Source organism: Kogia breviceps, chromosome 2 (genome assembly GCF_026419965.1).
Source record: "Kogia breviceps isolate mKogBre1 chromosome 2, mKogBre1 haplotype 1, whole genome shotgun sequence".
NCBI lineage: Eukaryota > Metazoa > Chordata > Mammalia > Artiodactyla > Physeteridae > Kogia > Kogia breviceps.
The window spans coordinates 75,706,458-75,850,636 of record NC_081311.1 but is presented as its reverse complement, the minus strand read 5'-3'; the positions used below and the strand labels follow the sequence as shown (position 1 = coordinate 75,850,636).

The 144,179-nt window shown below is 39.6% G+C and overlaps 2 protein-coding genes, 1 long non-coding RNA gene and 1 pseudogene across 15 annotated transcripts; all 4 read left to right on the top strand.

Annotated features, from left to right (window-relative positions):
- Positions 1-7,834: 7,834 nt before the first annotated feature.
- On the top strand, positions 7,835-26,215 carry ZNF248 (zinc finger protein 248). Of its 6 annotated transcripts, XM_059055053.2 has the most exons (7): positions 7,840-7,940; positions 8,810-8,863; positions 9,517-9,618; positions 9,711-9,752; positions 17,838-17,964; positions 18,243-18,338; positions 23,198-26,215. In XM_059055053.2, the coding sequence occupies exons 4-7, from the start codon at positions 9,738-9,740 to the stop codon at positions 24,676-24,678; spliced, it is 1,719 nt and encodes a 572-aa protein (XP_058911036.1). In that variant the 5' UTR covers positions 7,840-7,940; positions 8,810-8,863; positions 9,517-9,618; positions 9,711-9,737; the 3' UTR covers positions 24,679-26,215. The 6 variants fall into 6 exon arrangements, with proteins under 6 accessions (XP_058911035.1, XP_058911036.1, XP_058911042.1 ...); XM_059055052.2 differs by lacking the exon at positions 8,810-8,863 and having other exon boundaries at positions 7,835-7,940; XM_067025646.1 differs by lacking the exon at positions 7,840-7,940 and having other exon boundaries at positions 8,365-8,863; positions 23,201-26,215.
- Positions 26,216-42,080: 15,865 nt separating this feature from the next.
- LOC131751388 (uncharacterized) lies at positions 42,081-76,028 on the top strand. Of its 5 annotated transcripts, XR_010838992.1 has the most exons (9): positions 42,113-42,242; positions 44,424-44,468; positions 50,759-50,902; positions 51,219-51,299; positions 56,960-57,086; positions 57,354-57,448; positions 72,819-72,935; positions 74,083-74,185; positions 74,498-76,028. It is a non-coding gene; the product is annotated as an uncharacterized lncRNA (long non-coding RNA). The 5 variants fall into 5 exon arrangements; XR_010838989.1 differs by lacking the exons at positions 72,819-72,935; positions 74,083-74,185; positions 74,498-76,028 and adding an exon at positions 60,767-61,640 and having other exon boundaries at positions 42,081-42,242; XR_010838993.1 differs by lacking the exons at positions 72,819-72,935; positions 74,083-74,185; positions 74,498-76,028 and adding an exon at positions 59,268-61,643.
- On the top strand, positions 62,161-63,822 carry LOC131750348 (zinc finger protein 717-like; annotated as a pseudogene).
- Positions 76,029-80,216: 4,188 nt separating the features above from the next.
- On the top strand, positions 80,217-125,472 carry BMS1 (BMS1 ribosome biogenesis factor). Of its 4 annotated transcripts, none has more exons than XM_067025637.1 (23): positions 80,217-80,301; positions 82,170-82,384; positions 83,115-83,305; positions 84,260-84,339; positions 87,595-87,783; positions 88,419-88,561; positions 89,227-89,348; positions 89,664-89,857; positions 90,911-91,050; positions 92,828-93,591; positions 93,807-93,908; positions 94,810-94,967; positions 100,230-100,311; positions 114,604-114,677; positions 115,273-115,446; positions 118,401-118,589; positions 118,678-118,858; positions 119,063-119,121; positions 119,913-120,035; positions 121,033-121,180; positions 121,509-121,684; positions 123,783-123,944; positions 124,927-125,472. In XM_067025637.1, exons 2-23 carry the CDS (start codon positions 82,209-82,211, stop codon positions 125,155-125,157), a joined length of 3,858 nt encoding a protein of 1,285 aa, XP_066881738.1. In that variant the 5' UTR covers positions 80,217-80,301; positions 82,170-82,208; the 3' UTR covers positions 125,158-125,472. The 4 variants fall into 4 exon arrangements, with proteins under 4 accessions (XP_066881738.1, XP_058911001.1, XP_066881739.1 ...); XM_059055018.2 differs by having other exon boundaries at positions 80,233-80,301; positions 82,175-82,384; XM_067025638.1 differs by having other exon boundaries at positions 80,256-80,527.
- The last annotated feature ends 18,707 nt before the right edge of the window (positions 125,473-144,179 follow it).

The window sequence follows — 144,179 nt, the reverse complement described above, 5'->3', positions numbered from 1 at the left end:
GGCACAGGGCTCCTAAAACACTTGAAAATTCCTAAGTGATAAGAACACCAGAAGCACTTCTCTTCTAATATTTGGTCTTTGACCCTGGTTCCTGACACAGTGCTTCTGAAACTCTGGGAATTTCCTGGGTGATATTTCCTTTTGTTCTGATGAGGCAACTCTGGGTTGGGTCCTCCTATGGGCTCCTCGATGGGTGTAAAATCAGTAACCCAACCTTCCAAATTAAGATATTTAAAAAGCAAGAGCAAAATAAACTTGAAGCAAGTAGAAAGAACTGATAATAAAAGATTAGAGCACAAATTAATAAAACAGAATAGAAAAATAATAGAGAAAATCAATGAAACAAAAAGCCAGTTCTTTGAAAAGATCAATAAAACTGAGAAACCCTTAGCTAGATAGATGGGGGGAGGAGGGGAGGAAGCAAGAGAGGGGAGACTCAGATTACTAGAATCAGAAAAAAAAGAGGAATTTACTATCCACCTTACAGAAACAAATAAAAAAAGATTATAAGAAATACTATGAACAACTGTATGCCAGTAAATTAGGTATCTTACTACAAATGGGAAAATTCCTAGAAAGACACAAAGGATCCAAACTGACTGAAGAATAAATGGACAATCTGAACAGACCTATGACATGTAAAGAGATCAAGTCACTAATCAGTAATTACCAGCAAGAAAAGCCTAGGCCCAGGTAGTTTCACTATGAATTCTACCAAACATTTATAGAAGACTCAATAACAGTTCTTCACAAACACTTCCAAAAAAATAGAAGAGGATGGTACATTTCCCAACTCATTCTGTGAGGTCAGTATTATGCTGAAAACTAAACCAAAGACATGATAAAAAATAAAAATAAAAACAAGAGACAAGTATCTCCTATGAATATAGGCACAATAATCCCCAACAAAAGAATAGCAAACTAAATCTTACATAACATACAAAAAATTATAAATCACAATGAAATTTTCCCCAGGAATGCAAGGTTGGTTTAACATTTAATAATATGTCATATATCATATCAATAATATAAAACTAAAAACCACATGACTATCTCAGCACACACAGAAAAAGCACCTGACAAAATTCAACACACTTTTTTTTTTTTTTTTTGGTGGTACGCGGGCCTCTCACTGCCGTGGCCTCTCCCGTCGCGGAGCGCAGGCTCCGGACGCACAGGCTCAGCGGCCACGGCTCACGGGCCCAGCCGCTCCGCGGCACGTGGAATCCTCCCGGACCGGGGCACGAACCCGTATCCCCTGCATCGGCAGGCGGACTCTCAACCACTGCGCCACCAGGGAAGCCCTCAACACACTTTTATAATAAAAGCTCTCAACAACTTAGGAATAAAAGGAAACTTCCTCAACCTGGTAAAGAGCATCTATGTAAACCTACATCTGATACCATACTTAATGATGAAACACTGGATGCTTTCCCCCTAGGATCAATAATAATTCAAGGATGCCAATTATTTCCACTTTTATTCAACTGCGTACTAGAGCAGTGGTCCCCAACCTTTTTGGCACCAGGGACCGGTTTCATGGAAGAAAATTTTTCCACAGACGGTTGGGGGGTAGGGAGGTATGGTTCAGGCGGTAATACGAGTGATGGGGAGCAATGGGGAGCAGCAGATGAAGCTTCACTCGTTCTCGCACCGCTCACCTCCTGCTGTGCAGCCCAGTTCCTAACGGGCCGTGGACCAGTACCAGTCCGTGGCCTGGGGCTTGAGGACCCCTGTACTAGAGGCTTTATCCAGGGCAATTAGGCAAAAAATAAATAAATAAAAATCATACAGATTAGAAAGGAAGAAGTAGGAATTCCTTGGCGGTCCAGTGGTTAGGACTTAGCACTCTCACTGCCAGGGCCCCAGGTTTGATCCTCGGTGGGGGAACTAAAATCCCATAAGCCAAGGGGTGTGGTCAAAAAAAAATAAAGAAAAGAGAGGAAAAGAAAGGAAGAAGTAAATCTCTATTTGCAGATGACATTATCCTGTATATATAAAATCCTAAAGAATCCTTGAGTTCAACCAGGTGCCAGGATAGTAGGTCAATATAAAAAAATCAATTCTATTTCTATACACTTGTAATGAACAATCTAAAAACAAAATTAAAGAAACAATACTACTTAACAATAGTACCAAAAGAATAGAATACTTAGGGATAACTTTAACAAAAGAATTTAAAAACTTGCACCTAAAAACTGCAAGACACTGATCAAAGGAAATAAAAATCTAATTAAATGAAAGAAACTATCCTATTCTATTTTATTTCTTTGGCCATGCAGCATGTGGGATCTTAGTTCCCCAACCAGGGATTGAACCTGTGCCCCCTGCAGTGGAAGTGTGGAGTCTTAACCACTGGACCACCAGGGAAGTTCCAAAAAAGCCCAAAGTTTTAGATCACAGATCTTAGTATTGTTAAGATGTCAATACTCCTCAGATTAGTCTACAGATTTGATGCAATTCCTATCATAATCCCAGCTGGCTTCTTCATAAAAATTGACAATTGATTCTAAAATTTATATAGATTAACAAGGGACATAGAACAGCCATAACAATCTTGAAGAGGAAAACAAGTTGGAAGACTCACACTTATGAATTTTAAAACTTACTGTAGAGAAGTAGCATCAAAGACAGTGAAGTATGGACATAAGTATAGAAATACAGATCAACAAAATAGAATTAAGAGTCCAGAAATAAACTCATACATCTGTGGGCAACTGATTTTTGGCAAGTGTGTCAAGAATATTCAATAGGGAAAGAGTAATTTTTTTAAAAAAAATGGTGCTGGCTGTTGGTAGGAATGTAAATTGAAACAGCCACTATGGAAGACAGTATGGAGGTTCCTTAAAAAACTAAAAATAGAACTACCATACGACCCAGCAATCCCACTACTGGGCATATACCGTGAGAAAACCATAATTCAAAAAGAGTCATGTACCACAATGTTTACTGCAGCACTATTTACAATAGCTAGGACATGGAAGCAACCTAAGTGTCCACCAACAGATGAATGAATAAAGAAGATCTGGCACATATATACAATGGAATATTACTCAACCATGAAAAGAAACAAAATTGAGTTATTTGTAGTGACGTGGATGGACCTAGAGTAAGTCAGAAAGAGAAAAACAAATACCATATGCTAACACATTTATATGGAATCTAAAAAATATATATGGTTCTGAAGATGCTAGGGGAAGGATGGGAATAAAGATGCAGACATAGGGAATGGACTTGAGGACACGGGGAGGGGGAAGGGTAAGATGCGACGAAGTGAGAGAGTGGCATTGACATATATACACTACCAAATGTAAAATAGCTAGCTAGTGGGAAGCAGCTGCATAGCACAGGGAGATCAGCTCTGTGCTTTGTGACCAGCTAGAGGGGTGGGGTAGGGAGGGTGGGAGGGAGACGCAAGAGGGAGGGGATATGGGGATATATGTATACGTATAGCTGATTCACTTTCTTATACAGCAGAAACTAACACAACATTGTAAAGCAATTATACTCCAGTAAAGTTAAAAAAATGGTGCTAGTACAACCAGATAGCCACTTACAAATGAATAAAGTTAAACCCTTATTTCATACTATAGGAAAAGATTAACTCAAAACAGATCAAAGACCTAAATGTAAGAGCTAAAAGTATAAAATTCTTAGAAGAAAACATAGGGGTATATCTGCATGACCTTGGATTTGGCAATGAATTCTTAGACATGACACCAAAAGTACAAGCAACAAAGCAAAATATAAACTGTACTTCATTGAAATGCAATACTTTTGTGCTTGAAAGGACAGTATCAAGAGAGTGGAAAGACAACCCACAGAACTGGATTACAAGGACTTTCCTGGTCATCCAGCGGTAAAGAATCCACCTTACAATGTAGAGGACGCGGGTTTGATGCCTGGTAAGGGAACTAAGATCCCACACGCCGCGGGGCAACTAAGCCCGCGTGTCACAACTACTGAGCTCGCATGCCAACTAGAGAGCCTGCGTGCCGCAAACTACAGAGCCCACCCGCTCTGGAGGCTGCGCGCCACAACTGGAGAGAGAAAACTCACCACCACAACTAGAGAGAAACCTGCATACCACAATGAAAAATCCCGCGTGCTGCAACTAAGACCCAACACAGCCAATAAATAAATAAATATTTGCCTTGATCGGTTTAAAAAAAAATTGGATTACATATTTGCAAATCATATATCTGATAAGAGACTTGCATCTAGACTACACCAAAAACTTTTACATCTCAATACTAAAAGGCCAATAAAATAACACAATTTAAAAACTGGCAACTGATCTGAAGAGAAATTTCTCCCGAGAAGATATACAAATGGCCTATAAACTTATGAAAAGAGGTTTATCCTTATTATTCATCAGGAAATGCAAATCAAGACTACAGTGCAGTTGAAGTTCATACACACTAGGATGACTAGAATAAAAAATCAGATAAAAGCAAGTCTGCGTAGGGGAGTTCCCAGGTGGTCTAGTGGTTAGGATTTGGCACTTTCACTGCTGTGTCTCAGGTTCAATCCCTGGTTGGGGAACTGAGCTCCTGTAAGCCACGTGGCATGGCCAAAAAAAAAAAAAGTGTGTGTAAGGATGTGGAAAAATAGGAACCAACATACACTTCTGGTGAGGATGAAAAATTATGAAGCCACTGTGGAAAAGTCTGGCAGTTCTTCAAAATATTAGAGTTACCATGTGAATCACCTATTTAATTCCTAGGTAAATACCCAAGAGTAACGAAAACATGTCCAAGCAAAAGTTATACATGAATGTTTATAGCAACGTTATTCACAATATCTAAAAGGTGGAAACAATCCAAATGTCCATCACCTGATGAAGGGATAAAGAAAACTGGTACAAAACAAAACTATTCCATACAAGGGAATATTATTCAGTCATAAAAAAAGAATGAAGCATTAATACGTGATAAAACATGGAACAACTTCTTTTAATAAATTTATTTCATTTATTTATATTTGGCTGCGTTGGGTCTTCGTTGCTGTGCATGGGCTTTCTTTAGTTGCAGCGAGCGGGGGCTACTCTGCATTGCAGTGTGCGGGCTTCTCACTGCAGTGGCTTCTCTTGTTGTGGAGCACAGGCTCTAGGCGTGCCGGCTTCAGTAGCTGTGGCTCGTGGGCTCTAGAGCACAGGCGCAGTAGTTGTGGTGCACAGGCTTAGTTGCTCCGCAGCATGTGGGATCTTCCTGGACCAAGCCTCGAACCCGTGTCCCCTGCACTGGTAGGCGGACTTTTAACCACTGTGCCACCAGCGAAGCCCATGGAAGAACTTTGAAAAACATTATGTAAAGTGAAAGAAATCAGTCACAAGAGGCCACATATTGTTTGATTCCATTTATATGGAGACAACAATAGATTAGTAGTTGCATGGCATTGGGGAGATGAAGGTATAGGGGGATGATAGCTAAAGCGTATGGTGTTTCTTTTGAGTTGATGAAAGTGCTCTAAAACTGACTGTGGTGATGATCATTCTTATCTGTGTATACACTAAAAACGACTGAATTGTACACTTTAAATGAGTGAGTTGTATGTTTTATGAATTATATCTCAATAAAACTGTTATTTCTTTAAAATGATAGGAATACTTTAAGAGGATCCAAAAGCTAACCTACGATAGCTCTCAATGCCCAAACACAGAACAATCTGAGCAACATAATAACATAATAGTATTGGATGAAATTAAAAGAGGGAAAAGGAACTGACCTTAAAAAAAAAGGGAGCAACAACATGAATGAACCTTAAATGAATTTTGCTAAGCCAAACCCAGGAGATACATATAATTCCATTTGACATTCTGAAAAGGGTAAAATTATAGAACAGAAGACAGATCAGAGAGTGCCAATGGTTGAGTGAGAAGGTGGGTTGAATAACCATGGTTAGGAAAAAAAATAAATATCCACACTGATATAAATAAATGATGTAATAAATAAATGCTGGAAATGAAAGTTTTCCCTTACAGGGGATTCCCAATTAATAAATATAGAAGAAAAAGGTGAAATATAAAATCACCAGTTGGAACACCACAGTAATAACTGTTGCAGGCAAGATCCACCAGTGAAAGCTAAAATCAATGGCCAAAGCTCAAAGTAGGAATAGTATAGTTGCATAGCCTTAACGGTTCTCATCCCAAATTTACTACTAAATGTGGTGATTTAAAAATATGATCCTAAATTTGAGATGGAGCTTATTTCCGCTCCCACTGAGTGCACTGGACTTAGTAACCCACCTCTAAGCATAGATTGGAAAGGGAAAAATCCTAAAGATATAGTGGAGAAACCTGTCAGACACCACCTTCACCTAGTAACCAAGGTTAATATAAGTTGTGTTGATATCATGTGTCCCCTCATATATAGGTAGGACACATCCTCTCTGTGGTATTCTTTCTAAAAATTTATAACCTCAGTCCAACCAGGAGAAAATGTCAGACAAACTCAAAGTCAGGGACACTCTTCATAATATCTGACCACTATTCTTCAAACATCCGAAGGTAATGAAAGACAAGGAAAGACCACGAAACTATTGCAGATGGGACGAGACCAAACAGACTTGATGATTAAACGTACTGTGGTATCCTGGATTGAATCCTGGATCAGTAAAAGCGTATTAATGGAAAAACTGATGAACTCTGAATAAACTCTGTAGTTTAATTGATACAATTGTACCCGTATCACTTTCTTAGTTTTGGTAAATGTACCATGGTTATGTAAAATGTTAACAATTAGAGGGACTTCCCTGGTGGTCCAGTGGTTAAGAATATGTATGCCTTCCCATGTAGGGGACTTGGGTTTGATCCCTGGTGGGTGAACTGAGATCCCACTGCCACAGGGCAACTGAGCCCGCATGCGCACGCAACTAGAGAAATCCTCACGCTGCAGCGAAGGTCCCGTGTGCCGCAACTAAGACCTGATGCAGCTGAATAAAAATAAATAAATAAATGTTAACAATTAGGTGAAACTGGGTGAAGAGTATATGGGAACTATCTCTGCAACTCTTCTGTAAATCTGAAGTTAGTAAAAAAAAAAGTTAAATGACACTGATCAAAGAGTTAACTACATATTTTTTATGAAAAGTTCATCATAAAATAATACACCCATATGATCATACATAAAAGAATGTATATTTGGTTCCAGGTAAAGCATTTCTGAGAGATGATAAAGTGCTTTCCTCTTAAGTTTGGTGTGTGAAGTTTCTTACATAGGAACAGTTTTTATTATTAATACTGAGTTGCTATGTTGCTTTTTTCCTCATTCCGGAGAATAACTAGGCTGCTCACAGATATTATTTTAGTTTACATAGATTTCTTGTCAAGTATAGAAGATAAATTTATCAAAACTAAAATAACATCTGTCCACGTTCATAAATGAAATTCATGTACCACTTTGCTTCTCTTGGTTTGTGTCTAGTCGAAAACGCACACTGCTTTGACATGCATCTCTGGGACAGGGACAGAATCCAGGGTCCAGGTAGCAGGAGTGAATATATCAGATAGTAATCTCTCAATTCAGTCAACAAAGCAAAAACTCTCCAGCTGATTTCTAAAGAAGTGGGCATGGTGTATACTGGGCAAGGTAATCTTAAGAAACGTACTGAACAATTTATGTGCCAGACGCCATCCTAATTGCTTTTACAGTGTAAACGCCCTTAATCGTCATAAAAACCGTTAGCTAGGTACTGTACTACTAGTAGCTTACTTTTGTACAATTTAGGAGTGAGGCATTGCTTCTGAAGGTAGAGCCACTTTTCCAACCCAATCTGCCAGGAGCCAACTTCCAGCTCGCCGCCACCGCGCCACGCCGCTCCCTCCCTCTGCGCATGTGCATCCCCGCCTTCTCCGCCCGGCTCGTCCTTCCCCGGCCTCCAGCCCCTCGTGGGAAACAATCCCTGGCCTCCAGGTCCACGCGGCGAGGGAGCTGCGGGTGAGCCCCACAGGGTGGGGGCGAGGGCCGAGGGGACACCGCGCGGCTCGGGGAGCCGGCGGAGGCAGCAGTGCCGGGTGGTAGGTTGGAGCCCCGCGAACATCGGCAGGACCCCAGGAGTCAGCGGCGCCTGCAGAACTGAAGAGACTGCAGGCGGCGGCGCCTCTGCCGAGAGAGGCCGGAGTCCCGCGCGGGAACGCGGACTCTCGGGCTCGCTCAGTCTTCAGCTGTTCAGCCCTTGAGCTGAGCGGGCGGCGCCGTCGTGTGGCCGCGAGTGGGGAGTGCGCGTGCGTGACGTGTGCGCTAGGCCCGCGGGGAGGGAGCGGGGTTGTCAAGGAGAGAGCGCGTGCGTGACGTGTGATCTGGGCCTACGGGGAGGGGCGAGGAATGCGGGGAAAAGCGAGTGCGCGTGCGTGTGCGTGTGTTTCACGTAGTGACGTGTGCGTGTGCGTCGCTTGTGCGCTGGGATTACGGGGCGCAGGGAGGCTGTGGGAGAGAACGACTGCTCCAGGAAGGGACTCGGAAGTACATGAATTTCCTGGACCAAATAACTGCTGGGAGATTTGTTTTGCTTAGCTGTAAAATGCCGATATCTAGAGTGCTTGCCACGTTGTGTTGTTTTGAGCGCTCACGTTTTCTTAGCTGCTGTTGTATTTGTTTTGTATGTAATACAGGCGGCTGGAGCTTGGATAAGTCTCTAGGGCCTCCATTCCTCAGTTAATTCGTTTGTGAAATGGGATTGGAGGGGGCTGGACCAGCTAGCCACCAAGGCCTTTTCCTGGCTCTAACATCACCCAGATCCCAAGTTATTATTTATTATGTATTCATTTGTTATTTGTTGTGTATAATCATGACACGGTATCCTGAAGCCATCGAAGGCTGTGTGACGGTGGAAGGTCTGAGACAAATTTAAGAAGAGAGAGGTGAGCTGGAGCTGAGATGGGTGGGCATGCAGGCTGCACAGGAAATGTCACCTGTTTGGAGAGTTTGTAAAGGCATGGTCGGGGTTGAAAGGCTCACCAGTCATAGCTAAGGAAATTCTGTCATTATCTGTCCCTAACACCTACCTCCTCCTCCCCTCATTCTCCAGTCACTCTTTCCTGAGGTGGGTAGTGCAGGCAGGTCCTTTTTGGGTTATCTGTTGCTTACTTGAAAAATGAAAAAAAAAAAGAAAATTGAGCCTGAGAAGGTGAGTGGCTCAGGTCATGCAATTTGTTAGTGGTAGAATCGAGACTGAAAGTCAGGTCTGCAGATTCGTGGGCCACTGCCCATTTTGTGACTGTTGGGTCTAAGTTAGTTTTTTATTAAAAGATCCTTCTGAAAATTGTAAGCAGGTGAGAACATTAAAAAAAAAAAAAATCTTGCCTTAAACACTCCCATCCCTTTTTTCAGAGGTTTCTTGGATTATCTGACCTTATAGGATTAATGGTGTTAGCAGATAACCAGATGAACAATATGGTTTGAGGTGTTTTTCTCCCCCTGCAACATCAGTTTTGGCAGATCCATAGTGTTCCCTCCTTAAGATTACTGTTCAATGTTAAACTCATCTCATGTTTTTAATTTTTCTGTGTCACAGAACCTAAATTGGTAATAAATCAATAAGAAACAAATGTTAACATTCACTCAGTGAAAAGTATCATGTCTAAGCTCAACATAAATCGGAGCCACACATGGACAAGTAAGTATCTTGTGTGTGGAGCTGTGTAGGCAGGTGAATCCAGGAACTACAAGGCAGGCCAAGTTCTTACTTCCTTCTTCCTTCTCCCTCAGCTCTCCCTCCTCCACTAAGAGTGAAAAATGAACAAATCCCAGGTGAGTTTTTTTTGTTTATTGCCATTTTGTCTTAAAATGTATTTTCTAAAGTTTCTAAAGGTTTATAAAACCTCGTGTCAGCTCATTTTTATTTCTAGCTTGAGTAGCAGGTAGTCCTGGCTTTTGTTTCTGCATTTCCATTTCAACCTAATACACGCAGTCTTGCTTCTTCACCACCACTCACCTGAATCAGTTCTGGAAAAGATCACCAAATTGTAATCAAATCCAGTTTTTGTCTTTGTCTTACTTGACCCTTTTGTAGCATTTGGTACTATTATCCATAGTCTCTTTGTTTTGAAAGTCTCCTCTGTTGTCTATGAAACTACCCTCCTAGCTCTCCTTTTCCTAACTTCTGTCCCTCATGAAGTTGGCTTTGCCTTTTGCCCCAACATTGCTTATCCCTAGGTTATCTAGGGATAAGCTTATCCCCTGCTTATCTAAGCCAACTGCCCTTCCCAGTATACCTATTTTTCCTGACTGTTTTTGTCTTTTTTTAAAAAATGAAATAATTAAAAATTGTTAGTATATTAACATGGTTAAAAAAAAAAGTAAGTGATACAAAAAAAGTAAGTAAAGGGACTTCCCTGGTGGTCCAGTGGTTAAGACTCCGTGCTTCTACTGCGGGGGGATGTGGGTTCAATCACTGGTCGGGGAGCTGAGATCCCGCATGCTGCTTGGCACGGCTAAAACATGAAAAAAAAAAGTAAGTAAAAATTCACACCCCATCCTGTCTGTAGCTGACGCTTTCTCCAGGTAGGGTGACATTTATTTCTCATCTAAACTGTGACACTTTCACTGAGAGTGAAAGAGGTTTTATTAACAATTATGCTGAGACAGCTGGCATATATTGGGACAGTCCCAGACGAACTGCAGTGTATTGTCACCGTACTATAGGTATACATTATTTCTATTTCTTGTTTGTCCTCCCAGTGTTTCTTTATTCAGTTGAAAGAAAATATGTGCTCCCGGCCTTTATTTTAAAGGGAATCTATTATTAGAACTTGTTAAATTTAGATGCACCTGTACATCCCTGGCAACATGTTAAAATGCAGATTTTGATTTAGTATATCTGGGTGGGGCCCTGGAGTCTGCATTTCTAATCAGCTCCCAGATGTAGTTGATTCTGCTGCTCAGGGAACCACACTGAGTAGTGAGTGTATACACTATTTCCCATTCTTCTTCTTCTTTTTTTTTTTCCTTTTTTCACTTGTTTTTTCAGCCTGTTCCCAGGGATCTTTCTGTAACAGAACGTCTTTCTTTGTTAACAATCACATGGCAATTCAATTGCGAATGTTCCATAGTTTATTAAACTAGTTATTAACTATTTCCAACCTTTTGCTACTACAAACCATGTTTTAATGAATAGCCTTGTACATGTAGGTTTATTCTATCAGATAAATTCCCAGAAGTGAGATTGCCAGGTCAAAGGGTTGAATGCAATTGATAAAATTGATCCTTTTGGTGGGATTATAGATAGTATCATTTTGTATTTCCATTGGTACTGCATGATAGTGCTTTTTCTCCATAGCTTCTCCCATAGAAATACGTGGTTCACTTTTGGATTTTGGCAACTGATAGGTAAAAATTAGTATTTTATGTAGTTTACATCTGTAATTATCTTAACTATGAGAGAGGTTGAAGATTTTTTTCATGCATCTAAAAGGTGTCTTGTTTTTATATTTCTGTGAACTATCTGTTCATATCTTTTGCCCATTTTGCTCTTAGGTTTCTGGCTTTTTCTTTTTTTCAATGTCTGGTTAGCTCTTCGTATATTAGGGGTACTAATGCTTGTCTTTTATATGAGTTATTTTCTGGTATATCATTTGTCTTTTGATGATTGTTCATGGTTTTATTTCCCCATGCAGGTATTCTGCTTCAGGATACCACATTTCACTTAGTCATCATGTTTCCTTAGGCTCCCCTTGGCTGTGACAGTTTCTCAGACTTTCCTTGTTTTTGGTGACCTTGTCGGTTTTGAGGAGTACAAGACAGGTGTTTTGTAGAATGTCCCTCACGTGGGAATTGTCTGCTGTTTTTCTTGTGATTATACTGGGGTAATTGTTTTCTTGGAGAAAGACCACAAAGGTAGAGTGCCATTTGGTAACATCAGGGTAAATGCTCTCCATGTGACTTTTCACTTTTCAACAGATGATGAATCACTTTTGATCATGTGGCTGAGGTCATGTGGTCAATTTTCTCCACTGCAAAGTTATTCCTTTTTCCTCTGTTTTCATACTGTACCCTTTGGAAGAAAGTAGGGAGCTATGCTACACCTCCTTCATGGTGGAGTATCCACATAAATTATTAGGAGTTCTGCACAGGAGACTTGTGTATTTATTAACTCAGTCAGTGTTTAATATCAATATGAACTCATGACTAGTTATTTTTTACCTTGTTTATAGTCCAGTACTACCTTGTTCATTTTGTTGCTCAAATTGTTTCAGCTTGGTTATTAAATAGAACACTTTCAACTGGTTCCTGTGTCCTTCTGATATACCCCATTATTGTGTGTTTGTTTGAGTACTTCTACTATACTTTCTGGTAGTAGAAGATAGTCCAGGCTTATCTTATATTTGCTGCCCTAGAATTAGCCATCTTTCCCTGAAGAGCTCTGGTTCCTTTTATTGGAGCATGGTATTAGAAACCAAGATTGGGGGGCTGGATTGCTACTAGTTTCTAATTCCTTAGAGACCCTCTCAGCTGACTGAACAAGAAAATACATGTGTATACTAACTTACATATATATATACACATATCTATAAATATTTCAGTATGTAACCGTCTGTGTTTGCATTAAGCTAAGTATTATTTCACACTGATGTCCCCTGCTGTAATCATTATCACATGGAACATTCTAGCCTTCTCTCCTTGCTTGTCTGTAACTCCCACTCTAGCAATCTGGCTACCACCATCCACATTTCATTTACTTAATTGTTCAATTCCAGCATACATGTATAAGTGATTTCTGAGTCATTAACTCATGGACTCTTGGTTCCTTCCAGTTTTTGGTCATTATGAATTAAGCTGCTAGAAACGTAGGTTTTTACATAGACATACATTTTTAAATAGCTAGGGTGTGAAACTGCCTGATCATATGTTAAGACTGTTCAGCTTTGTAAGAAACTGCCAACCAGTTTTTCAAAAGTACTGTATCATTTTACATTCCTACCAACTGTGAATCAGAATTCCTCTTGTTCTGCATCTGGAACTGAAATTGATGTTGTCATTGTTTTGGATTTAACTGTTCCAGTAGATGTGTCATGGTATCTCATTTTTGTTTTAATTTATATTTCCCTAATGACAGATGATATTGAGCATTTGTTCATAAATTTATTTGCTATCCATATGTCTTTGCTTGACATGTTTATTCATATCTTTGGTCCATTTTTCTATTAGGTGATTTGTTTTCTTACTATTGCGTTTTCAGAGTTCTTTTGCATATTTTGAATGCAACTTCTTTATTAGATATTTATGTTGCAAATATTTTCTTCCAGTCTGTGGCTGGTCCTTTCATCTTCTTACAAATGGCTTTTGCAGGGCAAAATATTTTATTTTAAATGAAACCCAACCCGTGTATTTTTTTTAATGGAATGTGCTTTTTTCTGTTGTGTTTAAAAAGTCATCACCAAATCCAAGATCACATAGATTTCCTATGTTCTATGTTGTCTTCTAGAAATTTAATAGTTTTGCATTTTACTTCTAGGTCTGTGATTAATTTTTAGTTAATATTTGTATAAGGTGTATGGTCTGTGTCTAGGTTCATTTTTTTGCATAGAGGTACAGTTGTTGAAGAATCATTTGTCCAAAGACTATCTTCTCCATTTGAATGCCATTGTGCCTTTAATGAAAGCATATTGAAAGTGCTCTATTTAATAATCAAGCTGAAACAATTTGAGCAACAAAATAAACAAGGTAGTACTGGACTATAAACAAGGTAAAAAATAACTAGCCGTGAGTTCATATTGATACTAAACACTGACTGAATGTAACAAAAAAGAAACAGACTCACAGATATAGAGAACAAACTAGTGGTTACCAGTGGAGAGAGGGAAGGGGGAGGGGCAAGATGGGGTAGGGAATTAAGAAGTAGAAACTAGTATCTCTAAAATAAATAAGCTACAAAGATATACTGTATAACATAGGAAATATAGCCAATATTATATAATAACTATAAATGGAATATAATCTTTAAAAATTGTGAATCACTATGTTGTACACCTAAAACTTATATAGTAGTGTACATCAGCTATACCTCAATTACAAAAAAAAAATCAGTTCACTATATATCAGTGGATCTGTTCCTGGGACCTCTATTCTATTTCACTGATCTATGTGTCTCTCAACACACTGTCTTGGTTACATGTAGCTTTATATGTCTTGAAATCAGGTAATGTATATCCTCTTTTTCCTTCTTCCATATTATGTTGGCTATTCTAGGTCCTTTACCTTCCTATTTAAATTTTAGAATCATTTTTTCAGTGTCTACAAAATAGCTGGGATTTTTATTTGAGTTGCACTGAATTTATAGATTAAGTTGGAAGGAATTGACGTCTTAACAATACTGAGTCTTCTGATTGATGAATATGGAATATCTCTCCATTTATTTAGATCTTTGATTTCTTCCATCAGTTTTTGTTTTTCTGCATATCCCTGAAATATATTGTGTTAGATTTATATTTGAATACTTTTTCTTGGTAGTTGTATTGTAAATGGTATTTTTTTCATTCAAAAATTTGAAATTCCAATTGTTTATTCTGATATGGGAAAACAGTTGACTTTTTAATATTGACCTTGTATCCTATGATGTTGCTATATTTGCTTATTACTTCCAGGATTTTTTTTCTTTTTCTTTTTGTAGATTCTTTGGGACTTTCTATATAGACAATGTTGACTTCAAATAAAGACTGTTTTATTTTTTCTTTCTAATCATATTTGTTTTAAATTTTGTTTCAGTTTTTTTGTTTGTTTTGTCTTGTTGTAGGTCTTTCTGTACTAGCTAGGACTTGAATACGAGTATTAAGACAGGACATCCTTGCCCTGTTCCTGCACTTAGGGGAAAGGTGTCCAGTCTCGTAACATTAAGTATGATGTTAGCTTCTTTATCAAGTCGGGAAAGTTCCCCTCTATTCCTAGTTTGCTGAGAGTTTTTATCACGAATGACTGAAGAATTCTGTCAAATGCTTTTTCTTCATTAATTGATATGATCATGTAATTTTTCTTCTTTGGCTTATTGATATGTTGGATTATACTGATTGATTTTTTTAATGCCGACCCAGCCTTCCATACCTGCAATAAATTCCACTTGGTTGTGGTTTGTATTTCTTTTTATACATTGTCAGATTTGATTTGCCAATATTTGAGAATTTTTGCATCTATGTTATTGAGAGACATTAGTCTTTGTTTTTCTCATAGTGTCTTTATCTAGTTTTGGTATTAGGGTAATGTTGGCCTCATGTATTGAGTTTGGAGGTATTATTTACCAGAGGAGATTATGGAGAATTGTTATTATTTTTTCCTTAAATGTATAGTAGAATTCACCAGTGACGCCATCTGGGTTTGGTTCTATTTTGGAAGTGTTTTAATTATTGATTCAGTTTTTTTTTTTTAACAGAAATGAGTCTATGCAGGTTATCTGTATCTACTTGTGTGAATTTAGTAGCTGTTTCTTTTAAGGATTTTGTCAGTTTCATCTACGTTACCAATTTTTCAGGAATAGAATTATTTGTAGTCTTCTCTTATTATTTTTTAATGTCATTAGGCTTAGTAGTGTCAACCTATCTTTCATTTCTGAGATTTCCAATTTTCCTCTTTTTTCTTGGTTAGATTGGAGGTTTATTAATTTTATTGATCTTTTCAAAGAAGCAACTTTGGGTTTCATTGGCTTTTTGTATTTTTTTCACATTTTCAATTTAATTGATTTATTCTAATTTTTATTATTTCCTTTACTTTGCTTGGTTTAGGCTTAATTTACCTTTTTTCTCTAGTTCACTAAGATAGAAGCTTAGGTTTTTGATTTTAAATCTTTTCTAATATATACATTTGATGCTATACATGTCCCACTGTGCACTGCTTACAGTGCATCGCACAAATTTTGATACGTGGTATTTTCATTTTTATTCCATTTCATTTAAAATATTTTAAAATTTCTTTTGAGATTTCTTTGACTTACAGGTTATTATAGGTTGACTTATAGGTTATTTAAAACTTATAGGTTATAGGTTTGACTTGTAGGTTATTTATAAGTGTAACATATGTTGTTTAATTTTCAACTATTTGGGATTTTTCAGTTATCTCTTGCTTATTGATTTCTATTTAATTCCATTGTGGTCTGAGAACATATTTTGTATGATAGCTATTGTTTTAAATTTGCTAAGGTGTGTTTTGTGGTCAGGACTAAGGTCTATCTAGGTGAATTGACCATATGAGCTAGAATAGAATGATAGAATGTGTGTTTTATTTTTTTGGATGGAATATTCTACAGATGCCATATAGATCATGTTGACTGATAGTGCTGTGCAGGTCATCTGTATACTTACTGATTTTCTGCCTGCTCAATCGCTCAAGATAGAAGACTCCAACTATGGTTTTAGATTTGTCTATTTCTCCTTTCATTTCTATCAGTTTTTGCTGTATGTATTTTGATACTCCTTTGTTAGATGAATATGTTTCAGATTGTGTCTTCTTTCTCTAATATGATTTGAACCCATCTAATGGTTCTTAATTTCAGATATTATAATTTTCAACTTTGGAATGCCCATTTTATGCAAGTATGTATGTATCTGTGTGTGTTTGTATACACATGTATCAGAGGTCCCCAAGACCATCACCAGGTTCAGTGATTTGCTAAGATGACTCAGTATGTAGTTGTACTTACTGCTATCACTTATTGAAGTGAAAGGATACAAAGCACGATCAGCAAAGGGAAAAGACACATGCTGCATAGTCCAGAGGACACCAGGCACAAGCTTCTAAGAGTTTTCTCCCAGGACACACTTAAGTCCTCTAGCAGTGAGATGTGGCAACAGATGTGAAATGTCTGCCAGGGAAGCTCAACAGACACTCAGTGTTCAGCATGTTTATCAGGGGCTAGTCACATAGGTGCTTTCTGCTTAGCATATAACAAAATTCCAGACTCCAGAAGGAATGTATGTGTGCAGCAAAAATCATATTGTTTACACAAACAGTTTAGGCTCAGTGAACCATTCTTATTAAGGACTGGTAAAAACCCTCCTGAAATCCAAGTTCCCAGATGCCAGCCAAGAAACACCCTTGTAGCTGATCTTTCAGAGGATAGCAGTCTCAGGCCTGCTCTGTTAATTCTTTCTCCACAACACACATACCACATATCTGCTGAACTTCTCCCATCCTTTCATTTATTTTGTTCATATTTTCCTCTATTTTATTGAACATATTAATTATAACTCATCTTGAAGTTCTTGTTTGTTCCAATATCTGAGTGTCCTATGGGTACGCTTTTATTTTCTTTTTTTCCTTGGTTTTTGTCTCTTCATATAACATGAAATTTTTTATTGGATGCCAAACATTGTATTTAACGACACAAATATTGGTAGAGGCTCCAGAAAATGATCTCTTTTAGCAGAGAGGATTCATCCGTTTCTCTGTTGGGCAGGCAGAGTACAGGACTGGTCACTTTAATCAGTCACGGGCTGAACTTGGTTAGGGCCTGTACCATATTAATTTTAATCCCTCTGTTCATTTTAACAACTGAAAGTTTTACTTCCTTAGTGACAGTTAACTTTATAATATAAAAGATAATATGAAAGAACTTTTTCTTGGTAACCCCAATCTACTTTGTGCATAATGCTAGCTCCTACAATGTCTAATTTAATAAATGTTAGTGTGTATGTCTCCTTATCAGGAATAACATTTGTAGCAACTAGTTCCACCCCCTTAGTGGAAACTCAGTTTGTACAAGATATTACTTTTTTCTTACATAGGATAGCATAAAAGAAGGCAATCCTATATACCAATTTTTAGTAAACTCTAAAGAGATTAGTTCTTTTAAATATTTACCACTCATAGAGCTCTGACAATTTCATATAGAAAAGGAATATACTGTTACAGGAACAAGTGTCATTCAAAGATGTGTGTGTGGACTTCACCCAGGAAGAGTGGTACCTGCTGGATCCTGCTCAGAAGGTACTATACAGAGACGTGATCCTGGAAAATTACAGCCATCTTGTCTCAGTAGGTAAGAATTTTTTCTCCATGTAAACGAGTAGCATGCATTTCTTAGTTGATGAAACATAAGAACTCCCTGTGGAATTTCCTGATGGAGATTCAAGGGATCAGATGACTGATCCCTTTTGGCCACTATAAAGAATGTTATATTCTTACCTCTTTAAGGATTAGTTCATTTAGGCACCTCTTTTAGGTAGCTCCTGAAGCTATACATTTCTTCCCCATCATTTTTTCAGAGTCCCTGAAGCCAGGCTGTTGAGCCATAGTCCTGTGTTATTTTCTTTATAGGGAATTGCATTACTAAGCCAGAAGTGATCTTCAAAATTGAGCAAGGAGAAGAACCTTGGATATCAGAGGAAAGATTCCCAAAACAGTGCCGCTCAGGTGAGTTAGTGAGTTCACAGGCAGATGGAAGCCAGAGGAAATGAGATCTTAGGGCACTGGTTTATGGTTTATCAACTTTGAACTATTTTTCCAAAAAAACATTTTTTAGCCCCAGACCTTTGGAAGTGATTAAGGACAGTTGGCCCACATCCCTTTGTTACCTTAATCACATTCCTCCATATGTCACTTTCACTCATAAATGCTTCCCTTTGTTATTTGACATTTTAGAGTGATTTATCTATATCCATAATCCAAACTCATTTGGCTTCATCTGAGATAATTTTTCTTGGTTACTTTATCTTTTAAAATTGTTCACCTTCTCTGTATTGTCTTTGGACATCTCTTGTTAGGTAGTATGTATTCATGCAATATTTCCATATAGTCATTTAACAAATATATGCTGAGCGCCCAATATGACCCAACTATGTTTATAGGTAATTAAAAGAATGTCCCTATTATCACAGAGTGTCTATAGGTGTAGGTATGTGTATTTGTATGGAGTTATACATGCTTGTATACACACACATGGTGTTGGGTGGTGTTAAATACTGTAGAGAGTTAAAGCAGTGAAAAGGGGGTTGGAGAATGATGGCATGTGCTATTTGGTATGGAAGTCAAGAGAAAAACCTTTTTGATGAGGTCCACAATAGACAAGTCTCTAATAAATTAAAGTGTGAGCTCTGTGGATTCTGAGTATTCCAGACAGAGGGAACATCAGGTGCTGAACTTCTCAGACAGGTGTGCTCTTAGGGTGTTTGAGGAATGGCAAGGATGTCAGCATGGCTGGAGGTGAGAAGGCCTGGGGGAGATTGGTAGTAGATGATGTCATAAGTAGCATGTACCATGGGAGACCCATTAATTTTACTTTGAGTGATGTGGGAAATCCTCAGGCCTTTTTGAGTAAACATAAATCAGATTAAGCTGTAAGATTGGATTTATAATTTAAAAGGATCTCTCTGACTTCTGTGTGGTGAATATGTGGTGGGTAGATGATGCTTGGGCACGAGCAAGGAAGGAATAACAGTACACTACTATGTACTCGGGAGGAGAGAGGCTAGTGTCTAAGGCTATGTTGGAAGTGCTGAGAAATGGTGGATTTGTACATATATTTTGGAGATGAGGTCAAGAGGATTTGCTATTGGGTTGGATACAGAGTGTGAGAGAGAGAGAAGTTGAGCATGATTCCAGTGATTGTCTCAAGCACTTGATAACTTAGCATACCATTTACTGAGATAGAGAAAATTTGGAGGAGAGATTATAAGGGAGTTACTACAAATTTTATATTTGGACACAAGAGGCTGAGGTAACTGTTAGAATCTGGGATTGAAAAGGTGATTTCATATATACATTGTATGAAGTACATAATGAGGCCAGACCTAGAAGTATCCATTCGAAAGGCGTCAGCTTTAGGTGGTGGTTGGAGCTAGATTAGAGATTGGCGAACTTTTTTGTAAAAACCAGACAGTAAATATTTTAGGCTTCGTGAGCCACACATGGTCTCAGTTGCTGCTGCTGCTCTTCCTCCTCTTACCTCTTCCTCCCCACTCCTCTCTGCTGCCTCTTCTGTTATTTTCCATCTAAAAACATAAAAAACATCCTTAGTTCTAGGACCACTGCCTTGCAGTCATAGTTTGCTGTCTCCTTTTCTAAGTGATTGTAAATGAGAGAGGTAGTCCTGGGATGGTACCACTTTTACAAGGTGTGTAAATCCATTAAATCTCGTCATTAGAGGAGACTGAGAGGAACAGTCTGGGGTACAAGAAAATTAGAGAGCCTGGTTTCCTAGGGGTCAAATAAGGAACATTCAATCATCCATTACTGCCTTAAATGGCAACCATGGGATCAGGGTATGGAACCCGTTATCCCCTATTACTAGTTTTTTCAAATACTGATATTGTTTTCCTTTCCATCTTCTTCATCTCTTCATTTTCTCACTTTTCACTGATGTCACTCAAAACCATAACTGTGGGGGCTTCCCTGGTGGCGCAGTGGTTGAGAATCCGCCTGCCGATGCAGGGGACACGGGTTTGTGCCCCGGTCCGGGAAGATCCCACATGCCGTGGAGCGGCTGGGCCCGTGAGCCATGGCCGCTGAGCCTGCTCGTCCGGAGCCTGTGCTCCGCAATGGGAGAGGCCACAACAGTGAGAGGCCCGCCTAGCACCAAAAAAAAAAAAAAAATAACTGTGTCTCTGTTCTGTCATTCCTGACTTGATCTAATTCCTAATTGGTTTTTATTTTTTTACCTAAAGCATCCAATTTATCTTTCACTAGCCTAACAAAGTTGCCCCATATTAATAAATGAATTTACAGTCTCCTTCCATTGACTGTCACAATGTGGTCCTGTTGTATATATCTCAGAGTCTTTCTTTCTGCTCTTCAGAGTTTATACTAAACCTCATACTATCTTATTTCTTAAATTTCCCCTATAAATATTTTATTTTTTTTCTATAACTTTTACTTTTGTTTATCTTGCCTTTTCAGAAACTTAATTAAAATTGGAAATGTAAAGTGTGTAAACATTGTATGGTATGTAATGGCTTGTTATTATTTCACTTATTTTAAGTTAGAGATCAATTTTTTGCTGCACCTTAAATAGTCCATATTTTGTAACCCTAACCCACTAGTATCTGTATCCCCAAAACTCAGACCTGATCATATGACTGCTGCTTGGGGTTTCTATCATTGTTGAGATTTTGTTTTCCAAAAGAGAAGACCCTTTCATATTTTTCCTGATTCTGATATTTTAATAATTACTTTGTTGAGCCAAGTTTAGAAGAGATCACTCTTTTTCATCCATTCAGAAAGCATTCTGGAGTACTCTTCCTAAATGCACATTTCCTTATTTTGTCCTCATGTACAGGTTGGAAATAATTCATATGAACATTACTTTCTAAGAATGATTAATGTACTGTGTCCTCAATGAAGTCAGAGGAAACAGGATTTTGGTAACACCTGTCAAGAGCTAGACTGTGGTCATGACAAAGGATTTAGCATTGAGCACTGGATTTGTTTTATTTTACAGTGAATTAAACAGACAGTAACTTCTTCTAAGGCAGCAAGTGGAAGCTAAACATGGTAGGGATGTTGTAGAGTTTGTTGGCTTTTGTTCTTTTATTAATATTTTTGTGGTTTGTTGTTTTCAATTAAAGTAAGTAGCATTTCCTGAAGGATGTCCAGGTCCCAAGGAGAGCCAAGGCTGGAGTGTAGCTAATTAAGTGAAATATATGTTGTTGGGAATGAACAGTTTATGAGCGCTCCAGCTAGAGTTGCAAAGATATTTTTTAATGGATTTGTGGAATTGTGATTTGAACTCTTACTGTGAATCTAGTTTTTGTTTTGATTTGTGTTTGCCACGATAAAAACTATTAGTTAGTCTTTGGAGCAGTGGGCTCAGGACTGTTCTAGATTTTTTTTTTAACACATAATTAAGATTGTTGCATTGGATACCAACAGTAAAGTATAGACAGAATTTTTATGATAAAGTTTGTTGAAGGTCTCAGAACCATATAGAAAAATGTGATCATTATGGGTCTCACCAGTAAGTAAAAGCCACAGATGAGGCTAGATATGAAAGCAGAAAACCTCACTGCAAAGATAAACCTAGATATAAAAGCAGACTTAAAAATCAGTATTGCTTCAGAAACAAAATTGTTTTGGGTAAAAGTAGACCAGCAGACTGAAGTAAAGAAACATATGACTTGATGGTTGGGACAACTTCATTAACAGCTGTGAGAAAACCAAATGAACCTGGTCGTTTTGCAGAGATGGTCTGCCCCTCCTCCATTTTGTATTTCCTGTTGGGCATTTGTGTTGTTGTGAATCACAGCTAGATAGAGAGTTAGAGTCTGGGTTAAAACACTGTCCCTTAAAACATGAGGAAATAGGTGCTTTCAGAAATTTATTTTGATGTTGCTATATCAGATGGGAAAAAGAGGAATGGCAACATGCATATTAGAGAGGATCCTACCTCAGTAATCAAGCTGTGGGAAGATAAGGACAAGAAACCATAATCTTCCTCTGTCAAACTGAGTACTTCCTCTAATATGTTTCTCAGACAGTCTATTTTCCTTTAAAAAAACAAAACAAAAACAAAAAACCTCTTTTGCTGAACTCATCCAGTTCTTGTAGTTTCCTGCTCCCTACATGAACAATGCTCAGAAAATCTCCATCCCTTGCTCACCGTGTCTTGAGTTCATTTCACCTTCTCTAGCCTGCTGCTCTTACAGCATTTTAAAAAATAATTATTCTAGCCTGCTGCTCTTACAGCATTTTAAAAAATAATTATTCCATGTGAATTAAAGGAAAAACTAGATCCTGGGCTAGCAGACAATTCTTCTGAACCTGAGGAATTTGGTGTTTTCAGAACTTTAGTCTGGTGTTGATGTGTAGAGTAGAAGCAAGTACTCTAGTAGGAATCCCACCCAGCAATCAGTGTCTGAGGGGATTAGGACTAGACTGTTCTGTCTCCACCAAACATAGTTCATCCCCTGAAAGCCCTTGTCTACTAATCTTCAATGCCACTTTATTCAGTGTTCAATGTCTCTGTTGGGCTCACTCCATTCTCTTGAGCTTCCTGATTTCTGAATCAGCCACTCACCGGTTCCCTGTGCTTTGAATTTATTTCACTGTTTTCTGTCCAGTTTTAAAGGTTATATTAATAAAGTATTCCACTGCAGCATGTATTTATTTTCCACTCAAACCAGAAGGGTAAAGGAAATGTATACTTGGATTTAGTTTACACCAGAAAACTGAGCCTAAAACAAAAGAATTGACTGTGTAGTAGGGCATTAGTGTAAAAGTCCAATTCCATTAAAAATGTACTAGGATTTATAAGATGTGGTTATTTTTCTCATTTCTAGAAGACTGGAAACTTGATGACCTGATAGAGAGCAGCCAGGAAAATGAAGATGAACATTTTTGGCAACTTGCTTTCACCAACCAAATGTTAAGTACAGATAGTGGTGACAAAGTAAGGAATACTTTAAATCTAGGTACAGACTCTGTTCCTTCAAGAAATTTTCTGTATAAGATATGTGACACATGTGAAATGAGTTTGAAAAATATTTCAGGCTTAATTATTAATAGAAAGAACTATTCTGGAAAGAAGCCTGATGAGTTTAATGTGTATGAGAAATTTCTCCTTGATATTCGGCATGAGAAAACTCCTACTGGAGGGAGATCTTATAAATATAATCAAAAAAAGAATGTCCTCAATCGTAGCCAGGATCTCACTCAGCCAATTTTTGATCCACCTTTTGAGTATAATGAAAATGGACAAGGCTGCCATGGGGAGGCAGACTCTTTCACAAACAAGAAAGCTCAGATAGGAGAGACACACTGTAAATATAATGAATGTGGAAGAACTTTCATCCAAAGTTTAAAGCTCAATTTATCTCATTTGGAAATGGAGCCATATGAATGCAGTATTTGTGGGAAGTCCTTCTATATGGATTTAAGATTGGGGCATCAGAGAGCTCTTACAGGGGAAAATCCTTACAATGAATATGGGCACATTTTCTGTGACAGTTCAGCTTTCATTATCCATCAGGGAAATTACACAAGAAAGATACCCCATGAATATAAAGTAAGTCACAAAATGTGGGAAAAGTCAACCGTCTTTAGACATCAGATAGTACACATGGGGGAAAAACCTTATGAGCACAATGAAAATGGAAATACTTACAACAAGAAGTCACATCTCACCCAACTTCGAAGAGCTCACTCAGGAGAAAAAACCTTCGAATGTGGTGAATGTGGGAAAACATTCTGGGAGAAGTCAAACCTCACTCAACATCAGAGAACACACACAGGAGAGAAACCCTATGAATGTACTGAATGTGGGAAGTCCTTTTGTCAGAAACCACATCTTACCAACCATCAGCGAACACATACAGGAGAAAAACCCTATGAATGTAAGCAATGTGGAAAAACGTTCTGTGTGAAGTCAAACCTCACTGAACATCAGAGAACACACACAGGGGAGAAACCCTATGAATGTAATGCATGTGGAAAATCCTTCTGCCACAGGTCAGCCCTAACTGTGCATCAGAGAACACACACAGGAGAGAAACCCTTTATATGTAATGAATGTGGGAAATCCTTCTGTGTAAAATCAAACCTCATTGTACATCAAAGAACTCACACAGGAGAGAAACCTTATAAATGTAACGAATGTGGGAAAACCTTCTGTGAGAAATCAGCTCTCACTAAACATCAGAGGACTCACACAGGGGAGAAACCCTATGAGTGTAATGGATGTGGGAAAACCTTTAGTCAGAGGTCAGTACTCACTAAACATCAGAGAATTCACACGAGGGTGAAAACTCTTTCAGCATCCTGAACGTTCTGAAGCCTTTATCCACTCTTTCAAATTCATTATGCAGGTTTTTAAAATGAGATTAATGAAACCCAAAGAATGCCACAGATTATTAGAAAGTGAGGTTTTGTTGTACTTCAGATAATTAGTACTAGAATAAAACCTTATAATGTTTCGAATATCTGAAAACTTTCAAGAAAAAATGAAACTTTCCATCAGAAAATTTATATTGAGGGGAAATTCATTTAAATAATGTGGCAAAAACCTTTATCTAGACTTTATGTTGTGTGCTGCCATATTCTGGATGTGATGCTGACATTTTATTGTAAATATAATGGATGATACTCATTTAGTCATATTCACAGAATCTTAAGTTTAAAAAAGTTAAATGACAACAGCATTAAACATTTATGTGAAGAGTCCTTGATGTTTGCAGGCCTTATGTGAGTATGCAAATATCATAGAAATTTGAGGTATTCTTGATATGTATATTAGAGCTCAACATGCTTGTGAAGAGAAACTCTGAACCCTTAGTTAAGTAACTATTATGGTTATAAATATATTAATATTTCCCACACTAGATACCATCAGTGTCTTTATAGGTTGACACAATTATGTACATATGTATATGTAAATATGTTTATACACACATACCAACACACAGTGGTGTACTGCAGTAAGCTTATACTGGCTTGCAAGTACTGCTGATTGTTAAATTTTCAGGAATTTTGTGAGCCAGTTGTTAAACAGAGTCATTATTTAAAATTTAAACTATAAAAACTTACAGTTAAATATTTTAAAAGCAAGGGTAATAAGTACTCAACACTCACCACTTCCTAATTATTTTACAGTATTTTGCTGTTATCTTTGTTCTTTAGGTTATTTGTATTGTTGACTCTGCATGGTGAATACTGTATAATGATGTGCTACTGGACATCTCTTCCCAGCTCTACATTCAGTGCCATCATGTTGGTAGCTTGGCTTTAGTGGGAGTATTTACACCATAATAATTGGCAAACTCTACAAATCAGGGTTTTGTTTTCTCAGAGAACCTGTAGTCACATATTTACAGTAGTTGCACATCACTGTGTATTTATGAAAATACATTTGGAAAATTTAAAGTACAAGCCACATACCCCTTTTTCCATTTCCTGATATAAATAAATGGCTATGGACATTATTGCCGATTGGCCTCTTCAATAAAGAAGGCAAAATATGTTTCTGTGAGGTTTTTAACTACCTCTGCATCAATCTTATTCTAAATACTACCAGAGTCTCTCTTAGTATGGCCAGTATATGCTATTTTACAACCATATTGCTTACCTTTCTTCTGACTTTGCTAGCATATGTGAATGAGTATGGCCATTTTTACTGAGCTTCCACTTCCATAAAAGAGCCAAACAATATTTTTCTGAGGTTACTCAGCTGCCTTGGGTCAGTCAATAATGTAAATGCTATTAATAACAACGATATTTACATAAATTTCACAAAGGTTAACATCAGTTATGAACAGTAATGCTCACTGCATTCTACAAATAAAAAGTAGTGGTATATAATGAAATGCCTTTGTCATATTCTTGGTGCTTCATTGCTGTATCTATTTAGGCATGATGTGTGTAACCCGAGTTGTATGTAACAAAGGAACTATGTATTTGTATTTAATTTAATCGACTGTAATATACTGTCTCTTTCTCCTTTGTCCTACTGTTTCCTTTGCTTCCTTGGAACACATTAAAAGCAGTTCCAAGAGATACTGCCCACCCAACAGCCAATCCCTGCTTCTTAGTTGCTGGGCTGTTTCGTCTCTTTGTCCGTCCTTCCCCCAGATGATTTAGGGGTAAATCCACATTAGTCTAAGTTAATCATGAAGATTTTATTCTAATGATTTTTGGGGGATGGACATGTGAGCAGTGAGATATTTGGAAAATATTCTGCAGTGCTTTGGGGAAAGATCTCAGTGATAAAATATTGTCATGACATGGGAAGAGATTCTCTCTCTTCTGCTGGACATGTTAATGTCTGTATGTTACACTAGATTATAGTTGTGATCCTGAAGGACAATAGCCTGAAGATAACAGTACACAAGATGGGAAAAGCCTGGCTCAGAGGTGATGTCACTAAGCTGCACAACTCTTTTTGGACCTGCTCTCTACTAGGAGTTTGTATTACTGTGGCAATAGTGGCTTCTTCTTTATTCTTAGGGATGTCTGTTATTTAGACCTGAAGGCAGTCCCCTGATACAGATGAATTCTTTTCTAAGTGTTAATGTTCCATACAGCAATCTTAGGGAAGAATTACTTCTTTTGACAAGTTAGTATAGGGATGGCTGTTAGTATCAGCCATGGTTCTGGTGAAAAACAGAATTCTGCTTCAACTAAGACTTCAATGGCAGACTTATTACAGTACAGTAGTTTGGGCCCAAAACAAGGGATATTGAAGCACCTAGAGACTAGTGTCACCAGGAAGTCATTACCATTCTAAGTCCTTAAGGGGCAAAGGATGGAAGCAAGTGTTACCAGAGCCCAATAAGATCTGCTCTTATGGAGGAGGGGCCTCCTCATAGGAGATATTGTGCCATATGGTGCCAAAATTTTGGCACCAAATCCCCAGAACCCTCAGATGCCACCTGCAGGTGAGCACAAGTGGGCACAGAGAATGTAGAAGGGAAGGTCTGGGTGGAGCTATTGGAGAATAAGCAGCACAATGTTTTATATTCCTGTAAATTCCTATATAAAGGCTCAGTATTAGAAATAAAGTTATTCTATTAGTTGAAAGTTAAGTGTTTCTGCCTCGTGCTGTTACGTTGTCATAAAGTAAATTCCTTTTGGAACTGAGCACTGTGGCAGGTATGTCTTTCCTTTGTCATTTGTGAAGCAGATATGTTAAATTGATTATTCATATATCCCTGCATGGTGTTTCTTGTCATATGTGGTGTGAGGTTAGCAGCTCTCTGTTCTTCCAAATAGCCAATCCTCTCTGCACTGTTTGATTAATTCATCCTTTTTCTTGTTGGCTTGATATGACCAGTTGGGATAACTGGTTACCCCCTTCGAGAGCATAATAAGTGTAGGTGTTTACCTCACATAATGAGTACATTTTTGTGTGGATTTTTAATTGAAATATAATATTTTGACAGTATTTCTGATTGGCAAAGTTCAAATGCCCATAAAATAAGACTCCAGTGTATTATAAATTCTTTATAGGTAGATATATATGGATTAAAATACATGGCAAAAGGCCCGGGATACCTGCTGAACTAAAAGCCAATAGTTACTTCAGGGGAGGTAACTGTTAGGGTAGAGTCTGAAGAATAGTCATCTGTTATACTCCAAAGAGTATTTATGCCCTCTTCTCTCAATATGGGCCCTGGTTAATCAGCACAGTCCTAGGAAAGCTTAGAAAATTTTGCTACCTCCTTGGGCACCAGTCATGGCTGCCATGCTTCTCCAAGTTCCTCTTCTATTTTAAGGAATGTGATTAAAGATTGACAAGAGCAGAGCATGTCTTCACAAGGGGCTTCAAGGAATTCTGAAGCCCCGACTTGGGCTTCTTTGTGGGGGGTTAGACAACTGAGAATTTTTGGTTGTGTGTTATTGGAAGTAAGTTCAGGGTCATAGGGATAACCCCCTATTTTGTAGATGAGGATACTGACCCCAGAGAGCATCAACCATTCCATCCTGTGGACTCCAGACATGCTCAAGGTGGGGCATGCAAGATATTAAGCATCACTTCTCTACCTCCTCAAGCATCTGAGGGGAACTTGCTCTCAAACAGTGGTGTCTAAGAGTAGACATCAGTTCCTCAAGATTATGTAGTGGCTATTGCAACTTTTCTACATTGTTCTAGTAATGTAACCTATTCTTGTGAGCATGGAGTTGGCATTTACTCCAGATGGTACCATCTATTCCTGGCTCCACGTCTGTATTCATCCAGGAATGATCCTTTGTTAAAATAGGCCAATGAGAACCCATCCTAGAATATTTTTATTGAGAAGTCATCGTGACCAGATAGTTTGTGTCCTTCTTGCTGCCAGCAGCCATATCAAGAAAATATATCTGCAAGGGAGAAGATGATGGTGACAAGTGTTATAAAAATAAAATGGGAAAAGTTGTCAGAAAGATGGTTTGATTTTACATAGTGTGGAGAGGGAAAGACCTCAATGGGGAGGCCAAAGTGGAGGGAAAGAGCCACTTGGATATCTGGAGGAAGTTGTGTGTAATACAGACATATGTGTAACCTGTTTTTGTTTTTTGTTTTTTCAAATTGGGCCCATTTTCTTGTCTTGAACTTGACCTCCCCTTGTTTGGTATGAGCTATCATCATGCCTATGCTTGGCAGGTAAAGGTGGAGCCGTAGCCTCTGGAAGGGTTTAATTCTTGGGTATCCTAGATGTCCTCAGACACTACCCCTGTTTATTGCCCCCAGTTGGAGACTGCAGCTGTAGTTGCCCTGAACCTACCCCTTTATCTGTGTTATTCTGGGGAAGGCTTATCCTGTTGAACCCCTGTTATTTTCACTTAATCTTCTACCTCCCCGACACCATTTATTAAATAGGCCCATTTCTCTTCACTTTTTAAAAAACGCTACCGATATCATATACTGAATTCTTATGACAATCTTCGGGCTTCACATGTTTGTTTCCCCGACTCAAAACTAAAATATTTAGATTATTATAGCTATTAATGACACATCTTTAGCTAAGCGTTAGTCTTTATTTTCACAAAATGTTTGGCTCGTCCCATTATTCCACATAAAATTTACATTAATTCTAACAACGGAACAAAAAAAATGTGAAGATACATAACTTCGTTGAGATTTTGTTTGGAATGTTGTGCCGTAACATACTTCATTTTGTATTCAGGAAAATGATTTGTACCTCTTATTACTCAAATCTTTTAAACTATTATTCAGTAAAGTTCATTTCCTTCATATAGACTCTGCATATTTTAAATTTATGTCTAGATATTTTTTTCTTTGAACTTGTATACCTCTTGACAATATTATCATGATGGACAGAAGGGGGAAACTTTATATTCTTAAAATATATTTACCATGAAAGATTTTCACTATATATTTAATGAAAAGACAGTCACACAGTGTTATACCCTTTGTAAAAAAGTCAAAGTTGGTGCTTAAAGTTAACTTTGAGAGCAGGGGTCTTCTTTTGGATTGTATTTCTTTTTGGATTTTTTTCCATTTTTGTTTAATAATTGTGTAATTTTTCAAATCTAACATTTTGCAACCCAGGAGAAACCCTGATGATTATGGATATGACACATTTTAATTGTTGGCCTCTGTTTTCAGCTTTATTTAAATGTTTTACATATATCCATAATTGAAATGGATATATTTGTGGCATATATTTGTGGTAGTTTTATGTTAGTATAGAGTCAGGGTGTGATTATAGCCCATTTTTAAACTATGTCCTTGGGATTGTAAAAGAGCAGTACCTCCAGAGAGAAGAGATTATTTGGGGGAGCACTAAAGGAGGAACCATTGAGGCTAATGGATGCTGAATTCAGAAATGTGACATATTGGGCCTCTGATAACACTGGGGAAGGAAGATGCAGCCCTTTGCTCAGCACATGTGCAGTTCACTGTCTCCAGCCTCCTAAGGCTCCAGGCTTTGTCTTCTGGAGACCTGGTTCAGGACAGAGAACGGGAAAGGAGGTTTGTGCACTTTTGGGTTCTGTGGAATTTGGCAGAGAGAAAAGGAGTTGAGATTGGCTTACAGTGGGTAGGATCCAAAATTTCTCCAAATGCCTCTGAATTGGGCCCATTAATGTTTTAATTCGTGTCCATAATATTTTTGTGCCTGCCCTGGAACCTTCAGATAAAGGCCTTTGAGGATAGGCTGTGTTCCAGGGTCTGTGTTTTAGAGTGAAGGGGAGGGTGCAGAGGAGAGAGGATGATGACTGGAATTGAGCAGGGGATCAGCTGTGGTTGCATTTGTTACTTTCTTTGAGGAAAGCTCCCTATGTCGGTGGCCAGATATGTGCAGTAAAATGTATACATCTCGATTCCAGAAGATCTTTCTGAAGCTGTGTACGCCAGGGCGTGAGGTCCATGAGTGTGATTGAGAAGGGTTGTTAAAGGCTGTCCGGTAATAGCTGGGGCTGTGGGGTGTTAGTGGTCTGTAGTAAAGCACACAGTTCAAGAGCATGGACTTTGGAGTTATTGTCTGCATACACGTCCAGATTCTATTACTTAATACATTTGTGAGTCTAGATAGGCCGTTTAACCACTGAAAACCTTAGTTTATCCGTGTCTAAAATGTGAATGACAGCGGTACCTACTTTATAGAGTTGTAGGACTTAAATAAGATAAGCAAGTAAATTCTAAATATATTCATTCAATCAATAGATATGAGTCAGTTTCACAGTTGATTAGGAGTTATTTGAAAATCAAACAGAAAAAACTCTGTAGAGAGTTACATCACCAAGACGGTGAAGTAGGAGACCCCAGCCTGCCCCAACAAATGTCAACAATTAGACAGTTATCCAGGAACAAAAACAGCTCTGGGAGAGCTCAGGAATCCACTTAACAAACTTCAGCAACAGAGTAGAACAAAAAACCTGAGAAGAACTACTCAAAAAGGGAAGGAAGAACCGCTTCATTTTGCCTGCATCGTCCCACCCCGTGGCCCGCGCTGCTCAATGCCAGACAGATCAACCCAGCTAGAAAGAGCTCTCACTGGAAAAGGAGGAGCAGGTGAGCAACCAGCCTCCCCAGCCTTTCAGGGCACCAGAGGAAGGACCCACTTGTTTCACTCCACCCAGAGACTGGCACAGGTGAGATGTACAGAGGTAGCTAGGTACACGGAAGAAGAACAGAGGCTACCAGTATCACCCACACAGCAGTAGCAACCACGGTTCCCAGTGACCTGTTCTGCAGAGGATCCCAGCAGCTTTCCCACTGAAGAAACCAATAGGCAGCACAGCCACAGACTCCCTGCAGGTTTCACCAGTTTTTGCCCAACAGGTATTTGCATTTACAGACAACAGCTGCCTGAGTCCACCTCTAGGCCCTTCTGCCCCACCCCCATCCACCAAAGCCTGGGATCCACAGCGGCAGCTAGTCAAGGCCTCTGCAGCTGCGGGAGTGCAAGGCACCAGCCTAGCCATCACAGCTAACCCCCATCACCATATGCACCCTTGGGGTTACCTCCTCCAGCTGTGCATTTGCATGCTGCCAGCCCAACTCTTGTCACCAACTTCCATTGCCATGTGCACACCTGGTGTGCTGTCCCGTGGCCATGGAAGTGCATGTTGTCAGCCAAGATCCCCATAAATGCTGATGGGCCTGGATTCAGCCGTATCTCAAGTCACTGACCGGCACCACTGGGCTCACAGGCAGCTAGGCCCACTGCCAGCTGTGCACCTGCACTTCCCTGGCCTGAACTTTGTCACTAACATCCACTGCTGTGTGCCTGTGGCAATACCTTACAACCACAGGAGTGCACAGCAACAGGGCCCCATTAACTGCATCGGGGCCCAGATTCGGCTCTCTCTCGCCACTGGTCTGCACCACGGCTCACCTGCAGCTACCTCTGCAGCTGTGCACCTGCATGCTCCTGGCCTGACTCCCTTCATTGGCCTCACTGCCATGTAAGTGCCTGTGGAGACACGCTGCAGCCCCAGGAGTGCACACCAACAGCCAGGGGCCCCATGGCAGCCAGTGTGCCCACAGTTGGCTGAGGTCCTTGTTGCAGGCCCTGGTCCTCACCACTGTGTCTGCAACCAACCCCTGCCACTTCACAGCAACTGCGGCCAGCCCTGGAGCTGAGAGTATGCACGCCACTGGCTCTGGCCACCACTGCTGCCTGCCCTGATCCTTAGCTGCTGGACCTGGAGGTGCTTCTGAGAGCCCTATCAGTCCTTGCAGCCACTGGGACCCCCACAGCACTCACCAAGGGCCACATAGTTGCCAGTGCCCTGACCCCAGTGGCCTGAGCCAGTGAGACATCACACCTCCCCTCCACCAAGCCAGAGCTGCCACACACTCTAGTACTTGGCACCCTGCACCAGTAAACCTGCATCACAAAACATTCTGGCATGTTCCCACTCACAGGTGATAGTCTTTCCTTACTAAAGTCAGTCCATAACGTCTGCAAGAGGTAACTGCTTGTTCATATGTACAAACACCTATGCAAGGATACAGGGATCAGGAAAAATTAGGGAAATATGACAATACCAAAGGAACACAGTAAACTTATACTAACTGACCCCAAAGAAATAGAGATTCATGAATTGCTTGATTATTCAAAATAATTGTTCTAAATATGCTCAGAGAGCTATAAGAGAACACAGATTAATAATTTAATGAAATCAGGAAAATAGTACAAAAACAAATTGAGAAGTTCAATGAAGATAAAACATTTTAAAAAACCACAACAAGATTTTAGTTGAACAGCACAATGACTGAAGAATTGAATAGCTTCACCAGCAGACTGGACTTTAAAGAAGAAAGAATAAGTGAACCTCCCAAAAAGAAAAAATATCACTTGTAATTTATCCAGTCAGAGGAGAAGAAAAAAAAAGAGTGAAGAAAGACTATGGGACTAATGGGGCACCATTAAGTGAAACAATGTATACATCACTGGAGACCCAGGAGAAGAGGGAGAAAGAGACAGAAAGCTTATTTAAAGAAATAATGGGACTTCCCTGGTGGCGCAGCGGTTAAGAATCTGCCCGCCAGTGCACGCGACACGGGTTCGATCCCTGGTTCAGGAAGATCCCACATGCCATGGAGCAACTAAGCCCATGTGCCACAACTGCTGAGCCTGCACTCTAGAGCCTGCAAGCCACAACTAGAGAAAGCCTGTGCGCAGCAACGAGGACCCAATGCAGCCAAAAATAAATAAAATAAATGAGTAGAAGGGAGGGAGGAAGAAAGGAAGGAAGGAAGGAAATAATGGCAGGACTTCCCTGGTGGTGCAGTGGTTAAGAATCTGCCTGACAATGCAGGGGACACGGGTTCAAGCCCTGGTCCAGGAAGATCCCACATGCTGCAGAGCAATGAAGCCCATGCTCCACAACTACTGAGCTGTGCTCTAGAGCCTGCTAGCCGCAACTACTGAAGCCCACATGCCTAGACCCTGTGCTCCGCGGCAAGAGAAGCCACCGCAGTGAGAAGACCGCGTACCACAATGAAGAATAGCCCCTGCTCGCCGCAACTAGAGAAAGCCCACACGCAGCAACGAAGACCCCACGCAGCCAAATATAAATAAATTAATTAATTAATTTTTTTAAAAAAAGAAATAATGGCTGGAAACTTCCCAAACCAAGAGAGAGATTTGGATAGCCAGGTACATGATGCTAATAGATCACCCCATAATTTAAATCAAAATAATCTTTTCCAAGACACATTATAATAAAACTGCCAAAAATCAAAGCCAAAGAGATCATTTAAAAAGCAACGACAGAAGAAAAATTTCTCTCATACAAGGAAACCATCATAAAGCTATCAGTGGATCTTTCAACAGAAACCTTGCAAGCCAGGACTGAGTAGGATGATACACTTGAAGTGCTGAAAAAAGAAACCTGCCAATCAGGAATACTTTACCCAGCAAAACTGTCCTTCAGAAATGAAGGCACGATACTCTACCAAACAAAAGCTGAGGGAATTCATTACCACTAGAAGGAGTTATTCAAGTACATATAAAAGGTGCTAATTAATAACATGAAAATACACAACATGCTGGTAAATATAAGTATTCTAAGTCAGACTTAGAATACTCTAACACTATAATATGGTGGTGTGTTAAACATTTAACTCTAGTATAAAGCTTAAAGGACAACAGCATTAAAAATAGCTATAGCTATAAGAGTAAATGGATATACAGTGCAAAAATGTAAATTGACAACAACATAAAATGGGACGGATAAAGAAGTATAGCTTTTATATGTGATGGAAGCTAAGTTGTTTTGAGCTTAAACTGTCATGTCAATAAAATGTTTCAAGTAAGCCTCGTGGTAACCACAAAACAGAAACCTATAGTAGATACACTCAAGATAAAGAAAAGGGAATCAAAGTATATTTTATGCAAAAGAATGAAACTGGACTGTGTATATGCAAAAGAATGAAACTAGACCCCTATTTTACATCACTCACAAAAATAAAAATGGATTAAAGTCTTAAACATAAGACCTGAAACTGTAAAACTCCCAGGTGAATGCATAGAGCAAGAGCTCCTTGGCACTGGCAACGATTCTTTGGATAAGACACCTGAAGCACAAGCAACAAAAGCAAAAATCAACAAGTAGGACTGCATCAAGCTAAAAAGCTTCTGCACAACCAAAGAAACAAAATGAACCAGCAAACTATGGAATGGGGAGAAATATTTGCAAATCATATATCTGGTAAGGGGTTTATATCCAAAATATATTAGGAACTCACACAACACAATGGCCAAAAAACAAAACAAAACAAAACCCCCAAACAATTCAATTTTAAAATGGGCAGAGGAACTGAATAGATATTTCTGCAAAAAAGACATACAAATGGTGTAAAAAGGTGCTCAGCGTCACTAATCATCAGGGAAAATCAAGTCAAAATGACAATGGCATATCACCTCACACTTGTTAGAATGAATCTTATCAAAAAGACAGTTAACAAATGATGCTGGTGAGGATGTGGAGAAAAGAGTAGTCTGGTGCACTGCTGGTGGGAATATAAATTGGTAAGGCTACTAAGGAAAACAGTACAGAGATTCTTCAAAGTGTTAAAAATAGAACTACCATATGATCCAGCAACCCCACTCATTGTATATCCAGAGGAAATGAAATCACTATCTCAGAGATACCTGCACTCCCATGTTCGTTGCAGCATTATTCACAAGAGCCAAAATACACAAACAACCTAGGTGTCCACTGACAGATGAATAAAGAGAAAATATACAAATAATATATACATATTATATATATATATATTTTATATATATATATATATATTTATATATATATATATTTTTTATATATATATATATATATATATATATACAATGAAGTATTTTTCAACCATTAAAAAAGAAGAAAATCCTGCCATTGAAACAACACTGATAGACCTTGAGGGCATTAGGCTAAGTGAAATAAGTCAACAGTGAAGGACAAATACTGTATATTCTCACCTATATGTAGAATCTAAAAACTCATAGAAGCAGTATTGAAAGGTGGGGGAAATGGGGAGATGTTGGGCAAAGGGTACAAACTCATTCATAAGATGAATAAGTTCCATGAATCTAAGGAAGAGCATGGGGACTATATAGTCAACAATATTGTACTGTATAATTGAAAGTTGCTATGAGAGCATAGCGTCATTGTTCTCACCATAACAACAAAATGGTAATTAATTTTAAGTGAAGAATGTGTTAACTAACCTTACTGTGGTATACATTTTGTAATATACAAGTGTATCAAATCATCACACTGTACACCTTAATCTTACACAATGTATATGTCAATTATATCTCAATAAAGCTCAGAAAAACCTCTGTCTTCTTTTAGAGCTTATTTTCTAATGGGGACAACAAAAGTACAAACAGGTACTTATGACTCACTCCACAGATCCACTCCCACATGAAGCAAGCAAAACTGATGAAAATTATTTTTTTAAAAAAAGTAAAGTCTCTGGAAATTGTCCTAAAGGCATATGACAAAAAAGAAACATTCAAGAAAATCTACTTAAAACTCATTAAGAACAGCAAGAGTTTGTCATATTTGAACCTCAACTAGCTCCCCTGCCCCCCAGCTCAGTGTGACAGTAACTCCAGTCACGTGCAGCCAAAAGAACAGCTGCCTTGCCTCCCAGCTCCCAGTCACATGCAATGGCATCTATCTGGGAGGGGCAGGCTCCCAGTGTTTCCTGTATTTCTCCAGCATCCGCTTTTAGAGGCTGCATTGTAGGCGAGTGCCATTTAAAGAGAAGTCAAGGGCTTCCCTAGTGGCACAGTGGTTGAGAATCCCCCTGCTGATGCAGGGGACACGGGTTTGTGCCCCGGTCCGAGAAGATCCCACATGCCGCGGAGCGGCTGGGCCCGTGAGCCATGGCCTCTGAGCCTGCGCTCTGCCGCAATGGGAGAGGCCACAACAGTGAGAGGCCCGAGTACCACACACACACAAAAAAGAGAAGTCAAGAGCTCCTATTCCTCCAGACCCCACTCCTGTTTCAGGTGTACCATGCTGAGAATACTGAGGCCCCAGTCACCCTCATTTTGACTAAGCAGGGTAGAGGTTCCAGGCCAAAAGGGAAAATGAGAAGACAACAGGCTACTATGCCCATACAGCACTATGCTCCTAAAATACCGGTGTCACAGAGAGAGGAATGCCGCTGTATCCACTCCTATACCTGGGGCGTGGCTCAGAGATTTTTGCCAAGGGGGAAAGGCAGGTCATAGAATCAAGAGGTCCAAAGCTCTCTCCAAGGAACTGACTTTATTTAAAAGAGTGTACAGGATGGTTAAACCTAAAGGCACTCAAAAATCAGTGAAGGTATGGTGAAAAGCAATTTAAAAGAGGCTGGTAGTTTCATGACAGATCTAGGCTAAACCACAGAACATGTAATTTACTGAAGAGAAGCAAGGAAAAGACGAATAAGAGTCTACCTGAGGGCTTCCCTGGTGGCGCAGTGGTTGAGAATCCGCCTGCCGATGCAGGGGACACGGGTTCGTGCCCCGGTCCGGGAAGATCCCACATGCCGCAGAGCTGCTGGGCCCGTGAGCCATGGCCGCTGAGCCTGCGCGTCCGGAGCCTGTGCTCCGCAATGGGAGAGGCCACAACAGTGAGAGGCCCAAAGAGTCTACCTGAGATCAAAATGAGCCCCAAATACCTCAAAAACTTTTCACAGAAAGGCTTGGGTAGTAAATTGCAGTTAATTTAAGTCAATTTTAGTTATTAGCAGCATAGTAGTGGTTACCCATTCCCCACTTCCTAGTCCTGTGGCATTCAGCTATGCACATGTTCCTAGAGCACCTTGCATGCAGCTTGCAGGAGGCAGGGTGGACATTAAGAACTCTGTCCTCTAAATATCAGGGATTTGTGCTCTGTTTGCTCACTGCTGCTTCTGACTGTGGAGAGGCAGACACAGAGGCAGGCAGCCATTGTTGCACCCCCCCATACCACTGCTGTAAGCCACTCCCGCTCTGAATAAAGTGACTTCTTAGGATTTAAAGGGCTGGCACTCTTTTCTCCTTCATTTTTCTCTTTTTCACCCTTTGGGAGTCATACATTTAAAGACGAGGACATTCAAAAGCAACCACAAATACAGGAAAATTTAGAAACTACCACACATGCCCAAGGAGAGGTGTAGGCTCAGAAAAGACTTGAGAAGACCTTAAGTTTTCACCTCAGATTGATCCCAGCCCAAAGACATCCTATAACAATTAAACAAATAACACACTTAAAAGCCAGGGAAAGGAGAAAATCTGATCTTCAGAGACACGACGTTGTATGATTCAAATGTCCAGGTTTCAAAAAAAAAAAACAAGAAAAAGAACATGAGGCATACAAAGAAAGAGGTAAAAAAGAATTTAAAGAAAATGTCTCTGAGAAACACCAGATGGTGGGCATAGTAAATAAAGACTTTAAAACTGTCTGAAACATGCTCTAAGAGCTAAAAGATGATATGGACAAAGTCAAGAAAACAATGTATAAACAAAATTGAAATACCGATAAAGAGGTAAAAAAGCAAAAAGGAAAAAATTCTGGTGCTGAAAAGTACAATAACTGAAATGAAAAATGTACTAGAAAAAGTCAAAGACAGGTTTGACCAAGCAGAAGAAAAAATAGTAATTGAAGATAGGTACACTGAAATTATAGAGTCTGGGAGCAAAAATAAAAAATATTGAAGAGGACTTCCTTGGTGGCACAGTGATTAAGAATCTACCTGCCAATGCAAGGGACATGGATTCGATCCCTGGTCCGGGAAGACCCCACCTGCCGTGGAGCAACTAAGCCCCTGTGCCACAACTACTGAGCCTGCGCTCTAGAGCCCGTGAGACACAACTACTGAGCCCACGAGCCACAACTACTGAGCCTGCACGCCTAGAGCCCATGCTCTGCAACAAGAGAAGCCACTGCAATGAGAAGCCCACGCACTGCAATGAAGAGTAGCTCCTGTTCCCCTCAACTAGAGAAAGCCCGCATGCAGCAACAAAGACCCAATGCTGCCAAAAACAAAAAAAAAACAAAAATAAGCCCCCACCTTAAACCAACTAGATGTAACAGATGTATACAGAAGACTCTACCAAACAACAGGAGAATATACATTCTTTTAAAGTGCACATGGGGCATTATCTAGGATAGACAATGTTAGTCCACAAGTTAACTCTCAATAGATTAAAAAATATAGATGTCATATGAAGTATCTTCTCTGACAACACCAGGATGAAGTTAGAAATCAGTAACAGAAGAAAAGCTAGAAAATACACAAATTTGTGGAAATCACAAGACACACTGTTAAAAAACCAATGGGTCAAAGAACAAATCACAAGGGAAATTAGAAAATACTTAGAGACAAATGAAAGCAAAAACAGTATACTAAAATATATGGGATACTGTGAAAGCAGTACAAAGTGGGACATTAATACCTATCAATGATTACATCTAAAAATAAAAAGGAGCTCAAAACAACCAAAATAGAATAATAAATGTTAGAGCAGAGAAAACTAAATAGAGAATAGAAAAACAGCAGAAAAAAATCAACAAGCCCAAGAATTGATTCTTTGAAAAGATGAATGAAATTGACAGAACTTTAATTAGCTTGATTAAGGAAAAAAAGAGAAGGCTCAAATTACTAAAATCAGAAGTGAAAGTGGGCTGGGGCTTCCCTGGTGGTCCAGTGGTTAAGATTCCACACTTCCACTGCAGGGGACACAGGTTCAATCCCTGGTCAGGGAACTAAGATCCCACGTGGCACACCACATGGCAAAAAACAAACAAAAAACCCCATGAAAGTGGGGACATTACTACTCATTCTACAGAAATAAAAATAATTAAAAGAAAGTACTATGAGCAATTTATTCTGACAAATTGCATAACATAGATGAAACAGATTCCTAGAAACACAAGACCTACCAAGATTGACTTGTGAAGAAATAGAAAATCTGAGGGAAGGAGATAAAGACGACAGAGTAGGAGGATACTGAGCCCACCTCCCCTCACGAACACATCAAAACTACAACTACATATAGAGCGACTCTTGCTCAAATCGACCTGGGGACTAGCAGAACAGCTCTTCTACAACTAAGGTTGTAATGAAAGATCTGCAGAGTCTAGTAGGAAGGGAGAAGGCTCAAACTGGTTGGAACCCACACCCCTAGTGGGCGACACAGAAGAGGACACCAATGTAAAACAGTTATACTCCAATAAAGATGTTAAAAAAAAAAAAAAAAAGAGGAGTGGGATATCACAGGCTCGGTGATCTTCCCTGAGGAGTGAGGGGTTTAAGCTACACATTAGGCACCTCAGATCTGGCGTCGGACACCAGAAAAGATGAGCCTCCTTAGCTGGTTTGAGGAGTATGCACACAGTCTTGCTTACTCCTGGTCACAGCACAGAGGTGGCAGATTGAAAACTGCCTGGGGCTCTGGCCGGCTTGCCAGGACCACCCCAGGGCATCTCCCAGCCCACACCAGGCTCTTGCTCCAGCCACTCTTGCTCTGGTACTGCTTCCCAGCCTAAGGTGGAGGCTACTGTTGCCAATGACAGTGTGCACACATGGAGGGAACAGAGCTGGCTGACACCATGAATGTTTCTTTATCAATAGTAGACAAAAAAATCAGCAAGGACGTAGAAGAACTGCATAACACTATCAACAAACTAGATACGATTTACAGAACACTAAACAATTGAATAAACAGTTTTCCAAGTCTGCACAGAATATTCACCAATATCAAACAAATATTACATTTAACAGAACTGAAGTCACACAAAGTATGTCCTCAGACCATTATGGGATTAAAAAGTTAATGATAAAAAGATAACAGGTATATCTCCAAGCACTTCGAAATTAAGCAAATACTTCTTAATAATCCACAGCTCAAAGAGAACTATCAAAAGAAATCAGAAAATATTTTGAGTAGAACAAAAATGAAAATATAACATGGCAACATTTGTGGTATATAGGTAAAGAGCACTTAGGAGGAATTTTACAACAGTAAATATTCATATTAGAAAATAAAGATTCCATCTTAAACTAGAAAAAACAACAAAATAAAACCTAAGCATGTAGAAAAAAGAAAATAAAGATAAGAGCAGAGGGCTTCCCTGGTGGCACAGTGGTTAAGAATCCGCCTGCCAATGCAGGGGACATGGGTTCAAGCCCTGGTCCAGGAAGATCCCACATGCCGCGGAGCAACTAAGCCCGTGCGCCACAACTACTGAGTTACTGAGCCTGCTCTCTGGAACCTGCAAGCCACAACTACTGAGCCCCTGTGCCACAACTACTGAAGCGTGTACCTAGAGCCCATGCTCCACAACAAGGGAAGCCACCGCAATAAGAAGCCTGTGCACTGCAAGGAAGAGTAGCCCCCGCTCACTGCAACCAGAGAAAAGCCTGCGTGCAGCAACGAAGACCCAACGCAGCCAAAAATAAAATAAATAAACTAAAATAAACAAATTAAGAAAAAAAGAAAGATAAAAGCAGAAATCAATGAAATTAAAAGCAGAGAATCCATAACTTAGGAACAAAAGTCTGATGTCATAACAAGATAGATAATAATACCACCACCATCATGGAATGTACAGTGAATTTAAAGTATACAAGTTAATGCAAGAAGCAAAAAAATCAGCATTAAAGAATAACTATGCTACAATGGTTGTAGATTTATGTTAAGAATACATCCAGTCAAATGTATAATTCTTTTTATGGGAAAAACTAGTTCTAAAATATGTGGTTATTCACACACATACACTGGTTGTAGGTAGAACCCAGTTTTTTTGTTTGTTTTTTGTTAAAGTAGTAAGAATAGTAAAATGAATATCTAGATTCATTACCTATATTAAGCACTGAGGATTTTGCTATATTTGCTCTTTATAACTTTTTACACACAATATTTTAAATACTTAAGTATTACATCTCTAAAAATTAACTACATTTCCTACAGAACCACAATGCATACTATTAGACTATCTAAAAATAACAATAATTCCTTAGTATCACTGATAAACAGTTCAATTTTAATAAGTAAAAATTACCCTTATTTGTTCCCAAAATGTCTCTTGCAGCTGATTTAAGCCAGATCCAATTTAAGCCAGATCCAATCAAGAACCATGAACTGCCCCGGGTGTTATGTCAGTAAAGTCATGTTCTAATCTATAACCTGGCGGTGCTTAGAAAACCTGGGCGCCAGGTAACAAGAGCCTTTGAAAGACAAACTCCCAAATTGCCCAAAGGTGCGGGAGCAAGGAATTATGGGAAGTACAGTTTTTACCCTGGAATTGGACTTCGGGGCTCCTTTAGCACATGCGTACTTCCGCTTGTAGCTGTAAATTGTCTTTCATCAGGCTACAGCCTCGCTTGGGAGGGGGTCCCGGCGCTGCCGAGTCTCCGCGCTATTCAGGGGCCTGTGCAGCCCGACGAGGGAAAGGAGGGTGAGCCCGGGAAGGTTGGCCGAGGGCCGAGGGGTGCCCGCGCGGCTGAGGGGCGGGCGGAGGCAGCGGGGCGGAGGAGCCCAGCGGACCCAGCGGTGGGACCTCTGGCACTTGAGCTCCAGGGGGCGGGTGGGGGCGGCCTTGGCCGGGAGGAGGGATGCCTGAGCGGGGACTCCTCTGTCAGTGTTAAGGGGCCGGCCTCTGCAATACGGACGCGGGGGCCTGGGCCCCGAGCAGCCTGCAGAGTATGTGCGTGAAAGTGCGGCCCCGGGAGGGGGGCGCTGGCTGGAGCAATCGGAGCGAGATTCAAGTCCCAGCGCTGTCACTGAGCAACCCTGGGAATGACAGTTAACTGCAGGAGGTTCAGTTTTGTCCTCTGCAAAACGAGAATATTAGTAATACCTGACTCATGCAGTTCTGCGCTGTAAATACCACACACACACACGTTGCTTTTTTCCATAAGATATCTTTTCATTTCTAACAACCATCTTTGAGGTAGGCTTAACTGTCTTCATGTTAAGAGAGGGGACCACTGAGGCCTGGTGAGGTGAAGTGATTTACCCAAGATCACACAGCCAGCAGCGGTGGGAATCTAGTTTTTGATTTTTCAACTGTTTTTCTCTGCTCATCTCATGTTCTTTCTAATAAACCACCCTGCCTAAAACCCAGCATCATTATTCATAGCATTGGGCCCTGATGTGTCTTTATAGATCCCAAGGAAATAATTGTGAAATACATGTGGACTAAATCATTACTTGGCCCTTGTGTTTTGGGGATTCTTGATGACTCCTCTAAGCCCTTGGACCAGGGAACCCAGTTGAGGTTTTGAGCCAGGTCTGCCTTGTCCAGCCTTTGTTCTTGGAGGACTTTGAGTTTGTACATGACCCAGCCCATGAATCTTGGAGAAAGTATGTATGTTCCATAAGGGTCAGATCGGGGGCCTGTTTGAAAGCTTCAACTAAACTTAACTTGTCCCTTTGGTCTTGGTGCCAGCTTTCTTGGAACAAAGCAGCTCTTGAGATGAGAAGGAGCAATCCCCCAGAAACCCTGCCTGGAAGATTAACCCTCCATCTGAGACCTGTCACCAGAGGCTCAGAACAGAGGCTGAAGAGGCCCAAGAAAGACTGTATCCGAGAACTCCCTGGGCAGAAGTAATTCTTGGTCCTCCTACACAGAATGAGCAAGGCTTGGGTGATGTCATTACTTCAGAAGCCATTGCATACTGTCCAGTGAGCAGCTTTCAGAACTGAGATGAGGCTGGCAGCATGAGCAGGGGGCAGGCAGCACAGCTGAGGGCACTTCAGAGGAGGCTTTGTGAGGGCACAGTCCAGGGAAAGGAATCACTGCCCATAGAAGGGGAAATGGCCCCTCTTGCCCCCCCCCAATCATTCCCACTCCCTTCACTCTGTGTTTACTCTCTACACAATCTACAGAGGCACCATTGCTCTTTTAATTCTGATGGTAAAAAAAATCAAATAATGTACAGAGAGTTTGAAGATTTTTTTGTTTTGCCTTTATTTGAGAAATGAAATAAAAAAGGTCCTAGAGAATAAGTGACTTGTGTAGTGTCACAATTAGTGGCATGCCCAAAGAACTCACTTCTGTCGACTCTTAACAATTAAGTCACATCAAGTTTTTTTTTATTAAAAGATCCTTTTGATAAACCAAGTTAGAGTAAACAAAGTACCCCGTCCCTTTCCAGAAGATGTTGATGAGGATTTTCTAACTTAAGGGCCAAACACTGTCACTAAGAATGCAGAAAAACAATACAGCCAGGGCTTGCTTCCTTGCTTGCCTGATTTTATTTAGTTAGTTCTTTTTGCAGTGTTAGTTCTAGTGAAGGCACAGTCTTCTCTGTATTGTACTTTGTTTAATTAGTCCTCTGTTGTTATTAATTTTTCTTTCAGTGAGTGTGAGGGAAAGACGAATTCTTTATAAAATAGTAAGAAATGTATACATTCATCCAATGAAAAATCACATTCTAAGCTCTCTGTGACCTGTCAGAGTCAGCGTAGACATATGGGTGCTCTTCCACAGGGCCTGTCCTGTCTGTGCTCCTTAGGGTTAAAGGGATCGGAGCCTTGTAGGCAGCAGCTGTGTGAAGCATCATAGGCAGCTGACTCTGAGAGCTGCGCATAGGACCTCATTCTCTCTCCTTTTTCCCCATCTGTACCTTTACAGTTCTTTTCAGTTTCCCAAGAGCAGCAGGAAATGAACAAATCACAGGTGAGTTGTTTATTCCCCCTTTCTTTTACAATGGACTTTGTGCAATTTGTAAAAGAACAGGAATTAAAGTAGAAAGGTAGAAATACGTGAAAATCAACATCAGAGAAACTACAGAGTATCAGGTCAATAGCTGAGCAAAGTCAGCGTATAGATGATATATGCAGGTCCTATAATGTACCAGGGTTATCAAAGTCGAGCTGCAAATTGGCCTCTGATCTTTCTGACAGCAAAAGAGAACCCAGAGAGGAGTCTTTTAGAGTACTAAAACGTTGGCGCTGCTATAACAAATTAGCATAGACTGGTGGCTTAAACAACACTTATTCCTCATAGTTCTGGGGTCTGGGAAGTCCAAAGTCAAGGTGCCAACAGATTTGGTTCTTGATGAGGGCCTTCCTCCAGTTTGCAGATGGCTACCTTCTCTTTGTATCCTCACGTGGTGGAGAGAGGGGGTGGAGAGGAGCAAGCTCTCCTGTGTCTTTTCTTCTAAAGGCACTAATTTCATCATGAGCTCTCAACACTTAAGGACCCAGTTACCCCCCAAAGGCCCCGTCTCCAAATACCATCATGTTGGGGATTAGGGTTTCAACATACGAATTGGGGGTGGGGGTGGGACACAAACATTCAGTCCATTACAGAGTTTGAATAGACAGTTTTCCAATGGTCTTGCTTGGTCCAGCAGTAAGACCTAGAATATCTGGAAGAAGGCCAAATGGTCCACATACCCTTAAAATGGCTTTGCATAGATATTTCCCTCAACTAGACTATATCACTGTACATAAGACTGCCACTTATCCTGCTTCCTTGTCAGCACTTGGTGTTGTCAGACTTTAGACTTACTGCCAACCTAATTTCTAAGAAAAGCTCATCATTTTAATTTGCATTTCTGAGATTACTAACGAGCTTGTATATCACATATTTTATTGGCTTTTCATTGCTTTTGTGAATGACTTCATTTTTTAATTTTATTTTTCTATATTAATTTTTAATAAATTTATATTATTTTAGACAGTAATTCTTTGTTTATTATTTTTTTGTGTGAATATTTTCTCTATGTCTGTCCCTTGATGTTTATATCTACAGTGCCTTTGGCCTTATGAGAGTTATATTTTTATGTAGGCTGATCTTTTCCATTTGATTTTTTTCCCTTTGAATTTTAAATTTATTTTAAATTTTAAAATTATTCTCTAACCCAGGATAATGATATTTTTCTTTATTTTCATTTTAATACTATTTTTTAAAATATTTAAGCCTTGAATCAATCTGGAATTCATTATTGTAGATAAATGAGGAAGGAATCCAGCTTTACCTTTTAACACATAAAGCCAGTTGCACCAACTCATTATTAATCTTTTCCCCATTGAATTATAATGCCACAGCTATCATTCAGTGTATTACCATGTCTTCATACATCTATTTCTGGGCATTCTAATTTACTCTGTTAGTTTTTAATTCCCTTTTTTTTTTTAGGCTCATCTTGTCCTTTCTTACCATTTTTCTGGTCTTACTGCCTGATAGCTGACATCCTTACCTTATGCCTGATTTTCAGAGATAACTCAGGAATTGTTAGCAAACATTAAGATACTCTCTGTAGGTTTTTGGTGTACACCCATTATCCCATTAGGTAAGTTCCTTCCTATGCCTTAAGTTTTGAATGTCCATTATACCCAGTGTTTTCTTCTACACCTCTTAAGGATAGATTTTGATTACTAACTTTATTTCTTAGATGGTTTACAGTTTTTTCCGGTTTTCTAAACTTTTTGTTTCAATTTTTGATGCATATTTATTTTAAAAATTGTATATTTAAGTTTTCAAATTTATTTGCATCAGTATGTTTAAGAGACTTATGATTTTAAAAATATTTATTGATAATTTTAATTCCAATTTTATCAGTTATTAAACTGTATATAATATAGCAGCTGATGATTACAAAGAGAAAGACTGTTCTGGCTAGTCAAATATCTGAAAACCTAAAATTTCAGCATGTGGATCTAGGATTGATATTTTCAGATGGAGATAGTATTCTCCAGATACTCTGCAAGAAGAGGACATGTATATTTGCTGTAGTGATGCCAGCCATTGTTGTATACCAAGCTATCATGGGTTTTTTTTTCTTTATATGTATTTTTTTCTGTGTGTGTATGGGTTAGGTAATGTATTCACACTGGAAAAATCAATACAATATAAACAATATATATAGATACACAAGGTGGATTCTCCCTCCTGTGTCTGTCCCTATCACTGCAACCTCCCCTTCTAGTTATAAGGAAGAAATTTTTGTATGTGTATTTTTCCATTTTTATTAAATGCAGAGACAAGTAAATATGATTTTATATCTAGATGGATAGATAAATATATATACATACATAAATGTATATTTCTATTCTTTTCTTATGTGTATTTGTATGTATATAGGCAACCACTAATTGACTTTTTGTCTGTATAGATTTTTCATATAGGTGGAACTATACCATGTGTGGTCTTTTGTGTCTGGCATCTTTCACTTAGCACAAAGTTTTCAAGAATCATCATTACTGTAGCCTGTATCAGTACTTCATTCCTTTTTATGGCTCTTATATTTCATTGTACACATATATCAAATTTAGTTAATCAGTATTAGTTGATGGACATTTAGGTTGGGTTGTTTCCACCTTTTCACTATTATGAATAATGCTGCTGTGAACATTCATATACAAGTTTTTGCATGAACATATGGTTTCAGTTCTGTGAGTATATACTTAGGAGTAGGAATGGAATTGCTGGGTCATATGGTAACTTTATGGTTAAATTTTCGAGGAACTACCAAACTCTTCAATAGACGGGCTGTACAACTTTGCATTATGACCAACAATACACACGGGTTCCAATTTCTTATGTCCTCAACAACACTTGTTATTGTCCATCTTTTTTATTATAGCCATCCCAGTGGGTATGAAATGGGATTTCATTGTGGTTTTGATGTGATTTCCTGAATGACTAATATAGTTGAACATCTTTACATGTGCATGTTATTAGGACCCTCTTTTTTTTATTATTTTTTTTTTTTTTTTATTTTTTTGCGGTATGCGGGCCTCTCACTGTTGTGGCCTCTCCCGTTGCGGAGCACAGGCTCCGGACGCACAGGCTCAGCGGCCATGGCTCACGGGCTTAGTTGCTCCGCGGCATGTGGGATCTTCCCGGACCAGGGCACGAACCCGCGTCTCCTGCATCGGCAGGCGGACTCCCAACCACTGCGCCACCAGGGAAGCCCAGGACCCTCTTTTGAGAAATGTCTATTCAAATCTTTTTGCTCATTTTATAGCATTAGCTGTCTCTGCAGTAGTCAGTGACAAGTTGTATACCATTTTTTCCATTTATGCCTATGCCAGGTATGAGGGCACGAACAGCAGAATGGAAGCAAGTGTTTGTGTTCCTGGGAAGGTGCCATTAGCCACTATGCAGTGGGTTAGCAGAGTGAGTCCCCTCTAGCCCCTATATGTGATTGCTGACATGGATGGTGGGCCCTAAGACTCTGAGGCAACGATCTTTCCCGCCAGTGGAAAGACATTTTATTGCCTTTGGGGGTCCACAAAATAATACATAACCTAGAAGGGTGCAGATGACACCTATGAGGATTTGTTGTCATAATACTGACTAGTCCAGTTATATACTGTTTCAATCTACTTTTGCCGTTTGGTTTCAGGAAGGGAAAATTGTTGGTCCATTGTGCCAATGCAGATCACTCTTACCCATTCTGGTATGGGGATCTTTTCCTGTCACAACGTAGGTAATATTAAAGCAGGGGACTCAAGAGTGTGCCTGCATCTGGACCTGTATCAATGGAGTCACCGAGTGATTTGACCCAATGACAGCTTGAAGAAGGTCCAAGTTATTATGTATTGGCCAGGCCATTACAGTGGAATTGCAAGTTGGAAGCGACTTTATTCTGGGATGATAAATCTACCATTATTTAAGTTTGCCTCCTCTTGCCACAGCTGTGCTAATTCTTTTCAGGGTGTTGTCATTTAGGAACAGCAAAGGAATGAAAAGAAGAAAGTTTAATGTTCCGATACCCCTCCCATTCTGTCAGTCTTCTGAGACTGGATTTGCTCATGTTTACTACTTCTGTGGGGATCCATTGCCACTTTTGTTTGACCCTACATGCATTACAGTTTGTATGTGATTGAAGTTAAGTTTATTTTATTTATTTAATTTTTGGCTGCGTTGGGTCTTCGTTGCTGCACGTGGGCTTTCTCTAGTTGTGGCGAGCAAGGGCTACTCTTCGTTGCGGTGCGCAGGCTTCTCATTGTGGTGGCTTCTCTTGTTGTGGAGCACGGGCTCTAGGCACGCAGGCTTCAGTAGTTGTGGTGCGCGGGCTTCAGTAGTTGTGGCTCGCGGGCTCTGGAGCGCAGGCTCAGTAGTTGTGGCGCATGGGCTTAGTTGCTCCGCGGCATGTGGGTTCTTCCCAGAGCAGGCCTCGAACCCGTGTCCCCTGCATTGGCAGGCGGATTCTTAACCACTGCACCACCAGGGAAGCCCTCTGCAATTTTTTAAAGAATATCTTCGACCCATGGTTGGTTGAATCCACAGATGTAGAACCCATACTTACAGAGGGCTGACTTTGTAGTTACCTTTTTTGTGTAGCGAGAACACTTAAGATCTACTATCTTAGCAAATTTCAAGTGTACATTACCATATTACTAACTATAGCAACCATGCTGTACATTAGACCTCCAGAACTTACATATCCTGCATAAATGAAACTTTATATCCTTTGACCAAGATATCATTTCTCCTAAACCCCAATCCCTGGCAACCAACTTTTTTCTCTCTGCTTCTATGAGTTTAACTTTCTATCTACCTATCTATCTATCTATCTATCTATCTAGAGTTTAACTTTCTATGAGTTTAACTTTCTATCTATCTATCTGTCTATCTATCTTAGAGTTTAACTTTCTATGAGTTTAACTTTCTATCTATCTATCTATCTATCTATCTATCTATCTATCTATCTATCTATCTTAGAGTTTAACTTTCTATGAGTTTAACTTTCTATCTATCTATCTATCTATCTATCTATCTATCTATCTATCTATCTATCTATTTCACTTAGCATTATGTCCACTAGCTCCATCCATGTTGTCACAAATGGCAGGATTTCCTTCTTTTTTAAAAAGCTGAATAATATTCTATTGTATATGGAATTTCTTTATTCATTCATCTGCTGATGGACACTTAGATGCTTCAATATCTTGAATGTTATGAATAATGCTACAATAAACATGGGGCACACATTTCTCTTTTGAGGTACTGATTTAATTTCTCTGGGCCCGAAGAGGGATTGCTAGAAGACGTATGGTTTGAAAATATTTTATCCCATTCCATGGGTTGCCTTTTCATTTTGTTGTTTCCTTTGCTGTGCAGAAGTGCTTTTTAGTTTGATGCACTCCCATTTGTCTGCTTAGGCTTTTGTTGCCTGTGTTTTGGGGGTCATATTAAAAAAATCATGCTCAGGCCAATGTCAAGAAGTGCATGGAATCTACAGATTCCTTTGGGTAGTATAGACATATTAACAATATTATTCTACTAATCTCTGAACACAGAATACCTTTCCATTTATTTGTATGTTCTTCAGTTTCCTTCAGCGTTTTACAGCTTTCAGTGTACAGAACTTTCACCTCCTCGGTTACATTTATTTTTACATATTTTATTCTTTTTAATGCAATTGTACATTGTTTTCTTAATTTACATTTTCAGATTCAGTGTATAGAAATGCATATAATTTTTTAAAATTAATTAATTAATTTGGCTGTGTTGGGTCTTTGTTGCTGTGCGTGGGCTTTCTCTAGTTGCTGCAGGTGGGGGCTACTCCTCATTGCAGTACGCAGGCTTCTCATCGTGGTGGCTTCTCTTGTTGCGGACCATGGGCTCTAGGCGCATGGACTTCAGTAGTTGTGGCACGTGGCCTCAGTAGCTGTGGTTTGTGGGCTCTAGAGTGCAGGCTCTGTAGTTGTGGTGCACGGGCTTAGTTGCTCCATGGCATGTGCGATCTTCCCGGACCAGGGCTCGAACCCATGTCCCCTCCATTGGCAGGTGGATTCTTAACCACTGAGCCACCAGGGAAGCCTGCATATAATTTTTATGTTGATTTTGTGTCTTGCAACTTTCCTGAATTTAGCTCTAACACTGTTTTAGTGGGGTCTTTAGGGTTTTCTATATGTAACATAATGTCATTTGCAAACAGAAAATTTTATTTCTTCCTTTCTGATTTGGATGTTTTTTATCTCTTTTTCTTGCCTGATTTCTATGTCTAGGACTTCCAGTACTATATTGAATAGAAATGGCAAAAGTGGTCATCCTTGTCTTGTTCCTGATCTTAGAGGAAAAGCTTTCAGCTTTACAACACTGAATATGAGGGTAGCAGTGGGCTTGTCATATATGGCTTTTATTATGTTGAGGTACATTCCCTTTCTACCTATTTTGTTGAGAGGTGTGGGTTTTTTTTTTTAATCAAGTAAGAGTGTTGAACTTTGTCAAATGCCTTTTCTGCATCTACTGAAATGATCATATGACTTTTTGTTCATGTTGTTTATGTGGTACACCACATTGATTTACATATGTTAAGCCACCCTTGCATCCCAGGGATAAATCCCACTTGATCATGGTGTATGATCCTTTTAATGTTATATTGAATTCAATTTGCTAGGATATTGTTGAGTATTTTTGCATCTGTGTTCATCAAGGATATTAACCTATTGTTTCCTTTTCTTGTAGTGTTCTTGTCTGGCTTCAGTATCAGGGTAACACTGGCCTTGTAAAATGAGTTTGGAATTGTTCCTTCCTCTTCAAATTTTGGTAAGAGTTTGAAAAGAACTGTCATTAATTTTTCTTTAAATGTTTGGTAGGATTCACCAGGGAAACCATGAAGCCCTAGGCTTTGTTGGGAGGTTTTTTATTACTGTTTCAATCTCCTTATTCATTATGGATCTGTTTAGATTTTCCATTACTTCAAATTTTTTAAAAATTGCAGAAATTTCCAAAAAGCAAAACTTGAATTTGCGGCACACTGGCAACCTTTACATAGCATTTACATTGTATTGGGTATCATAAGTAATCTAGAGATGATTTAAAGTATGCAGAAGGATGTGCATAGGTTACATACAAATACTATGCCATTTTATATAAGGAACTTGAGCATCCACAGATTTCGGTGCGGGAGGTGGGTCCTGGAACCAATCCCCCATAGATACTGAGGGATGACTGTATTCAAGGTGATGAATATGATCATTAGCTTGATTGTGGGAATCATTCACAATGTATCTGTATATCAAAAAATATATACAATTTTCATTTATCAATTATACCTGAAAAGCTGGAAAAAAATTTAAACCCCCAAAACTAACAAAAATATATAAATAAAACTTCTGTGGAACTTGGGCTTGTTGAACATCAGGCATCCCCCAGTGGAGCATATAGAATGGCAACTGAGGTATCCCTACAGAAGCATGGTGAAAATACACTGTAGGCTGTTCCATGTGAATACAAATGGTCCTTATCCTCATCCCACATGAGGACTGAGAATAACAGTGTACAGTTCTCTGGTATGGGCTGCCACTGTCTCAGTGACAGTGATGATATCTGGCACGGCATTCAGCCTGTGATAATCCACTGTCAGTCTCTATGCCCCAGAGGCCTTTTTGACCATTCAACCCAGGCTTTTAAATTGTTTAAGAGTGGTTTATAACATTTCTGTCTGCAGCAGGTCCTCAATTAACAAAATAATGTCTTTCCCCACCTAATACGCAGTATGCTTTCTGCTGGACAGTGTACCATGGGTTGGGCAACCCTGGAGGCAGTCAGGAATGCACCGGCCTTCCATAATGGCTTAAATCTGACTTTGTTAGGGTGCATACCCCTTGAAGTGGTGATGGTGCTCAGTACTGCACATGGCCAAATTATCAATGCCCATTATGCACCCAGCAGTGGGACCTATAGTCTCCAGCTGTTCAAAAGTGTCAAGGTCATGGAAGACAAGAAAAAACAAGGAACTGCTTGGAGTGTGGAATCCTGGATTAGATTCTGGACCAGAAAAAAAGGATATCAATGGAAAAACTGGTGAAATCTAAATATAGACTATAGTTTGCTATAGGTTAATAGCATACCAATGTTAATTTCTTTTTTTTTTTCTTTTTTGACCACACCACGCAGCTTGCTCAATCTTAGATCCCTGACAGGGATTGAACCCAGGTCCTTGGCAGTGAGAGCATGGTGTCCTAACCACTGGACTACCAGGGAATTCCCACAAAGTTAATTTCTTATTTTTGATCATTGTACTTTGTTAATTAAGATCTTAATATTAGGAGAAACTGGATGAAGAGTATACAGGAAATCACTGTACTGTTTTTGCAACTTGTCTCTAAGTCTAGAACTATTTTAAAATAAGTTAAAAACTGCAAAGAAATCTTTAACTTTACTTAGTAGATCTGGTATTGGTATTATAATTCTAAAACTATTTTGTATCAAATGAATGGGTAAATATATTGAAGTAGTTGAGAACCAAGCTTCTAGTAGAGGGAAATTACAGATATGGAATGGGGAAATTGTTATTGGATTTAAATTGGAGGACTCAATATGAATGCATGATTTAAAAAATAATAATAATAACTATTTTCCTGCTCTAGCTTCTGAAAGGACCTAGGAATAGTAACCCATCTTTTGCACACATAGTGGCTAGATCTCGACTTCCAAATACTCTTCCCCACTAAAAGAAACCTAACTCTGGGACATAAGAAGTATAAAGTAATTCTGGAAAATCATTTTATACTAGAAACAAGAATGTACTGAAATCCTTGATAAAAGGACATAGAAGGCCACCATTGACCAGACTGAGACAGCTTAGCATCAAAAAGAATAACTCTTAATGGATTATTACACAACCAAAAAAATTTCATGAGTTCCTAGTGGTACAGAAGAGACAGAGAAGAAAGAAAGCTCTTCTTTATGGAAAAAATGCCAGCTAGCAAATACAGAAGGAATGAGAATAAGAAAATCACCATTTTACAAGCCCTACAGTAATAATTGATTTGGCAAGAATCATCCATTGGTACTAGAACCACTGACTGAAAGGTTGAAGGTGAACAGGCTAATCATACGGTCTTAAAGTATTGCTTCCTCTCACTCTCCCCAGATTACTTATCAATTACAAGAGAAACTGTGCCTTTACAATGGAGATTGCTGGTGATCACCACTTTAACTAAATAATCATACTCAGTCTCACCAATAGAGGGACAATCTGGTGTTTAGTTCCCCTGTATGTTTCAGTAAGAAGTATGTGATAGCCCCTGTGTTATGTTTTTATCCAAAATATGAAAAGCTTATCTGCATTTAACTGTAAGGAAACAATCTGACAAACCCAGAATATGGGATATTTTACAAGACAGCTGGCCTGGATTCTTTTAAAAAATCAATGCAAATGAAAAAATATAGGGAATCTGTATTTCTGGATTAGAGAAGATAAAAGAGGCATTAATACCTAAGTGTAATATGTGAGACTGGATTGAATTCTGGATTGGGGAAATATTTTGAAACAATTGAGTAGTTTAAATAAGGATTGTGTGTTAGATTATATTATTGAATTAATTTAATCTCCTTAGATGTGAATGTGATGTATGGGAACATGACTTTATTCTTGAGAAATACATGCTGAGGTATAGAAGGGTGAAATCTCACGATCATTGCAAATTTCAAGTGATTCAGCCAAAGGTATAATTACATGTAGAAAGAGATACAGCAAATACTGCAAAAAGGATTTAGGTGATGATTATTCAAGTGTTCATTTTATGTTTTTACAATTTTTCTTTAAATTTGAAAATCCAAGTGAAAAAGTTAGGGATAAAAAACAGCATTGTGGTACATAACTGGCATCCAGAGCTTGGTGTCTTATACCATTCCTCATTGAAAGGAACCAAGACTCGTTGGAGAAATGGCTGATTCCAGAGCTGGGGCAGGATGGGTGTAAGATGAGCTTGGGACATCATGTTATGCCCTAAAGTAAGGAAGTATTCAAAGTAATCACAGAGCATGTCAGCTTGAAGGGGATTCTGGGATAGTTGAACACCAAAATAATTAAGTACAATAATGAATTATAACCCACTGGGAAAAATAGGAATTTGTGAGTCTATACTTATAATAAATTGGCAGAAAGGAGATTTCTTGCTTATGGTAGATTAAGGGCAAACTGGTAAATGTGGAAGGAGTACAGAAGCTGGAAAAGCAGCATTTTGCATCTATCATAGTGAAGATCATATCAGGCAAGAATCATCAATTCATGCTAAATCTGGTGGACAGTCTGATGAGGATTGGGGGATTTTCATGGTCTTAAAATCTCCCCAAAGATTGCTTATTAGTTCCAAGGGAGGTAAAAAGTCAGTAATTATACAGTGGAGAAATCGGACGACCCTTTGCCCAGGTGGTCAGAATTAGCATTTCCACTGAGGGACAGTGGCAGCATATGCTGCAGATAGGATACCTGTGAAGGGAACAACATCACCTATGCACTTTCCTACCTAGATCAAGTAACGTGAATCTAACCACAAGGAAACATCAGACAAGTCGAAAATGAACATTCTAATTTTTAGAAAGAGTGGGGAACAATATTTTTCAAAGATGCCAATGTCATAAAAGACAAAAGCTGTGGAAATGTTCCAGAACAAGAGAGGCTAAAGAGACATGGCAACTAAATGCAATACTTTGCCCTGGACAGATCTGTTTTGGAAGGGGGAAGTGCTATAAAAGAGGTTATTGTGTCAATTAACAGAACTGACATAAGAAAGGTAACTTAGATAAAAGTACCATGCCAATGTTAAATATACTGAATTTGATAACAGTACCATGGTTATATAGGAGATTATCCCTATTTTAGAAAATACACACTGAAATATTTACGGCCATGATGTATGTAACTTACCTTCAAATAGTACAGAAAAAATGTGAGTGTGTGTTAGCAAACATGTGTTTATAGGTAAAGAGGAAGAGAGAATACATGTGAATGATAAAATAAGTGGGGTTAAATGTTAACAAGTGAATCTGGATATGCGAGTGTTCTTTGTACACATTTTATTTTTGTAATCTTTCTGTGTGTTTGATAACTTTCAAACTTTTCTTTCAAAAAATAGCATTATAGAGTCTGGTTTATATATTTTCGAAGGTGATTCAGATGTGCAGCCAGAGTTGAGAACCACCATTCTAGAATGTTAAATTTGAAATTATGTAAGGCCAGGGCTTATTCACATCTTTTTATTGGTTTCACATTTTCTGGAGTGGGGGTCTTCAGAATGGAAGGTGAACATCCCAGGAGATGTGCAAGACTATCCATCAGGGTCTCTGAAGAAGATATTACAATTTGTATTAAATTTTTATATAAACTTGAGAACATGATTAAGCTTCATTAAATACTTGGATTGTCATTACATGTACTTATGTACAATATGTACAAACAGTATCAGTTCAAATGATGGAGTGGTGATCAAAGGATGTTTGGATTTATAAGAACTGGTTCAAAATTATTCCATGTCTGGCCCTTGAATACCTGTTGAGTACTTCATCTTACCGTATCCCCTCACCCTGTTGATCTAGCAAACTATGCTAGTTGCTTTCCACAGGACATAACTTTTAAAATACATTTTAAATGCATACAAAATGCATTTGACCATGTGGAGGCTAATGCGTATTTTTGCATAATACAACTACTCAAAGATTTTCAGCCTCGTAACAACCACATAATAATAACAGATGGAACTAATTTTTCCTTCCTTTATGTCTACACTATACTTTATACTTTTTTGTTTTTATAAATTTATTTATTTTATTTATTTATTTTTGGCTGTGTTGGGTCCTCGTTGCTGTGCACAGGCTTTCTCTAGTTGCAGTGAACAGGGGCCACTCTTCGTTGTGGTGCGCAGGCTTCTTATTGCGGTGGCCTCTCATTGTAGAGCATGGGCTCTAGGCACACAGGCTTCAGTAGTTGTGACTCGCAGGCTCTAGAGTGCAGGCTCAGTAGTTGTGGCCCAAGGGCTTAGTTGCTCTGTGGCATGTGGGATCTTCCCGGACCAGGGCTCGAACCCGTGTCCCCTGCATTGGCAGGTGGATTCTTAACCACTGCACCACCAGGGAAGACCCTATACTTTCTACTTTGTAAGCATTTCTAACATAGCTCTTTTAATACTTTATTGTAAATAGATATTTGTATATCTACTTTACTACTAGGATGTAAGCTTATTGTTCTTGATTTTTCTGAGCAATGAGAATGTTTCCATGTACAGAATAGTTAGCTCAATAGAAGCTTTTTTTATTCAGCAATTAATCACCATGTTGACAAGGTATCTATTTATCCCATAAAAATGAAAACAGTGTATATGGGTATGCATCAAATATTTTTTTAAGTTCTATTCTGCACACATATTTTTCACATTCTCCAATTGTTAACAATTCAGGCTGAACAAAATGTACTGTTACAGGGACTAGTATTATTCAAAGATGCGTCAATCAACTTCACCCAGGCAGAGTGGCAGTGGCTGGACTCAGCTCAGAAGATCCTGTATTGGGATGTGATGCTGGAGAACTACAGTAACCTGGTCTCAGTGGGTAAGTGGAACTTCCCGTGTTAAGTTCCTGTAGGTGGTGAAACATGTCAAACCTCTGAAGAGCTGAATTGTATTTAGTGTTAAGGGTTTGGGTTCAAAAATTCTTAATTGCTTTGGGGCTCTAGAAAGGATGTTAGCGTCTTTGCTTCTGGTGAGAGGTGCTACCCTGCCAAGGTTGAAATAAGCACCCTTATCATGCATGACAGTCTTTAGGCTCCATGAAGCTCAAGCGTCTAGTTAAGAGTCCTGTGTCATTTCCCGTTGACAGGGTGTCTTATATCCAAACCGATGTGATCTCCCAGTTGGAGCAAGGAGAAGAGCTGTGGATAATAGAGGTAGAGTTCTCAAGCCAGAGCCTTCCAGGTGAGTTATTGTATACCAAAGGGGTGGAAGCTAGTGGAAATTAGATCTCAAATGGACAGTGAGTTGTTTAACATCTGCATTAGTTTCTTAGGGCTGTGGTAACAAAGCACCACAAACTGGGTGCCTTAAAACAACAGAAATTTATTTTCTCACAGTTCTGGAAGCTACAAGTAAAAAATCAGTGTCCGCAGGGCTATGCTCCCTCCAGCGACTCTAGGAGATGGTCCTTTCTGCCTCCTCCTAGCTTCTGGTAGTTTTGGCAATCCTTGTCACTCCTTGACATATAGCTTTATCACTCCAATCCCTGCTTCCATTGTCACGTAGCCTGACTTCTGTGTGTCATCTTCTTATAAGGACACCAGCCATACTGAGTTTAGGGCCCACCCTAATCCAGTATGACCTCATCCTAACTAATTACATCTGCCAAGACCCTCATTCCAAATAAGGTCATATTCTGAGATCCTGGGCGGACATGAATTTGGGGGAGACATTAGTCAACCCAGTATAAGATCTTTGAAACATTTTTGGAAATCTCTTTTTAGAGACTTCATACCTTTTGAAAATTTGGGGATTATCCAGCCATCATTGCTAAAATACTTAAATTAACACCTTGCAATATCACCCTTCTCACAGGGTGTGTTCATTCTATGCTTAATGTTTATAGAGAAACTTTGCACTCTGACGTTACACAAATCTAATTCTTGGTTACTGCATCTTGAATCTTTACTTCTTCACAATTCTTCTCTTTCTGTAGCTCTTTCAGTTGCCAGATTTCCTCTTATTTTCACATACTCCTTTTGACTTTCATCATTTTTAGATATCTTCTTTAGAAATTACTAAACATCTATGATTTGGTTGCTCCTTCAAGTTTCCCTAATCATTCCCTCTTTCCTTTTGTGGTAAAATGCCTCATATTTTTCTGTATCCTGACTCACAGTTCATTTTCTCTTTTATACCTGCTGTTAAGATTTCATTGCTATTTTTTTTGTGTGTGTGCCCAAATTGATAGTTACCTTCTGTACCTTTGTGCTTTATTTGATAGCACTCAAAACCCTTTCTAAAATACCCCTAAACTTGCCTTTGGTGAGCAGAACTAATTTGATCACACTCACCTTTCCTAAATATTTATCCTTCTGTTGTCTGTCTAGTTTACCAGCCAATACCAGTGCTCATCATACAGCATACAGTAAACATTAATTAAATCAGTACACTTTTATTTATGCAATCATTGATTCAATTCAAGATGTCTGTAAAGGCTCTGTTTTATACCTTCTGCTCTTCTCAGGTGTTTTTAAGTGATTAATCCATCTTCAAGGATTAAGTTTCTCTTAGGTTTATGACTCCAAAGTTGGTGGTGATATAATCACCATAATCAACACTTGAATTATAGCCTACAATGTGCACCGTTCTAAGCAGTTTATACATATTAATTCATCTACTCCTCACAACAGTCCCCTGGTATAAATACTGTTACTATTTTTCCAGATAAACAGACTGAAGTCCAAAGAGATTAAGTAACATGCCCAAGGTCCTCCAGTTAATAAATAGTACATCTAGATTTCATACCCAAGAAGGTTGGCTCCAGAGACTGTACTCTTTACAACTATTCTGTGCTGCCTCTAATCTGTCTTATCTTGCTTCTGCCTTCTAAATCAACGTTTTACCTGTTTGAAGATCAGCTCTAGTAGACCACTTCATTCATTTTCAGAATGTCAGAGACTAAATTCATTTATATTCCATTTTACATTTCACTGTATAATGTCTACTCACTTTCCATATTCCCCCTTTATTCATTAGGCTGTTATCCTCCTGTTTGCAGGCATGGAGTCGTCTTGAAACTTCCATCTCTGCCATTCTCTCTTATAAATTTTATTTAATTATCTGTTATTTGTTCTTATTCCCCTAAGTTCCCTCAGTGTGCTCAGTTGTCATGAATTTTAACCAAAACCAGAACCATATTATAACATACCTGGGTTCTTATTTCATTTGTCAGATTTGATTACCAAAATTGTCTAATATATCTTGATACTAGCCTAAGAAGATAAATATGCTTACTAAAATTTCCAAAATTTATAATTTTCTTTTTTATAAGGACTATCATTATGGCCCTGTGTTTCCTAATCTAATTTTATTTTTCTCTATTTGCCCAAAACTCATGCTAAATTCCATCTGATCCATATTCTTAATTATCCTGATATATATCTAGAACTTTTAAAAAAATATTTATTTATTTATTTGGCTGCACTGGGTCTTAGTTGCAGCACACGGGGTCTTCATTGTGGCATGCGGGATCTTTAGTTGCAGAATGCAAACTCTTTGTTATGACATGTGGGATCTAGTTCCCTGACCAGGCATCAAACCTGGGCCCCCTGCATTGGGAGCGTGGAGTCTTAGCCACTGGACCACTAGGAAAGTACCTAGATCTTTTATTAAAGTTTATTTTGCCTCCCCAGAAACCTTAAATCTTTAATTTTTAAAAATAATTTATTTTATTGAAGTATAGTTGATTTACAATGTTGTGTTAATTTCTGTTGTACAGTACAGTGATTCAGTTATCACATATATACATCTTTTTTCATATTCTTTTCCATTATAGTTTATCACAGGACACTGAATATAGTTCCCTGTGCTATACAGTAGGATCTTATTGTGTATCCATTCTATATATAATAGTTTGCATCTGCTAATCCTAAACTCCCAGCCCATCCTTCTCCTACCCCCTCTCCCCCTTGGCAACCACAAGTCTGTTCTCTATGTCTGTGAGTCTTTGTCTGTTTTGTAGATAAGTTCATTTGTGTCATATTTTAGATTCCACATATAAGTGGTATCATATGGTATTTGTCTTTCACTTTCTGACTGACTTCTCTTAGTATGATAATCTCTAGGTCCATCCATGTTGCTGCAAATGGCATTATTTCATTCTTTTTTATGGCTAAGTAATATTCCATTTCATATATGTACCACATCTACTTTATCCATTCATCTGTCAATGGACATTTAAGTTGTTTCCATGTCTTGGCAATTGTGAATAGTGCTGCTATGAACATAGGGGTGTATGTGTCTTTTTGAATTATAGTTTTGTGTGGATATAGTTCCAGGAATGGGATTGCTGGATCATACGGCAACTCTATTTTTATTTTTTTGAGGAACCTCCATGCTGTTTTCCATAGTAGCTGCACCAAATTACATTCCCACCAACAGTGTAGGAGGGCTCCCTTTTTTCCACACCCTCTCTAGCTTTTGTTATTTGCAGATTTTTTTTTTTTTTTTTTTTTGTGGTACGTGGGCCTCTCACCACTGCGGCCTCTCCCGCTGCAGAGCACAGACTCCAGATGCGCAGGCCCAACGGCCACAGACCACAGGCCCAGCCACTCCACGGCACGCGAGATCCTCCCGGACCAGGGCACGAACCCGCATCCCCTGCATTGGCAGGTGGACCCTCAACCACTGTGCCACCAGGGAAGCCTTGTAGATTTTTTGATAATGACCATTCTGACTGGTGTGAGGTGGTACTTCATTGTATTAATAGTTTTGTTAAATCTTTAATTTGAGTTCAAATTTTAATTGCTTTCAAGGAACTGTTCTTTACTACTCTAGCTGTATGACTTTAGACGAGTTACTTAATCTTTATATACCTTAGTTTCCTCATTTGTAAAATGAGGATGACATAGAACTGATCTCACAGTTTGTGAGGATTAAATCAGTTATGTGTTAATTTGTATTAGATGTTGTTATTGTTCTCTCACTTCTTGTCTTCCATTTGCACTTAGGAGGTCTACTAAAAATTACATATGTTGATTTATGAGTTTCTTTTTCTCACCTTGCTTATAATCCTACTAGATAAGTGCTTCTATTTTTCTCTTCCTAATGTTCTTGTGTAACAGAACTATATATTTGGTGATTATATAATTGATTGATAGAGGAGTCAGTTGAGAAAGAAACCTTTTTTTGCCCTACTAAAATTCATAAAAATCAGAGATGTGTTAACCAAGATAGAAAATTGAGTTAAGAAGTAACACTATTGCAGGAGTAAGACTTCTTTGCATTAAAAGGTATGTTAGAATATTGAAATTGGAAAAAAAATGGGAATTCATGATTAGCACATTGTTTAGTATTAAACAACTCTGATAAACTGAAATGACTGTATCAGCATTCAAAATAAAGCTATTAAATATTTGATCTTGTTGCAAGGATCACCACTTGGTCTGCTTATTTCTTACCTAGCATTAAAGGTCACATTTGGAGAAACCAAATACTTGTATTTAGTGCCTATTTTCTCCCCTCTTTTAATACTACAAAAGGGTCTTTGACGTAGATAGATAGATAGATAGATAGACAGAACACAACCAATTAAGAGGCATTTACATTTTCTTCCTGGGAGACTAGGCCTGAAGCCAAAACTTAATCATATTTAAGTACAGTTGTAGAGCCAATTCATAACCAACTTAAGATTCATCAGGTGTGATTAATTTTCCTCTGTTCTAGAAAAAGTCTGGAGAGGCCAGAACATCCAAGACCAACAATCCAGTCAGTTTATATTAATCAAAAACAAAACACTGATTAATGAGACAAATACTTCATGTGCAAAAGCATTTACTATGGGTATAAATCCTGTAGGTTCAAGAAAAGTGAACTCTAAATGTGATTGATATAAGAAAAGTTTGCAAAATATTTCAGAATTAATGGTCAGTAATAGAAACTGTTTAAGAAAGATGACTGATGAAAGTAATGTATGTGGGAAGTCACGTTTCAGTACTAAGCTTGAAGAATTGTCTGCTGAAATTAATGAATATGATAAAAATGGGAAGGATATCAGTCATAATGAATACCTTGTTCAGCTTCAAACTTTGGAGCCAGACTGTGGATTTAATGAATCTGGAAAATACTTTTACAAGGCAGACTCTGATAGCCAAAAGAGATCCCATGGTGGAAAAAAAACAGTAATGAATATGAAAACACTTTCATCCAAAAGTCAATCATCAGTATGTATGAGAAAATTCATACACAAAAGCCCTTTGGAAGCAGTGAACATGGGCAGTTCTGCACAGTGTCAAAAGTTTTAAATCAGAGAGCACATACAGGAGAGAAGCCCTTTGGATGTGATTCGTTTGGTTACTCATCAACCATTATTGCACATCAAAGAAATCAATCAAAGTAGACACCCCATGAGTATCCTCAAAATATGAATGCTGGGGGCTTCCCTGGTGGTGCAGTGGTTGAGAGTCCACCTGCCAATGTAGGGGAGACGGGTTCGTGCCCTGGTCCGGGAGGATCCCATGTGCCGTGGAACGGCTGGGTCCGTGAGCCATGGCCGCTGGGCCTGCACATCTGTAGCCTGTGCTCCACAACGGGAGAGGCCACAGCAGTGAGAGGCCCATGTACCACAGAAAAAAAAAAAAAAGAATGCTGTAATCCAGACAGCACAGCTCACTGAACATCAGAGAGCTCATACAGGACAGGAATCCAGTGAATATAATGAATGTGAACAAGCATTTAAGATTTCAAACTTTAAATATAAGAGAATTGACACAGTGAAGAAACTTTATGAGTTTACTGAGTGTAGGAATGCCTTACACAAGAAGTCTCACTTCAGCCATATTCAGAGAACTCACATAGAGAAATTCTATGAATGTAATCAGTGTTGCAGAATCTTCAACAGAAAAGCACACCTCACAAAACATCAGAGGATACACACAGGGGAGAATCCCTAGGAATGTAATGAATGTGGCAAAACCTTTTACAACAAGGCACACCTCACTAGACATCAGAGAATACACACAGGGGAGAAACCCTATGAATGTATTAAATGTGGGAAAACCTTCTATGTAAAATCAAAACTTACTGTGCATCAGAGAACGCACACAGGGGAGAAACCTTCCGAGTGTACTGAATGTGGGATAACCTTCAGTCACAAGTCAACACTCACTGAACATCAGAGAACACACACAGGAGAGAAACCCTATGTGTGTACTGAATGTGGGAAAACCTTCTGTGTAAAGTCAAAACTGACTGTACATCAGAGAATACACACTAGGGAGAAACATTATGAATGTATTCAATGTGGGAAAACCTTCAGTGGTAACTCACACCTCACAGTACATCAGAGAAAACATACAGGAGAGAAGCCCTTTGAATGTACAGAATATGGGAAAACATTCAGCCACAAGTCTTCCCGTGTTGAGCATCAGAGAACACACGCTGGGGAGAAACCCTATGAATGTACTGAGTATGGGAAAACCTTCAGTAGCAATTCAAATCTCAAAGTACATCAGAGAACACACACAGGAGAGAAGCCCTATGAATGTACTGACTGTGGGAAAACCTACAGTCACAAATCAAGTCTTAATGAACATTGCAGAAGACACAGTGGGTAGAAGCCCTGTGAATGTGATAAATGTGGTACATCATTCTGCCACAATTTGGTCCTTACTAAATACCAGAGAATTCCAAAAGGAAAGAAGAACTATGAGTATAATCTATATAAGAAATCTTTCTTGCTAGAAGGCAAACTCCATGGTACATCAGATAGCACACCTGGGAGAAGAAGTCTTTAAATATTTTAAATCTCAAAACCCCCCAAATCAAGTTCATAAATTAAATTCATGGTATGGCAAAGAACTGATGAGATGAAACATTGAGCATCAAAGAATCATAATAATGAAATACATTTAAAAATCCACTTCTATAAGTAGCTATAACTAGTTGTACATCAGATTATTAGTCTATGATTGAAGCTTTGTAGACAATTTGAATATGTTTTAGCATTTGACGAGATTTCAAAAAATTTTACATCAGAGAATCCATTTAGAGGAATCTTAACATGAAAAACTATATTACAAAGAAATAATATATCATCACAGTTTTAATATCAGATGTAATGTGAAATACTTTATAGAATATAAGCCAATATTCTGATATGTATATGGGAATGTTGAAAAATAGGAAGTCCTTTAAAATTTGAATAAGTTAAATGATCAAGACATAGAATTAAGCATATATAAACTGAGATGATGTATGCATATGCTTCATCACAGGAATGATACATGTATTGGATTTGCATATGCAATTCTAGAATAAGTGGGTATAGACTTTATATACCCTTAGTATAGTAAGAATTATTCCCACTGAGTTCTCCACATCATTTTGCCTTAATACCTTTCAACACACTATATATTTTTTATATTGGCAAATTTTAAATATTATACTTTAACTCCTTTTCTCCAACATTTTGCTGACCTCATTATATGGTATTTGTCATTGCTATTGAACAATATTTTTAATAAAGAGGTTTATGATTCCACATGCTTTTTTTTTTAATGGGTAGAGGAGGAGAGGGGAGTTGAGGAGGGGGTACTAGCCCAAATGATGCATCAGAACTGTCAGTGTAGCTTTTTTTTTTTTTTTGCTACACCACGCAGCATCCACATGCTTTTTTAAATAACGTTTTTATTTTTGAATAATTTTAAACTTAGAAAATTGCAAAGAAAGTCCAGAGACTATCACCCAGTTTCCCATAATGTTATCATCTTATGTAACCTTGGTATATATGTCAAAACTAAGATATTAACATTGGTGCAATATTAGTAACTAAAGGCTTTATTTGGATTTCACCAGTTTCCACTAACAGTCTTTTTCTGTTCTAGGATCCAGTCCAGGATACTACATTGCATTTAGTTTTTATGTTTCCTTAGTCTCCTCTGGTCTGTGACAGTTTTTCAGTCTTTCCTTCTTATTTATGACCTTGACTCTTAGGAAGAATACTTGTCAAATATTTTCTGGAATATCTCAGTTTTTCTCATAATTATACTGGGGTTATGAATTTGGGGGAAGAATACCACAGAGATGAGGCACCCTCTTTGCATCAGGTGAGGGTGTAAAGATAACAACCTGACTATTCCCTGGTGATGTTACCCTTGATCACATGGTTAAGGTGGTGTCTGCCAGATTTCTCCACTATAAAGTTACTGTGTTTCCCTTTCCATACTCTTCTCTTTGGAAGTGAATCACTAAGCCCACACTCAGGGGTGGGGAACTAAGCTCCATCTCTTGGAAGGTGGGGGGAGTATGTATAAATTATTTGGAATCTTACAAAAAGAAAGTTTATTCTTTCTCATTTATTTATCCAATCATTTAGATCAGTATGGCCTCATGGATATTTACTTTATTCTCTGGGTTATTCCTTTTGTTGTTCAAACTGTTCTGGCTTTGATCATTGGGAGCTTATAGGGGAACATCTATACCACAGTACTCTGGAAATCTTGCGTGTCTCTGTGTAGGCCTCGTAGTCCAGAATTGCACGTTGACCTAAGCCTTGGCAGATACGCATTTTATGGGGAGCTGTCATGAGACTGCTTCTCTTTCAACTCCTATTATGTGGGAGGCTTCCCAGAGACAGTTTCTCATCTGCCTCTCTGGTTCTGGTTAGTTATGGGACTTGGCAACTTGTTCCCTTCTCCCTTGGGTAGAGCTACAGTCTAGCACTGGCTCCTCTGTAAGTGAGTACCCCAGCCAGTCATGATGCCCATTATATGGCCCTATGTGCTTTGCCACCATCCTTTGGGAGAGGAGGCACAGGCAGCTGACATCATGGTGATCTTGTGTAGGTAATAGCAGTCTCAGTCCATCTGTGCTTGCTGTGACCTTACCAGACAAATCTGTGGCACAGGGAAAGCCCACCGCACAGCTGAGGTACTCACAGCTGTTTAGAGACTGCCTGACAGAGCTCTTTCAGGTTGGTTCCTGTGCCCTTTTGACATGCTCCCATTCTTTTGTTGTCATTGTTACTTGTTTTATTTTAATGGACTTAAAATGTTGTGTGTGTAAAATTAATTTTCATTCAGATGGTTGGTTTTTCTTGTCTTTTTTTTACTGATTTTAATTATTTGGGAAAGGGTGTGTGCTTTTCATAATGACAACATCCCATTGAAATCCATCTGTCTCACCTCCATTGATGGGTAGCTATCTCAAATTCATCAGAGAAGACAGAGGCTGAGCTCCACCTCTTCAGTTAGTGTATGCAAGACCAAAAAGCAGTCCACACATAAGAGACAGGTATGTGTATACCTGAAGCTGTTATTGTGTTGAACCTGCTAGACATTTGCTCACATTCTTGTATCAGTGCATTTACATTTAACATAATAAATGACCACTGACATAGTATGGAAAAAAACAACAAAGTACAAGAGAAACAAATACATAGGCCACTTTTCAGGCCCAAGGTATATTTTTGTTAGAGCTAAAATATACTGTACATTTTCAAGAGCTCTCTGACATTGACATTTTTGAAAAATTCAGGAAATTTTATTATAGAACATTCCAAAATTGAGATTTTTTCTGATTGTTTTCTCATTTGAAGATTCAGGTTAAACACTTTGGGCAAGAATATTACATGGGTGACATTATATTATTTTGATTGCATCATGCAAGGAGGTGCATGTTTTCAGCTTGTCCCATTTTGGGCAATGCTTAGTTTTATCCGTTGGTGAGATGATGTGATATATGGAGACCATGTAAATACCTGGTTTCCGAAAAAAGCTTCACTCAATAATATTAACACCCATTGATGATCTTTACCTGAATCACTTATTACATTGCTGGGTGCAACATTAAAATTTTCTAATCTACTATTTTTTTCTGTATTTATTAGCTGACAGCCTTCTCTAAAGAAGAGCTTACTTTTCATCACCACCATCCCTTCTGAGAAACAGTGTGAACTCACGTATTCTTTTTTATTCAATGTGTCACAGCTCATTAACATCATTATTCTTTTTGATGCTTTTTGCATCAAGGACACTGAAACTGATTATCAGCAGAAGTCTTTGTTATTAGGAGATATATACTGTAGAAATGAAGTGTCATGGTATATGCAACTTTCAAATTACTGAAATATTCAGTAATATTCAAATATACAAATTATACAAAATATACCCAAAAAGTGTATTTGTACGTAAAGAGAGAGTTAATGTGGCAAAATATTAACAAATTTTAAGTCTGGATAAAGGTTTGAATCTTTTTAAGTAGAAAAGAAAAGAAAACAACACAAAATGTTAAAAACTGATCAGTTCTTACACTAAATCTCAGGTAGATTCCTTTTTCTTCCATTGCACCCAATTTCAAAAGGAGGGAAGTGTTCCCCTCCAGTCCCCAATACCTTATTCGTCCACCTTCATTAAATCTATCATTCAGTACTGTCCATTTTACTTCCATCATATATCTATTTCCTTTCCCCTTCCCACTGAAACCACACTATTTCAAGTTCATTACCCAAACCATTATGGTGGCCTCCAAATTTATCGTTCTCTCTCTAGTGTCTCTATCCATTAACCACAAAGCTTCCAAGACAAGTTCCTTAAGCACAGCTTTGACTAGGTAAATACCTGTTCAAAAGCCCACAGTGGTTCTTTGTCTGCCGTATAATACCATGCAGATTCCTCAGCAGGGCATTCAAAGTCCTCCACATTCTGCCAGCTCATCAGCCCTGCTACCTTGAACAACATAAATAATATACTTAGGTCCGACTGACTCCTTTTTGGCCTGAAAAATACATGTCCCTTTCTGCCTTCTTTCCCATCTGCATCTCCATTTGTTGAGAATGTAGTCATCCTAAAAATTTCAAAATCTACCTCTTCCCTGAAGTGTTCTCCAATTCCCCTAATGTGGAAATTATTTCCCTTTTGCAGGACTCAGAACACTTACTATATGCATTTCCTATCGCACATACATCAGTGTGCCTTATAATAGAGACAAGACTCATCACTCCTTTGAGAGCCAGTCAAGATTATAGCCTTCTTAAAGTCAGAAACCTCCTTTTCTCTTTTTTCAGTATTTCAGCTTTGCTTTATTTATTTTTTAAGTGGGGTATAGTTGTTTTACAATGTTGTGTTAGTTTCTACTGTACAGTGAAGTGGACTTCCCTGTGCTATACAGCAGTTTCTCGTTAGTTATCTATTTTATACATATTAGTGTATATACGTCAATCCCAATCTCCCAATTTATCCCACTCCCCTTCCCCCGCTTGGTGTCCATACGTTTGTTCTCTACATCTGTGTCTCTATTTCTGCCTTGCAAACTGGTTCATCAAGACAGAAACTTCTATTACCCATTTTTACCTCTCTTAAAAACCAGTACAGTCCCTAGTAGGGCTCAAGAATGTTGGTGGAACTGCATTTTTAAAACTGCAGTCAAACAAGTTTCTAAAAATGATGAAGTAAACTTTTTACCATCTCATAGGCTATATGGTTACCCCTAAATGGAAAATATTTTAGACAGTTATCAATGAATATATTACCCTGAAACATATCAGTATCAACATCATCATCTTCAAAAGCAGAGTCTTCAAAAATGAAAGGCAATGGTGGAAAAACCTTGAAACGATGGAGGGTGATTGCATTTTGTTTGCACCAGATACAGTAAATACGTTGGAGACATAAATTTGCCTCTGAGAGGTTGCAATATTAAGACGTTTTGATTTGGGAGGAAATATGATTACTGTAGTTAGCAAAGAAGAGGCATGACATAAGGAAAGCAATGTTTCAGAAACAATATTCTAGAAGAGGAATACAAAACTAAAGAGAAGAACGCAGAGGTGCAATTAGAGGTGTAGCCTGGCAATGTCAGGTGAAGAGGGTCAGGAGGGGATCTATGACAGCAAAAATGAAGACAGAAAGGCACAGATACAAATTTAAAGTATATCAAGAGTTGATTTAGGTACTATGACAGCAAAAATGAAGACAAAGACACAGATACAAATTTAAAGTAAATCAAGAGTTGAGTTAGGTAAGCTACAAAGAAGAAATCAAGCATTTTAGGGATCAATTCTATTGTATCATAAATGTGTAGGATTCCCAAAGCACCTTGTGCATGTTTCTATTTAGCAAGTTGGGAAAAAGTGTGTTTTCTTTCTCATCCCAGCTAGCTTGGAGCCCCTTAAGGGCAAGGACCATGTTGCATCCATCTTTGTAAGTCCAGTGCCTAGTATAGGCACAGAGAAGGCCACAGAAAAAAATATTGTAGAACTGAACTGATGACAGTTTATTATAGGTAAAAGGGAGGACTGAACTTGCACATGAAATTCAAAGAGTACCCTGGAGTGGTAGCTGATACACATATGTGTGTGAGTTGGACAGTCTTCCAGAAAGGAGTAGTAATACTTTTGTTTCAGGATGTTTGCAACTATGGTGTAACCTTTTTAAGAACAGAGTTCAAAATTATTTTGAACATTACATAGCACCAAGCATAGTACTGAGCATGCAGTGGATGTTCAATTAGAAATACTTTAAAATATTTTTTTAAAAACCGACAATAAGGGCCTCCCTGGTGGCGCTGTGGTTGAGAGTCCTCCTGCCGATGCAGGGGACACGGGTTCGTGCCCAGGTCCGGGAAGACCACATGCCGTGGAGCGGCTGGGCCCGTGAGCCATGGCCGCTGGGCCTGCGCGTCCAGAGCCTGTGCTCCGCAACGGGAGAGGCCACAACAGTGAGAGGCCCGCGTACCACAAAAAAACCAACCAAACAAAAAAAGCCGACAATAAAAACAAATCTCTCTCACCATCTTCATTTTATCATAAAATATTTAAGTAAAGTCCAGTGTTTTCAAAATCACATGAGGTTTTTCCCTGCTAATGAATATACTTTCTATATAGAGAAAAACACATAAAGATGTTATGATGTTGGACCCTCATCCTAGAACTGACTAGAGAAAAATGAAAAAGTTTTCCTTATATCTGATTTAAAGGAAAGGAAGAAAAGTTAGACTATAGATTATAAAAAACAAAAAGAACAAAAAAGGACACACTTCTCAAAGTGGTTTGTCTTTTTGGATTACCATAAAACATCATTTTAACTAATATCATTATTTAATAGACACTTTATCTTTGAATCCTCTCTGAAATGTTTGCTCTCTCCACCTAATAGTAAGCTTACAGAATCTGAAAAATTAATCTGTAGAGAAGGCAATGTTCCTAGAAGTAGCTTCTGTTGGCTTTTTAAACAGCTTTATTGAGGTATAATTTGCATACCATAACAATGACCCTACGTGTACAATTCAATGATTTTTAGTAAATTTTCAGAGTTGTGCAAACATCACTATAATCCAAGTTTAGGACATTTCTGTCACCCAGAAATATTCCCTTGAGTAAATTTGCTGTCATTATCCACCCTCAGCCAACCACTTGACCTGCTTTTTCCCTCTATAAATATATGTCTTTTCTGGATGTTTCATATAAATATATAGTCCTTTATGTCTAATTTCTTTTATTTAACAAAACGGTTTTTTAGGTTCATTCATGTTATGGCATTCCACTTTCTCTCTGTCCTTACTACCATTTGATATTATCTGTCTTTATAATAGTCATTCTAGTGAGTGTGAAGTGGTATCTCATAGTTTTAATTTGCATTTCCCCAGTGACTAATGATGTTTGGTACCTTTGCATGTGCTGGTTAGCCATTTGTATATCTTCTTTGGTGGCATGTCTCATTCAAGTCTTTTGCACACTTTTTGAATTAGGTTTTTTGTCTTATTAGTGAGTTGTAAGTCAACATATTCTGGTTACAAGTCTTTTATCAGAAATATGATTTGCAGCTATTTTCTCCTAATCACGTGATTTGTCTTTTCATTGTCTTAATGCTATCTTTTGAAGTGTAATAGGTTTTAATTTTAATGAAATCCATTTTTTCAATTTTTTTTTTGGTATAGATCGTGCCTTTGCTGTCTGGTCTAAGAACTCTTTGCAAAGGTCATAAAGATTTTTCTTCTGTATGTTTTATAGTTTAAGCTCTTATATTTATGTCTTTGATCCATTTGCTCTAATTTTTGTTTATCATGTTAAGTAAGAGTCTAAGGTCACTTTTCTTGCTTGTGAGTGTACAATTTTCCCAGCACTCATTGTGGACATCCAATTTGTTTTAGCACAAAACTTAATTTCCCCTTGAATTGTCTTAGCACCTTTGTCAAAAATCAGTTGACCATTGATACACAGCATCTTGTGCAATAAGAGTTTGTTGAGTCAATTAAGTTGCATTTATCTGTTTGCCTGTACTTATGCCAGTACCACACTGTATTGATTACTGTAGCTTTACAGTACATTCTGAAATCTAGTAGTGTGTATCATTCAAATTTGTTCTTTTTCAAGATCGTTTTGGCTATTCTAGGTCCTTTGTATTTGCATATGTTTAGAATCAGCTTGTCAGTTTCCACAAGAAGCCTGTGGAGATTTTGATAGGGATTGTGTTTAATCTGTAGGTCAATTGGGGGAGAATTACCATTATAACAATATTCAGTCTTTTAATCTGTGAACATGGAAGATCTATTCATTTATTCAGTTCATGTAAATCCAAATTTACATAACATATACAAAGGTACGATACAATTGTTAACACTACAAAATGACGTTTGTGAAAGCAAGCAGCTGTAACCTGTATTATACCTCGAAGTTTAGAAAATAAAAAGTAGTATTGTTTAAACAACTAAACTTTCGTACTACTCTTATTTTTTGATGGGATGACTTATTATGTATAAACATGCATAACATTAAAACTATACAACTCCCAAATCATGTGCATCTTTATTTTATGTAGTATTATATAAGGCATATAATACCTTTTCTCTTGTTTTCCTAATTTTTACTGGGTTGCCTTGGAACTAATACTAGGACATTGGAGCTGACATTGTTGGTTGTCTACAAGTCATTCCACATTATTTCCCCACTCTCAGGCTTTGGGAATGACACTAGACACACCTAGGCACATAGGACATGAAAAACAAACCCATAATCAGAAAACATTTGAATCCCAAATAGGACAATTCACTGCCTTTTCATGATGGAAGGACTCCAGTGAAATCAACCTGCCAAAGGAATCTAGTTAATCTCAGGAAAAAAAAAAAAGGTACTATACTGAGTGCTCTGAATTGATCTCTACTTCTGAAAGATCAGATATTTAGCAGTAGTTTGCTCAGCCTTGGTGAGAGAGAACCCATACTGTCAGGCCCATGAATAGTCTCCATCCTAACCACAATGGCTGCTCCATTCTTGGGCTTGTGAGGCCAAGGCTGATATACACTGGATGAATGGTTCTGTCCACCTGAATGCCCCTTGCCTCTCCTGTGGTAGCTGCTCTTTGATGGACCTTGACAGAAGACTCAAAGATCTGTACAATTTGTGCCTGCTACCATGTATCCAGCCATATGCTTCTTTCCCAGACTTCCTCAGCACCAGTCATACAGTCTTGCTCCAACCAGCCAAACTATGCCAATCTTCGAGAGTATGGGTATATCCTTACCTCAGATCACTTTTCCTGCCACAAAGATGATGAACAAGTGTACAATTTAAAGCCCTACTCACTTGGAGGATTTTTCCCTCACCATTGTCTTTCAGAGTGGAGTTGAGTTGTAGTGGCCATGGAGGACACTGGGTGAGAGATTGTGATTATTTTTCCATTACACCAGCTGAAATCAGCTCATTCATTTTTGATCTATTTTTGATTTATGTAAGGTAAGTGCTTGGGGAAGTCAACTGTGAGTTGTCTTTTCATATTCTTGATAATGTCATTTGATGTACAAAAGTTTTTTAAGTTTGATAGTCCAATTTAAATATTTTTTCCTTTGTGTGGTGGGGCTTTCGGTGTCATATCTAAGAATGCATTGCCATATCCAAAGTCATGAAGATTCACCCCTATGTTTTCTTCTAAAAGTTTTATGGTTTTATCTCATGCTTAGGCCACATATCCACTTTGAGTTAATTTTTGTAAATGTTGTGATTGAGTGGACTGGCATGGGTTTATTTTTGGACTCTCATTTCTATTCCACTGATCTATATGGTCTATCCTTATGGTAGTACCACACTGTTTTTGATTACTGCAACTTTGTTAATAAGTTTTGAAATCAAGGAAATGTGAATCTCCAAACTTGTTCCTCTGTTTCAAGATTGCAATTCCATATTAATTTGATGATTGGCTTCTCCGTTTCTGGAAAAAAAAAAGCCATTAGAATTTTGACAGAAATTGCATTAAATCTGCAGATTGCTTTGGGGAAGTACTGATATCTTAACAATATTAAATCTTCCAGTCCATGAACACAGGCTGTTTTTACATTTATTTAAGTCTTCTTAAATTTCTTTCAACAAAGTTTTCTAGTTTTCATTGTACAAGGCTTTCACTTCCTTGGTTAAATTTATTCTTAGATATTTTATTCTTAAAAGATGAGATGGAATTCCCCGGCATTCCAGTGGTTAGGACTCAGTGCTTTCACTGCTGAGGGCCTGGGTTCAATCCCTGGTTGGGAAACTTAGATTCCACAAGCCACGCGGTGCAGACAAAAAAAAAATGAGAAGAGGGGAAGGTAGAAATTCCTTCAACTGAGACTAAGGCGATGGATGAGAAACTGACTTGTAGCAGTCTCGTACAAGACAGGCACGAAAAACTCTCTCATGGCGACTCCTTGCCAGGCTTATCTCCTTTTAATTTAAAGGAACTGCATCCAACCAAGACTCAGGAGATTTACCAGCCCACCACTGTGTCATGGCAGAGATATTTTCTTGCAACTCTACCCCCAATCTTTTATGTAAACAGTTAATTTTTTGAAGCATAGGCTATTCCATCATATACCCTAACTAATTGTACCCATCCTTTCTACTGTCTTAGACAACAATAGATGAGCATGATCACAACTATGAGCACCAGCAGGATAGTCAATCCCACTTGGAGGGAACACTGCAACCAGGCTCCCCATCCAGAGCCACTCCAGGTAAATATGTTGCAGGTATCATTGAGATTAAAGAGCCATACTCTCTAAGGTGAGAGATTGACTTGTTCACTTTCCATGGTTCAGTAGTCCAACTGAAGCAAGAGGTTTTGGCAATTACACCTACTCTGCCTTATACAGCTGGCAGGAACTTCTGGGTGGTGTGATTGTCCATTACCACTCATGCTATAAAGTTTATTCTTGGTTGTAGCAATCTCTGCAGTAGCTTTTGCTGTCTTGGGATCGGGATCCAATTCTTACAAGTCTAAAAGTTGGGATTATAATGTGAGGGATCTTTTTTTTTTTTTTTTGCAGTATGCGGGCCTCTCACTGTTGTGGCCTCTCCCGTTGCGGGGCACAGGCTCCGGACGCACAGACTCAGTGGCCATGGCTCACGGGCCCAGCCCCTCTGCGGCATGTGGGATCTTCCCGGACGGGGGCACGAACCCGTGTCCCCTGCATCGGCAGGCGGACTCTCAACCACTGCGCCACCAGGGAAGCCCATGAACATTCTTGTACATGTCTTTCAGTATATATTTCTGTTGCTGGCTTGTAGAGTAGATGTATGCTCAGTAATAATGGATATGCCAAACCGTCTTCCAAGGTGTTTATACCAATTTAAATTGCGATTGATGCCTTAACGTTTTTACAGGATCACTCTGGCTGCTGCATTGTGAAGTGACTGTGCAAGGGTAAGGGTGGTTGGAGGAAGACTAACTAAGAGGTCATGCAGTAACCTATGTGTGGTAAAATGGGGCTCAGCCCAGAGCAGGAGTATTGGAGATGGTGATATGTGGTTGGATACTGGTTATATTTTAAAGGTAGGCTCAACAGGAATTTCCTGACAGGTTGGATATGGAGGATAGAAAAACAGAGGAGGCCAGGATGTGTCCACGGTGTTTGGCCTAATCATCTTTATGGACAGAACTGTCATCAACTGAGATAAAAGCTGGGCAGCCTGTTAGAGAGAAGATCATTAGTTCCATTAGGGCCTGTTACATTTGAGATGTCTATTTGACATCCAGCTGGATTGTCAGGGGGGTGGCTGGAGTTCAGGAGAGAGGTCTGAGTCACTGATACAAATTTGGGAATTGTTGGCAAATGATATTATATTGATCAGGGTCCAATCGGGAAAAAGAAACCACACTGTAATTTGAACAGGCAAAGTTTATGTTAAGAATTATTACAGGATGGTATTTTACAACAATTCAACAGTTACTGGCTAGGACTTCTGTGGAAGTATCTCTTTCCCATTTCCCTTCTTCCTCAACCCTCTCCGTTCCTTTCCTCTTTGAAATTTAACCTGGTGTATGTGGACTTATTGCTGCTGAGAGCCATCTTGATACCAAATGAAGCCTAAATACAGAATCCATGATAAAGGAAAACATAAACGCAAATGGAGAGATGTGCCATCATGTGTGCCCTTGAATCAAGCTTTTCTTGAAGTAATTTATACTCTTGGGCCTGTCAGCTATATTAACCAATATATTCTCCATTTGCCCAATCCAGTTTGGATTCTATTTTCTGATACTCACTACAGGAAGGGTTATAATACAGATGCTTAGTTTTCAGTGTGTTTGCAGTATTTTTCTTGAGAAATATTAATTTCTCATTTCTCCTGTATTAGCCTTGGTGTCAAACTACCTGGTTTAAGTCTTGATTCTGACACTGTTAAGAAATCACCAGCTACTAAAGCTCTCTTTGCCTCATTTTCCTTAGTAATAAATTGACAATAAAAATATACCTTACTGATAGTGGTTTTGTGAGGAATAAATAAGATGAAATGTAAAGTGCTTACTAAGGTGTCTTTCACATGCTAAATAAATGTTAGCTATTTTTACTGTTTAACAATTAAATAGTGTTTGCTATTATTTTCCATTGCTGAGAGATATGAGTTATTTTGCAGTGTGTATTGCTACAAATCTGCATATTTTTAGCCTTTAATTTCCCAATTACTGAATTTTAAGGCTTGTAGTGTGTTCCAGAATAAATCATCCATATCACTATTGCTGAAGTGTGTGTAAACATAATCTCTTCCTATAACTTATTTTGTACATGTCATTGGTGACTACCGGGGTCCAGCCCCAGCAGATCCAGGGGTCCCTGAGACGGAGGCAACGGTGTCGGTGAGAAAAATAAATAGACGGGGCAAGGGGGTAAGTGCAGGAGCTTCTGACAGCTTTATTTTTGACATATAATTTCTTATATAGGATTTGGGCTCATAATCTCATTTCTACATCTACGCACAGAAACATTAGCGAGCATTGTTCCATCTTAAGATCTTTTCGCGCAAACAGGATGTTTAGGTCTAGAAAGCTAATTATTCTTTTCTACTTCAGCTAGCACCATATATTGGCCTGTGTCCCAGTATTCTCAGTACCTTGTTCAAAACACATTGTGCAAAAATACAATTCTATTTTCTACGTAGGGCAATCAATTTTAACTTTCATAGTTACATACAATTCATTCGTAAAATATTAACAGTAAATTCCTTCTGCTTCTCTCTTCTTCCTCCAATATACCGGAGAGGGGGCATACCACATAATCCACCATTTGGGGGTATCCTGTACATAATACCCCACTATTTGCTTCCCTTCTTTATCCCTTATTCCTTCTTTGGGCCATAGCTCATCTAATTCTTCCTTTAAACTTCTACTCCTTAATTGAAACATTCCTTTGTTGCCTGACCAAGGGACTTTTTTTCAAAGTAAATTATTTACAGTGGGTATAGCTACTGTTGTGGTTACAGGGGTTGTTGTGGTCTCGTACCGAGGAGGATTTGGTTTGTAATACTTCCATCTTCTTGGCCTAAACCCTCCAGAAACCCCCTCAATTTTTAGCAAGAATTTTCCTAGAATCCGAAGAGATGCTTTCCGCAGCCCACCAGGAGAGGAGCTTTGCTTCCTCATGCCATAACTTCTCGCCGAGCTTTGCTCAGGCAACAGTTGGCAATGCTGGACGGCTTCCGGCAGGTGACATATCATAGCCTATGAAATTCTCTTATTTAAGAAACTTATAGGGCTTCCCTGGTGGTGCAGTGGTTGGGAGTCCGCCTGCCGATGCAGGGGACACGGGTTTGTGCCCCAGTCCGGGAAGATCCCACATGCCGCGGAACGGCTGGGCCTGTGAGCCATGGCCGCTGAGCCTGCATGTCCGGAGCCTGTGCTCTGCAACGGGAGAGGCCACAACAGTGAGAGGCCCACGTACCGAAAAAAAAAAAAAAAAAAAAGAAACTTATAACAAATGATAAAAGGAGAATACAAAATTACTGAATTAACTGTGCAAAAAAAAAACCCCAAGAATTATTAACTACACAGGGAATTGGAGCAATGAGGCATGGACTTAGTAAGAAGTAAAGGGAACTCTAAAGCAAATAAGAACAGATGTGAGGAGCAGCCACTACCCTAGGGTGGAGGTGGAGGGCCCAGGAAGAGGTCCCTCCCCCAGCCCCATACTTGCCCCCAACAGCTGAGATCTAGACCTCATTGGAGGGGTGTGGCCATGGCCTACCAGTGTCAGGGGAGTCCCTGTGGTGCTGCACCACTGGAACTTGTTGGAAATCCCTCTTTAGGTGCTGGGGAAAGGGGCGGTGTCTTGGGAGAGACACGCCATGACAAAACTGCTGGGAAGTTGGGATGGGGGAATGGGGGGCTTCTGGCCACCACATACTGGAGGAGCTGGCCCTGGCGAAGTACCCACCTTCAGAAGCCCAGCCAGGAAGCACAGCAGAACCAGGAAGAAAGACTGCTTCCTCCTGCGAAGTCTCTCCGTCACCCTCTATTGGCAAAACCTAATATCATACCAGTGTCAAAGTAAATATAAAGGGCCTAACTCCATTTTTGCAGAGTAGGTAATGAAGGATGAATTTGTAGCACAGTTACAATAAATCAGTGACTGATACAGATGGCATATAAAACTAAAAGACAGAATGAAATCACCAAGGGAATAAGTATAGAGACAGAAGAAGACCAAAGGCTGAGCCCTGTGGGCTATCACTTTAATAGGTCAGGCAGGAGTAGAAGAACCAGCAAAGGCCACCGTGGAGGAGCAGCCAGGGTGGTAGGTGGTATTCTGAGAGCAAAGTGAATCAAAGAATAGGAGGAGAGGAACCAGAAAACATACTGACAGTTGTTTTGTGAAATTTTGCCTCAAAGGGGAGCAGGGGAAAGATGTAGTAACAGACAGGGGAAATGGGGTCAAGAGGAGTTCGTTTGTTTTGAAGATGAGAGAAATAACTACATGCTGTATGATGGGAATAGTCCAATAAAGACTGATGATGCTGGGGAGAGAATAGACGGGCTGGAGTGATGCCCTGGAGTAGTAAGGGATGATGGGATCCAGCACTCAAGTACAGAATGCCTTTAGGTAGACACAGGGGTAGTTCATCTACAGTAACAGGCAGGCAGCAGAGAGGGACACAGCTGGATGTGGTGGAAGTCTTTGGTGACGGGAGTCTCCACTTCCATTTTCTCAGTGAAGTAGAAAGCAAGGAAGGGGGAGGTGGTGAGAAGGACTGAAGAGGGAAGAGGAGGTGTGAAATACACATTTAGAAGAATGGCATAGACCAGGCAAAGTTAGAATTATTAAAGTGAGGGTAGTCAGCATGGTTCTGGGTTTTCTTCCAGCCATGCACTGCTTATAGAGTAGATGGGCAATTAATTGGCTTTATCCAGGGCTCTCAATTTACCAAGCAGGTATGATGAGGCGACAGGGAGGTGAGGGAGTTGAGGATGCAAGACACTGATGATAATGATTGACCACGGAGTTTAAGCTAGGTTACTAGGGAGGGAGAAGTCATAAGGGAATAAGGTAGTATGATGTGGGTTGGAGGTGTGGGTAGGGTTACGAAGTCTTGATTTCAGAGCATTAGAGGGAGTAACCTGTAAAGAAAGCAGGTGGTGGTTATAGTGGGATGCTTCCAGGGTTCCATTCCTTGATCGGGGCAAAGTCTAGGGTGTGATCACAGGGAGAGTCAGAGTCTGAGGTAAGAAAGAGGATAAGAGTGGGATTCATGGAGCCAAGAGGTTGTTAGAAGGATCACGTACCTGTATACTGAAATCTCCAAGAAGTGAGGGGAACAGTGTTGCAGGGTGTCACAAAATTATAAGCTCTTCACAGATGAGAGAAGTGTGTGCCCTATACAGTAGCCTCCCAAGCACAGCACAGAATGTGTAGTATAGGCAGAGTGAATACCTGTGGGATGCTGAGGGAGAGAACAAGTCCGCTGTGACAAGGCATGAAGCATAGATGAGCCTAGTTTTGTGAGGCAGAAGAACTGACCCTCGGGTGCTTTGGTGGGATCATATTGAAAAGCCTCCAAGACAAGAGGGAGATTCAAACTCTGAAAATGTACCTAGCTTTGTAGGCACTAGGGCATTCCAGCTCACCCGAGAGGTGGGAATGCGCAGAGCCCTGTGAAGGCAAAGTTTTGCTTCAAGAAAACGGCAAGAAGTGCATCCCCCAGGGAAAGCTCTTTTTCCTGCAACAGAGAAAGGCCAAAGCATTTCGTGCTGGGTCAGAGTCTGTTGGTCCCAGCAAAAGAGGGTCCTAGCACTAAAGACGTCCGAGAAATCTCCAGCTCTGTCATCTTTAAGAATGAGCAAGTGGACCAACCATTGCGACTCCCAGCCGAGTGCTATTCCATTGGGCCAGTCGGAGGACGCAGTGCCTGGGGCTTTAGGAGTGGGCCGGCGCAGTGACTCCGGGGTGACCAAGATAAATGTGTTGTTTCTGGCTTTTGCCCCGAACCAGGGAGCGGGTACCATGCCGCACCGTCACCACGGCCTCCGGGTGAACTCGGGCGTGCGCTGCACCCGGGGCTCGGAGACCCAGGGTATCACCAGTGCAGTGCAGCCGCTGGGATGCAAAGCGGCGCCCGGCGGCGCACCAGCGGGGCGGGGCGGGGCTCCAGGTGGAGAGCACCGCGCAGACTTTGCCTGCGTCCATCCTCAGCCAATCACGAGCCTTCCATCGGCTTTCCCCTGAAAGTCGTCCCGCCGCAGTTCTCTTTTCTTTTGCCTCCTTGTTTCCCGCCGGCGTGTAGAGTCCTCGGGTACGTTGCATTTCCGTTTCCGGCGCTGTCCATGCGGGCCTGAGGAGGAGTAGCAGTTGTGATCCCGGTAACGGTCGCGGGTTGCGGGAGGCGGCGGCGATGGGGTCTTCGGGGCTGGGGCTCCGGGAGGGTCGCGAGTCGCGCGCGTGGTAAGGTCCTCGCTCGGTTCACCCGGACAGTTTGCTCCGGAGCAGCGCCTCGTGGCCCGGACAGACATATATGGTACCTGCCGGAGAAGTGCTGAATGAATTCACGCAGAGAGCCGGGACCGGGAGGGGAGGTGACAGGGAGAGGTGAGAGGTTGTTTCCTACCGGGGTAATCCTAGCAGGTGACTTAAACCGGAGCCAGATCCGTGGACTCCAAATTGTGCTTTTCCCACCCCTATACCCCGAAAAAAGGAGGAAGGCATCAGTACAAGTTCGGAACCCAAATATAGTGGAGAAGAAAAATAATGTCTCTGGAATTCTACAGCTGTTCAGTGAAAGCGTTCCTAGAACCCAGCTCTCCTGACTCCCGGCTAGGGTTTTTTGACATTATGCTGGTATATGTGGACTTTCTGTTTCCTCTGGTGTGTGTCCGTGGGAAACCTCTGGCTGACCTCCAGCGGTTGTGCAGACTTCTGATGCGGCCCTTGTAGCATGGTATAGAAGACATGGTTTTGTATTTCTTCCACTAGTTCAGATCGCAGCTGTAGCCGTCTCCATGCATAATGCCTAGTGCATTATAGGCCGATGCAAGTATATATCGAACTGAAATGAATTCAGTACCTTAAATGAATGAAGTGACCCCCCCACCCCTTTTTTTTTTCCAAGCAAGCGCAAATGCGACCCAATTTCCTAAAGAACTCTCTAATCCAGTGGTTTCCAACTTACAGGCCATAAATTCCTGGGCCTCTCAGAAATCATTGTAAGGGTTTCTACAAATCCATGTGGTGTCCAGGCATCATCCAGAGTCAGTCAGATCTCACGCACGGAGATACTGCTGTTTTTTAAAGGCATATAGATGAGTATTAGAACTTGAAAATTTTACATATTCAACAGTTTTAAAAGTAATACTGCTATTATGTTGGAGGGTTGTTAAAATGATTTAGTTTTTCAGAATAAAATATCTTAAAAATAGTGTAAGTTTGGAGGCCATTTCATTAGTCCAGTTGATATTTAGGGGTGAGTTAGTATGGTAACCACTAGTCACATATGGCTATTTAAATTTAGAGATGAATTAATTAAAATTAAATAAAATTTAAAATTCAGTTTCTCAGTTTCACTGGCTACATTTTAATTTCTCAGTAGCTACATGTGACTGGTGGCTACTGTGCTGAAAAATGTAGAATATTTTCATCATTGCAGAAATGGACAGTGCTGATGTAGACATTTAAGGCAAATAAAAAGTAACTTAAGCAGAGGTAACTAATTTATAGCTTAATAGAGATAAGTAAAATTGGGGATAATTAACTAATTTATTTATCTTTGTCTGTGTTGGGTCTTTGTCGCTGCGCCTGGGTTTTCTCTAGTTGCAGTGTGCGAGGGCTGCTCTTCGTTGCAGTGCACGGGCTTCTCGTTGCGGTGGCTTCTCTTGTTGCGGAGCAGGGCACTAGGCATGCCGGCTTCAGTAGTTGCGGCACAAGGGCTCAGTAGTTGTGGCTCGCGAGCTCTAGAGCTCAGGCTCAGTAGTCGTGGCGCACGGGCTTAGCTGCTCCGCGGCGCGTGGGATCTTCCCAGATCAGGGCTCGAACCCGTGTCCCCTGCCTTGGCAAGCGGATTCTTAACCACTGCGCCACCAGGGAAGTCCCCAAAGTCGGGATAATATTAAGCAGTCTCCACGCCTGTTGGGTAAACAAATATATATCTCTTCGTAAAGACATAAATGAAATTTACTGTTTTTCTCTCGGTGTTTTCTGGATTGTAAAATGCTTCCCCTGCCCCCACCCCACTCAGTGTAGACTAGAGTTAGTTGTGGATTGGTGAAAAGCTACTATGGAGACTAAGGACCCGAAGAAACATAGAAAGAAAAACAGTGGTCCCAAAGCTGAAAAGAAGAAGAAACGTCATCTGCAGGCTCTCCAACTTGGAGATGAGGAAGATGCCCGGAAGCGAAACCCCAAAGCATTTGCAGTCCAGTCTGCCGTGCGGATGGCGAGATCCTTTCACAGGTATGTTTAGCTGGAGTCTAGTGGTTCTTCCAATTATTCTTTTTAAATAGTAGAAGCCTCTCCAGAGGTTTGGATTCATGAGTCTGTTCCAACTCTGAAGGACATGGAGATGCAAGTCATATTTCTTTTACTGAAATGTGAGAAGTCTTTGCTGTGGACGTCACTTTGCCTCCAGCATCTGCACACTGATTGGCTTCTTTTGTCCAAGAGAAAAAGAGTTTTTCTTTATAGAATTTGTTTTGTTTGTAAACTTTAAACAATCTCTATGGTAACAGGTGTGCTTGTGTTATTTTCTGGGTATGTTTCATATATTTGGAGTATGTAGTATTAAACAGCTTTATTTAATGGGTCCTTATTATATGTACTTTAAAGGCAGTGTACTTTAAACATTATTGAATTAACTTCTCTTAGTAGGAGAGCCAAATTTAACCCAATAGCCTCTGCTTTTATTTATTATGGTACACTGCCTCCATGTTTGCCTCTTGTTTTCTCTTTAAACTATTAAAGTCAGCTAATAAGGCAGTCAGATTTAAGGTGTGTATAGTTTTCAGCTCTGCTATTGTGTTGTATATATTTACTGAAGGGGTTATTTGGATTGGCGCCAGAAGTTAACAAGTTAATTGTATTCACACATTGTCTGTTCTGCTCTCTTTAAAGTTTGTGCTTCTAGGGATGATGGCTTTTATATTTTGAAAGTGAATTTACTTTTTTTTTTCTTTTAAACAAATAGGACTCAGGATTTGAAGACAAAAAAGCATCACATTCCAGTGGTTGATCGAACTCCACTAGAGCCCCCACCAATAGTGGTAGTGGTGATGGGGCCTCCAAAAGTTGGAAAGAGCACTTTGATCCAGTGCCTCATTCGGAACTTTACCAGGCAGAAGCTGACAGAGATCAGAGGCCCTGTAACAATTGTGTCAGGTAGGAGGTGCTGTCAACTGTGGGACATGCATGTCTTTGTTTAACATTTTCTTCACTGGTAAATGGTAAAGTAATATTGTCACTCCATGTTACTGCTCTTGTTTTATTAAGGTGGCTGTAGCTTCAGAAAAGGATAGATTCCCAGAGATAATAATGATGTAGATGTATACCTTATTGTAACTGCTGTATGGATTTGCCAGCTATGCTCCTCTGAAAGGCTTGGCAGGCCTGGGCAGGCTGGCTTGGTCATGGTGAGCACCTTCATTTAACAGATAGTGAGTATCTGCTATGTACCAGGTGCACCTGTTTGCCCTCTTGAAGCCACGTTCTTGTGGAAGTGAGGGAGTTTTTCCTTTCTTTTTCCTGTGAGAACTTGTCTGCTCTGGGAAATGGTGATGTTTCTAAAGTCTGAGGGAGGATGAAACAAATTCCCAGGAGGCAGTGGTAGAATCTGAAATCTCTTCTCATAGTAATAATATAGTTGGATTGAGGCTTTTCTTTTTCTTTAAGGCATTCCCATCATTTTGACTGATTTCTTTTAGCTTAATTTAGAAATAATGATTGCTCCATGAACATTCTATTGCATTAGGTTTGAGGGGTTTTTTTGCTGTATTGAGAACAGGGGAAGCTTTCATAGAGATAGAAGCTTTGGCCCACAGGATCACAGCCATCATGAAGCCTACTTGTCTGCCCATTCCAGTTGGAATTTTACCTATTTGAGCACTTGATTCCTATGGGTAGGCTTTTGATATTATTTTAAAATTAGAGAACATAACAAGAAAACTAATTTACTTTTTTGAAATTTATTTGATCAGTTTTCTCCTATAAAAATAAACTTCTGGCATACTCTTGTGAATGTACAGGTGCTTTACTAGATGCAATTAAAAATAATAATTAGAGTTAACAGATTTTTTTTCCAAGACTTTTAAAAAGTATTCATCTTTTCACTTATAGGTAAAAAGCGCAGACTCACCATTATTGAATGTGGTTGTGACATTAACATGATGATTGATCTGGCTAAAGTAGCAGATTTGGTAAGTCATTGGGGCAGCATGGGTTTCTGATGGGGATTTACAGCAATGTGATAGGTTATTTATCCCATATTGAAGGGAAGAAAGATTTAAGATTATTAAAAATAATGATGAGTGTCATCAGGGATACAAAAGATATGTTTGAATTGATGATGATAGTAATTGTTATAGTAAAAATAGAATGTGCATAATGAAATGTATTCTGAAATCTAAAAGTAGACCATAGGTCAGAGGAAACCTCTAATGAACGTAGCTAATAAAAGCTAATTAAGATATGCATACATACATACAAGTTTATAATAGTACCATTTCTTGGACCCTTACTAGGCACTGTGCTAACAGCTTTCTACAAATTTAGCTCATCTAATCCCCCAGTATGCCTTAGAGGTAAGTAGGTATTATCTCTAGTTTATGTACGATGAAATCGAGGCTCCCAGAAGTTAAGCAATTTTTCTGAGGATGAGAATTCTGTTCTTGATGGTGCCAGAAACTCTGTTCTTAATGATTATGATAAAATATGGATCTTTTTACCATATTGGGTAAAAAATCTCATGGATTACCCTTGAGAAGTTGTCAGAGTTTATAATAGAAAATCTATACTGTACTCAGCATCTGGAAATTGTACAGCCTTGATTGCATTTACAGAAATGTTAATGTCTGTTAATTACCTTTAAAACTAGCAAAAAGAAGTCAAAAAGGAAAAAAAAAATTAAACCGTATTGATTAAGAAGTGTGGGGTAACAGATACCTTGTTGGTTTTTTTGTTTTTTTTTTTTAACACCTTCTGAAGAGCTATTTGGGACAAAGAGCTACAGATTTTATCCTTTGGCTCAGGAAGTCTCCTAAAACATAAAATAAAAAGTAATTTTTTATTTTATTTTATTTTTTTCGGTACGCAGGCCTCTCACTGCTGTGGCCTCTCGCGTTGTGGAGCACAGGCTCTGGACGCGCAGGCCCAGCGGCCATGGCTCGCGGGCCCAGCCGCTCCGCGGCATGTGGGATCTTTCCCGGACCGGGGCATGAACCCGTGTCCCCTGCACCGGCAGGCGGACTCCCAACCACTGCGCCACCAGGGAAGCCCCATAAAAAGTAATTTAATATAGATGTTACAATTGTGCTATCTTAATATCAGAAAATAAGTACCATTCAAATTTTGAATATGTAATGCTGCCATTAATAAAAATAAGTGTGTTATCGCCAACACAAAATAGTATAAACTTATTAAATCTTGTGTACTTGAAATGATTGAAATAGTTCAGCATGTCATTAGTTTCTCTTTTATGTAACATATATTGTATACTAATCTTAAAAGCATACACATATTAAAAAAGATACCTTTCATATACATCTTTTTAAGATTTAAAAAGGAACACATGCATTTGGTAAGATATTCAAACTGTGCTACAGGGTATGCATGATGCATGATTTTGCTTTCCTTGCTCTGACCCCTAGTCTCTCAGTCCCTCTCAGCAGTATTTTCCAGATACGTGTATAAATACACATACAACCCTTTTAAAGCACATACTGTTTATCATACACAGTGTTCTGTGCTTTGCTTTTTTTCACTTAGTATGTCTTGGAGGTGTAAAATAAGCACTAAGTTCAACCTCATTCTTTTTAAGTTTTCTGTTGTATGTACCATTATTTATTTAGCCTAGCTTAATGTTTTTTGTTTTTGTTTTATTTATTTTTGGCTGCATTGGGTCTTTGTTGCTGTGTGTGGGCTTTCTCTAGTTGCGGCGAGCGGGGGCTACTCTTGGTTGCGGTGTGCCGGCCTCTCATTGTGGTGGCTTCTCCTGTTGTGGAGCATGGGCTCCAGGCACATGGGCTCTAGGCACGTGGGCTCTAGAGCACAGGCTCAGTAGTTGTGGTGCACGGGCCCAGTTACTCCACGGCATGTGGGGTCTTCCCGGACCAGGGCTCGAACCCATGTGCCCTGCGTTGGCAGGCAGATTCTTAACCACTGCACCACCAGGGAAGCCCAGCCTAGCTTAATGTTGATTGCTCTGTTCTGGGTCATAAAGCTTCCTAAGTCACAGCGAAGGCACACAGTACATGGATTCACGCACGTGTGTGTGTGTGTGCGCGTGCACATGTATGAACATTGGAGGAGTAATAGAGGCTTTACTTATCTTTAGTTGACAAAAATTGTCAGCTCAGGGACTGTTTGCCACCCACCTGTTCTTCTGACTCTACAACCAATTGCTTGCTACTTGTCACGCCATGGTATCAAATGGGGTGTAGGAATACTCCACAGCCAGCCCACACAGCTGTGCTTCCTCACAGTGCTCAGTGGTCCACCTTCATGTATTTTGTGGTTTAGGATTATGAATGTTCCCTAGTTTAATCAAAGATTAAGTTTCTGGTTTTTTTTAAAATTATTTTTAGTTAGTTACAGAAAGATGAGGACAGAGATGTCTTAAGTCTCTAGGAATCAACTATGAAATTGTTTTGCATGTTTGAAGAGTAAAAATTTTAAAAATTGGTCTTATGTACTTATATTTTCTTATAGATTACCATCCATGACTATCCTTTGACTCAGTTCAGAACTGGTAGACTTTTTTAGTTTCTGAGCAATTGCATGTTACCAATTAACTTCTAAGGTAGAGCTTTCTTACTACATACTTCCCAGTGGAAAACTTTTTTTCCCCTGAGGAGATTGAAACAAAAATGTTTGGCTTTCTTCATGTTTTTGATGTTTTTCATTGATTACCACGTCCTCCCATTTTTTTGGATATCAGAGACCTGTTATTTGGCTTCCTTGTTAGAGATCTGTTATTTGGCTTAAGAACACCTTACAAAAATCTTTTTTTCTTGAAGTGAGGACTTTTCAGGTAAGGGCCAAATTAGATCTGGCCCTTTCTGAGTTATTTCTCATATTCACATTCTTGAAATGTGGTTGAGACTGTGTCAAGGTTGCCTTTTAGAGCAAGTCAAAGGATAATGTTTTCTCTATCATGGTGATTCCCTAAATAATAATTTGATTTAGTCTAGAGCAGGAGTTGGTGAACTTTTTCTATAAAGGGCCAGATAGTAGATATTTTAGGCTTTGTAGGTCCCAGTTTCTATTGCAATCACTGAATTGCAGTTGTAGCACAAATGTAGGTGTAGACAATAGGTAAACAAGTCAACATGGCTGCGTTCCAATAGAACTTTAGTTATAAAACAAGTGAAGGGCCAGATTTGGCTCATGAGCCATAGTTTGGTGATGGTCTATTTTGGGTAGCCTCCTTGAGAAATTGTGTCTTCTGTTTTTAGGTTCTGATGCTTATAGATGCCAGCTTTGGGTTTGAAATGGAAACATTTGAGTTCCTAAACATCTGTCAAGTACATGGCTTCCCTAAAATTATGGGCGTTCTCACTCACCTAGATTCCTTTAAGTATAATAAGCAACTGAAGAAGACAAAGAAGCGACTAAAACACAGGTTCTGGACAGAAGTCTACCCGGTAGGAAGAGAATTAATTATTGAATACTAACATTATAATCCTTTAAAAATAGAATGAGTGGGAGAGATTAACAAACATCTTTACAGGATCACCTCCTTAATTTCCTTAATATATCTGTTCATAGTTCCTAGAATATTTCCTTGAGATAGTCTTTATTCCGGACCTCTTGTTGTGTCTCATTTGTCTCTGCATCCCCCAGCACCAGGCAGTGTCTGGCTCTAAGTATTTTGGATTTGTGATTTAATAGAATTTGTCCAAAGTTTTTCCTTGTTACAGGACCAGGAACTATAGCGCACACATACTGCCGCTCCTTCCTCTCCCCCATACTACTATGTTGTGTCCCATTGGTCATAAAATTTTTTCTGTGCCCAGGAGCCTCACTGTTCCTATGTATCCATACTCCAGATAGATGCCACTGCTTGACTTGAAACTAAATATATTTGCAGTTCTGTCCATGCAAAGCCCTAAAAAGATGAGTCCTGAAAGAAGCCAGAGAAGTTCTGGAAGCATTGGCACAGTGGGTCACAAGAAGTCTCCCTTTCTTAGGATTGCTTCTTATTTAAAGGCCTTTATTTTGGTGCAGTGTTGACAAGAATTTCGTTGAAATTTAATTTTTTGTTTTTCTTAATATTTAGGGTGCCAAACTATTTTACCTTTCTGGAATGGTACATGGAGAATATCAAAACCAAGAAATTCACAATCTGGGCCGTTTTATTACAGTTATGAAGTTTAGGCCTCTTACATGGCAGACTTCTCACCCTTATATCCTGGCAGACAGGTAAAAAGTGAATGCAAACTTTTTCTTCCTGACCCATATGTTTCAAAGCTAAAAAGTTAGGAAAAGAACAATAACAGAGCTTAGTTTGTCTTATTGAATAGTAGTGAGAGAAATGTACTTGATGGAAAATATCTACTTTTTGTATCATTACTTAACGATGCTGTGGCTTCAGGAGTAAAGTATGAAATGTTTTAAAAAGTGTGAGGATTCTGAAGCATTTAAGACTACAGGATATGGGCCCCATCCTGCTTTTTTATCCTTAATTTTCAGTGATGCTGCCTTTGGACCGTGGTGCTCCAGTCACTCAGATGTGCCCTGTGCTTTCCTTCCTTTATACTTTTTTCATATATTTTGTCAGCCTGGAATACCCTTTCTCCACCTGCCAAAATCCAAGCCACACTAAAAAATCCAGGCCAAAGCTTAATCTTCTTCCAGAAATGATTTTTCTGAATATGTTCTCTACTTTTCCTCAACTCCAGGGCCATGTCGTTTCCCATTTTTGGTGTCTTGCTTGTGGAATGTGTATCCTGTAGAGCCTGAGAGAGATGCAGTCATGTGTTTGCCCCTTTACCCCTGGTAGATGGTGAACTCTGCTCCCTTATTTCTGAGAGGTACAAGAACTCTGACACTTATTTCTGCCATATAATTGGGTTTTATTTTTCTAGGATGGAAGATTTGACAAACCCAGAAGATATTCGAACAAATATCAAGTGTGACCGAAAGGTGTCTCTTTATGGTTATCTAAGAGGAGGACACTTGAAAAATAAAAGCCAAATTCACATACCAGGTATCCTTTTGTTGTAAAATAATACTGTATTTGTAAAACTCTTGGGATGACTTCATTTCTCAGGAAAACTGAAAAATGGCCAGACAAGATAGATCCATCTTCCTGGAGGTTTTAAGAGTTAACTCAGCTCTGCATTGGCCACCCAAGGTGTTGAGTTGACCAAATTTCCTCTGCTCTGATGGTGTTGTTTAGCTAAAGAGATGCAGTGCTAGCGTCAAACTGTACCCTTGTTGTGGTTGAAGCATTCCGACTGTGGGCCATTTCTGCTGCCAGTCACTTGTCAGCTGAAGCCATCTTCCTGTGTCTGTCTTCCAGGTGTAGGAGATTTTGTTGTGAGTGACGTCAGTTTCCTCCCAGACCCCTGTGCGCTTCCTGAACAACAAAAGAAGCGCTGTTTAAATGAGAAGGAGAAGTTGGTGTATGCACCTTTCTCTGGAGTTGGTGGTGTGCTGTATGACAAAGATGCGGTCTACGTCGACCTTGGGGGCAGCCATGGCTTCCAGGAATCGGTGAGAGGGAAGTCACGGGAAGTTATGTAGTCACCTTTTATTTACTGAAGCTTTTTATCTTCAGTCATATTTATGATAAAGGCCACAGTGCATACTGTAAATGTTCAAAATACTTAAATTGCACCAAGCAGAAAGCAAAAGTCACATCCTCCATACCTCTCTGCTGCCAAGACACACAGGGGATCCCATGTCCCCAATATGAGCTTTGGAAACAGTTTGGTGCCTGTACTTCCCATTTCTCATCATATAAAATCGTTATGTTTTCTAGCTCTCTTTGGTCATTCTCTTTTTTTTCTGTTTTTCTCTAAAAGTACTATACATATTTATTTAGATTATATATCTAAATTATTATATATTATTTGCAGATACCATATATATGGTATTTGTGTGTGTGTTAGAGAGAAATAGTATTTGTTATATGGGATCCAACTGTAAATGCTTTTGCAACTTTTGGGGGGCACCTAAGAATATGTGAATCTGTTTTTCCCCTGTTAGTATTCATAGAACTGCTTCAGTTTTTTCATAGCTGTGTAGTATTTCATCGTATAGATAAACTTTGTTTACTGAACCAATCCTTGGAGGGCTATGGGGCTCAGTCCCAGTTTCCCCTGGTTTGAGCAGTACTATAGTGAACGCCTTCGCACATGCAGCTTTGCTCACTGGGAGGGGTCTTTTTATGCAGTAAATTCCTTGAAGTGCAATTTTTGTATCAAAGGTAACAGATTTTTTAAAAATAGATTCCAGAGTTTTATTTCTTTGTTCTGAAATGGGATTTTTCTGTAAATGCTTTCTGTAGCATTGGCAACACAGTATTTAGGTTATCAGACTGTATACTCCATGCAATTTGGAAAAGTTTAATGAGGACAGAGATAAATTTTAGGCCTTGTTGTAAGAATTCTTGTTTTCTTCCTCTACTTTTCTTTTTTTGAGGCAGTAAGAAAGGTTCTCAGGAACTGTGTTTAAGGTAATTTTGAGAAACTGATTGAAACCAGTGTGTTTTTCTTCAGAATCCTTGTGCATTCCTCACTTTCCCTTTCTTGGTGGCCTTGACAGGAGGAGGTGAGGCCCACCCATGAACTGGTCCAGAGTCTCATTTCCACCCATTCCACTATTGATGCCAAGATGGCTTCAAGTAGAGTGACACTTTTTTCTGATTCCAAACCACTGGGATCAGAGGATATAGATAATCAAGGGTGAGTGTGCTGTTTTTGTGTTCTTAAAAAAAAATTATATTACATAAGGTTATATCATACATCATTCTGCCATCATAAAATATTTTGGTGGGATTCATTCCAGGTTGTTTGGTTTTGCTTTTTGCTTTGTACGTACTTGTATTTCTGAGGGCTCTTTACTTATGTGACATTACATGGAAATATTTTCTTGAAATCATATGAAGGATTCAGTTTTTTAACAGACTCAGAATATTCCTTAAATTCCACAAAACCTTTTCCATAGGTTGCTTTTGTTTCTTAGGAGTCCTGAGGCCACTTGGCTTTATTTTAATGGCCAAAATAACAAGCAGAGTCAGGGAGCTTTTTCAGGTTGCTGTCCAGAAGCCACATACCTTGTCTCTAAAATTTTTACTTAGATTGTGTTGTAATATCTCCTGTGGCTTAATTTCCACTAATATAGGGCTTATGTGAATTATTATCAGTCTGGGTTGGGAATTTATTTATACATAGTGGGTATTTTGGTTTTATTGTAGTGATTTATGACTGCCAATAAAAATTAGTCTGAAAATGATTGAGATCATCTAATTTATCATTTATTATAAGTATATACAAAAGCAGGAAAAATTTTTTGGAAAAAATCATCTGCTGCCCTCTAACTAGCAGATGGTATAGCACGGTAACAAAGTGCAGTGGGCCTACTAGCTTGAGGAAATCAATTAATTTCCTAATATCTCACAGGAGTTGTGATGATTAAATACAATAGTGCACATAAACTACTTATCATGGTGCCTGACAGATAAATATCACTAAAAGATCCCCGTTATCACGATCATTATTATTAACTATTTTCATTTTTGAGTGTTCCTGTAATTATCCTTGTGTACATGGATATGCTAACATAGTTACAGTTATAATACAGGTAAAATTTTTATATCTATATTGTGAACATTTCCTTTTTCTATATAGTTTCTTATATATAGTCATCGTTTTGTTATCATTGATGTATTCAAACTTATCCATTCTTTTAATACAATTTTTAGTATTTTTCTAATTGGTTTTTTTTACAGTTTTATATAATACTGCTATATTAAATAACTTGATAGTTTTTTATTTCATCCCGTATTTTTGGCATCTTCACTTTATCAAGCATTGCACTGGTGATTTCAAAATGGGAATATTCTTAGTTATTCCTTCTCCATTCGTTAGCTGGCATTCTTTAACAAAGAGCTTTCACCCATTTATTTTAGTATCACTGTTGACTAATGGAGTTTTAAAAAAATATTTGTTATTATCCCATTACTATCATTAGTCTTTGTGATGCTTATATTGTCCCTTCAGTCTGTCTTCTGTGTCCTTTTGGCATGTCCCTGTTAGTGCTTGAGTGCTTTTTGCTTTCTGACAGCAGGATGTTCCAGGCTTATTTTGTACTTTCCCTGCCTTGGACCTGCAGTCAGCCATTTCTCTAAGGATCATCTGTTTCAAGCTTGGAACTAATGGGTCTTCTAAAAGATCTGTTAAGCACTCGCTTCCCTTTTGAGCAGTTTCTTTCTAAAATTAGACTTTTTTTATAAAGGTTATCTCTTTATTTTCTCTATAAGTTCTTTTGTAGAGTGATATTATGGAAATATGCATGAGTTTGCTTATTAACTATTCCAGTATTTATCACATCATTCCTTTATATGCTGTCATTTAAAACCATTCCTTGACATTATTTTCTATTTCTTTGCATATTTATTGACTTGCAGATTAGCTGGTTATTGTACAAATAGAATTATTTTGCATTTTCTCTTTAATATAGGCTGTGGATGCCAAAAGAGGAAAAGCAGGTAGATTTAAAAACTGGTCGAGTGCGTCGGAAAGCCATTTTTGGAGATGAAGAAGATGAATCTGGAGATAGTGATGATGAAGATAATAAAGAAATGTCTGAAGGTGACAGGTTGGAAAATAGCTCTAGTGATGATGAAACAGAAGAGGGGGAAGATGCTGAAATGACTGGTAAACAGTATATGTCTGGTAAAGGTATCAAACGGCAAAAACTTGAGATGGAAGAAGACGTTGAGGTGGATTTGCCAGCGTTTGCTGACAGTGATGATGACCTTGAGAGAAGCTCAGTAGAAGAAGCAACAGAGGAAGCTGATGAAAGCATTGAAGAAGAGGATTCCACTGCAGAGGAAGAGAGGGATATTTTAGAATCTAAAGCTGTTAGAGAAGGTGGTAAGCCAGGACTGCTACAAACTAGTGATCTGAGTGATAGTTTGAATCTGGAGAAGTCTTTGACAATGAAAAAAGCAACCCTCACCACTTCAGATTCAGGTCATTGCACAGCTGAAGAGGCATTTGCATCTGAAGATGAATCTGAAGAAAACTCCTCTCTCAGTACAGAGGAGGATGATTCAGAAAATGAAGAGGTTATTAGGAAAAAGTTTCCAAAGCCTTCTCAAGTGGTCAGTAGTCAGAAACTGGTGTCAGAGAGCTTAACTGATGACACCAGTGATATAGAAGACTTACTCAGAGAGGAAGAAGATTATAAGGAAGAAAATAACTATTCCACAGAAACTTCAGGTATGCTTAAATTTAATTTAACTGCCGTTGCAAACTTGGCACTGAAAATGTTCTACAAATAGAATATCTACCATTTGGGGTCTGCTGTTTTGGAGACTTTGTTAACTGTTCAAGTATTACACCTCATTAAAGGATTTCAGGATGAATGAGTGATGAGCTTGAAGCAGAGACGACAGACAAACAGACTTAACTGATGTCTGTGTTGGTCCTTTCAGGTGCCCTCAAGTGGAAGGAAGACCTTTCCAGGAAGGCAGCTGAGGCCTTTCTGAGGCAGCAACAAACAACTCCAAACCTTCGAAAGCTCATTTATGGGACAGGTAAAGGAGCTCTGGTTCAGATCTAGAAACATTTTAGTTTCTTAGACTATTTTCTGAAAAGGAGATGAAGAAATTGGTTAGAGGATTTGGGTGGTACTTTTGATATCCATAAGATATTCCTGGCCGTCATAGTTTATATTCGGCAGATGTTTTTAATCATCAGCTCATGAGGACCATAAATCAGTCGTATGAAGTAGATTTATGGGTTTGCTGTAAAACTTTTGATAAGAATAGTCTTCATTATGTCATTTTGTACCCCCTATAGAAAATCCTTCATGAATTTTTTTGTAGAATTTAGTACCAGAAAAATAATTCTGCCTGAAAAGGTGTTTTTTCCTCTCTGAGAATGAGTGCTCTGTATTACTCATTCTGTTTTTTCCTTTTGCCTTTCTCCTCTGATTTTATATTTTATTAAATTTGTCTATATGTTCTTTTTGGAAAGAGCTTGACTCAGTAATGCAAAAAATAAAGTGGTGAACCTGATATTGTGGTCCCTATTTACTGTATGGTTATAGCAAGGCCAAGGAGTATATGTGGGGTAGGAGCATGGAATCGGGGGTTGGTATTTACTGACTTCCATTCAGGTTTTTTCTATGTACTCTTAATGATTAGAGACAGCACTCTTCAAGAGAAACTCTTTATAATTGAAAGCTCTGTCTTTAAATGTCCCCTCCCTGCCCCATCCCCCAGTATTCTCCCTCCTCAATGGATACTTTGCTGCTGCCTTGCAGGAGGGCAGATGTCCTCCAGACCTGCTCAGCAGTAGTTCCATGGCCTTTCTGTGTCTGTGGCTGATGTGCTCAGGGGCACACATCATACCTACTGCAAACAGAGACCCTCAGTCCCTAGTCCTCTAGTGGGTGGATTTATTCTCACTTTTCTATCATGGTGGTCTCTTTAGTGACAGAGGATAATGAAGAAGAAGATGGTGATACCAAGGAAGAGCTCGGAGGGTTGTTTCATGTCAGCCAGTCTGCCAGCGAGTGTAAGCACAAGGCTGACTCTTTGGACTGCTCCAGATTTCATGTGGAGGTTCCCCATGATTGGGATTTAGAGGAGGTGAGGCTGAATATAAGTAGTGTATTTGACTTATGAGAAAATTAGGGAATTTTTTTAAAAGATTATGTGATTTCAGTATTGCCTACCTGTTATTTTGCTTCTTATTTTTTGTTGTTTTTTTTTTTTAACATCTTCATTGGAGTATAATTGCTTTACAGTGGTGTGTTAGTTTTCAACTCTAAGTGTGAATAGTATTGTTAATCTTTATTTTGAAGCATTGCACATAGGTTTTCATATATTTGAGATACTTTTTGTTTTATAACTAGGAGATACGTAGTGTCCCTGAGTTAACATTTATAATTTCTACTATTTGTAAGCAAACAGGAATCCATGACACTGGTAAATTTTCTTCCCCCACTCATCACTCTCTAGTCACACTAGAGAATTCATTCAGTTCTTAAACTTGCCAGGTTTAATCCCATCTTAGACCTCTTGTCTTCTGTTTTCTTTTCTGGAATGTTCTTTGGATCTTCCCAAGGCTGAATTCTTTTGATCATTCGGTTTAGCTGAAGTGTCACTCCTCAGGGAAGCCCAATGGCTATCATATTATGTATTTTAATTCACTGGGTAGCACTTGTGCACTTTACGAGATTTCTCTTTTTTCTTTTTTTTGGTATGCGGGCCTCTCATTGCTGTGGCCCCTCCCATTGCGGAGCACAGGCTCCGGACGCGCAGGCTCAGCAGCCATGGCTCACGGGCCCAGCTGCTCCACGGCATGTGGGATCTTCCCGGACCGGGGCAAGAACCCGTGTCCCCTGCATCAGCAGGTGGACTCTCAACCACTGCACCACCAGGGAATCCCTGAGATTTTTATGTAAGCATTTTTTGGGTAAAATTTAATACAGATTATAGAAAAACACATAAAAGTAATTGTTTAACTGAATGGATTACTAGGTGAGTACTTCTGTAACCACCATGTGTCCATCCTAGTCATAGTCCTCCCTGCAGAAGGAATCACGACTCTTATGGTAATCATTTCCTTCTTTTCTTTATAATTTCATCCTCCAAGTATGTATCAGTAAACACCAAAGTTTAGTTTTACCAGGTTATTTTTGTTTATTTTTCTCTATGCCTTTTAAATCTCTCAATCTACAATATTCCCCTCCACCCATCTCTTTTTTCCTTACCTTTTCACTTGTTTAAGAAACCAAGTATTTGATGTGTAGTTTCTCATATTCTGGATTTCCTGGACACATTGCATCCCTATGTGCGGTCTGTCAGACTCCACCCTTCTCTGTATTTCCTATAAATTGGTACAGAGCAATACCAATAGAATTGTCTATGGTGATGGGTAAAGAATTGTCTTATGTGGCTACTTGTGGCTATTGAGCACTTTAAATGTGGCTAGTGAGACAGAAGAACTAAAATTTTAATTTTATTTAAGTTTTGTTTAATTTTAATTAGAATTTAAATAACCACATGTTGTAGCTACTCTCTGGACAATGCATCTAGAAGTTTGATTAGATTTAAGTTTGCGGTTTTCGTTTTTTGTTTTCAGATTTTCTGGCAAGACTGCTTCCTAGGTGGTGGTGTTTTTTCATTAGGAGGCACATAAAATCATCTTGTGATGTTAGCTATTGATGCTCAATGCCTAGATCCATTAATTTATTAAGTATGTAAAATGGTGATATTTTGTTCAAATTTCTCTTGTTAACTGGAATACTTCTATAAAGAGAAACTTCTCATCTACTATTTGGTTACCCAGTTCCATATAAGCAGTATAAATCCTTGATTATTTTGATCAGTTTTCAGAACGATTCTCCAAAGGTGACTCTTTTTTTTTTAACTCATGAATTTAAATATAGTTGATGTGTTTCCTTCCACTGCACTTGTTATCCTTACTGATGATCATATTTATTGCATCTGTGACCAGTGAGAGTCTTTTCAAATTGGCTCCTGAGTCCTTTTGACATGATCCTAGTGGTCCTTAGATTGCTTCATTGCTGTCTGATATGATAAGGTGTTCCAGTATCATCTTGTATATTTCTGATGCCATACTTGGAAACAGCCATAAGAAATCCTGATTTTTCTTAGTACAAAATGGTATTTCAACATCACAGTCTAGGTCTATGTATACTCATAGCTATGGGTCGGTCATTGTTTCTAGGCCTTTTCAGTGACCAGAGCTAGGAAAATTCATACATACATTTTCAATTCAGATTCACGACTACAGGGTTCTTACTTAATCTCTTTTATCTTATGTTTATATCTCTTGTTTTTCCACTGTAGAATTAGTCCCTGTTTGAACTTGAAGATGATTAAATTAGAAAATTGTGTAATTATTTGCTTTATCCCAGTTATACATAGAAGTGTCAGAATAACATTACACATGTTTCTATTAATATGATTACTAAAAACAGTTAAAGTTTTTTCCTTTTTTTAAAAAAAAAAATATTTATTTATTTGGCTGTGCGGGGTCTTAGTTGCAGCATGCGGGATCTTTGTTACCGTGTGCAGTATCTTTTAGTTGCAGCATGCAGGATCTAATTCCCTGAGCAGGGATCAAACCCGGGCCCCCCTGCATTGGGAGCATGGAGTCTTAACTGCTGGACCACCAGGGAAGTCCCCTGAAGTTTTTTTCTTATATGTTCTCCCTTTTGTTTTTTCAAAAGTGGCTACACCATTTTGCATTCCCACCAGCAATATATATAGCTTTTGAGTCCTCCATATTGGGATAACATCACCAACACTTGTTATTACCTGTTGTTGTTTTTGTTGTTCTTGTTTTTTATTGTTATAACCATTCTAGGAGGTGTGATGTAATGTAATATCTCATTGCAGTTTTGATTTGCCTTTACCTGATGGCTAATGATGTTAGACATCTTTTCATGAGCTTGTTTTCCATTTGTATATATTATTTGAAAAAATATCTATTCATACTATTTTCCCATTTAAAAAATTGGGTTATTTGTCTTTTTATCATTGAGTATGTATTCAGGATCCAAGTCCCTTATCAGGTATATGATTTTCAAATATTTTCTCCTAGTCTGTTGGTTATCTTTTCTGTGCCCTTTGAAGCACAAAGTTTTAAATTTTGATGAAGTCCAATTTCTCTGTATTTTTGTTGTTGTTGGTATCATATCTAAGAAACCATTGCCAAATTCAAAATCATGAAGATTTACTCCTATGGTTTGTGTAAGGGTTTTATAGTTTAGCTCTTACATTTAGGTCTCTGATACACTTTGAGTTAATTTTTGTATTTGGCTTGGGATGAGTCCAACTTCATTCTTTTGCATGTGGATATCTAGTTGTCCTAGCACCTGTTGAAAAGTCTGTTCTTTCCCCTATTGCCTTGTCTTGGCACCCTGGGTAAAAATCACTTGACCGTAGATAAATGGGTTTATTTATGGACTCTGAATTATATTCCATTGATCTATACATCTGTCCTTATGCTAGTACCATACTATTTTGATTACTATTGTTTTGTAGTACGTTTTGAAATCACGAAGTGTGAATCCCCGAACTTTGTTCTTTTTCAAGATTGTTTTGTCTTTTCTGGATCCCTTGGGTTTTCTATATTTTAGAATCAAAGAATTCTTTGCAGAATCTTCTTCTGAAAAGAAACCAACTGGGATTCTGATAGGGATTATACTGACTTGGGTAGTATTGAGACCTTAACAATACCAAGTCTTCTAATCTGTTACCATGGGATGCCTTTCCATTTAGTTAGATCTTTTCTTTCAAGAATGTTTTGTAGTTATCAGAGTATAAGCTTTGCACATCTTTTGTTGGATTTATTCCTAGTATTCTTTTTGATGTGATTGTAAAAGGAACTGTTTTCTGAATTTCATTTTTGAATATTCATTCCTAGTGTATAGAAATAGTTTACTATTGTATATTGATCTAGTATTTTTCAATCTTGCTGAAGTCATTTATTCTGATAGTTTTTCAGTAGATTCCTTAGGGTTTTCTATACACAAGATCATACCACCTGTGAATAGAGATAGTTTTTCTTTCTAAACTGGATGCCTTTTATTTTAATTTCTTGCCTAATGGCCCTCACTAGAATACCTAGTACAATGTTGAATAGAAGTGATGAGAGGAGACATCCTTGTCTTACTCCTGATCTTAAGGGGAAAGCTCTCAGTCTTTCACCATTAAGTTTGATGTTAACTGTGGGTTTTTTTTTTTTTTTTTTTTTTTCTGCTGTACGCGGGCCTCTCACTGTTGTGGCCTCTCCCGTTGCGGAGCACAGGCTCCGGACGCGCAGGCTCAGCAGCCATGGCTCACGGGCCCAGCCGCTCCGCGGCATGTGGGATCCTCCCGGACCGAGGCACGAACCCGTGTCCCCTGCATCGGCAGGCGGGCTCTCAACCACTGCACCACCAGGGAAGCCCTAACTGTGGGTTTTTTATGGATGCCTTTTATCAGATTTAAGAAGTTCCCTTCTAAGTTTGTTGAGGGTTTTTATCATGGAGTGTCTATTTTTTAAAATGTATTTGGTCCCTGGTTCCCCTAAGTCAATTGTTAAGCTTCATGAAAGCAAGGATCTTTTGGAACAGTTTGCCATTCAGTGCCTGCAGAGCTTCTTGGCACAGAGTAGATGTTCAGTAAATATTTACTGAGTGATTGTAGGCATGAAGGAATGAGTAAATGAGCAGATTTGCTTTTGCATCCATTGTAATCATGCTAGCTTCAAGGCTACTCTTTGAGAGTGAGGTTGTATCTGAAAAATGTGAATCATGATCAAAATGTGATTGAAAGCCAGGACCTATGTGAAGATTTCTTTATATGTGCATTTGAGCTCTTGGCAGTGAGTGACATGGGCTGTCTTAAGACAGGTTTCCCAAGAAGCAGTCTGAAACAGAGTTGTGTACAAGTTTTAGCCTGTATTTGAGAGGTGTATTCAGCATCCACTACATGTGTGTACTGGATGATCTGGCAGATCTGGGAGTGGGAGCCTCATCAATATTCTTTGTACTGTTGGGCTCATACAAGGCATTTTGTCTTTGGCAGAGGAATTAAGTTTTCAAACAGCCATGATAAGTCTGGATTAACGAATTAGTAAATATCTGTTTGTTTACTTATGAAGTCACTGGGCTGACGTTATTTTCCCTATCCACTGGTTAATGCTATAATATTTATGTTTTTATGTGTTGTTATACTATCTACATCAAAGTTATTTCATGGCCCACTTGGAATGAAAATATCCATAGAAGTGTCTTGAAAAGTATTTAAAGGGAATTTGTCACCTACTGTTTCTCAAAGCAGTTATTTATTGAATGATTTAGCCTGTCAACTAAGCTGACTTTTCTGTGTAAGGTTATGAACAGTATCAGAGATTGCTTCGTGACTGGGAAGTGGGAAGAGGATAAAGATGCAGCCAAGATCTTAGCAGAAGATGGTAAGTAAAGGGCTGTATTCTTCAGAGAAGACTGCCTTCTCTATATATTATTTTCTTCCATATCTTTAATAGTCAAGTTGAAAATATTAGTCAATTGTGAAATGGCTTGGGGAACTGTGACAAGAGTTCTGACAGGAGTAACATTCTAGTTCCTCATTTCATGATGGTCTTATTTTCTCCCTCTGGTTAGTTGACTTGTTAGATATGGACATTGAAGAAGAGTGGGAAGCTTTCCATAAATTTTATCATGCATTGTTAAAAATAGTCATTCTTGTTTATGTGCTGTGATTAGATTCAGGTTAAGATTCAGGTTAAGCATTTTTGGCAGGCATGCATAGGTATGTAAAGGCTTCCTAAGAAACATTTTCAGTTTCTTCTATGATCATTGGTCAAATTTGGTTTTATTGCAGTGGTGGTTGTGATATTTGTGTTTATATTTTGACATTTTCATGAGATATTCTTCATAATATTTTCTGACAAGACTTTCAGTGAAATTTTGAATTTATAATAGAATAAAGCGCTCATCTGTTATTTGCACTTTCTCATTTCTAACATTGTTCCTTTTTTCTTTTTCTTTTTTGTTTTTTAGTTAGATTTGCATGTTCTCTATTTTGTTAGATCCATAACTTTTGGATTTATTTTTCATTCTACTATTTTTCTCATGATTAAAAAATTAACAAGGTTTGATTTTTTTCTTTTTCTTGTATTTGTTAGTTGTGGGATTAGAAAAGGAATTTTTTGGTTTTATTTTTAAGGAAAGCACTTTTAAAAAATTAAGGTATAGCTTAATGTTCAACCTAATATATTTTGACAATTATATACACTTATATCCATCACCCAAAATGAGAATAAGAACATTTCTGTCACACCCTAAATGTTTGTCTGTGTCCTTTGCAGTCAGCACCCACCCCCTACCCCAGGCAGCCACTTTTGGATTTCTAACACCATAGATTTGTTTTGCCTGATCTTGGACTTCATACAGATGTAGTCAGACAATATGAATTTTTTAGTGTCTGGGTTCTTTCCCTCAACACAGTGTTTTACTTTTTGATAAATCAACCTTGTTGAGATATGTTTTACATACAATTAAGTATACCTGTTTTAAGAATATTCTTGTTTGGCTAGTTTGGACAATTGTATATGTTCATGTACTACCATTACAATCAAGAAATAAAGTACTTCCATCACCACAGAAAGAACCCTCATGCCCCTTTGCAGTCAGTCCCTACTCCCACCATCACAGCAGCCCCAAGCCAACCAATGATCTGCTTTCTCTCACTATAAATTCGTTTTGCCCTTTCTAGAATTACATAATAAAAATACTCTTTTGTCTGTAGATTCTTTTACTTAGCATACTGTTTTTGAGGTTCATTCATATTATAATTTGTTTCTTCTTATTGCTGAATAAGTATTCTGTTGCATGGATATGCCAATTGTTTATCCATTTTTCTCTTGATGGCCATTTAGGTTGTTTCCAGTAGTTGACTATTACAATTAAGGCTGCTCTGAACATTCACATATAGGTCTTTTTTTGTGGAAATTGGTTTTCATTTCTTCTTGGCAATACCTAGGAGTAGAATGGCGGAGCTATGGGGTGGGTAGATGGACACCCAACTTGATAAGAAACTAATAGATTTTGACTCCATTTTTAATGTTAGACTGATGACAGCTCTTAAGCCCCACCTGTTCTGTCCCCCTTTCTGTCCTACATCTGGGCAAGCTGATAAAAAAGCCAAGGTGCTCCTCTTTTGGCATCAGGAAGGAGTTCAAACCATATACACTCCAGCTGTCACCAAAGCCCCACCACCTCCTAACCACCAATAGCTCAAGCTATTCTCCTTTCCTGCCTGCTCTCCCAAGCTGTATTTGAAGTAGCTTGGGAAGTCTGCCCTACTCTCCCCAAAAAGTCTCATTATGTGAATTATAAATCCTTCCATATCCCCTTGATTCATGTGTGTGTCATTTGTCTCAATATGCAAACCATATTTTGAGTGGGAGGTTCATCCTGTGTCTGTGGGTTGATCACAAAGTAAACTGCCCCACAGTTCTTCAAAGAGAACTCCAGCAATGGATGACAATTTCAGTTCACATCCTAGTGGGTGTGAAATAGTTATCTCCTGGTTTTAATTTGTAATTCCCTGATGACTAAAGATGTTGCATATCTTTTCATGTGCATATTGGCCAATTTAATATCTTCCTTTGTGAGGTATCCATTTAAGTCTTTTGCTTATTTTTTTAAAGTTTATAATAGTTTAGATTTAGAGAAAAATTGTGAATATAGTACAGAGTTCCCACATACCTCACACCCAGTTTGCCCCATTATTATCATCTTACATATGGATGGTACATTTGTCACAATTAATGAACAGAGCACTAACAGAATCTTGGGTCTCTGCCAATTTGAGCACCTTTCTGTGTGTTAGGGGTACGTGTATTTCCTTCCATGACTGTCTTTGACTATGCTTTGCCCATTTTCTATTGGGTTATTGTTGATATTTTTTCATACTTATTTATAAGAATTTTTAATATATTAGAGAAATAAGTTTTTTGTGATATGAGGTGCCACATTTAACCCCCTTATTTTAACATTTGTATTTTAACTTTATGATTCTTTCATGTGGAATTTTTTTTTTTTAATGAAGTTAGATTTATCAGTTTTGCCTTAAATGACTTTTGGGACTTGTCTTATACTTAAAAAGGTCTTTTGTTAAAAAAAAAAAAATCTAAAAAAAGAGAAGAAAAATCTTCCATTGTTTTTTCTAATGCTTCCTGATTTCTTTTTTTTTTTTCTAACATTTAAATCACCTACTCATCTGCTACTTATTTTAGTGTGAGTTGAGAGGCATAGATAGAGTTTTTCCCAGGTGGCCACCAGGTTGTTTCCAATACTATTTGTTCTTTTCCCAACTGATTAAAATGCTCTTTTTGTCATATTCTTAATTGATAGATATAGAAAAAAGTTTTTGGACTTTTCTAGTTTATGTCGTTGATTTCTGTTGGTTCATTCATCATTGCTTAGTATGCTATTAAGACACCAACTATTAAAACTGGTATGACTGGTTCCTATCTCTCCCTGTCTCTGCTAGGTTTTTTAGAATTTTTCTGACTATTCTCTTACTTATTTTTCCATGGAAACGTAAGAATCATCTTTTCTGTTTCCAAAAGAAAGTGTGGTGGATTTGTGTCTTTTTTAGTAGCTGTATTGAGGTTTAATGGATATACAGTAAACTGCACATATTTAAAGTGTACAGTTTGATAAGCTTTGACATGAGTATACAATCACCACAATCAAGATAATGAACATATTTGTGACCCCAAAAGTTTCTTCATGCCACTTGTTATCCCTGCCTTCTGTCTTTTCCCTATTACCAGGTAACCACTCTTCTGCTTTCTGTCACTATACAAGAGTTTGTATCCTCTGTAATTTGATATAAATGGAATCATATGGTATGCAGTATTTTCTAACTTATTGTACTCAGAAAAATCATTTTGAGATTCATCCATGATGTTGCATCTTCATTTCTTTTTATTGCTGCATAGTTAATTTCTTTTTATTGCTGCATAGTTAATTTCTTTTTATTGGTGAGTAGTATTCCATTGTATAATGCAATACAGTTTGTTTATCTGTTCGCCTTTTGATGGACATTTATGTTATTTCCAGTTTGGGGCCATTGCAAATAAAGCTACTGTGAACATTCTTCTTCAAGTCTTTGTATGAACAACTGCTTTCATTTCTCTTGGGTACATACCTCATAGTGGACTAAATGAATCATATGGTAGATGTAGTTCTAATTTTTTTTAAGAAATAACCAAATTGTTTTCCTTAGTGGTTGTACCATTTTGCATTGCACTAGCACTTTATGAGACTTCCAATTGCTCCACATCCTTGCCAGTGCTTGTTATGTTGGTCTTTTGAATTTTAGACACTTCTTAAGGTTTAGAGTGGTATCTCATTTTACTTTCCTAATGATTAATGATAATGAGCCTTTTTTCACATGCATATTTGCCATCTGTGTTTCTTCAGTGAAGTGTCTGTCAAATCTTTTGCCCATTATTTTACTTTGGTTGTGTGTTATTATTGAAGTTTAATTCTTAATTACTTTTGATACAATCCTTTATCACATGGAATTTGCAATTTTTGCCCATTGTGTAGCAAAGACCATCATATATGATCTGTGAATAAAGACAGTTATACTTCTTTCTGTGCTATCTGGATGACTTATTTTTCTTGTCTTAGTACACTGGCTTAAACTTCCAGTACAATGTTGATTAGAAGTGGTCAAAATAGACTATATACATATTGTAATATTACACCTACTGTTACCAACATTTTACCACTTTGAGTAAAATGGAAACTTTTCTTCCATTTAGGCCCTTTTATCTTCCCCACTTAAAAAGATTTTTTTTATTATTATGTAAGTTACAGATGTACAATATAGTGATCTACACTTTTTACAGGTTATACTCCATTTATAGTTATTATAAAATATTGGCTGTATTCCCTGTGTTGTACGGGGAATATATCCTTGTAGCTTATTTTATACCTAATAGTTTGTACTTCTTAGTTCCCTACCCCTCTGTTAGCCCTCCCCACTTCCCTCTTCCGACTGGTAACCACTAGTTTATTCTGTATCTGTGAGTTTGCTTTTTTTTTGTTATATTTAGTAGTTTGTTATAGTTTCCCCACTTTTAAATATCATTGTCTTGAATATTAGATAGTGGTATAATTTTTTTGACTATGAAATATGATTTTACAAATTCATAAGAAGATGGATAGTCTGTTCTGTGTATCCATATTTCTGTTCTTTTTGTTTGTTTGTTTTTTCTGATGGTCTCAGGTTTCTCCTTTTATAATTTCCTTTCTGCTTAAGAACTTTCTTCAGCCATTTTTTAAAGGTAAGTATGGTAGCTACAATTTCCTGTAGTTTTCCTTCATCTGAGAATGTTTCCTTCTTCATTTCTAAAGAATAGATACATAGGCTGTCATTTTACTTGGTGTGCCCCTACAGGTAATCTGTCATTTCTTTTTGGCTGCTTTCAGATATTTTTTATTTGTTTTTAGTTTTCAGAAGTTTGATTGGTGTGAATTTTTGGGGGTTTACTCTGTTTGAGATTAACTCATCTTCTTGACTCTGTAAGTTTGTGTCTTTCAACAGATTTAGGAATCTGCAGTCATTATTTCTTTCAGCTCCAGACTCCTTGTGAGACTCTGATGATACAGATGTTGGGATTTTTTTGTTTCTGTCCCACAGGTCTTTGAGGCGCTCTTCATTTGTTTTTAGGATTTCTCTATGTTGTTCAGACTGAATGATTTCTATTATGTGGCCTCAAGTTCTCTGAGTCCATCCTCTTTCATCTCTACTCTTACTTTTGAGCCCACGTAGCGAGTTTTTAAATTTCTGTTACTGTATTTTTCTGTTCTTTAATTTCCATTTTGTTCTTCAATTTCTTGTTGAGGTTTTCAATTTTTTGGTTGTTGCTGTAAGTTTATAGTTGCTTGTTGAAGTTTTTTTTTTTTTTGCTTTTATGATTTTATTTATAATGGCTGCTTCAAGGTACAAGTCAGATAGTTCCAACATCTGATTTATTTCAGTGTTGTTTTCAGTTGTCTTTTCACATTCAAATGATGATTTTCTTGGTTCTGGGTATAACAGGTGATTTTCTATTGTAGCCACACATTTTGTTTGGAGACCCTGGGTCCTATGTAATTTTTAAATTTTAGCAGGCGATCATCCTGTTTAGGTTTAATGTTCAGGCCCTGGTCTACTTCATGGGCTGTGGTTCCAATGACAATTTAATTTCAGAGTCTTTGTGGTACTGTTTTGCTCTACTTGGTTTATCTGGTGCTACTCGTTCCTGCTGGTGCTACTCGTTCCTGCTGGTACTACCTGGGGGGCATAGAGGAGCTTCCCTAGGCTGGGCCACCTAGTGTGACTAGTTTGGGGAAAGTTGTTTTGGCCTCTGGGGGCCAGTTTGCTTGTTCTGGGGTCATCTCCTTTGCTTGGTCCTGCCTGGACGCATATTGTTTTTAAGGTGGAAGAGGGGAGTCTCATGCCTGGTGGAATCCCTCCTTGCTGATAACCCCTGGGCACCTGGTACATCTTGGTGGAGGAAAGGAGATTCAAGCTCTTTGGGAAGGCTAGCACTTTCCTTCATCACTTGCTGTCAGTGGGATACCCAGTTTACCTGGGTTACTGGTGAGATCTGGTTCAATCTGAAGGAAGAATGAGCCTATCTCATTCTGTGGCTGCCTTCTGTTGCCACTTGCAGATTGGGAAATGGTGGCCCTAAGTTGCCTTTCTGTGGGTTGTGGTATAGTGAGACATAGGCCACTATGTCATTCCTCTGGTCCTGGGGACGCTCACCAGCCCATCTTTGTCTTTCCACCTTTCAGAGTTCTCCTTTGGTTGTCTCTGGTGCTCTTGCATCATTTCTGGAGTTGATGGCTATACACAGTTAGGAGGAACAGAGGAGATATGTCTACACTATCTTTTCCAGACTGGAAATCCTTGGTGGTATTTTCATTGTAACTATGTAAAAGAGAGAATTAGAGTCTTCATGATATTGAGTCTTCCTTTCTAAACACATGGTGGTTTTACTTGTTCAGTAGAAAACATTAATAATACCTCCTTCATTGAGTCGTGATGAAGAATATAGTTAAGGCATGTAAAACACTTACAGCAGCGCCTGGTATGTGAAGCACTTAAAAGCATTAGCTAAGGTTATTCCATGTGTCCTTTATTTTATTTTTTTATTGGAGCAAAATTGCTTTACAGTGTTTTGCTAGCTTCTGCTGTACAGTGAAGTGAATCAGCTATATGTATACCTATATGCCCTCCCTCTTGGCCTCCCACCCTCTGCCATCCCACCCATCTAGGTTGTCACAGAACACCAAGCTGAGCTCCCTGTGTTATGCAGGAGGTTCCCAGTAGCTATCTGTTTTACACATGGTAGTGTAATTATGTCAAACCTAATCTCCCAATTCGTCCCACCCTCCCCTTCCCCCAATGTGTCCACATGTCTGTTCTCTATGTCTACATCTTTATTCCTGCCCTACAAATAGGTTCATCTGTACCCTTTTTCTAGATTCCACATATGTGTGTTAATATACGATATTTGTTTTTCTCTTTCTGGCTTACTTCACTCTATATGACAGACTCTAGGTCCATCCACATCCCTACAAATGACCCAATTTCATTCCTTTTTATGGCTGAGTAATATTCCATTGTATATATGTACCACATCTTCTTTATCTATTCATCTATTTTTGGACATTTAGGTTGTTTCCATGTCCTGGCTATTGGAAGGAGTGCTGCAGTGAACATTGGGATACATATGTCCTTTTGAATTATGGTTTTCTCAGGCTATATGCCCAGTAGTGGGATTTCTGGGTCATATGGTAGTTCTATTTTTAGTTTTTTAAGGAACCTCCATACTGTTCTCCATAGTGGCTGTATCAATTTACATTCCCACAAACAGTGCAATAGGGTCCCCTTTTCTCCACACCCTCTCCAGCATTTATTGTTTGTAGACTTTCTGATGATGGCCATTCTGACTGGTGTGAAGTGATATACCTCATTTTAGTTTTGATTTGCATTGATGCTGAGCAGCTTTTCATGTGCCTCTTGGCCATCTGTATGTCTTCTTTGATGAAATGTCTATTTAGGTCTTCCGCCCATTTTTAATTGGGTTGTTTTGATATTGAGCTCCATGAGCTGTTTGTACATTTTGGAGATTAATCCTTTGTTGCTTCACTTGCAAATATTTTCTCCCATTCTGAGGGTTGTCTTTTCATCTTGTTTACGGTTTCCTTTGCTGTGCAAAAGCTTTTAAGTTTCATTAGGCCCCATTTGTTTATTTTTGGTTTTATTTTCATTACTTTAGGAGGTGGGTCAAAAAAGAACTTGCTGTGGTTTATGTCAGAGAGTGTTTTTCCTATGTTTTCCTCTAGGAGTTTTGTAGTGTCTGGTCTTACATTTAGGTCTTTAAGCCATTTGGAGTTTATTTTTGTGTATGGTGTTAGGTAGTGTTCTAATTTCATTCTTGTACATGTAACTGTCCACTTTTCCCAGCATCACTTATTAAAGAGGCTGTCTTTTCTCCATTGTATGTTCTTGCCTACTTTGTCGTAAATTAGGTGACTGTTGTGTGTGGGTTTATCTCTGTGCTTTCTATCCTGTACCATTGATCTATATTTCTGTTTTTGTGCCAGTACCATACTGTCTTGATGACTGTAGCTTTGCAGTATAGTTTGAAGTCAGGGAACCTGATTCCTCCAGCTCTGTTTTTCTTTCTCAAGATTGCTGTGGCTATTTGGAGTCTTTTGTGTTTCCATACGAATTGTAAAATTTTTTGTTCTAATTCTGTGAAGAATGCCATTGGTAGTTTGGTAGGGATTGCATTGAATCTGTAGATTGGTTTGGGCAGTATAGTTATTTTCACAATATTGATTCTTCCAATCCAAGAACATGGTATGTTTCTCCATCTGTTTATGTCATCTTTGATTTCTTTCATCAGTGTTTTATAGTTTTCTGCATACAGGTTTTTTGTCTCCTTAGATAGGTGTATTCCTAGGTATTTTATTCTTTTTGTTGCAGTGGTAAATGGGAGTGTTTCCTTAATTTCTCTTTCTGATTTTTCACTGTTAGTGTATTGGAATGCCAGACATTTCTGTGCATTAATTTTGTATCCTGCAACCTTACTAAATTTGTTGATTAATTCTAGTAGTTTTCTGGTGGCATCTTTAGGATTTTCTATGTATAGTGTCATGTCATCTGCAAACAGTGACAGTTTTACTTCCTCTTTTCCAATTTGTATTCCTTTTATTTCTTTCTCTTCTGATTGCTGTGGCTAGGAGTTCTAAAACTATGTTGAATAAGAGTGGCGAGAGTGGACATCCTTGCCTTATTCCTGATCTTAGTGGAAATGCTTTCAGTTTTTCACCATTGAGTATGATGTTTGCTATGGGTTTGTCATTTATGGCCTTTATTATGTTGAGGTAGGTTCCCTCTATGCCCATTTTCTGGAGAGTTTTTATCATAAATGGTGTTGAATTTTGTCAAAAGCTTTTTCTGCATCTATTGAGATGATTCTATGGTTTTTATTCCTTAATTTGTTAATATGATGTATCACATTGATTGATTTGTGTATATTGAAGAATCCTTGCATCCCTGGGATAAATCCCACTTGATTATGGTGTATGACCCTTTTAATGTGTTGTTGGATTCTGTTTGCTAGTATTTTGTTCAGGATTTTTGCATCTGTATTCATCAGTGATATTGGTCTGTAATTTTCTTTTTTTGTGATATCTTTGTCTGGTTTTGGTATCAGCGTGATGGTGGTTTCGTAGAATGAATTTGGGAGTATTCCTCCCTCTGCAATTTTTTGGAAGAGGTTGAGAAGGGTGGGTGTTAGCTCTTCTCTAAAAGTTTGATAGAATTCGCCTGTGAAGCCATCTGGTCCTGGACTTTTGTTTGTTAGGAGATTTTTAATTACAGTTTCTATTTCATTACTTGTGATAGGTCTGTTTATGTTTTCTAATTCTTCCTGGTTCAGTCTTGGTAAATTGTACCTTTTGAATAATTTGTACATTTCTTTGTGGTTGTCCATTTTATTGGGTTATAGTTATTTGTAGTAGTCTCTTAAAATCCTTTGTATTTCTGCATTGTCAGTTGTGATTTCTTCTTTTTCATTTCTAATTTTGTTGATTTGTGTCCTCTCCCTTTTTTTCTTGATGAGTCTGGCTAAAGATTTATCAATTTTGTTTATCTTCTCAAAGAACCAACTTTTAGTTTTATTGATCTTTGCTGTGGTTTTCTCCATTTCTATTTCATTTATTTCTGCTATGATCTTTATGATTTCTTTACTTCTACTGACTTTGGGTTTTCTTTGTTCTTCTTTCTCTAGTTGCTTTAGATGTAAGGTGAGATAGTTTATTTGAAATTTTCCTTGTTTTTGAGGTAGGATTGTATTGCTATAAACTTCCGTCTTAGAACTGCTTTTGCTGCATCCCATAGGTTTTGGGTCATTGTATTTTTGTTGTCATTTGTTTCTGTGTATTTTTTCTATTTCTTTGATTTCTTCAGCGATCTCTTGGTCATGTAGTAGCGCACTGTTTAGCGTCCATGTGTTTGTTTTTTACACATTTTTTCCTTTAATTGATTTCTAGTCTCATAACACTGTGGTCAGAAAAGATGCTTGGTACGATTTCAATTTTCTTAAATTTTCTGAGGCTTGATTTGTGACCCAAGGTGTGATCTATCCTGGAAAATGTTCTGTGTGTACTTGAGAAAATAGTCTATTCTGCCAATTTCCGGTGTACTGTCCTATAGATATCAATTAAATCTATCTAGTGTATTTTGTCATGTAAAGCTTGTGTTTCCTTACTTATTTTCTTTTTTGATGAACTGTCCAATGATGTAAGTGGGGTGTTAAAGTCCCCTACTATTATTGTGTTAATCGATAATTGAAATTATTGATTTCCCCTTTTATGGTTGATAGCATTTGCCTTATGTATTGAGGTGCTTCTGTGTTGGGTGCATAAATATTTATAATTGTTATATCTTCTTTTTGGATTGATCCCTTGATCATTATGTAGTGTCCTTCCTTATCTCTTGTAACAGTCCTTATTTTAAAGTCTATTTTATCTGATACAAGTATTGCTACTCTAGCTTTCTTTTGATTTCCATTTGCATGGAATATCTTTTTCCATCCCTTCACTTGCAGTCTGTATGTGTCCCTAGGTCTGAATTGGGTCTCTTGTAGACAGCATATATATGGGTCTTGTTTTTGTATCCATTCAGCCAGCCTGTGTCCTTTGTTTGGAGTATTTAGTCCATTTACATTCAAGGTTATTATCGATATTTAGATATGTATGTAGATATATATGTATGTATAGATATGTATGTTCCTATTACCATTTTCTTAATTGTTTTGGGTTTGTTTTTGTGGGTCTTTTTCTTCTCTTGTGTTTCCTGCCTAGAGAAGTTCCTTTAGCACTTGTTGTAAAGTTGGTTTGGTGGTGCTGAATTCTTACCTTTTGTTTGTCTGAAAAGCTTTTGATTTCTCTGTTGAATCTGAATGAGATCCTTGCTGGGTAGAATAATCTTGGTTGTACATTTTTCTCTTTCATCACTTTAAGTTTATCCTGCTGCTCCCTTCTGGCCTGCAGAGTTTCTGCTGAAAAATCAGCTGATAACCTTATGGGGATTCCTTTGTATGTTATTTTTTGGTTTTCCCTTGCTGCTTTTAATATTTTTTCTTTGAATTTAATTTTTATTAGTTTGATTAATATGTGTCTTGGTGTGTTTCTCCTAGGGTTTATCCTTTATGGGACTCTCTGTGCTTCCTGGACTTGGGTGACTATTTCCTTTCCCATGTTAAGGAAGTTTTCCATTATAATCTCTTCAAATATTTTCTTAGACCCTTTCTTGTTTTCATCTTCTTCTGGGGCCCCTATAATTCAAATGTTGGTGCATATAGCGTTGTCCCAGAGGTCTCTGAGATTGTCTTCAATTCTTTTCATTCTTTGCTCTTTATTCTGCTCCTCGGCAGTTATTTTCACCATTTTGTCTTCCAGCTCACTTATTCGTTTTTCTGCCTCATTTATTCTGTTATTGATTCCTTCTAGTGTATGTTTCATTTCAGTTATTGTGTTGTTCATCTCTGTTTGTTCTTTAGTTCTTCTAGCTCTTTGTTAAACATTTCTTGAATTTTCTCAGTCTGAACCTCCATTCTATTTCTGAGATTCTGGATCATCTTTACTATCATTACTCTGAATTCTTTTCAGGTAGGTTCCCTATTTCCTCTTCATTTACTTGGTTTTGTAGGTTTTTACCTTGTTCCTTCATTTTGACACTTGACATATTTTTTTGTCATCTGTCTCTCTCTCTTTTAATGGGTGGGATTGTATTCCTGTTTTACTGATTGTTTGGCCTAAGGCTTCCAGCACTGGAGTTTGTAGGCAGTTGGGTAGAGCTCGGTCTTTGTGCCGAGATGAGGACCTCTGGGAGGCCTTACTCTGATGCATATTCCCTGGGGTATGAGGTTTTTTGTTACTCCAGTGGTTCGGACTTGGAGTTCCCACCACAGGAGCTCTGGCCCAACCCCCGGCTTGTGAATCAAGATCCTGCAAGCCACGTGGGGTGGCAAAAAAAAAAAAGAAAAAGAAAAAGAAAAAAGAAGCAGAACAATAACAAAGAGAAAATAAAAAGATTAGAAAACTAACAGATATGTTAGAAAGAATAAAAAATAAAAAATATAGATCAAACAACAACTGGAAGGTGAAAGAGAACCACAGTAATAAAAAGGGGAGTTAAAAAAAAAGCCAGACAAGGCCTTGGCTATGGGGGTGGGGCCTTTGCTTAGAACCCACAAGGTTGGACCAGGCCCTGTGGGGTGGTGGGGGTTGGGGCTTAAGTTCAGTGCAGCAGGAGGTGCCAGGAGTGCCTCTGTCCCTGGAGGGCAGAGTACCAGGTCCATGACCCCAGCAGGCTCACTGGGCCTGAGTGGGCAGGGGAAATGCTAGGCGCCTTCCCCCAAGTCCTCCAATCCCAGAGGACCCCTCCCCATTGGTCTCTCTTGCCCCCCCCATCCCCACCCCTCCCCATGCCCCTAGGACCCACATGGCAGGAGAGGGCTCTGGAAGGCAGGAGACCAGACCCCAACAGGCTTCCTGGAGCTGAGTGGGCGGGGGAAATGCCCGTGGTGCTTCCCCTTATCCCCAAGCCCCAGAGGGTCCCCCCTGTCCACCTCTCCTCCTCTTCCCCTCTTCCCCCCTCCTCCCTCCCTCCTATGCCCCCTAGGACCAATGCAGCCCAGAGGGGGCCTCAGAGCGTTGGGGACCCAGCCTGGGAGCCCAGCAGGCCTCCTGGCCCTAGTGGGCTGGGGAAATGCCAGTGGCACTTCCTCTGGCCTGGTCTTAGAGGGTTTCCCCCCAATGTCCACCTGTTTTCCCCTTACCCCCTCCTCCCTCCCTCCCACACCCGTAGGACCCATGAGGCCAGAGGGGACCCTGGAGAACAAGCACGGATGACTAGGCTGAGAGCCTAGCAGACTTCCCAGGGCCGAGTGGGTGGGGGAAACGACCATGGCACCTTCCCTGATCCTCTGGTCTTGGAGGGCCCCAACATCCCACCTCTCCTCCCCGCACCTCCCTCCTATGTCCCTGGGATCAACATGGACTGGAGGGGGCCTTGGAGGGAGGAGGACCTGACCCAGGAGCCCCGCAGGCCTCCCGGGGCCCAATTGGACAGGGGAAATACCTGATCCTCCGAGCCCCCGAGGGTCCCTCTAGGCATGGGAACCCCTCCCCCATCCCAGCCACCCCTCATGGGTGCCACTCCTGTCCTGCCTCCACTTCTCCTCCCCCCCTCACTCCCCCATGTCCTACCCAGTCGCTCAGGGGTTCCTCCCATCACCTTGGGCGTCGAGGGCCCCCACGAGTGTCCCACTGGCACCCTAGTTGTGTCTCCATGTGTCGTTTAAAAAGCATATTAAAACTTAAAAAATTTTTAAACTAAAGTTCTAGTACATTTCTTGTTAGGATTATTCCTAAGTACTTTATCCTTTTTTGTTTTTTATTACAAATGAAATCCTCCCATCTTTTGTATATGTTCTTTAGTTCTTTGCCTCTTTCTTATATGAAAATTTTTTGATACTTTTCTAAATGTTGCCTCCCAGAGTTTTAACTTACCTGTTTCTTTTAAGGGTAGGATTCATAACTAAACTTAGAGCTCCAAAAACAAATAAATGAGCTCTTCTTATGGACTTGACATTGTTTTGGATACTATTGTTACTCTAAATGCTGTATTTTATGCAATCTCAGATCTCCACTAGGTATGTCACATGGCTGTGCTGTGTTGATCTTATTGTTGAGACTCTTTTTCATATGTGCTGTTATCATGCCATGACTTTTCAAGTCACTCTTTGAACTCTTGGTTTGGGGACTGACATGCAGGGCCACGCATGCCACCTCTGTATGCATCTCTGCTACAGAATGTTCATCACCCGTCCTGGAAAAATAGCTTGTGGCTAAGTGGCATTTTGCAGTAGAATATGGAAAAATGGATTGGGCCCATTTCCTTAACCTTAACAGGTGATGAAATACTGACAAAATTTAACAAGAAAAAGAAGGCTGTGTAAGTGTGGGATTCTTTAGGGGTGTGTAGCAATAAGCACAGTAAAAATGAAGTTTGAGATGCCGAGCACATAGTCCACTTGGTGCTGGGTGGTGCTAGAGTGTCACATGCAGGCCCTACTTACAGGGGAGTCATTTGGATGTTCTTTTCCCAGAGGAGCTCTATGGTGACTTTGAAGACCTGGAAACAGGGGATGTGCACAAGGGAAAATCAGGCCCGGATACTCAGGTATGACTTGGCCATGGCCAGCCATTAGCCACTGGTCCTTGATCTGTGGTCAGTATGTTCTGCAAGAGGCCCCATATGAGATGGATGGATTCCTTCCTAAAAGTGAAGAGGGTGGGAATGGACCAAAAGTTGTTGGTTTATTTGTTATTGTTAATTTTCTTGAGAGATACCTATTACCTCTTCTTGTTATGATTCTTCAGTCATTGAAAGTTTTAGCTCCTGGGTCACTGTCTTGCCATCATTCTCCTCCACTTAATTTTAAGTGCCATTTAAAAAAAAAAAAAAATTCCTTGTTCTCCCTAATATTTCTTTAGAACAGTATCTGGGAGTATCTGGGTTGGGAACAGTTGCTATTATTTTTATTCATGTTTGGCATTCCCAGCCATATTAAGGAATGGTGGCTAATTGTAATGCAGATGTCTAAATGTCTCTTGTTACAGTACATGTTATTTAGAGACAAAGGCTGTTTTATTTTGTTTTCATGATGATCATAACTAAGATTTTCGCAGCTCAAATAGAACTTTTAAAATCTGCCTTAATGTTTAGAAGAGGTCTCCACAAATTTTTACAAAATTTTCTCTTCTGGAAATTTAAGGTTGAAGATGTGGAGGAAGAAGTTAAAGAAATTGACCCCAATGCAGAGGAAAGTGCCAAAAAAAAGCATTTGGATAAAAAGAGAAAATTGAAAGAGATGTTTGATGCAGAATATGATGAAGGAGAAAACACATACTTTGATGATCTTAAAGGAGAAATGCAGAAACAAGCACAGGTGAGAAAACTCAGTTCCTATCAGCCTTATTTCAGGGCTGTAATAGTGCTGTGAATACGTAACTTTGTTTAGGTCTTTGCTCCCTGCCTGCTTCTGGGCCTCCTATTTGGTCTCCTAGGTCAAGATGCAAATAGGTATGTTTATTCATGCAGTTATCTAATTGTTTCTTCAGTCAGACATTCACCAGAAAAATATCAGTGTCTATTTTGTACCAAGCATTAAATGTTGCGGAAGCAGAAATGGCTGAGACACGACCACCATTTTTGAGGCTCCTACAGAGTAGTGATTTGAGACAGTGTGTTTATTTACATGCAAGCATTGCCTTAGTATTCTAATTACTACTCCCTGGAACCATAATTGAATAATTTGAATGTGTATGTGATTCTTGGCCTGTGTGGCTTATGCATATACCAGTGCTCTCTGGGGATGGTTTTCTGAAAACCCACCTTGGTCAGAGTTCAGAGGATACTTCGAATGTAAGGTCAGATGCAAAGATAAAGGGAGCCTGTGGAATGCTGAAAGGGAGATAGTATGGCCCGGCCGTTCCGGGATGCTGAGCAGGCTGTTTGAGTTGATGAACTGACTCTGAAGGAGACACAAAGATGTGTACAGTTGATAGCAAGTGTTTGAGATGCGCTTTGACAAGTGGGGCCACCAAGAATCCCTGTAAACGGGAGCATACCTTAATATGTCTTCTGCAGATTAAGTATATGATTTGTGAAAATGCAGCTGACAGGGTTTGCTCAACCTAGGTCTTCATCTAGTCAAAGAAGTATCTCCTGGTTAGTCATTAACATAGTGATTCAAAGTGTGTACTGACCTTTGATAGAAGTGACTGGGAAATGTAAGACTTGTTCTTAAGTCTTTGCTTTAGGCCATTTATAATTTAAAATCACCTAGGGGCTTCCCTGGTGCCACAGTGGTTAAGAATGCACCTGCCAGTACAGGGGCACAGGTTCGATCCCTGATCCGGAAAGATCCCACATGCTGCAGAGCAACTAAGCCCGTGTGCCACAACTACTGAGCCTGTGCTCTATAGCCCACAAGCCACAACTACTGAAGCCTGCGCGCCTAGAGCCCGTGCTCTGCAACAAGAGAAGCCACCACAGTGATAAGCCCGCGCACTGTAATGAAGAGTAGCCCCTGCTCACCACAACTAGAGAAAGCCCATGCGAACACAGCAACGAAGACCCAACGCAACCAAAGAATAATAATAATAAAATAAAATCACCTAAAACCTTGTGGGTCATTGTAAAGAACTTCGAATTTTTTACTCTGAATGAAATGGGGGTCCATTGGAGGTTTTGAGTAGAAGAGAGATATGCATGATCTGCTTACCCCTTGAAAGGATTACCCTGGCACGAGTTCAGTAAGATTAACATGACTTACACTGGGGAGGGGGTGGGGGGTTGCAGTGATGAGAGGAAAGAGAGAGTCAAATTCTGGCCATACTTTTTTTGAAAGGTAGATCAGTAGGATTTCCTGGTGGATTGAATGTGAGATGTGTGTGAGAGGGGAGATAAGGATGACTTACTGGAGGGATTGGGTTGTCATCAGTAGGATAGGATAGCCTTTCATTGATGTCAGTCTACCTGGGAAGATGAAGTTTGGATCTGTTAGGTTTGAGATACCTTTCAGACAAGAGGAGTGTCAGGTGGTCAATTCTGGAGAGCTGTTGAGGCCAGGGACTTAAATGTGATATACTCAGGATCTGGGTGCTTTTTAAAACTATGAGATAGGTAGAATGACCTGGGGAGTGAGCATGGAGTCAGGAGAGGAGAGGACCAGGACTGGGTACTTCAGGAGACTGGGCAGAGACAAGGAAGCAGCAGTGGAGACTGTGCAGCTCTCAGGAGATAGAAGAAATGTAAGAGGACGTGAAGTATGCTGGAAACCACTGTAGAAGGAAGTGATAAATTGTTTCAAATCCTGCTGATGTGTTAACTACAGTGAAGACAGAATTGACCACTGGATTAAGAACATGGAGGCCTTTCGTAACTTTGGCAAGCATTTCAATGGAGTATTAGTTCAAGTCCAATTTTAGGGGATTTATGAGACTATGAGCAGCGTAACTGGAACCAGACTTTAGAAAACTTCTGTGGCATTTTGCTTCAAAGATAAGCAGAGAAGTGGGGCAGTAGTGAGAGGAAGTGGAGTCAAAAGGTTTTAAGATGAGAGAAATAACAGGAAAGATTTGTTGGAATAAAGTCCAACAAGAGTGGATGATCTAGGGTGCAAGTAAAGGTTGGCATTAAATAGAGGCATGGATAATCTCTAACAGCTGCCTAGTAGAGCTTCCTGTGATTAAGGAAATGTATATCTTACTGTCTATATTGTAGCCACCTAGCCACATGTTGATACTGACCACTTGAAATACAGTTAATGCGATTAAATGACTGAATTTTAAAATTTCATTTAATTTCAACTTAAATAGCCATGTGTGGCTACTATATTGAACAGTGCAGAGCTGTAATAAAAGGCTGAATATGGGTGTAAACCCTGGTAGAGGGGCTAACTGTGGAAGTTCTTTTAGGTTGCTTAAAATTTGAGTGAATTAGGAAACAGTCAACAGCTGAGAGTGAGGATGTGGGAGGAGATAGCTGGGTGTTTGATGAAAAGAGAAAAAGTGTGAAATAATTGGGAGAGTAAGAAAAGAAAGTGTAGATGGGGAAGTTCAGAGTGTTTGTCGACCAACATTAAGGGCTGCTTTCACAGTTTGTATTTACTATAGTATAGCTTGGAGCAACAGAGAAGAAAACAGTTGAGGCAGATCCTGAACAAACTGTATAGATAAAACATTATTTTTAATTAGGATAAAGCCTAAATAGTTCTGTACATGGTTCCTTTATTTAGAAATTGCTCTTTTTTAAAAATGTTAATCTTACATTTATTAAAAGTAACAGCATTATGGGTTTTTAATTTTTTTTGTTTTATTTTTCCCCTCTCATATATAGCTTAACCGGGCAGAATTCGAAGATCAAGATGATGAAGCCAGAGTTCAGTATGAGGGTTTTCGACCTGGGATGTATGTCCGAATTGAGATAGAAAACGTCCCCTGTGAATTCGTGCTTAACTTTGACCCACATTACCCAATTATTTTGGGTGGTTTGGGCAATAGTGAGGGCAATGTTGGATATGTACAGGTAGGTACCCTTCACTATATGCTTAACGATTGAAGTTCTTTGGTCATACTTGTACCAGTAATCTTACTGGAATCTCTTCTCCTTTTAGATGCGTCTGAAGAAACATCGTTGGTATAAGAAAATCCTCAAGTCCCGAGATCCAGTCATTTTTTCTGTAGGGTGGAGGAGGTTTCAGACCATCCCACTTTATTATATTGAAGACCACAATGGAAGACAAAGGCTTCTGAAATACACCCCACAGCACATGCATTGTGGAGCAACCTTTTGGGGTAAAAAGGGATTAGAATAAACTTGCTTGTAGGTTAATTTAAATCTTTTAAGCTTTATCATTATAGTTTTGCTTTTTTCCTTTCATGAAATCCCAATTCATAAGATTTTTCTCTTTTTTTTGGATTGGAGTATATATGTAAAGTAGAATCCAGAACGTGTGGTTCACTGTATTTTTTTTTTTTTTTTTTCCTGTTTCCTTTAAGGTCCTATCACTCCGCAGGGTACTGGGTTCTTGGCAATACAGTCTGTCAATGGCATAATGGTAACTATCTTTGTTGGTTTATTTTAAAGATTGTGTTTGAGAAATAATGTCATGATTGTGGAATATGTACCTGAAACTTTAAGTTGAAAATTATTCATTTTAAGTATTTATAGTAAACTTCTCTTTGCTTTTAATTTTCCTGCATCTTTTTAAGTAAGGCATGTGAGAGTAGAGAAGAGGGAAATAGAAGAATTGTAATAGTACTGATGACATTTTATATTTTTATGCTTTTATATTTTATGCTTTTAAATATTTTTCTAAAAATATTTAAGCAGTGCTCACCGTGAGCTAACCACTCGACTAGATTCTGGCATACATTGGATACCAGCTAGACATAAGACTACCCCCTAGTAATCTGGTTTAGAAAGGTATGTTCACACAGTCTTCATCTGACCAATCAGAGCAGGTTTTATTGGCCTCATTTAACAGAAAAGAAAACAGAATAATGGGCAAATGGAATCCATCCTGAGTGTCCAAAATTTAATTTCTCAACCATTGTAGCCAAATGTTCATATTCCCTTTCATTCATTCTTCTTTGTGAAACTGTGTTACTATGAAGTCATCCTCAGGAAAATGCTCAAGGTATCATCATTAATTTTGGTGTACATGTATTATAGTTTCCGATAGCTTTTGTTAAAATACTGTTTTGCATGTTCATATATTCTTTCTTACTTTTTCTTAGGTGATTGTAAGTTGAATTGCACTTTGGTAATTTGTTGCATTACAGAGAAATGTAGTTCTTCTCTTGCTGACATTATTCCTGTATTCACATTTTGGGGGTTCCTTTTTAGGCTGATTTCCGGATAGCTGCCACAGGAGTTGTCCTTGATCTGGATAAATCTATAAAAATTGTGAAGAAATTAAAGCTAACTGGCTTTCCATATAAAATTTTCAAGAACACTTCATTCATTAAGGTATGTATATATATCTGTATATTCATATGCTTATAAATGTGTATATTGTTTTTTTTTTTTTTTTTTTTTTTCAGTACACGGGCCTCTCACTGTTGTGGCCTCTCCCGTTGCGGAGCACAGGCTCCGGACGCGCAGGCCCAGCGGCCACGGCTCACGGGCCCAGCCACTCCGCGGCACGTGGGATCCTCCCGGACCAGGGCACGAGCCCACGTCCCCTGCATCGGCAGGCGGACTCCCAACCACTGCGCCACCAGGGAAGCCCATAAATGTGTATATTGTTAAAGGAGGAATGAAATATTCTAATATAGGTCTAAGATATAGTTCTAATGTTTTCAGAAAAGTATTTGAAATCTTTTATAAACTTGGTCTTTGATATTTTTAGTTTACTTCTTTATATTTTATATTCTTTATATTTAGTTTACTTCTTTAGCTTTCTGAGCATATTTAAGTAACACAGAGCAACATAACATGGGGGGGTAGTTTGAGCAACATTTATTGAAAATTTCATCAGTAGAGTGTGTTTCCATTAAAGACACAGAGTTAAGATGATCATAAAATGTTCTTATAATATAAGGTAATACTACCAACAGCATTTATCTTGCTGTCTCTTTATTTTCTGAGTGTGTGCACCTAAGTAATAGGATATGAACTCCAGTCAAGCCCTGTGAGATGACAGCAAAGGCCATCTAGGCCAGTTTAGACCAACAAATATCTTTTTGATCTTCTCTTCTACAAAGATAGCAGTGATGAACATGTTAATGAGCCCACAATAGAGTCTTAATTAGTGTTATTTCAGGGAAGATAGAGTTGTATTCCTTTTGACCTAGTAATTGCACCTTTAGGGGGAAAAATATAGTTGATTTTTTTATCACCTTTCAATGAATTATATTTTGTTTTTTAACCAAGGATATTTTTATGAACTAAGAAGTAAAATATCTGACTTTGTGTGTATGTATTTTTTTAATATATATATGTATTTGTATATATATACCTGTAGGGAATGTTTAATTCTGCTTTGGAAGTGGCCAAATTTGAAGGTGCTGTGATTCGAACTGTCAGTGGAATAAGGGGACAGATCAAGAAGGCACTCCGGGCTCCAGAAGGAGCTTTCCGGGCCACCTTTGAGGATAAACTGCTGAGGAGTGGTAAATATCCTTTGTGGTGTGTTCTTAACAGCATGTTACCTACCATTCACTATTGATTTCTAGCCAGTGTGAACTATAGGTGGTAGTTTAGGTCTTTAGAAACAGGAGTCAACTGTAGCTCTTCCCAGTTGGAGCATCTTGTGTAGCACGCCCAGCCACACCCAGTAAAAGCTTTGTGTTATTCAAAAGTAGTTCACTTGGTGAAATCTCTCTTCAAATACTGTGCAACAGCTAGAGAAGTTTGGAGTGAATATTTTGTTCTTTTGTTTACCGAGATAGATAAGAATCTTCTTTTGAAAATGTTAACGTAAATTTCCTCTCTTTCCAGACATTGTCTTCATGAGAACTTGGTATCCTGTCTCTGTTCCAGCCTTCTATAACCCAGTAACATCTTTGTTGAAACCAGCTGGTGAGAAAGATACCTGGTCAGGAATGCGGACAACTGGTCAACTCCGGCTCTTCCATGGCATCAAACTAAAGGCCAGCAAGGATTCTCTGTATAAGGTACAGTCAATCACCCATGTGCTCTGTAGATGGGTGTCACCCAGAAGCTTCATATGTAATGTTTTTTGTGGTTTGAATTTTCAAGTAGAAAGTCTAACATTAAATTTGAATGAACATGTTGTATATTCATAGACTATTTTGGAAGGAACACAGGACAAGTGGTAATAGTGGTTTTCTGTGGATTGGAAAGGAGACTTAAACTTTTCACTGTATATACCTCTTTTGAACTTATTTTTTTTGTGCTATATACATGAATTAATTTGAAAAACAATAATATACTGATTCTTATGAAGCAAGGGGGAGGGGTTTTTTTTGAGAGTTTTAATAAACTTTTTATTGAAGTGTTAACGTACAGACAGAAGAGTACACAAATAGTAAGTGTATACAGCTCATTGAATTTTAGCATACCTAAGTTGCCATTGCCTGGATCAAGCAATAGAATTACCAGCACAATAGAAGTCCCCCTTGTGACCTCTCTCAGTCACTATCCCACCTCCACCTCAGAGATAGCTGCTATCTTAACTCCTGACATGGAAATTCCTTCTGCCTTTTTTTTGAGTTTTATAAAATATACCATGTACTGTTTTGCCTGGTTTCTTTCCTTCAGTATTAACGAGATTCATCCATGTTCTTGTATATAGCAGACATTTATTTGTTTTTATTGTTGAGTAGAATTTCATTGTATGAGAATGTTGGTTTTATCCATTGATGGACAGTGTTTCCAATTTTGGGCTATTATAAATGCTTCCCTGAACACTTATATGCTACTTGTTTGGTGTGCATGTGCACACAGTTCCGTTGCATAGATCCCCGTGGGTGGGATTGCCAGGTTACAGGGTACATGTGTTCAAAATCAGTGTGTGATCCCTGTAGTATACTGAAATACCAGGTTAGACTTGAACAGCTTATCAGAGTTCTAGTTATTCCACATCCTTTCCAGTAGTTGGCCTCATCAGTATTTTAAAATGTTAAGTTCTCAGTGCCTGTCTGGATTCCCATTTTCATTCAAGTTTTGGTCTCTGAGAACATCCATTATTTTGTTCACAGGTTAACAATGCATTTGAAAAGAGTTGTTTGTGTTAATGCAGGATATTTAATTGTTTTGTAATAAGAGGGTAATTCAGGGTATAGATCTGTCATTCTTCTAGAAACAGAAATTTTCCAGACATTAGTTTTTCTGTAAAATAGTTAATAAAATTTGAATCACATTGCCATGAATTTCTCTTAAATTATACTTCAGGACATAATACCTGTTGTCCATTCTGTGGTGCTTACTTGTTTTTGAGAAGGAGATTTCTCTGATTTCTTTCATTCTAAAATACTTTGGTTTCTTAAACAGAGGATATTGCATATTATTGTGGGTGTTATCTTTAACAGTAAATTTATAAAGATACAGCAGACATATTCTCTATATAGTTGTCGACCTTGGTAAAGGTCTAGGGTAAAACTTTCAACTTATTAACTACTGAGGCAGTTAAGAATTTTGGTCATCTCAATTTAAGCATAGAATTTGGTTAGCTTGAAAACTGAATGTAGAAGGAGTTTTGCCTTCATTTGTCATTTAAAATGTCACATTTCTCAACCAGCCTTCTATTAGAAACAGAATAAATTTAAACTTCTTAATTAGAATCAGGGATGGGGGCATTTCAGTTGCTCATTGGAGGAAGAACTATGTCCTTAAATCCAGAGAAGTTTATAGTCAAGATTGAAAAGCTAGTTATTCTTGTTAGGCTAGAAAAAACTGTCTCAGTGCCCCAAAGATAAGGCCAGAGTTTCCCATTAACAGAAACTTTGGATCTTTTCATCTGCTCTGTTGAGATCCTATCATCCATACTGTAGTTATGGGCACAGTTGATTTCTTGGAAGAATTGTAAATATGTATATTCTATATATTCCTTTGTTTTGCCTGCAGCTGTGCATGCCCATTGAGGCAATATATATTTGATGGATGATTGAGTCCTCATTTCTGATGGTCAGCAAACTGTGGTGTTACTGATCTTGTGGAAAAATCAACCCATTAAGAAGATTTTATGCAAGTTTTAAGCACATAGATCATAATATAAATATGTCACAGTCTTTGTTTATTTTTCTTTTTCAGCCAGTTGTGAGGCAAAAGAAACATTTTAATTCACTGCACATTCCAAAAGCCTTGCAGAAGGCCCTGCCATTTAAGAGCAAGCCCAAGACCCAAGCAAAGGCAGGCAAGATTCCGAAGGACAGACTGAGACCAGCTGTCATACGGGAGCCTCATGAAAGGAAGGTACTGTTGATGGACGGCTTCCAGCATGTTGCATTTAGATGTGAAAATAATGCTTTCAGTAACACACTTGGCATTTTTACTGTATTCTCACTTTTCATTAGGGAAGGATAAGGGCCAGACTTATTCAAGGCACTAGATCTGGAAGTTAGAAGAAAGGCTGGAGTCCATTTCGCTTCTTTTGTTTACTCATGCTCTGACTTATGCTTTTTTTTTTTTTTTTTTTTTTTGCGGTACGTGGGCCTCTTACTATTGTGGCCTCTCCCTTTGCGGAGCACAGGCTCCGGATGTGCAGGCTCAGCGGCCATGGCCCATGGGCCCAGCTGTTCCACGGCATGTGGGATCTTCCCAGACCAGGGCACGAACCCATGTCCCCTACATCGGCAGGCGGGCTCTCAACCACTGCGCCACCAGGGAAGCCCTGCATTATGCATTTTTTTTTTTTTTTTTTTTTGCGGTATGCGGGCCTCTCACTGTTGTGGCCTCTCCCGTTGCGGAGCACAGGCTCCGAACGCGCAGGCCTAGCGGCCATGGCTCACGGGCTTAGCTGCTCCGCGGCATGTGGGATCTTCCCGGACCAGGGCACGAACCCGTGTCTCCTGCATTGGCAGGCGGATTCTCAACCACTGCGCCACCAGGGAAGCCCCTGCATTATGCATTTTAATGGGGACTAATAGGCACACAGCTGGCAAATCACTCTTAGTTGTACAGAGTATCCACAGAGTGATTTAACAAAGTTGGTTTTGTGGTCAATGCCATTATTTAAGTATTTTGCTAAGTAAATATGCTCCTACTTATATTTCCATGCAAATTATAATTTCCTAGTTCAGGATAAATTTTCACTAGGTTAATATTCATTTGGATCATGAATTGATTGTAACTTTGATGCCATCAGCTGTGGTGTTTAGGCCCACTGAAACTTAGAAGGAAAGTATGCTGTAGCTGTAAGAATATTCTGATGCTCACTGGGTTTTGCCCTTGTCAGATCCTTGCGCTGCTGGATGCTCTGAGTACAGTGCACAGTGAGAAGATGAAGAAAGCCAAGGAGCAACGGCATCTACACAACAAAGAACACTTCAAAGTGAAGCAGAAGGAGGAAGAAGAGAAACTGAAGCGACAGAAGGACCTCAGGAAGAAGCTCTACCGAATTCAGGGTCAGAAAGAAAGAAGAAATCAGAAGTCCAGCCTGAAGGGGTCTGGGGAGCAATTGAAGTGATCGACAGACAGACAGACAGACAGACAGTCATTTGAATCTGCAGTGACGAATGGTTTCATATATTGTAGTAGTTTTAAATAACAAGTCAGGGGACTGGAGCCTAAGCACAACCTCTTTGTTGGATATATCGCCTAGACTGTGCCTTTGAGAGGAGAAATGGAGACTGCTGACAGGACACCTGTTCATTCTCAACATCTGGGTTATGTCAAAATAAAGCGATATAATTTATGGTTTTCTAGATTCCCTCACATTCCTCTTACCTGTCTCAGTTTAATTTTGTGCTACAAAAGTATCATTAAAATATTTTCTTGTTAATTTTGGCTTAGTAGTTTTTATTAGGGATGAATGCTTGATAATTGCTTACTCTACCACCTTCATGATGAGTCTTCCAGAAGGGAAAAAATATTAACTTGAATACTCAGCATTAAGGTAAAATTTTAGAGAAGGATATATAGTTATTTTTATTTTTTTATCTGTCATATGTTATATTATTTGATTATTCACCCTAATGGACATTTTACATCTTATTTCACATGTTTTTCAAGTTAGTATAGTAGCTAGTTAACACTAAATACTGTTTTAATGCTTTTAGACTAGGGATGGCATCTGTGGAGGTAGTTAGGCATTCTCTCTGAAGTTCATGTTGATATACCCTCTGGGTCTAAAATGCGTGCCTGAGAGACATCAACACCTAGCGGGAGTGGGTAGAATCATCTAGGAATAGGAAGGGATCAAGATGAAACAGGTCTTAGTCTAGCATTCTTTCCATTAGTTCAGTATCTTCACATATCTCAAAGAACATCACCAAGTCCAACCCGCATATGCAGGCCAGCGCCCAAGAAGCCCAAATGATCCTGCTGAGATGTCCATTTGTCTAAAAGCTGAGCAGGTCCAGCTTAGGAAGGCTGTGCACAGAAGCCAGACATGTAACTGACATAAAGAGGGCAGCCTGTCTTTACCAGTGGCTTAGACTACTACACGCAGACTTGCCCATCCCAGTGCTAGGTGCAGGGAGGGTCTGGGTAGGGCTCCAGGCTCTGCCACTCTTCATGTTGTGACTCTGGGTAAGTTCCTGAGTATCTTGGAGTTTCAAGTTTCTTATCTGTAATGTGGGGATGATAAACTAATCTTGCAGTCTGTGAGGATTTAATGAGACAAAATGCAAAGTGACTGGTACAGAACAGATTTTAAAATTTTTTGTTTCTCCTTCTGGTCCCATCTTAAAGAGTTGTATAGGTCTGTGAATTTGAATACTTATAATAGGTTTTAAAACATACCTATATATTCATGTACTCAACACCACTATCAAGATACCAAACAGTCCCATCTCTCCAAAGCACTTCTTCATGCTATGCAGCCCAAGCCTTCCCCACTTCCCCACTCCCCACTACCAAAAAAAACTGATGTGTTTTTCATCACTACCACTTTGTCATTTCAAGAATATCATGTAAGTGGAACAATACGGTATGTAATCTTTTGAAATTGGCATCATATCTTTGAGATTCATCCCAATTGTCCTGTGTATCAATGGTGTGTTCCTTTTGATTACTAAATAGTTACCAGCTGTACAGACAGGCCACAGTTGGTTATCCATTCTCCGGTGGAAGAGCATTGTTGTTGTTTCTAGTTTTGGGCAGTTATGAATGTAGGTGCTGTAAATATCTGTGTAGCGGTTTTTGTGTGAACATAAGTTTTCATTACTCCAGGGTAAAAATACCCAGGAGTAGCACTTCTGGGTCATATGGTTTAAAAGAACTGTCAAACTGTCTTTTGGAGGGGCTGTACCATTTTGCATTCGATCTCACTGGTTTTAATTTGCATTTCCCTAATGACCAGTAATATTGAGCATCTTTTCATATGCTTACTTGCCTTTCATATACTATGTCCTCTTTGGTGAAGTTTATGTTCAAGTCTTGTGCCTACTTTTTATTTGGATCATTTTCTTATTGTTGATTTTGAGAGTTTTTTTATATTTTGGAAGCAGTCCTTTGTCACATATGTGATTTGCAAATACTTTCTCCTAGTCTATTGCTGTCTTTTCGTTCTCTTAATGGTGTCTTTTGCAAAATTTAAAATATTTGTCAAGCCCAATTTATTACTTTTTTTCTTTTATGAATCGTGCATTTGATGTCATGGCTCAGAACTCTTTTCCTAACCTCAGATCATGAAGATTTTCTCCTATGTTTTCTTCTAAAAGCTTTATAGCTTTACGATTTTCATTTTGAGTTAATTTTTGTATAAGGTATGAGATTTAGGTTGGGGTATTTTTTTTTTTAACTTACAGACAACAAATTGTTCTAATACCATTTGTTGAAGGGCTATCCTTTCTCCATTGAGATACCTTTGCATCCTTGTCAAAAATCAGTTGGGCATATTTGTGAGGGTATATCCTGGGCTCTCTGTTCTGTTCCATTTGTTGATTGATGCGTCTATACCTTTGCTGCAAGATCTTGATTATTGTAGCTTTACAGTAAGTCTTAAAATTGGGAAGTGTGATTCCTCTAAATAAATTTATTTCTCTTCTTCAAAATTGTTTCAGCTGTTCTAGGCCCTTTCCCTTTTGGTATACATTTTAATAAGCTTGCCTAAATTTACCAAAAAATCCTGCTGTGATTCTGATTGCATTACATCTGTAGATCAACTTGGAGAGTATTGACATTTTCACTCTGTTGGGTCCTCCAGTCCATGGCATATCTCTCCCTTTATTTAGGACTTTTTTTGGCTTCCAACTGTTTACTGCTAGATTTTAGAAAAACAATTGATTTTTGTATGTTGAGCTTACATTCTGTGACGTTACTAGGCCCATTTATTAGTTCTAGATCTTTCTTGTGGGGGAGGGGAACACATTCCTTGGGATTTTATACTTAAACTATCATGTTGTCTGAAAGTAGAGACAGTTTTTATTCCTTCCTTTCCAACTGTATGCCTTTTTTTTTAATGTGTTACACTGGATAGGACTTCCAGTATAATGGGAAATTGGACTGTTCAATGTGGGCATCCTTGCTTTGGTCCCAATTTTTTTGTAGATGCTCTTTCTCAGTTTGAGGAAATTGCTTTCTATGCCTGGTTAACTGGGAATCTTTATCATGAATGAAAGTTGAATTTTTTTTTTTTTTTTTTTTTTGTGGTACGCGGGCCTCTCACTGTTGTGGCCTCTCCCGTTGCGGAGCACAGGCTCTGGACGCACAGGCTCAGCGGCCATGGCTCACGGGCCCAGCCGCTCAGCGGCCTGTGGGATCTTCCCGGACCAGGGCACGAACCCGTGTCCCCTGCATCGGCAGGCGGACTCTCAACCACTGCGCCACCAGGGAAGCCCTGAATGTTGAATTTTGCCAAATGCTTTTTCTTCATCAGTTTATATAATCATGTGATTTTTCATCTTTCGACTGTTAATATGATGATTACATTGATTTATTTTTCAAACATTGAACCATATTTGAACCTATATAGATATTACATCAAGTGTAGCAAAATATTAAAAAATAATATTTACAATTGAGTGACTTTATCCCAATATTGTATCCCTGGATGGTGTATTATTATTTTAATATTTTGCTAGATTTCATGCACTAATGTTTTGTTGAGGATTTTTGCATATATATTTATAAGGGATATGGTTCTGTAGAGTTCTTTTGTCTTTTATCTGATGATGGTATGAGGGTAATATGCTGGCCTTATAAGATGATTTGAGAAATGTTCCCTCTCCTTTTATATTCTGGAATTTATTGGGTAGAATTGTTATTTCTTCTTTAAATGTTTGATAGAATTTGTCAATGAGGGAATTCCCTGGCAGTGCAGTGGTTAGGACTCTGTGCTTCCACTGCAGGGGGGCATGGGTTTGATCCCTAGTCAGGGAAATAAGATCCCGCAAGCTGCGTGGTACAGCCAAAAAAATAAATAAATAAATACTTTGTCAATGAAACCATCTAGGCTTGGACATTAAAAAAAATTTTTTTAACAATGAATTTAATATCTTTAATAGTTACAGGGCTATTCAGATTATTTTATCTTGAGTGAATTATGGTAGGTTATGAAATGGAATTGATTTATTTCACCTAAGTTGTCAAATTTATAAGTATAAAGTTATTTGTAGGAAGGATTCCCTTACTACCCTTTTACTATCTTTTGGGTCTGTAGTGATATCACCTCTTTCGTTCCTGACATTGGTAATTTGTGTCTTCTCTACTTTTGTTCTTTTGTTCAGTCTTCCTAGACATTTATTAATTTTATTGCTCTTTTTTCAAAGAACGAGCTTTGGGTTTCATTGATTTTCTCTATTCTTTTGCTGTTTTCAATTTCATTGGTGTCTGCTCTTTATTTCTTTTCTTGCACTTGCCTTGATTTTTTTCTGTTCTTTTTTCCTAATGTCTTAAGGTTGAAGCTTAGATTAATTATTTGAGACCTTTCTTCTTTTCTAATATAAGCATTCAATGCCATACATGTCCCTGTAAGCACTGTGTAGCTGCACGTCCCAACCAGACTTCTGTGGGCTGTGGTCACAGTGTCAGTTCCATTTACCAAGTCCTTGCAGTGTTATTTGGGTCAGTCCCACGTATGGATTACCCGTAGCCTGTGGAGGACTGGGACATTGATCTATCTCTTAGGCCCATTCTCAGAGTCAATGACATGCTCTTAAGAGTCAGATCTATGCATGCACAGCTCAGGAGGGAACCCAGGAGCTCATTAACAAATTTGGGGGGTCACTGTCCTGAACTCCTCCCGTTCCATGATTTCCTGGTACTTTCCCGTCACCTGGGCTCTCCTATTTAGCCCTCCATCCAAGACACAGCAGCTTCCTTACCATGACTGTGCCCACATCCAGGGTCAAGCAGTCAAAGGACAGAGAGTAAGAAAACAATGGTTAAAAGAAAAAAAACCCACCCTACTTGGATCAAAAAAAAGGGTGTGCCTGTGGGCTGCAGGGGGCTGGGGCAGGAGAAACGGAGTAGAGAAGAGGGGGGCGTTCTTACACTCTCTCTGGGTGTTAGGAGACACTTTTCTGCTCCTCAGCCAGAACCGGAGGGCTTTCCTGAGCGCTCTGTTTGCACCTATGTCCACCTCCAAGTTCAGGCTGCCTTGAATGAGGATAACTGAGATACTAGGGAAGGGAAAATGGTAAAACTCACCATCAGCCCAGTGTTACTTTGAATTATGGTCTCCTGTTCCAATTCTCCTGCTGTTATTTGATTTTAAAAGTCCTCAAATAGCTTCTCCGTGCATTCTATTCAGCTTTTGCACTTGTGTTTCAGTGGGAAACAGAGCAAAATGTACTTACTTACTCCGCTTTTCCCTGATCTGAAATCCTCTTTGTTTTTCTCCTTAACTTCCTACAAGTAAGATTCTGAGGCCATTTTTTAAAAATGCTTTTTATTTTGAAGTAATTAAAGATTCACAGGAAGGTGCCAAAAAATTACAGGCAGGTTCTTTGTGCCATTCCTCCAATGCTATCATCTGGCGTAACTGTAATACAATATCAAAATCAGGAAATTGACCTTGGTACAATCCACAGAGCTTATTCAGATCTCATGAGTTATTCATGTGCTAATTTGTGTGTGTGTGTTACTCTGTGTGATATTATCATGTATGTATCTTTGTATGTGTGTAGCTTTGATGATCACAATCATGATACAAAACTGTGCCATCACAACAAGTCTTCGTCATGCTACCACTTTAGAGCCACACATCCTCACCGCATCCCTAACCTCTAACAACTATTAGTCTGTATTGTATCTCTGTGTTACTTCACAACTTTATGGAATCATATAGTTTGTGTCCTTTTAAAATTGGCTTATTTCACTAAGCATAATTTCCTTGAGTTCATCCAAGTTGTTGCTAGTATTAATAGTCTCTTCCTGTTTAATGCTGGATAGTATTCCATAATGTCTATTATGTTCTGCAGTTTGTTCAGCATTCACCATTGAAGGACATTTGAGTAGTTTCCAGTTTGGGGCTATTACAAACAAAGCTGCTAAGAATGAATATACATGTATAAGATTCTGTGTAAAAATAAGTTTCCATTTCTCCTGTAAAAACGCCCAAGATTGCATTTTCTGCGTCAAATGGAAAGTCCATTTTTAATTTTAAAAGGTACTTCCAGGGACTTCCCTGGCGGTCCAGTGGTTAAGACTCTGTGCTTCCATTGCTAGGGGCACAGGTTTGATCCCTGGTCGGGGAACTAAGATCCCTCATGTGGTGCAGTGTGGCCAAAAATTAAAAAGAAAATAAAGGGGGCTTCCCTGGTGGCGCAGTGGTTGAGAATCCGCCTGCCGATGCAGGGCACACGGGTTCGTGCCCCGGTCCGGGAAGATCCCACATGCCGCGGAGCGGCTGGGACCGGGAGCCATGGCCGCTGAGCCTGCGCGTCCGGAGGCTGTGCTCCGCAACGGGAGAGGCCACAGCGGTGAGAGGCCTGTGTACCACCAAAAAAAAAAAAAAAAAAAAGAAAGGAACTTCCAAACAATTTTCCAGAGTGGCTGTACCATTTTACATTCTCACCAGCAACGTATGAATGCTCCAGCTCTCTGCATCCTTTCAAACATTCAGTGTTATTGCTTTTTTTAAAGCCACTCTAATAGGTGTGTAGTCATAATTCATTGTGGTTCTAGTTTGAACTTCCTTAATTACTAATTATGTTGGCCATCCTTTCATGTGCTTATTTGCCATCTGTATAGCCTCTTTGGTCAAATATCTGTTCACATCTTTTGTACATTTTCAATTTTGTTTAATGTTGACTTCTGAGAGTTCTTTATAATTCTAGACATAAGTTCTTTGTTAGGTATGTGATTTGCAAGTATTTTATCCCATCTGTAATTTCTCTTTTCATCATCTTAGGATCTTTTGAAGAGCAAAAACAATTTTAATTTTGATGGAGTGTGGTCCAATTTATCAACATTTTCTTTTATGGATTATACTTTTGGTGTCAAGTCTAAGAACTCTTTGCCTAGTCTCTCCTTTCCCCTCCCCTTCTGCCAGTGCCTTGATCTTGGACTTCTCAACCTCCAGAACTGTAAGAGAGAAACTTTGGTTGTTTAAGCCACCCAGTTGAATGGTGTTTTTGGTCTAGGAGCCCAAATGGACTAAGACAATGGGAGATAAAAAGAAAGCCCAGGAGTTCAGTGCAGTGTCATCCCTCAAGTCCTCTGCTTCCCAGCCAGTCTGCTTTCCTCTTTCCACCTTATATATTTTTTATTTATTTGTATTTATTTATTAAATTTTTTTAATCTATTAATTTTTATTGGAGTATAGTTGCTTTACAAGGTTGTGTTAGTTTCTCTTTCCACCTTACAGATTCCTTTTACAATCGTCTCTTAGATTATTTCCAGCGCATTTAGTCATATTTAGAGGGAAGGAGCAGAGACATGTGAGTGTACACCATTTTGTCATGGAATGCCCAGTCAATCTTTCAAGTGTTTGGAATGTATTGTCATGATGTCTGTCCCTTGGGAAAGGTGTAACAATTCATACTCCCACTGGCAATGTCTGCATGCATCCATTTTCTTCTTCCATGAAAAAACATCTGATGCTGTGATTTTGTTTTTAAATTTTGCTTCTTGTTCCTAATAAGATGATTAATTAATATGGGCTGCTGGCTCTAGTGTATGAATCCAAACCTTGGAGATGACACAAAAGGGATAATTAATTGATAGAGCCCAGAATGAAGATGAAAACGCATGAGAAATCCCATGGAGGCAGAGCCCAGTGGGGTGAGGGAGAGGAGGGGAGGCACATTCCAGTTTGGAAGCTGCTGCTCAGCTACCCAGGGCCAGGCTGGGACAGCTTCTTTCCTACCTGCACCCCGGGGTTCCTGCCTGCCCACACTGCTCTTGTGATGAGGATATCGTATGCCAGACACAGGCATCCAGGCAATGCCAGAGTAGCCCGGAACCTACCTGGAGTGAGTGCCACACCACCTTGGCAGGTTAGAGGGCTGCCCCATGACACCTCCCCATCTGAGCGGATAGTCAATTACATTACAGTGCAGGTTGACAGCCCCTGGACAAAGATAGCACCCAGGCTGGAAGACAGGGAAGTTCCCAGAGGCCCAGACTAGCCCTTTGGGAATGAGCAAAAAAGGGGGGCTGAGCCAGGTAATCTCACCCTACTCTGTGCCCTGAGGAGCATCCTGCCCGCCTCCCCTAACCATCCCTGGAAGGTGCTGCCTGGGGCTAAGGCTGCCGGTTCCTCCTCCCAAGTGACCAGCTAAGGTGGCTCACCTTCCTCGGGGAAAGTGAGCAGCTGTAGGGAAAAACGAGACACGTGAGAAGAGTAAACTCCTCCGAGAGACAAGGACCACAAACTGAACACCAGAGGGAACAGATAAACAAGACAGGAAAAGCATTTACATGTGCACGATAAATATCCTCAGGAGGGTATTGGAAATATGAGGCTAGATGCTGCAGTTATGAAGAAGAACCAGCTGGGGTTGAAGGGGTGTGAACAATGGAAGTGCTGAAATGGTTAACTCATTGGGAAGGTTAAAGGGCAGAAGAACAAATGAATGAACGAGGATCAGGTTGAGGGCTCTTCTGGAAAAGATGAGGAGGAGGCCAACGAGATGGAGAGTTAAGGAGGGGTGGAGGTGAGAAGGGAAAGCGTTCACATTCATCTCATATGAGTGCCAGTGGGGGAGGAAAAGATCAACAGATAAGAGGAAATATTTGTAAAGTAACAGAATTTTCCCATTTCCGATTCCTGCCAGTGATGCATGTGCTCAATGCTTTTAATTTTTGCCAGTCTGCTGGGTACAAGAAATATTTCATTATTGTTTAAATTTGCATTTTTATCAGATAACTAGAGGGCTTTAGCATCTCTTCAAGTGTTTATCGGCCATTCTCATATCTTCTGTAATTTGTGCATCTCCTTTGCTCATTTTTCTGTTGAGTTCTTGGCCATTAGTGACTTTGTAAAAGCTCCTTATATATTCTGGATGTAAACCCTGTTGCTGTTTACAAACCTTATTAATATTTTTCCCTAATATGACACTTGTCTTTTGGGGTTTTTTATTAAAGATTTTAATACACATATATATATTATTTATTTATTTTTGGCTGCATTGGGTCTTCGTTGTGATGTGTGGGCTTCTCATTGTGGTAGCTTCTCCTGTTGCAGAGCATGGGCTCTAGGCGCACGGGCTCAGTAGCTGTGGCTCATGGGCTCAGTATTTGTGGCTTGCGGGCTCTAGAGAGCAGGCTCAGTAGTTGTGGCACATGGGCTTAGTTGCTCCACGGTGTGTGGGATCTTCCCGGGCCAGGGCTTGAACCCGTGTCCCCTGCATTGGCAGGCGGATTCTTAACCACTGTGCCACCAGGGAAGCCCTGACACTTGTCTTTTGACAAGTCCATGATGCCTTTCTTTGTATAGAGGTTTTAAATGTCTATAACAATCAAATCTGGTATTTTTCTTTATGGCTTTGAGGTTTTGTGTCTTGTCAGGGTGAGTCATTCCTACCTATTTAATTACAAAAATGACCCTCTATTTTAAATATCCTCCTATTGTAAAAAAAACTTTCCATTTTTCTAAATTTTTAATTTTTATTTTTAGCTTAAAATATTTAACTCGTAGTTATTAAAGTATTACTTTTCTCTTCAAATTAATATTATCAAGTTATTATTGGTTTTATTTACTTTTATTGATTTGTTTTTCATTTAGTTTATTTTGAAGTAATATATGAACATATTTAGTTTGAAAACATTCCAACAATACAGGAATAGTGTAAAAAGAATGTTTTTCTCTTTAACTTCCTTCCAAACTCTCTGTTTCACAGCTAGCCACAGTGATCTGTCTGATGTGTATATTCCAGATCTTTTTTGGACACTTATATTCATGTATATTTATTTTCCTCCATGTGTTGTCTTTAAAAAACAGCACAAATAGGATTGTCTTGTTTGGAAGCTTTCTACTTTTTTAAAAATTGGGGTAGAGTTGTTTTACAATGTTGTGTTAGTTTCTACTGTACAGTGAACTGGAGTTCCCTGTGCTATACAGCAGATTCTCATTAGTTATCTGTTTTATACATATTAGTGTATGTATGTCAATCCCAATCTCCCAGTTCATCCCCTCCCCCCTCCCCCCTTGGTGTCCATACGTTTGTTCTCTACATCTGTGTCTCTGTTTCTGCCTTGCAAACTGGTTCATCTGTACCGTTTTTCTAGATTCCACATATATGTATTAATATACAATATTTGTTTTGTCTTTCTGACTTAACTTCACTCTGTATGACAGTCTCTAGGTCCATCCACGTGTCTACAAATGACCCAATTTTATTCCTTTTGAAAGCTTTCTATATTTAACTACTGTATGTGTCTCAGAGGATCTTTCTATATCATTGCAGTGTGTGTGTGTGTGTGTGTGTGTGTGTGTGTGTGTGTGTGTGTGTGTGTGATCCTTGTTCAGTCTGTTAATCCTGTAGAGAACTGGGAGCTTCGCATTTTTCCCTGTGTTTTGGTAACACACATAACAGCATCCCCTGTCCCTGGAGGCTGATGGAGCCCCTCTAATCCCTTTTTACCTTTTTAGTTCTATGTTTATTGTTCTTTTCAGGTTTTCTGCCTCTTGTTAAGCCTGTTTTGCTGATTTATATATTTCAGGAAAATCTTCCATTTCATCCAGATACAACAAAACCAACCAGAGTGAAGCTGTGCCTACTATCTTCTTGTGGTTTAAATCATCTCCTTCATATCTGCAGTTGTGTCCCTTTTTTTAACCTCACGTGTTCAGTTTCGTACCTTTTCCCTTTTTTCTTTTTCTTGACTTTCCAGAGGTTTGCTTATTTTAATGTTCTTTTCAAAGAACTGGTTTTTGGTTTTATTTATCAAATCTACTTTTATTACTGTTGTTTTCAAATTAAATTAGCTTATTTCTTATTTCATCCCTTTTAAAAAAGCTTAGTTATGTCTTTCTTATATTTAAGTATACGTATGTATACTCAAGGCTATAAAATGTCCCTTTCATTGGATATGCCATAGGTTTTGATAGGTCATGCTCTTATTGTACATCTCTTCCTCAACTTACAATGGGGTTACATCCTGATAAACCCATTGTAAGGAAAAAATAGCATAAGCGGAAAATGTATTTAGTATACCTAATCTACCAAACGTCATATGTTAGCCTGGCCTACCTTAAACATGCTTAGAACACCCACATTAGCCTATAGTTGGGCAAAATCACGTTAACACAAAGGCTATTTTATAATAAAGTGTTGAATAGCTCATGTAATTTATTGAGTACTGTACTGAAAGTAAAAAACAGAAGACTTGTCCGGGTACAGAATGGTTGAAAGTTGTCAGTTGTTTATCCTTTTGATCATGTGGCTGACGGAGCTGTGGCCCAGCATCACGAGAGGGTACCGTATTGCATTTCACTAGCCCAGGAAAAGACCAAAATTCAAAATCTGAAGTACAATTCTACTGAATGCACATTGCTTTCACACTATTGTGAAGCTGAAAAATCATTAAGTCAAAACATTTTAAGTCAGGGACCATCTGTAGTCTGTTTCTAAAGAGTTTTTCATTTCAGTTTTTATTTTCTCTTTAACATAAGTTGCCTTTCTCTTTTTTCCCCTTTTATTCTATATCCTCAAATTCATTTGAGGATATAGATTTCCCTCTAAATGCCAGTTTTGTTGAATTCCGTGTTTTTATATGAATACCTTACAGCTATTGAGATCCAAGCATTTTATAATCCCCATTGTGGATATTAATGTTGTTTCCAAAATGCATTTTTAACATTCTTATTGTCCCTAATTGTATTGCAACCTGGGGACAGAATGTGATCTGTGAAAGATGCTGAGGGCTCCTTGCTCACCCAGCACAGCATCAGTGTTTCCAAATGCTCTACGGGAGCCCGACGAGAACATATGTTCTCTGTTGGGTTCAAATCTTTCTGTAAAAAGCGAGTTAGAGATATTCTGATCTATTTTCCTGCTTTGTAATAACCTCACTTGTTTTGTTTGCTGAAATCTCTGGCGCTAGTGAATCTTTTAACATATCCAGGATGTTTCTCTGCTTAGGCTGAAGGGGTAGAGTGGAGAGAGGCCAGATACCTGTTGTCCAGGACTGGAACCTTTTCACTTGCTCTCCTTGCATCTTGCCAGGTTAGTGCTCCCCTGTCTCAGAGCGTAGTGAGCACAGCAGGCAGCAGTTGCAGGGTGGGGTGCATTTCTCCTGGGTTGGGTGTGTGTGTGCCATCCCTGCTGTTGTAGCGGAGACACTGCCCACTTCCCTGCCTTGTGACAGATATTGTTGGTCAGCTGGCTCCCACCTGGCCTGGGCTCCTGGCCGGCCCACTGTGTGGAGGTGGTCCCCGCAGGGATGGAGAGGAATGCAAGCTCCTGGGAGAGTGCTAGGGCCTCCCAGGGCCAGGGCTGCTCTGACACCAGGGTGTCTGGGAAGCCCCACACGTCTTCCCCAGCAGGCGGTCCTCCTCCTGTGGTGATTTTCAGGGCGCCCCCCTCAACCTGCAGCTCTGTCTGTCTTGCACTCCATCTTACCCCACTCCGTCACCTCCTTATCCTCTGCTCTCCCAAACTGACTCACATCTTCCCCGAGGTTTATGAGAAGCAGCTCTAGCATGGTGCTCTAGCAGAGTGCTAAGAGTGTGGAGTTTCTGAAAGCAGGGACTCAAACAGATATTTGCACACCCATGTTCCCAGCAGCATTATTCCCAATAGCCAAAACTTAGAAGCAACCTAATTGTCCGTCAGTGGATGAATGGATAAACAAAATGTGGTGTATCCACACGATGGACTATTATTCAGCCTTAAAAAGGGAAGGAAATTCCGACATATGCTGCAAGGTGGATGAACCGTGAAGATATCATGCTTAGTAAAATAAGCCAGACACAAAAGGGAAAATACTATCTGATGCCACTTATATTGGTACCCAGAAAAGACAAATTCGAAGGGATAGAAAATAGCACAGTGGTTGCCAGGGGCTGGGGGGAGGGAGAACGGGGAATTGTTTCATGGGTTTGGAGTTTCAGGTTGGGAAGGTGAAAATTTTTCTGGAGATGGATGGTGGGGACGTTTGCACAACATTGTGAATGTACTTAATACCACTGAACTGGATACTTAAAAATAGTTAAAATGTAAGTTTTATGCATATTTTATCACAATTTAAAAAAAGAAAACACATGGATTTTGGAGCCAGTCTGCCTGTATCAAATCCTGCCTTGGCCATTAAGTCGCTGGGCATTAAACAGGTTACTAAACCTCCTTGTTCCTCATTCCTCATCTGTAAAATGGGAATCCTAGCGTTTAAAGCATGGCTCTGGGGGGTAACACTGGCAGAGTTGTTAAAGCGGCCTAGCCCAGTGTTAGGGACAACTGCAGCCACCTTCCCTGGGGTGCCTCCATGGGGCTGGGATTGCAAGAAAGAAGCTCTTTTTACCATCTTGTTTATCCCCAGCCTTCTTCCAGGAGGGCTTAGCCATGCTCCTCCTCCCACCCAAGCCTCAGCACCCCTGCCCATTGTGCCCTACTTGTTCATTGACCTCTAATAACATCTCGTTCATGTTCAGCTCTAGAGTGGCAGGCACCAGCCCCTGACCACTGGCGTCTCGGTTCCCCGTGGGCTCGGCGCAGACGTCCATCTGATTTCTCCTAACACTTTATTGCATCTGTTTGTTGAGACACCTGCTTCCCCCACTGGCTGTTACCGTCCTGGAAAATGTGCTCGGCTGTGATTGACAGAGGCCGCGGGGCCCTCCTGGGTACTCCGCTACCGCAGCCTGCCTGCCTGCCGGGCTCAGCAGTGCGGCCCCCTCCCGGGAACTGACCAAGATATCGCGTTCTTTGCTGCCCTTAACACCCGGCCCTGCTGCCCGTCAGCAAATGCTGTGAGGCTGGACTGGTCCTCTTCTGGGAGCCTCACTTTCCCCGTCGGTGATATAAACCAACGAAGTCATCGTAGCTCTGATACCGTGTGCCTTTCTGACGGGGAGCGGTGTCAAGCCCGTGTAAGCTTAGCGGGGCCACCCAGATGAGAGAGATTGTGCGTGCACACGTGTGCGTGCGTGTGCGCGGGTGCGAGTGCGCCGCGTGTACGTGCGGGCAAACGTGCATATTTGTGTGTTCAGACGGAGAACTGCCCCAGCTGCCAGCAGAGCGGGAGGCTTTCTTCCTCTCCAGACCCTGGAGCGTAGAGGAGGAGGGCCGTTTCCGAAGTCTTAGGTGAGTAAACTCGCCGCTCGCTCTGCTTGGGCTCCGCTCCCCGCGCTCATCCCAGGGAGCTACACGCAGAGGCCGGGAGGGGGCGCCCCAGACAAGCAAATGCAGAGCGACGGCAGGTGGGCCTCCGCCTGACTGTCAGGGAGGGGGTAGCGCACGACTCGGATCCTTGCCTACCGCTGACAATGGGAATAATAATAATTATTAATCACGACAGTTATTGCTTATTTAGCGCTTATGCTCCCAGACACTGGGCTGACTGCATAACGTACATTATTTTGCCAATATTTGGAACCCTGTATTTTTGTAAATCTGTTATTAAAAAAGCTCCCAGAGTTGAGCTAAAAGTATAGAGACCCGAGTTCTGCCACTCAGTAGTGTGACTTTGGACACGTCTTTGAGCCTGAGATTCTTTAGCCTACCTGTGTGTGTGTACATACACACAGGTTTGTGCAAGTGTGTGCGTGTGTGCATGCACACGTGTGTGTTTTCATGGATGTGCGTGTGTGTTTGCACGTGTACATTAAAGACCCTGGAGTTGCAGTTTGAGGAGTCTAGAGGACATGCCAGGAAGGCAGTTGACACCAGGCATTTGGTGCCCAGGAGAGAAGCAGCGATCTCCATGCATCCTGCTGGTGGTGTTCTGGGTAGAGAGAGGCTTAGAGCCTGCTTACAGTAAGGAAAGAGGGGCGCTGGGAGCTGGACCAGGGCAGTCCTGTGCTTCAGTGGAGGTGGGGAGCATGCCTGAGAAGATGGAGAGTGGTCAGAGAAGGGAGTGGAAATCGGCAGGTATCGAGAAATGCACAGGCTGCCGGGAGGGCTTCTCGGCACCTGGGCTGACGCTGTCCCTTGGGAAGGAGGCTGCCGTAGGGACTTTGCTCACCGGTTGGAACAGAAGCCCTAGAAGGAGGCCCATGAAGTACGGCCGAGTGGGCATAAGGCAGTGACGGTGCCGCAAGCAGGAAAAAACATAAAGTCACTCCTTACACTATGGTTAACATAAATTCTAGATAGATTAAAACTTTAAATGTAAAAAAAAAAAGAGGAAAACTGAAAAGAAGAGACCTGTGAGAAGGTGGTTAATTGGGGGATTATCCCAGGAAGCAGGAATGAGCAAGTGGAGACGGGTGGAGGTGGGTCAGATGCTGACTGTGGGACTTTAGGCTGACAGCTGCGTCGGGGGCCCGTCCTGCCACTGCTCCCCCCAGAAGTTCCTCTGAGGTCTGGATGCCTCTCACACACAGTCTCCCTGAGTGAGGTAAGAGAAACGTTAGGTGAGATGCAGCATCTGAAGTCAGGGGCCGCGGAGAGTGTCCTTGGCACCCGCTGCCGTAGGTTTGGGAAGGAGAGAAAAGTCCCGACCCTGGAGACTGCGACTTCAGGACCTATTTGAACTTGCTTAGACCCTTCCACGGTTTTTTTTAGGTCTGCATATTTTTCCATGGTTGCAGTCATGGAAAGGTACACTGCTAAGTAGTCTTGACTTATCCACTTTATTTTATTATTTTTAGTTTTTATTTTTTGGCCATGCAGCTTGTGGAATTCTAGTTCCCCAGCCAGGGATTGAACCCAGGCCCCCTGCAGTGAGAGCACAGAGTCCCAACCACTGGACCGCCAGGGAAGTCCCAGTCCACTTAATTTTAAGACTTGGATCTCTCTCTTATGATACTGCTTAGTCTGGCTGTTGCTGTTGCTGCGACCTCCCTGTGGCTGGGCAGTCTGGTTGTCGTCAGTATTCTGCTCTTCCTGTAGCTTTTCCTGTAAAGCTCTTCCAGCATTCTGCTGTTCTGCCACGGGGCTTCCCTGAGGCCGGCTGGCGTGGACTTTCCAGGGTGGACCACGCTGTGCACTGCCTTGCTATCCCCATCCTCACCATCACTGCCAGCACTGGTGGACAGCTTTCCATGCACCAAGCCCAGTTTCAGGGGCTTTACAGGAATTTCTCTCAGCCCTTGTACTAGAAGCAGAGGCACGGTTGTCACCCCCTTTACTGATGAGGCGCTGGAGTTTGCAGAGGTTGAGTAACAAGACCAAGGGCATCACTGTTTCCATCTGGTTTGCCACCAGCCCAGCCCTTCTCCCTGTGTCCACGTCCCTTCCCACCTTAACAGAGACACCATCAGGAGCCTCGTTGGGTCCAGCCAGGGGGCTCTGGGGGCTCCATCAGCCCCTCAGTCCCTGGGCTTCCCTGAGGTACAGAGCTGACTGGTCTCTCCCAGCTCTGGGAAGGTGTGCGTCTTGCCATCAGGGTCTCCAAAGGGCCTGTCATGGGGTCCTGGAGAGATCTTGTTCTATGAGCCCCCACACCCTGCATGTATGCACACACGTATGTACACACGCACCCCCATGCCCTCTTGTCTCTAAACCTTGAATTATACCCTCCCCTGCCCATTCTTGCCCATTCTTCAGGACCATCCTCAAAACCCCATCTCAGCCATCTCTGGTTCTCTTTTCTTCCCTTCCTCATAGAAGAAGTGATATTCTCCTCTGTCACCAAATGTTCATTAGGTGCTTAGTGAATGCCGGGCCCTCCTGTGTCAGGTGCAGCTAGCAAGTGCAATCTGTGTGCCGAGCCCAGGCTCCTCTGGGAGTCCCACGGTGGGCTGCCCCTGTATGCATCAGCAGGTCTGTGTCCTAGTCTCTAGGTGTGTTCCTTCATGCCTGCATTTGTACATTTGTTCAACAAATTATGTTGAGAAACTCTCATATGTACTTTCTCACCATGGTCAGGACATAGGACTATAGAGTTAGCTACTCTGGGCAGCTAACATGAAGTATTCTTAGAGAAGAAACCAGGAGGCGGCATTATAGGACGTTCGTCTTGGGTGTATCCCTTAGTCTTCTGTGGTTGGGTTAATAGGAGTTGTGTCCCCAGGGTACTGAACTGCAAAAAAAAAATGAAGAAGCAGACTTTGAGATCATCCCCTCACCCCCACCCCATCCCACCCCAGCCACTAACTCCAGGGGAGATGGTCCTGTCTTCTCTTTCTAATAACAATCAACTAAAGACAGCTGCTATCATCTACTGAGTGCTGTCTCTGGGCCAGGCTCTGTGTTTAGTGCTTTATATATATTCTGTTATTTTGAACCTCAAAACAACCCTATACTTATCCCCATTTCACAGATGAGGATATTGAGCCCCAGTGAGGTTAAGTAGATTCCCCCAAGGTCTCTTAGCCAGTAGGTGGCAGCACCATAGTTGGCTTCACCCCTGGAGCTCCGGGGCTTATACCCACAAAGCCACATAGTATAATCTCTGTGCCAGGCTCTTCACAGCAGTCTTTTTCTTTTTTTTTTCCTTCTCCCTCCCGATATCCTCAAGTCCATGCTCTAGTAGGTCTGTGTCTTTATTCCCATCTTACCCCTAGGTTCTTCATGACCTTTTTTTTCCCTTAAATTCCATATATATGTGTTAGCATATGGTATTTGTTTTTCTCTTTCTGACTTACTTCACTCTGTATGACAGACTCTAGGTCCATCCACCTCACTACAAATAACTCAATTTCATTTCTTTTTATGGCTGAGTAATATGCCACTGTATATATGTGCCACATCTTCTTCTTCTTTTTTTTTTAACATCTTTATTGGAGTATAATTGCTTTACAATGGTGTGTTAGTTTCTGCTGGCACAAGCAGGCTGGAGCGAGGATGGTGGAGCTGAAAGAGCTGAAAGAGAGTCCAGAGCCCGTTCCCCTGAGCAGGGGGCCCTGGTGTGAGAGGGTGGACTCAGATCCACGCCTACCTGCTGCACGCAGGTTTTCTAGGCAACCCTCCTTACCTGTAAAACTAGGAGGGCCTAGGATGTGGGTACGCTGGGCAGGTAACTGGGCCTTCGCCTGGCAGGTGTCTGCACACGTGATTGCTGGGGAGGGTGCCTGGGGCTTGGCAACCAGTGCTACTCATTGGCCCTGTGATGGCCCTGATCCCAGGTGGGGCAGCCCCTCCACCCTCCTGCCCTGGGTCCCAAGCCCTGGCCTTCCCTCCTGCTGTCTCTGGCACTGGTTGCCCCAAATCGGCCCCGTGTGAACAGTAGCCCTTCTAGAAACCACGTCCTCCAGGGAGATTTGATTATGTCCTGGTGGTGCCACCTCGCTAATGCAATCAGGAAGTTTCCTCAAGACTTCAGCTGCTTTGCTGGCAGCCGGGCCTGGCTCCCTGGATGACCACGCTGCTCCTTGGCTCACGGCTTCTCTCCAGGCTGGACGGGCCTCAGAGACCCTCTACCATCCACGCCAGTGCCCACAGGGAGGGGCCAGCTCTGGGGCACGGCCTCGCCAGAGTGTCTTGTTGTTGCTTTCCTCTCTCCTCCTCCCTTTGGGGTCCTTGGCTCTGGTTTTGTTCAGAATCATGGAGTCTTTATCTGTTTAGAGAAAGCACTCAGCAATGAGGAATCAGTACTTTAGACCTTCCAGATAATGGCCATTTTCCATCAAGGTTAGACTCTTAATTGAAGATTTTAAGAAGAGAGGAAAATTGGGGAGATTCCAGAAATTCTCTCCAGTATAATCTGTAATCAGAACCAAAGAGCTGTGTTAATTCCCATGGGTTCTCTTCCTGCGATTGCCCAGAGTGTGGCATCAACAGACACTGGGAGTCGGGGTGAGAGGCCACTGATGGGGTGAAACGTTCCAGGAAGCAGATACAGGGAGGGCTGGGGCACACCTTGCTCTTGGTTTCCCTGTGCCTCCACCTCCTCACTCCAGTCTGCACCCAGGACTGACCTCAGAGGCAACTCGGTGTCGTGCCATCGGAAAACATGGGGACAGGTTCTCCAGGGATGAGTTGAGGGTCTGGGTTTTCCCAGCCTGGCAGGAACTAGAGGTTGAAGGTGAAGATGATGCAGGATGAGTGGAGGTTT

Coding starts and splice junctions, on each gene's coding strand:
- ZNF248 (XM_059055052.2), top strand. Junction 17,965..18,242: donor CAGCCATCTTGTCTCAGTAG/GTAAGAATTTTT, acceptor TTTTCTTTATAG/GGAATTGCATTACTAAGCCA. Junction 18,339..23,197: donor CCCAAAACAGTGCCGCTCAG/GTGAGTTAGTGA, acceptor TCTCATTTCTAG/AAGACTGGAAACTTGATGAC.
- BMS1 (XM_067025637.1), top strand. CDS start 82,209: ATGGAGACTAAGGACCCGAAGAAACATAGAAAGAAAAACAGTGGTCCC. Junction 83,306..84,259: donor CCCTGTAACAATTGTGTCAG/GTAGGAGGTGCT, acceptor TTTCACTTATAG/GTAAAAAGCGCAGACTCACC. Junction 100,312..114,603: donor CAAGATCTTAGCAGAAGATG/GTAAGTAAAGGG, acceptor TTCTTTTCCCAG/AGGAGCTCTATGGTGACTTT.